General features: G+C 41.5%; 4 protein-coding genes across 4 annotated transcripts in view; all 4 read right to left on the reverse strand.

Moving 5' to 3' along the window:
• Positions 1–6555: 6555 nt before the first annotated feature.
• On the reverse strand, positions 6556–28284 carry ldlra (low density lipoprotein receptor a). Its single transcript, XM_034211239.1, is given in 20 exon segments — positions 6556–7106; positions 7202–7365; positions 7479–7559; positions 8241–8558; positions 9077–9214; positions 9875–9925; positions 9928–10015; positions 10619–10758; positions 12712–12778; positions 12780–12834; positions 13828–14055; positions 15941–16112; positions 17946–18071; positions 19260–19379; positions 19491–19613; positions 19915–20037; positions 21267–21650; positions 22255–22377; positions 24022–24147; positions 28064–28284. Coding segments are annotated over 20 exon segments (2769 nt in total). The 5' UTR covers positions 28149–28284; the 3' UTR covers positions 6556–7049.
• A 9852-nt stretch (positions 28285–38136) lies between these two features.
• smarca4a (SWI/SNF related, matrix associated, actin dependent regulator of chromatin, subfamily a, member 4a) lies at positions 38137–89461 on the reverse strand. The gene is given in 35 exon segments (XM_034211237.1): positions 38137–38825; positions 40416–40549; positions 41925–42063; positions 43371–43472; positions 43554–43604; positions 43606–43663; positions 47120–47382; positions 47973–48191; positions 50089–50172; positions 51590–51853; positions 53772–53935; positions 58216–58382; positions 58466–58512; positions 58771–58857; positions 58950–59057; positions 60258–60371; positions 61861–62103; positions 65383–65493; positions 66959–67025; positions 67118–67281; positions 68706–68856; positions 70918–71066; positions 71159–71222; positions 72331–72461; positions 73835–73879; positions 73965–74135; positions 75248–75421; positions 77076–77249; positions 77799–77925; positions 79847–80102; positions 81075–81173; positions 82714–83178; positions 85060–85195; positions 85963–86225; positions 89315–89461. Coding segments are annotated over 34 exon segments (4983 nt in total). The 5' UTR covers positions 86185–86225; positions 89315–89461; the 3' UTR covers positions 38137–38792.
• Positions 89462–100399: 10938 nt separating this feature from the next.
• On the reverse strand, positions 100400–116050 carry LOC117543145 (cysteine protease ATG4D-like). The gene is made up of 11 exons (XM_034211238.1): positions 115916–116050; positions 112606–112827; positions 111499–111582; positions 110626–110799; positions 108851–109148; positions 108708–108772; positions 103494–103621; positions 103325–103403; positions 103098–103174; positions 101718–101837; positions 100400–100850 (listed from the first exon to the last, which is right to left on the reverse strand). Exons 2-11 carry the CDS (start codon positions 112772–112774, stop codon positions 100677–100679), a joined length of 1368 nt encoding a protein of 455 aa, XP_034067129.1. The 5' UTR covers positions 112775–112827; positions 115916–116050; the 3' UTR covers positions 100400–100676.
• A 7523-nt stretch (positions 116051–123573) lies between these two features.
• The window catches only part of LOC117543148 (microtubule-associated serine/threonine-protein kinase 1-like), a gene marked incomplete at its 5' end in the record, with an annotated part of 84967 nt that continues 64361 nt past the window's right edge, over positions 123574–144179 (reverse strand). The window contains 16 exon segments of the mRNA XM_034211241.1: positions 123574–124478; positions 124480–125132; positions 127608–127798; positions 128026–128159; positions 130140–130262; positions 131740–131969; positions 133575–133799; positions 134298–134481; positions 134483–134531; positions 135113–135273; positions 137140–137249; positions 137333–137455; positions 139039–139140; positions 141062–141227; positions 142011–142143; positions 142229–142367. Coding sequence (XP_034067132.1) covers positions 123735–124478; positions 124480–125132; positions 127608–127798; positions 128026–128159; positions 130140–130262; positions 131740–131969; positions 133575–133799; positions 134298–134481; positions 134483–134531; positions 135113–135273; positions 137140–137249; positions 137333–137455; positions 139039–139140; positions 141062–141227; positions 142011–142143; positions 142229–142367 — 3467 coding nt within the window.

The raw sequence follows: 144179 nt of genomic DNA on the forward strand, positions 1-144179 counted from the left end.
GTAGAGACACTACATACTGATATACACCTGAACATCAGCAGGAGAGGACTCTTTAACGTAGAGACACTACATACTGATATACACCTGAACATCAGCAGGAGAGGACTCTTTAAAGTAGAGACACTACATACTGATATACACACTGAACATCAGCAGGAGAGGACTCTTTAAAGTAGAGACACTACATACTGATATACACCTGAACATCAGCAGGAGAGGACTCTTTAAAGTAGAGACACTACATACTGATATACACCTGAACATCAGTAGGAGAGGACTCTTTAAAGTAGAGACACTACATACTGATATACACCTGAACATCAGCAGGAGAGGACTCTTTAAAGTAGAGACACTACATACTGATATACACCTGAACATCAGCAGGAGAGAACTCTTTAAAGTAGAGACACTACATACTGATATACACCTGAACATCAGCAGGAGAGGACTCTTTAAAGTAGAGACACTACATACTGATATACACCTGAACATCAGCAGGAGAGGACTCTTTAAAGTAGAGACACTACATACTGATATACACCTGAACATCAGCAGGAGAGGACTCTTTAAAGTAGAGACACTACATACTGATATACACCTGAACATCAGCAGGAGAGAACTCTTTAAAGTAGAGACACTACATACTGATATACACCTGAACATCAGCAGGAGAGGACTCTTTAAAGTAGAGACACTACATACTGATATACACCTGAACATCAGCAGGAGAGAACTCTTTAAAGTAGAGATACTACATACTGATATACAGCTGAACATCAGCAGGAGAGAACTCTTTAAAGTAGAGACACTACATACTGATATACACCTGGAAATGATTATAATATGTCCTCTTTAAGTAAAGAGTACTTCTGATAAGTCCATGGATGGATACAGTGAGATCATGCATGACCTCCTTGTACATGCATGTTTCCCCACATGTCTACATACGTGCATACCTGACTTGTGTAATCAGCTACACACTTCCACTCTTCTCGGCCTTGAGCTTTGCACGTGGCCTGCCTGTTTGAGGGTTGACAGCAGGGTCAAAAGCTGTTTGCCTTTCCTCTTTCCTCGGATGGCTGTTATTGTGGCTTTATTTCTATAGCTACTATGGATTAGAGGAAACATAACCACGGTATTCATTAAAGCTATGGCAAAACAAATGTCAAAGTATTCTGACTTTAAATGACCTGCCCAGATAATAACTTAAAACTCAGTAAGTGTTTGAAAGTACATTTACCCATTTGTGCGCAAAGACTATGTTTATTAGTGTTAAGAAAATACTGCTATGGCAAGTAAAAAGCAAATCAACCAAATTGTGAGGAGTACGTCCTAATGTACTCCGACTATGTTCAGAAGTTATTATCTTTATAGAAGACCCATGGTTATATATTTAAATGTTAAGAGCAAATGAACACAACAACAGAGTCACGTTCCCCCTCGTCGTGTTTTCTTGTGTGGGAGAGAATTTCTAAGAAACCGAGTGGTTTCGCCTTACCCTGTGACGACCTGACTTTCTAGGAAGGAGGTCTCGATTTCCCAAAAACACATCCGTCCCCTCTTTTTAAAAAAAAACAGGGGGAGAGAGAAAAACCAGCCCCCTAACTTGTGTGCATACCAGAGCTGCTAAATGAAAACAGTGAACATGCTGCTGTACGTTGTTCAAAGAAAGTCTCCGCCACATACATAAGATCTGTATGAGCAGGGCCGGCCCTAGAGTTTTTGGTGCCCTAAGCGAGCTTTGGCTTGGGGCCCCCCCTCGCGTGTTCTCACTACACACACGTTCTCACTACACACAACATGGAACCAACTGTTGTCTTATGATGTTAGCATAAGCACACATATTGTATAAATAAGCATGTAAACACTGTGGACCTAACCTCCTCTAGGGGGGGAAGATTTTTTTTAAATATTGAAGTTAAAAGCATCAATCTGGTGCACTTTGAGAGCAAACTTAAGAGATCTATGGATACATCTCTCAACACCCATATGAAACAGAACTGTAAACAGATTTTTCTTTATGGATATTTTACAAATCACTTAAACTGTATTCTTGTTTTGTCATATAGTATTTCATAACTGTTTTTCATTTATTCTCTCTGGCTGTCCATCTCATAATGTTCACATAGAAACTAGCTGTCAATATGAATATCATTCAGAAGAATTATAATTTCTTGCAAAAATCTGTCACAAAAAGAGGTTGCACATTTAAATTCAGGTGTTGTTATGGCAACGTCAGTGGCCAAACTGCCACATGTACTGCTGCAAATACGTTCAAACATGCTGTTGACACGTAAAGCAGTGGCATGCCACCATTTCAGCTGACTTTTTCTCAGAAATACTGTCACATAACATCCATATATTTCAGTGCTAGGTTGATGCTTAGCTAAGCTAACTATGAAACACTTTAACTGACAGGACTCCGGATCAACTGTGTACTGTAAGGTAGCTTCTAGCTTCATGTCGAACAGTAAGTCAACATTTCCCAGAGAGCTTTCTTTGAAATCACCAGGTAACGCTAAAAAACATTACATTTAGATTGTATGACAAAGTGTTTATTTAATATATCTGGCTAGCTATAGCTTTTTGCTAACGGTTTAGCTTACCCCCGCGATTCAAAGTAACATCGACGTAGCTGTAATTTATGCTTTGCTTACATGTTTGCATAACTTGGAAGTTTACTGACATTTACATACATTGTTTACCTGCCTCAAGTGGTGGCTCTGGGGTTGTTGTGTGAGCCACCATTTGAGAATTGTCGTCTTTTTTAAGAAAATGTTTTCTTATGTCCATCTTCAAAAACTCTGAGTCCGACTGACAGTTTATTTTAAACATTGTTACAGCTCACAGGATAGGTACCTGTCAGCCAATAAGACAGCTTTTTATTTCCATTCAACTCTCTGGTTGGTCTGCTGTCTTGCCTCTGTTGTATTCACTGAACACGGGAAATTACAATCCATGCCGTCCTCTCTTTTGTCATGATGAGGTTCAGGTAAAGCACGGTTAATGTATTATATTATTGACTCAATATAATACATGACTTTGAGAGTAGGCAATCTAGACATATTAACACAATTAATTAAACATACTTATCACAGCGACGGTGTACTGAGATTTTTTCTTTTAAATTAAAAATTAAAAAAATGTAAAACAACATTTTTTTGCTAGGGGGCCCCTTAGTGGCTGCGGGGCCCAAGCGGTCGCTTATGTCGCTTAATGGGTCGGGCCGGCTCTGTGTATGAGTTATGTCACGATCTGTCTGTGTATTTTCCTACAAAAAAACACTTTGATTTAAAGAAACCGTTTTCTGCACTTGACGTCTTATCTACTCTGCTCTCCAGCCTCGACAATAACAAGTAGTAATAAAGTAAAAAAGGTCCGATAATATACAAATGCTTGAGAACATTCTTTTTCACTTAACATTAGTTCTACTAAATTCTTACACGTGTAAGCATTGGGTTGAGAGGTCATGTGTTGTGAGCATGCGCAGTCTGTCCTGGTGTGGTGTGGTGAAGGGGAACGTGGTGTGACTCGACAATAATAAACGGAGGTGCTATCTGGGACGCTCCAAAAAGTACTAAGTTCCTGAGTTTTTGTTACACAGAAGTATCATTGAAGCCTTAACACCTCGGACGTTACACACGTCATAATATTTGGAGCAGTGATTCCCAAGGGGGTATTTTGGTGGAAGGCTGGGGTAAAGCTATTGTGATTTGATTAAAACATAGCCTATACATCAAACACAGTCTCACGGCATTTCGTGTTATAGTCACGAAATTAATCTATTGATTCGTGTTCACCTACACGATTTTGCCATTTTTTTCGTGTCACACAGAACGATTTTAAAAGCAATGTAATAACAAATTGTCGGCTGTGCGTGGTGACGAAAAGCTGGTTCGAGGGGCCCCCACAGACTCTAGAATCTGCACTGTTTATGGCTAACAAATAAACAGTTGTTCTAGTAATCTAAAGCTAGCTAAAAGCAACACATAAACCATTAAAGAAGATAGCCAAAGTAACAAATAGCCAGTAGATAAACAGTTAGCTAAAATTCAAGTATAACAGTTTCAATGGTTAGCTTACAATAACAATGAAAGTTAGCTAAGAGCAGTCTTCAATAAATAAATCCAGACCGTAGTGATTCTATAATAAATAGAAGCATTTATTTATGTACAGAAAAGGTTTAAAGTTTACAACAAAATGTAAAACACTGACCAAAAAAATAAAGAACAAATATTTACATTTATGAACATTATATGTACATGCTTAATCCTCGCTGATAGTCAGTGGATGTAAAATGACAATAAGTTCATCAGCACATGTTTTCTACCTTAAGGCCTCACAATGGTCATTAAACCACATCCCGAAAACATCTGTATGTTAAACCGCCACATCGCTCACACAAGTCACTGTAAACACATTGATTTCATACATATCATACAGGTCAATAGCACCAATATGAACATGTGAGCATATTATTTCATTAAAAAATGCACACATTTGTCAGTGATACAAACAAAGGGGCTCAAACACCTGGTGAGGATGTTTTTAACACCATCTCATGGCTTGTTTTTATCAGGAATGTTCAAGGAAAGGTGAAGTTCAGGTCCAGAGGGAGGATATAAATATACACGTGTCATGGTAAAGAGTGTTAGCTTTGGCCCCATTGGTAACACGTGGATTTATCAAAGTCTTACAGTCTCTACGTTATGCAACGATCCTCCCCAGAGGCACATGAGGAAGGAGCTCATCACAAATCAGAAGCTGAAAACGGTTCTGAGAAACTCTGGAACATAAGGCAGCTGGTGAAGATCATTTTGTTTTGACCATATGTCGACATTTGAAGACGTCGCGGAGGCATAAATCAAGGCACAGTGCTCCTCTTTGAGGTTCACTCCAGCAGTGTCTTTAGGTCCCTTTGGATGGTGACCATTGCATGTATGATATGTGTAATGTGTATTTGTAAAGCGCTTTGAGCATCTGGAAAAGCGCTATAATAAATGTAAGGAATTATTATTATTATTATTAATTATGGTTGTTGTTGCTCCTCTACTGAGGCAACGACTAAATCATAACAACACACGATACATAATTGGGACTTATTGAGGTCACACTGGTTAAACTGGCACTTGTGGAATTCTTCCTATTATGTACCTCACCTTAAAACCCACTCTAGTGTTTTTTCAGATTTGTTCTTGTGTCCAATGACCATAGAGGAAAATATACACGCCTTCTTGGAAGACAGTTAGATGAGAAGAGAAGAAGATTGTCTTTCCGTTAAGTATGGAGCTGGAGCCATAAGGCGATTAGCTTAACTTAGCCTAGCATAGAGACTGAAAAGGGGTTAGCATGGCTTTGTTCAATAGTAGCAAAAACCACCTAATCCTAATAATAATGCATGTTATTTTTCTCTTTTGTTGTTCCGTACAGAAAACAAAAACACAAAAGCGACATGTCTTACAGGTGACTTAATCGCCTCCTAGTTCCAGCTTCATAATAAAACTAACAGTTCAATATTTTGGGAAACACACTCATTTGCTTTCTAGTCGAGAGTCAGACGAGAAGATTGATACCACTCACATGTGGATGCTGTTGGTTAGCTTAGCTTAGCACAAAGACTGGGAACTAGCCTTGCTGTGGTAATAAAACCCTCAAAACCCAATCTATAAAAGCTAAATATAACATATATCTCGATTATTTATTCTGTACAATAAGCATCTATCCAATTCCCACCAGGCTAGCTCTTTCCCTTTGCTTTAAGTCTTTGAGCTAAGCTAAGCTAACAGTCTGCTTGTGCTAGCCTTATATTTACCATAAAGGCATGAAACTGGCCAAACAAATGAAATGAGCTTTGATAAATGTCCATGAAGTAACAAAAGTGATACACACAGATATTTTTAACACTTATGTGTGAATTGTACCTTAAACACATTAGAGGGAATTCCTTAGTTGCATATTTTGAGCTCAAAACAAGACACGATGTGGCTTTTAGCGACACCGTTTTTCAGTTATATCATAAGCATCCCAGTTTGGAAACTGAGTAAAAAACTGTATTTAGACTGAGAGATTCACAATATGTTGATTTGGTATCATAGTGTCAGCAATGGATTGTCAACCTTGTAAAAAATGTGCAACCTCAAAATAAGTTTCACCCGGTTTTTTTGGCACTTATGGCGCATTTCCACTACAGGGCCTCGCTCGGTTAGGCCTTGTTAGGACTGGCTCACTTTATGCTGCATTTCCATTACAGTTTAGGAACTGGGGCAGTAACTATAGTAACGCAGTGTAGGCGGAGCCGTGACGTCATCTTCAATGAGAACCCCAGAAAAACAACATCAGCCGTTAGCGGTTAGCCCTCAGAGCTCACAGCTCCTCATATCTGTTCAGAAACTAGACACAAGTTAAACAAGTACAAACCACAGACTGTCTGTGTCATGGCGAGTACCGTCGCTGGTTTATTTATGTCTGTAGGCCGTTGTTGTGAGTGTGGACGGTCGGAGCATATACTGCGTTAGCTTAGCCGATCTCCATTCAGAAAACACGCATTTTAAAAGGTTTTCGCCTGCCGTCTGTCTGCACACTTCTCAAAGCATTAATTCATGGTTTTTACTAACCGGTATCAGTATGTTGTTACTTCGGCATCATTTTGAAACGTGTATTACAATTAAATCACGGTCAAATATGTTCATCATGTTGTAGTTGTAGCCCCCTTGCCAGCGATTCTCTCTCTAGTTTAGCATACTCAGCCCGACTCAGCCTGGTTGTTGACCTGCTAAGATCCTCGATTTTATGGGGCCAGAAAAACTTTGAAATAGTACCCACTAGCCGGAACTACACCAAGTGGAAACGCAACCAAAAACAGGCACTGCACGCTTAAAGCGAGCTCCGCGCTGTAGTGGAAATGCGCCATTAGAGCGTTTGTGAGGATATAGTGGTTTCAAGATTGGCTTTAAATTCCATATCTTTGTGCCATGTCAGGTAAAAAATACACAAGGACGTCCAAGGTAGCTTATCATCAAGGCTCTTCTTTCCACTCTGCATGACATTTTTCAGTTTTCTGTGAAGACTGGATTGTCCTCTTCTTCATCCAAGCTCACGACTTGTTTCTGATATGACAACAAATAAACAAGATGTCAGACTTAGCAAACTCAATGTACTAAGTTCACCCAGAATGTAATATAGATTGACGAACTAGACTTACTTTTGGGTAGGAGTAACCATCAATGCTGTTGCTCCTCCAAATATGCACTTGGTCCTCGGTGGTTTTCTGGTAAACGGGGTTGTCAAAGTGGATTGTGTTGGTGTTTTTCAGCCTGTAGTTCCTCCATAGTAGCACGCCACCAATAGCCACCAGACAAATGATCACTACAAGAGGCAGACATTGGGAGAAAGATTAGACATTAGAAGCGTTATTACTTAAAGTATTTTGTAGTTTCTGTGAAGGAGCCACCTTTGCAGAAGCTTCCAAAGCAACTCACCCAGAGGTAATGCTATATTCAGAGCTATCGGCGTGGTGGAGGCAGTGTTGGGTACAGCAGTGGCAAATTCATGTTGATTATCTGAAAAAAGATAGGAAGTTAATGGTACATGGAGCTGACCAGCACTTCACACAAGACATTTTTGTAAACATGTCCGCGTGGATTTCAATGTCCCGGACAAATGGGAGGAATTGCGGTCATCCATGTTTATCATTTAGCTTAAAAACAACAGATAGGAAGGCTACATGAAGAGTGACTTCATCAAGGCATTAAAATACAATTCAAAACTAAGCTTATTATTTTCAACAAACATTGTGACCAAAGAGTTCTACATTTGTCGGACCTCAGCGGTTTTCCCGTCCAGCTAAAGTCGGGCTAAATTCGGGCTAACGGTAACACTGAACCCAAGCTAAGGACAAGGCACTCAAACAAAACAAACTATGTAAAAATGGTCAATGCTTCAAAGTAACTAAAAGTTCTCCGTATCAAAAAGAACACGGTCAAAAGACTATACCGCTTCCTGTCGAATCACAATCAGCTGACATGCACCTCATACCAGACAGCAAATAAGTGAGACTTAAATTAACATATTTTAAAGCGTAGTGTGACTCAAAACAAAAAATAGTTAAGAGTTTACTCTAAAGTCTTATATTAATAAAACAAACATTTAAACCATAATGATGAAAGGAAAATGGCTCCAACAAAGTGGTTACACAATTTGACCTCTGAACATTTCACAAATGCCACTGTTATGGTACCTACCTTGAGATGTGACTGGAGCCCCTGTGGTGGTCTGGGGGATTTTAGGATTCACCGGCCTGGGTGACGGGATCTTTGGTTCTGGGGTGGTGGTCTTTACTGGAGGTTTGATGGTGGTGCGTGGTGCTGGCCTGGCTGCAGTGGTGGTGATTATGGGAACTGGGGTGGTACGGACTGGGGGTTTAGGGGTGGTACGGATTTGGGGTATTGGGGTGGTTTGGACCAGGGTCTTGGGTGTGGTGCTGGCTGGAACTGGAGGGCGGCGAGGAGGGTCTGTAGCTGGAACCTGAGGCTGCACAGGAGCTTCAGGCGTGGGCACGGCTAAAGAACAAGGAATGAGAGTCAAAAAACTAAATACACAATTCTAATTAGAAGATTGTTGGGAAAATCCTGAATGTACACTTCCAATGTGAGAGTAACATGCTAGCAAAGGTATCCCAACTGTAGCTGTGAACATGACAGGATGTGTGATTACCTAGAAGAGCATCAGGACTGTTTGAGGCATATGATAGCTATGTGATTAACATGATGATTCAGCCTCTATGGAGATAGACATCAAGCATGCTCATTTCTGACGTGGAGCTAATCTGAAGTAAACATTGAATACTGCTTTCTATTCCTCCATCTTGTGACTGTGTAACTCCCTCTCTTGGATATCAGCATGTGAAGGACACTGTTCAGGAACTACTTGATGCTCTGTATGTGATGACTACTTCCATTCTGGAGAGGATCACAGATACATGGATCCTGAGATTGAAGATCAAGCCGGGGACCAGTGAGATTTTCTAACAAAGATATTTTCAGTTTTCTTGATATAATAGTGCAGTATATTCACATACCAGGTACGCATGACCTCATATCCCGGGCTAGCATCATGTTATCTGAACACACACATGTGTATTTGGGGGGGTGTCGGCCCACTTGAGGAGCTGCCAGGCACAAGTATTCACAGCCGGAGACCAGGCACCAATCCCTGCCTGCAAGAAAAAGAGGGCCACATTTTGTTTAGCTTCATATGTATTGAAGACACTTTCACAGTTATCATTAAAGCTGGTACAATTTTAAAGGTCCCCTATTATACTGTTTTTCATCAATACATCACAGCTCTCAGATTTATCCAGAGCCTGTCTCTGATTGGCTGAAACTCCAAACAGATCATTGCAGCATTACCCATAATCCCCTCTGTTTCAGCCCTGTTTCCAAAGTGCTGATTCTCTGTCTGTTACTTTAGATGAAAATAAGGAGCCCCTCCCCACGCCCCTCTGAGAGACATTTGGTTACAAAGAACTCAATGGAGCTCTAGGAGGAGATTCAGGTGATAAGGGGGGGGTTACCTTGGTTGCTGATTGGCTAATGGTTACACAAGACAAAACATCGTAATGACATCATAAAGTGGCCAAAATCTGATCAGCTCATTTTCAGACAGGTTTTTATAGAAATGGATCAAAAAGAGAGAGAATCTTTGTTCCTGAAACTTTCAGAGTCTATTTACACAGTTTTTTCTGCAATGCCTTAACACAAAGGCTTGAGGAAAAAAATGGGAACATTTCCTACTTTTTAATTAGTTTCATAAAAAAACGTCGCTACTGATTTGTTATTCAAACTAAAAGCCCTTTATGACCAGAGGTGTCTCTCACCAGCGGGCTGTTTGAGGTTATGGAAGAGGATAATGTCTTCTGGGATGAGAGGTGCTCTGCCACGGCTGTGATGTTCTCCCCCGTCAGCCTGTTGGCACTGAAGATGGCATTGTTACTGACGTCGGTCCAATACACTCTTTCCTGGAAGCAGAGACAAAAGAAACAAGTATTAAAGTGACTGGGGACACAGCAGTGAGGAATCAGAATCAAGTTTATTGCCAGGTACACATACAAGGAATTTGCTTTGGTATCTGGTGGTGCGAACATAAACTATCTAAAAATAAGTTGCAAAGTAGGTAAAAAAAGAAATATATAAGGATAATAAAAACAATTTAGCATTAAACAATGATGTAAGTATTTAAGAAAGAATAATAAATACCCCACTGGCGAATGTCTGAACCTTATGTGTGTCTAAAATGGCGGCGCTAACAAGTGTCATCCCTACACAACAAGTTATAAGGTGCTATATTATATAATTTACAACAGGTGATATGGCCTTAACGCTTTGACAACGCTACTATGCCAATACTGGGGATGCATGCAATGAAAGTACCTCATTTTTAACATCTGGATACTGAGATACAAGACCGAGGAGGAAACCTAAATTAACTGTGGAGCGGTTAAACTCATTAAAATAAGGTCCAACCCGGCCCCGACTGTTTACACGTGCAGTGAAGGGGCCATGTGGTATTTCACAGCTCTGGGTTTATGGGTAACAGAGTTTATCAGGAGGTAAACACCCACCTCAAACACAGTGAGGCCCAGAGGGTGAGCCAGCTTGTGTTCGTCCAGGATGATGGTGCGTCGACCACCGCCCTGCACATCGATGCTGGAGAGGGTGTGCAGCTTGGAGTCCACCCAGTACAGCCGCTGGTTCAACAGGTCTGAGGAGGAGAGGGGGGTCGATAGGTCAGAGATGGCAAAAGTACACATATCCTTTACTGAAGTAGAAGTACAGATACTTGTGTTTAAAAATACTCTGGTGAAAGTAGAAGTACTGACTAAACTTCTTTACTCGAGTGAAAGTAAAGAGGCTTTGAAATGTACTTCAGTAAAAAGTACCCATAACTAGCAGCTGCTTTAAAGAGTACCTGACCTCCCTTTATATTAATAGAACAATAATGTCATTGTTAGCTAATGAATGTTTCCATGCTGAACAACGGCAACATGACAACGTTTCCATTGGTCCCTCTTCTTTAGAGAAGACCAGGAAATGATGGATACACGGATCGTGTTCAAATCAATAGGCACGCAATGACTCTAAAGAATAATGATCCACGCATCAAACACACATTCAGACTAGTACAGGTATTTGAGTTCAACATGTAAGAAGTAGAAAGTACAGGTATTTGAGTTCACATGTAAGAAGTAGAAAGTACAGGTATTTGAGTTCAACATGTAAGAAGTAGAAAGTACAGGTATTTGAGTTCAACATGTAAGAAGTAGAAAGTACAGGTATTTGAGTTCAACATGTAAGAAGTAGAAAGTACAGGTATTTGAGTTCAACATGTAAGAAGTAGAAAGTACAGGTATTTGGGTTCAACATGTAAGAAGTAGAAAGTACAGGTATTTGAGTTCAACATGTAAGAAGTAGAAAGTACAGGTATTTGGGTTCAACATGTAAGAAGTAGAAAGTACAGGTATTTGGGTTCAACATGTAAGAAGTAGAAAGTACAGGTATTTGAGTTCAACATGTAAGAAGTAGAAAGTACAGGTATTTGGGTTCAACATGTAAGAAGTAGAAAGTACAGGTATTTGAGTTCAACATGTAAGAAGTAGAAAGTACAGGTATTTGGGTTCAACATGTAAGAAGTAGAAAGTACAGGTATTTGAGTTCAACATGAGAGAAGTAGAAAGTACAGGTATTTGGGTTCAACATGTAAGAAGTAGAAAGTACAGGTATTTGAGTTCAACATGTAAGAAGTAGAAAGTACAGGTATTTGGGTTCAACATGTAAGAAGTAGAAAGTACAGGTATTGAGTTCAACATGTAAGAAGTAAGAAAGTACAGGTATTTGGGTTCAACATGTAAGAAGTAGAAAGTACAGGTATTTGAGTTCAACATGTAAGAAGTAGAAAGTACAGGTATTTGGGTTCAACATGTAAGAAGTAGAAAGTACAGGTATTTGAGTTCAACATGTAAGAAGTAGAAAGTACAGGTATTTGTGTTCAACATGTAAGAAGTAGAAAGTACAGGTATTTGTGTTCAACATGTAAGAAGTAGAAAGTACAGGTATTTGTGTTCAACATGTAAGAAGTAGAAAGTACAGGTATTTGGGTTCAAAATGTAAGAAGTCAAAGTAAAAAGTCGTCAGAAAAATAAGTAGTGGAGTAAAGTACTGATACCAGAAACATGTACTTAAAGGTGGGGTAGGTAATTTTGGAGAAACCAGCTAGAATTTGAAAATACACAGCCGGAACAAATCTGCTACTTCCTCACAGAGCCCCTCCTCCAACACACACGAACGCGCACATGACCAATGAGGGCACGAGATAAGTTTGTGCCCAGATGGAAGGCTGACAGGCAGGTAGGCCATCCAGTTACTTTAGCCGGCTCAGATGATTGGTCGTGCTTTTTACAGCGCCACGGCTTCCACAGATGAATTTTTTGTCAAAGCACTTCAGATATTCATTGCTATCGGGATGTTAAGAGCATTCCATGGAATATAACAACAAGTGTATCTCGAGCCGGCTTCTCAAACTTACCTACCCCACCTTTAAGTACAGTAACGAAGTATTTGTACTCCACTACTTCCCACCTCTGTCAATAGGTCAGATCCCTGGTATGCATGTGGATAAGCTAGTGGAAACCTGAGAGACATGAACACTAGATCTTACCGATTGTGATCCCATTTGGCCACTCGATGTTGTCGGTGACCAGAGCGGTTCGGTCTCCTCCGTTTAAAACCTCCTCCTTTCTCGATCTTAGCGGGACTCCCCCAGTCGGTCCAGTAAAGGAAGCTGGGAGGACACAGATATGTGGTTAAAATAAATGTCTTGGAAGGATTTAGGGAGCATGATCTCACAGAAACACCTGAAATGTCCTTTAAACCTCGTAACATCGCATTATATCAGAATCAGAAGAGACACAGAGAGAGAAAACTATTTTAAGAAAACTATAATAACATTAAAAAATATTTTAAAAATATCAATTTAGCTGCAGATGCTAAAACTATTTGCCAGACAATGCCAATGAAAATCAAGAAATAAATACATTATCATAGCTATTATTATTTAAACAAAATGTAAGGTATCATGGCTATTCAAAATACTGTGTAAATTCTTTCTGACCCTGTACTTGTCCTCGCCTGCCCTGTAATCACTCAATAAAACAATAAATAAGTAATAATGATAATTGATTGCCAATATAAAGTCAATGAGGATCCTTTGTCGTAGTGCACACATGAAATCAACAGAAATACGTTTTAATTTAACCTCATGTTGGTCGAGATGGTTTGATGACTCGGCTGTTCGAGTCCAATGTGAAGTTATGTGCTGTTTTTAACCCGAAACATCGATTTTTTTCTTCCCTTAACCTTCAATTATTTCTATTGTATTTATTCTATCAGCCCAATACATACAAAATACATCAAGATAATATTCAATAAAGACGCCAACTGGACAGAATCCACAAGTCATACATAGATTTAGATTAAACCAATGATCAATATAGCCATTTCAAACAAACACTTACCAGTAGTTTTTTTTGCCTTAAGTGTTTTCGTGATTGTCATATAACACATTTTCTAGATTAAGCCATTTCTTTTTATTCCGAATGTAAGATAAATTATGTTACAAAAATACTTGTTGAAACCCAAACCCTGAGGTTGTCTTTCCTTCAGCCTAAACATTTATTATTACCACGTAAACGTCATGCTGGGTGATAAGACGTTATGCGTTTTTCTGTACGATCACATTGGATTTAACCACTTTTCTTAGTATCGTTGGACTTACTTTCTGTGGGGGTCGACCACAATGGCACGCGGTTTGGATAGATCTCGACGGAAGAGAGTTTTTCGGCGGCTGCCATCAGCGGTAACCACGGAGATGGTACTTCGGATGCTGTCGGTCCAGTACAGGTTCCCGTGGATCCAGTCGAACGCGATGCCTTCAGGTGCGTCCATGTCTCTGCCGACCACTACGCTGTGTTCAGCCGAGTTTTCAGCCGAGTCCATCGGAGCTCTGGATACAAAATAAAGAGCTGGTGTCAAGCAGGCGTAAAGAAAACACACTAAATGCAGAGGTGGGAAGTAGTGGAGTACAAATACTTCGTTACTGTACTTAAGTAAATGTTTCTGGTATCAGTACTTTACTCCACTACTTATTCTTCTGACGACTTTCCATTTTGACTTCTTACATGTTGAACACAAATACCTGTACTTTCTACTTCTTACATGTTGAACCCAAATACCTGAACTTTCTACTTCTTACATGTTGAACACAAATACCTGTACTTTCTACTTCTTACATGTTGAACACAAATACCTGTACTTTCTACTTCTTACATGTTGAACCCAAATACCTGTACTTTCTACTTCTTACATGTTGAACCCAAATACCTGTACTTTCTACTTCTTACATGTTGAACACAAATACCTGTACTTTCTACTTCTTACATGTTGAACACAAATACCTGTACTTTCTACTTCTCACATGTTGAACTCAAATACCTGTACTTCTACTTCTTACATGTTGAACACAAATACCTGTACTTTCTACTTCTCACATGTTGAACTCAAATACCTGTACTTTCTACTTCTTACATGTTGAACACAAATACCTGTACTTTCTACTTCTCACATGTTGAACTCAAATACCTGTACTTTCTACTTCTTACGTGTTGAACACAAATACCTGTACTTTCTACTTCTTACATGTTGAACTCAAATACCTGTACTTTCTACTTCTTACATGTTGAACCCAAATACCTGTACTTTCTACTTCTTACATGTTGAACTGAAATACCTGTACTTTCTACTTCTTCCATGTTGAACACAAATACCTGTACTTTCTACTTCTTACATGTTGAACCCAAATACCTGAACTTTCTACTTCTTACATGTTGAACACAAATACCTGTACTTTCTACTTCTTACATGTTGAACACAAATACCTGTACTTTCTACTTCTTACATGTTGAACCCAAATACCTGTACTTTCTACTTCTTACATGTTGAACCCAAATACCTGTACTTTCTACTTCTTACATGTTGAACACAAATACCTGTACTTTCTACTTTCTTACATGTTGAACCCAAATACCTGTACTTTCTACTTCTTACATGTTGAACTCAAATACCTGTACTTTCTACTTCTTACATGTTGAACCCAAATACCTGTACTTTCTACTTCTTACATGTTGAACACAAATACCTGTACTTTCTACTTCTTACATGTTGAACACAAATACCTGTACTTTCTACTTCTTACATGTTGAACACAAATACCTGTACTTTCTACTTCTTACATGTTGAACACAAATACCTGTACTTTCTACTTCTTACATGTTGAACTCAAATACCTGTACTTTCTACTTCTTACATGTTGAACTCAAATACCTGTACTTTCTACTTCTTACATGTTGAAAGTCACATACCTGTACTTTCTACTTTCTCTCATTTTCCAAACAGCTGGTTCCTTTAGTCTGAATGTGTGTTTGATGCGTGATCATTATTCTTTAGAGTCATTGCGTGCCTATTGATTTGAACACGATCCGTGTATCCATCATTTCCTGGTCTTCTCTAAAGAAGAGGGACCAATGGAAACGTTGCCATGTTGCCGTTGTTCAGCATGGAAACATTCATTAGCTAACAATGACATTATTGTTCTATTAATATAAAGGGAGGTCAGGTACTCTTTAAAGCAGCTGCTAGTTATGGGTACTTTTTACTGAAGTACATTTCAAAGCCTCGTTACTTTTACTTGAGGAAAGAACTTTAGTCAGTACTTCTACTTTCACCAGAGTATTTTTAAACACGAGTATCTGTACTTCTACTTGAGTAAAGGATGTGTGTACTTGTACCATCTCTGACTGTATGTAATGATTCTACTTCATTCTGATGCTCACCTGTAGATCTTCTTCTGGGAGATGTCGGACCAGTAGATGTCTTTGGTGGCCATGTTCATGTCCAGAGCCACAGCGCTCTTCAGACGGGGGATCACTCTGGTGTACTCACTCTTATCCAACGTCATCTTTCTGACTTCATGACGGTTGGTGAAGAACAGGTAGGCGATTGTACCTGAAAAAACACAAAATCAAAGAAGAGAAAGTCAAAATCATATATGCTGGCTGTGTTTTTGGTTTGTCTTGTGTACTTCTATTGAATAGAAATATGTTTTTTCTTCTTAATTTCAGCTTAATTGGTCCTGCCAAATGTTATATATTAAAAAGGCACAGATGTCTAAAAGTGCTAACAGCTGCTACAGCGTCGTATTAACATTTCTAAGCTATTTTTGTTTAGATGCCAGAAATAGGGCAGATATTCTCCTTTCATTCAACAACATAACATCTTTCATTGTTAAAGTTTTAACCCCATCATTGCCAACAATTATCCACATTAGGAACATATGACAGAGATAAATTGATTATCTTTAGAAAAATATACTTTAAATGTCTCCTATCATGCAAAATGTACTCTCTCTTTTCCTCCGTACCCAAATCTCTAAATCTTTTTTTTAAAGCTAAGGACCCAGAATCAGCACTTTAGAAACAGGGCTGAAATAGAGGGGATGAGGCTAGAATGTGTGATCTGGTATTTTGAGCAAAACACTTCATAGACATGTTTTTTATATTTTTATATATAACAAAAGCCTGTGACGATAGCGGCTTTTCTTGGACGATACATAATCCAATAAATAGTTGCTTTAAATTATGTTCGAGTCATTTTAGGACCCTTCTAAGCTATTTATATAAAAATACAATGAATTGAAAGCATAACAAATATCGAGGTCATGTCCATTTATTGTATGATAAGTCGGATACGAAAGGATTGAGGTCATACGATAAGCCAATAAAGTAAAATAATTTGTTATAATGTCCATATATCGTAGAATAAGTCAATAATGTAAATAAGATGAAGGTCCTGTCAATATACCATACGATAAGTAGAAAGTATCCAGGTTTCCAGGTAATGTCTATATATCGTACAATAAGTGTATCGTACAAAACGTCAAAAGATATCGAGGTCTTATCTGAGACCTATAATATATGCCTAAAAATAGTCTAATAGGACAGGGGTTCCCAACCTTTTTTCCCAAGGGCCTGGGGGGGGGCAACAGCGGTAATTAAAGTTTAAAAGTCTCAAAATGCTACAACTCCTGTCACAAACTAGATGAATGTGAAGTATTTTGTTAAAGGAGGATGAAAGCGTAATTAAGGAGCACTATTGGAGTGACTTTGATGGTTATTGGACTCAGGATTAATTCATTTGGATTCCCGCTGTATGAACAAATTAAAGGACGGCGCAAGTGGAAACAATTCACAAAGGGATTAAACTGTTTAAAACACATGCTCAAAGTAAGCCGGATTTTGCCAATGTGTTTATGTGGATTCAAACGTCGTAAAAAATCTACAAAATGGAGGAGACGGATCTGATCGGAGCAACTGAAACCGGCATGGACAATGACTGTTTTAAAAATGCGCTTATCCAGAAAAGCCTGGTTTGGACACTTTACGGGCAGAAGAAACATTTCTATTAAAGAAACAATTATACATTTCTGTCTTTTTATGCCTTTAATACTAACTTGAATTTTTATTAAAATTAATTAGTCAATTATTTTTTATATGTTATTGTAATGTAGAGACAAGGCTTTTAGCGACAATCATGTATTGCGTTACAATTATATGTAAAAAAAAAAAAAAAAAAAAAAGTCTAAATATGATATTTGGCCTCAAATCATCTGAGGCCTGGCGCCCCCCCCTGCGATCTTTAGCGCCCAAGGGGGGCGCGCCCCCCAGGTTGGGAACCACTGTAATAGGAGACCTTTAAGAAGGCTATTCATCATCTTAAAAACATCTTTAAATGTTACACATTACTGTAAAATACACTCTGGACAGAGCAGCTGATATTTACCGATGGCCTTGCAGGCTTTGGTTGCTGGGTCCACCTGGTACCCCTCCTCACATTGACATTTGAAGCTGCCCACCAGGTTGATGCAGATCTGGCTGCAGGTGTCTGGGTTGGCACACTCGTCGATGTCTAATTTAAAAAAAGACGGGAACCATTAAATTTAAAAAACACATGGTGTAACAAAAACAATATTCTGAGTCATCCTTCCAAGTTGCTCTTGTTCTGGAAGCACAGACAGTTACATGGAAAAGGTTGCATCAGAGTAAGCACATTGCAACACTGTTTTGGTCATCTGTTGCCAAATAGAGTGGTGCATGAATGAGTATTTCAGGGTTGTCTGAATCTGTGTTTTGGGTTAGTTGCCTGAAATAAGGTCTGTGGTTAACTCAAGCTGAAGAGATTTGTGTATTAGGACATCAAATGCGGCAGTAAATAATCCACTGTTAAATGTCCGAAGCTTCAATATCTCATAAAAACGATGGTTGTTTACACATTTCAAAATGAGACCATTAAACGTCATCACGCCGAACATTAGCCGCCTTTAGCTTAGCGGACGTGAAGTCATGTGACCGTGCTGTAGTTCCTTTATAGCCCAACATTAGCCGCCTTTAGCTTAGCGGTGGTTACTTGAAGTCATGTGACCGTGCTGTAGTTCCTTTATAGCCCAACATTAGCCGCCTTTAGCTTAGCGGTGGTGACTTGAAGTCATGTGACCGTGCTGTAGTTCATTTATAGACCAACATTAGCCACCATTAGCTTAGCGGTGGTGACTTGAAGTCATGTGACCGTGCTGTAGTTCCTTTATAGCCCAACATTAGCCTCCTTTAGCTTAGCGGTGGTGACGTGAAGTCATGTGACCGTGCTGTAGTTCATTTATAGACCAACATTAGCCACCATTAGCTTAGCGGTGGTGACTTGAAGTCATGTGACCGTGCTGTAGTTCCTTTATAGCCCAACATTAGCCTCCTTTAGCTTAGCGGTGGTGACTTGAAGTCATGTGACCGTGCTGTAGTTCCTTTATAGCCCAACATTAGCCGCCTTTAGCTTAGCGGTGGTGACTTGAAGTCATGTGACCGTGCTGTAGTTCCTTTATATCTTAACGTTAGCTTCAATTACAAACGTGGTGTTAATATGTGGAGATTATCCTGCTGAATCAAACATGTAAGTATCATAAAAGTGTGTTTGCCACAGATCTTATTTCCTGCAAAAATGTGATGCTAAGTTCTGGTTCAACCTAAAATAAATACGTCATCCCTACCCCACAAAGCATATGCATTACTGGTTGACTATTGATAAGTTTAACTGCGGGATGTATACCTTCACAGCGTTTTTTCTCCACCAGGTTATATCCAGTAGGACACAGACACTCGTATCCGATCTTGAGGTTATTGCAAACATGCGAGCAGCCGCCGTTGGTGTAAAGGCATTCATTGGAGCCTGCAGTCGGAGGAGGAAAGGTTAACCATCTTTATTTTCTGAGGACTAGCATTCTCAACACAAAAGCAGTAATTAAGCAGACAGTTATGGATGACAGACGTCTGAACTCACCACATTCCCTCAGAGGCTCGTCTGTCCAATCCCTGCAATCACGCTTCCTGTCACACACCTTCTCCATGCTGATACACTCCCCGCTGCGGCACTTAAAGTGGGTCGGACCATCACAGTGGGTTGCTGGAATATAAGACATACAGTTCTAGATGGGAAAAAAACACTAGAGTTTACACTAGACTCAGGGACAGTTTCATCCCACAGGCCATCAGACTGTTAAACACCTGGACTTTTGAAAGAAGATCCATAACATTCATCTATTTTATTTGTTTTATGTCCTATACATGTTGCACTGTTGGAGGAGCCTGTGACCTGAGTTCTTCATTGACATTTCTAAACTGTAGCTGCTGTGCACATGACAATAAAGCCTTGAATTTAATTGAATAGAGTTGCTAGGATCCAGGATAAAAAGAGAGATTCGTACCGTTGATGCAGCCGAATTCATCGCTGCGGTCCCTGCAGTCGAATTGACGGTCGCACTGCCGGCTGCCGTGGATACAAGAACCGTCATCACATTCAAACTCATCGGGAGCGCAGGTGGTGTGTGCTAGAGTAGAAATTAGATTACAAGAGATAATTAACGAATGACTAGGCCTGTGATGATAACAGCTTTTGTTGGACGATACATTATTCTAGAAATAGTTGCTTTAAAGGTCCCCTATTATACTATTTTTCATCAATATATTATAGGTCTCAGATATATCCAGAGCCTGTCTCTGATTGGCTGAAACACCAAACAGATCATGGCAGCATTACCCATAATCCCCTCTGTTTCAGCCCTGTTTCAAAATTGCTGATTCTCTGTCCGTTACTTTAGATGAAAATAAGGAGCCCCTCCCCACGCCCCTCTGAGAGAGATTTGGTTACAAAGAACTCAATGGTGCTCTAGAGGAGATTCAGGTGATAAGGGGGGGGGGGGGGGGGGGTTACCTTGAATGCTGATTGGCTAATGGTTACACAAGACAAAACATCGTTATGACATCATAAAGTGGCCAAAATCTGATCAGCTCATTTTCAGACAGGTTTTTATAGAAATGGATCAGAACAAAAAGAGAGAGAATATTTGGTTCCTGAAACTTTCAGAGTCTCTTTCCCACAGAGGGGACACATGTTGATGTAGAAGAGACATGAAGAAGAGGGGACACATGTTGATGTAGAAGAGACATGAAGAAGAGGGGACACATGTTGATGTAGAAGAGACATGAAGAAGAGGGGACACATGTTGATGAAGAAGAGACATGAAGAAGAGGGGACACATGTTGATGTAGAAGAGACATGAGAAGAGGGGACACATGTTGATGTAGAAGAGACATGGAGAAGAGGGGACACATGTTGATGTAGAAGAGACATGAAGAAGAGGGGACACATGTTGATGTAGAAGAGACATGAAGAAGAGGGGACACATGTTGATGTAGAAGAGACATGAAGAAGAGGGGACACATGTTGATGTAGAAGAGACATGAAGAAGAGGGGACACATGTTGATGTAGCAGGACATGGAAAGAGGGGACACATGTTGATGTAGAAGAGACATGAAGAGGGGACACATGTTGATGAAGAAAGAGACATGAAGAAGAGGGGACACATGTTGATGTAGAAGAGACATGAAGAAGAGGGGACACATGTTGATGTAGAAGAGACATGAAGAAGAGGGAACACATGTTGATGTAGAAGAGACATGAAGAAGAGGGGACACATGTTGATGTAGAAGAGACATGAAAAAGTGGATTTTGCACAATAGGTGACCTTTAAGGAACCCTTGTCTTATGACCCTCACCACATCCTGCTTCATCGGATCTATCAAAGCAGTCGGCGCCTCCGTCACACTTCCAGCTGCTGTGGATGCACTCCCCGCTGCCGCAGAGGAACTCCAGGTTCGAACACTGATGAGCGGGAACAGTAACCGTTGACTTTGCTCCTCCGCAGCTCTGAGGCCACTCATCGGAGCCGTCGGAGCAGTCCATGTCTCCGTCGCAGGCCCACAGACCAGGCACGCAGACGGTGTTGTTGCACTGGAAGGAGGCCGGGCTGCAGGTGACCGGCGGACAGGACGCTTCATCGCTGCCGTCGTCACAATCCGCCTCATCGTCACACACGAAGGACGACGACACGCACTGACCACTCCCGCAGCGAAACTCTGTGTTCGTGCACAGCTTTGGCGCTAAAAAGAGAAGAGACATTGGATATAAGGAAGTCTTTCGGTGAAGGAAGTGGTCAAGAAATGACTCCTAAAACATGGAACAAGTCAGCATTTTAGCGCTTTTGGCTAGCTCGTTTCAAGTGTTTTTTTGAATGGGTTTTAGGTTTTTAACGTTTTAGGATTTTAACGTTTTGTTCTACGACATAAAATACTTCAGTAAATACCCCACTGATTAATATAAAAACACAGTTGCTATCAAGTGTCTTGATAGCATTGAGCTTAGCATTGAGAAATACAATTGGCTTTTTTAGGGAACCAGGGAGATGCTAACTTCAGGGTGGGCCAACAAAAATCCTTTATCCCTAAACTACTGCACAACTTCAACTTCCATTTTATTTTTAACACGACCAACAGATGTCCTTATCAAGTTGGGATCAATAAAGTATATCTTATCTGAAACAGGGCAATTAGAGTAACTAAAGACCAGGAATATTTCAGATAAGGGAGGAAAGAAGAAGCTGTGGTTTCTGAGAGCAATCTAAGAAGATAAATCACATTTGAAAGAACAGTGAGACAGATGTGTGGTCTTCTTCTTCTTCTCCCCCCTGTAGTTAACTCTTCTCACCACAGCTCTCCTCATCAGCTCCATTCTCACAGTCAGCTTTCCCGTCACAGTGCCAGCTCTCCGGGAGGCACTGGTTCAGACGGTCCGTGCAGCTGAACTCTGTCGGCTTGCAGGTCTTAGTCACTGAAATCACAATAGAGATAAGATCAGAGATGGCAAAAGTACACACATCCTTTACTCAAGTAGAAGTACAGATACTCGTGTTTAAAATAACTCTGGTAGAAGTACTGACTAAACTTCTTTACTCAAGTAAAGAAGTATGAGCTTATGTATATAACTAGCAGCTGTTTTAAAGAGTACCTGACCTCCCTTTATATTAATAGAACAATAATGTCATTGTTAGCTAATGAATGTTTCCATGCTGAACAACGGCAACATGACAACGTTTCCATTGGTCCCTCTTCTTTAGAGAAGACCAGGAAATGATGGATACACAGATCGTGTTCAAATCAATAGGCACGCAATGACTAAAGAATAATGATCACGCCCCAAACACACATTCAGACTAAAGGGAACCAGCTGTTTGGAAATGAGGAAAGAAGAGAAGTAGAAAAGTACAGGTATTTTGAGTTAACATGTAAGAAGTAGAAGTACAGGTATTTGGTTCAACATGTAAGAAGTAGAAAAGTACAGGTATTGTGTTCAACAGTAAGAAGTAGAAAGTACAGGTATTTGTGTTTCAACATGTCAAGAAGTAGAAAGTACAGGTATTTGAGTTCAACATGTTAGAAGTAGAAAGTACAGGTATTTGAGTTCAACATGTAAGAAGTAGAAAGTACAGGTATTTGAGTTCAAATGTAAGAAGTAGAAAGTACAGGTATTGAGTTCAACATGTAAGAAGTAGAAAGTACAGGTATTTGTGTTCAACATGTAAGAAGTAGAAAGTACAGGTATTTGGTTCAACATGTAAGAAGTAGAAAGTACAGGTATTTGAGTTCAACATGTAAGAAGTAGAAAGTACAGGTATTTGAGTTCAACATGTAAGAAGTAGAAAGTACAGGTATTTGGTTCAACATGTAAAGAAGTAGAAAGTACAGGTATTTGAGTTCTAACATGTAAGAAGTAGGAAAGTACAGGTATTTGAGTTCAATATGTAAGAAGTAGAAAGTACAGGTATTTGAGTTCTAAAATGTAGAAGTAGTAGTACAGGTATTTGAGTTCAACATGTAAGAAGTAGAAAGTACAGGTATTTGAGTTCAACATGTAAGAAGTAGAAAGTACAGGTATTTGTGTTCAACATGTAAGAAGTAGAAAGTACAGGTATTTGAGTTCAACATGTAAGAAGTAGAAAGTACAGGTATTTGTGTTCAACATGTAAGAAGTAGAAAGTACAGGTATTTGAGTTCAACATGTAAGAAGTAGAAAGTACAGGTATTTGAGTTCTAAATGTAAGAAGTAGAAAGTACAGGTATTTGAGTTCAAAATGTAAGAAGTAGAAAGTACAGGTATTTTGAACTATATTTTACCAGAATCAGGAAATGCTGTGTTACAAAATAAGCCGCAAATGCTCAAAAGTGTTCTGTGTTCTGATGTTAATTGGTGATTTTCCAATAAATATGTGAAAAAAATAAGTTTCCTCTGAGATACAATTCAAAATAAGATTCTTTGACTCAACAAGATGATGCATTGTCTACAAACAAGACCCGATATCTCACTGCAGTGTCACTTCTGAAGTTATTGTGTCTTATAGCAGGTGTAGAGACACATTCTGACTAGATATTAGACGCATATACTGGGCAAGATTTAGAGCTTTTGTAGTGTACTCACTGCAGGTAGCAGGAAGTTCATCAGTGGCGTCTCCACAGTCGTCCATGCCGTCACACACCCATCGAGCCGGCAAGCATTTACCGTTCCCACACTGGAAATGATCGGATCCACATGTCGTCAATGGATCTGTGACAGAGAAATATTAACACACAGTTAAACCAAGGCTTATTGTTTGAGTTATCATTCATCAGCGAGGAGTCCTCATATACACAGATATGGCTGCACATGAGATCAAGTAAGGTGAGGATAATCATTCTGCAGAACTCTATTCAAGTCGTTTTAAACCAAACAAAGGACGATTTGATTATCTGTTCATTGTCTAGTGGTACATTGAATTCATGAGAAAAACTTTTGCATGAATTCTTGATGAATGGAAGTAAAAGGAAGCGCCGTTTTACAACAAAACAACATCAAATCATCAGCTTCACAAATTCAAACGTTGTCTCATGTCGATACCCGTAGCTAATCAAAAAAAAATATTGTTTTGTAGTTCTTTGTTCACTCTTTCCTAAGTAATGTGGCTGTCCATGAAAAAAGACCCATCGGAAAATAAGTGTGCAGAATTCTATTAAACAAGTTCTTCGGCACTAAAATATATGTCTATAACTCATCCCGTGGCACATTGAATTCATGAAGAGAACGTTGTTATTCTCGCATGCCTTCAACCTTTCGTGATGAAACGGAAGTTGTGTTTAACGTCAAAACAAATTCAAAATATTAGTTTTGAACGTAAACCTTGTCTCATTAAACAAATCACAGCTAATCCAAATAAAGTTGTTCTTGAATGCTATAAAACGTTGTTATTCTCTCGATGAATGGAAGTCAACGGCACCTGCGTTTCCTTACAATCTGTTTACAATTGGGTCACGAATCACAGCTAATGCTACTAAAAGTTATAGTGTTTATTTAAATTTATTTAGGATTTCTCGGCATTTGGTACTTTTCCCTTAATGCTTTAAGTACATTTTGCTTTAAGTACATTTTGCTGACATTTCCAATGCAAGACTTTGACTTGTACCAGAGTATTTTAAAGGTGTGGTATTAGTACTTTGACTTCATCTGAATACTCCTACACTCCTACACACGTGATCAAACACACACGTGCCTGTAGGATGTTGTGTAACGACGGTGGATGAATGGGACACAGGGACACTGAATGTAAACCCACGTGTATCAGCCCGTTATCAGGCAGCTGCTGATATGGCGGCTTCATAACAGAAATCTACTTTGTTTGGATTTCCAGGTTTTATGGTTCACTTAATTCGACACGAGTTCAACATCAACACAACACAACACAACATCTCCCCATCTTTAATGGACCCGATGAAGCCTCTGAACCAGAAGGAGTCATTAGATTGTGTATCAGGGAAACAGCAGCTCGTGAAAGGGTTACTAGAGTTCATTCCTCCCTCTGGACCCGGGCCCCATACCTGTTCCTGAGAAATGGGGCGCAGGAGGAGGTGTTTACAACTGAAGCATTTAGCAGCTAGCCATTAGCATCGATCAAATAGTCTGATTCAGTAAGTGCAGGATTAGCTTTTTAATTCTAACTCCAATGAAGTATGTATGTGTATGTTTTCATAGGTTCAAGTCCTTTGTGATAGGTAGGTATGCAAGTATTGCATAATCGGACTCAATTCAAGTTTTCTAATGTATTCTGTGTTTACATTATTGTGTATTCCTTGTTAATGTGTTTTCTTCCACTGCTGATACGTATATATTAACTTTTTGTGTCTAACAAACCCAATTTGAGATCAATAAAGTATATCTAGTTTAATCTAGCCTACTTTATTGTACTTAAATGCACATTTAACATACTTTAAGAACACTGTATACCTCAACTGCACTACAATTTAAAGGGAAATATTGTACTTTTACTAGTAACTTACAAATACTTTTTTTTATCTTAATTGTGTGCATATGTGTAAATGCGTCTGTTGATTGTATATATAGAGGATATACATATTAATACATATTTGTATTATTGTATTTTGTATTCGGGATTGTTGGAAACGTTATTTCGATCTCTCTGTCTGTACAAACACACACACAATTGACATTAAAGTTGACTTTGACTTGATGTTGATAAACTGGCTCTAATCAATAGGACATCCTTGTAGGGTAATAAATAATACAGATAAACAGGTGGTATAAAACCCTCTGACGGTTCAACTCAGGTCGATTTCTATCTTCTCATTTCCTGCAACAGTGGATTTGTCCGTCAACAGATCAGTTATTCCCTGAAGCCTCGTCACCAAACACACGTTCACGCTCGGTGTGTACTCAACAAGCTCAGAAGGTTCAGTCCTTGAACAACAAAATGTCAGCGTTATCGATCCAGGACAAATTCATGCTGGGCAAATCACAAATCTGCTCTTGTCTGTTGCCCAATCTGTGACGTCTCAAGCTTTTCATTCATTGACCAAGGCGAGCAGAATGAGCGACTGGAGGCTTAAAAACGAAATATTTTAGAACAATTTCTCAAAGCCAGAAAGTTTCCCCAAGTGAGATTAAATACATACTTTCCCCCAAAATGCATTTGTATATCAATAACATTGAATTTGTCTGGAAAACTAGCCTCCACGGCGTTCAATGAATCAATCAATCAATATTGTTGTCTTTTCATTTAAGCCATTTTGTGCAGTTATTAAGATGAATTTGACAGAAGGAAAACTTCACCTGCAAAATGCAATTGTATGAGTCACCTTGAACTTATAAAGAAAACTTCAGGACGTGCGGAGATCAATAGTTTATCCAGTCGTACGTTCACTACTTCACAAACACATTCATTTCAATAAAATATTTAAAACTTTGCACATAAACAGGATCATTGTTTGCAAAGGCACGCTACTTTCAAGTGTATTCAATCTTACCTTTGAGTGTAAACACATTAGAAAACTGGATAAATGAGACTTTTATAACACTGCAATTATACTGGATTAATATTAAATTGGCTAAGATTTAGTAAAGGGATGTTATGATGTGATTTTCCTGGTGAAAACTGCCCTAAATTACTCCAATTCAGCAAGAATTTGGTCAGCTTTTAGACTGTTAGTTCAACTTTCCAACGTGTTTCCCAAGGTGAGTAGCTTATCTGCAAATCATCATTTAGTGGATGAAACATTCCTAAAAACCACATCACACACTGCTCCTCTGCCCAGACATGTGAGGCGACCTTTTCCCAACATGGAAACGGGACACGTTTCATTGCCACACATGTCTGTGAGAAAAAAGGTCACAGGTGACAACAACCAGTTACAACATGTTTCACCACACACACCGTTTCCCAGAAGCGACACACACACTGTGAACAAAACAGGTCTGACGGAGACCCTAACCAGAGCTGGAGGAATGCTGCAGACACACAGTGTGTTTGTGTTGGAGCGTGAGTTGGATGGCTTCCATTCATTTCCACAGTATGGGGCGTTTCAGGACACACATGGTGGGAGGTGCAAACAGGCTGCACATTGCATCATGTATGGAGGAATACAGTAGATCTAGGATAGAAGTGTTTTCCTCTGATTTATTTACAAGTCGCGCCAATTTCCCACATTATAATATAATGGCTTCAAAAACCGGCTTTTTTCAAAATCGTGCTTGACATTTTGTACACATTCACCCCTCCTCAAAGCTCATTGGCTGCACAACGGGTCAATGAAACAAAACATGCGGCTCCATTCAAAAACAGCCAAGGATTTAAGCAGATAATAAGCCATAACAAAGCATGATAACAGGAGAGGACTTTCACGGTAAATTACGCGTAAATATGAGTGAAAGCGTCACGGTGAGAGCGCATGGACCTACATTCTCAGAATAAGTGCGCCCTCCCCCCATCACCTTGCATCCGGTGCTGTCACAGGAGTGGGGAATTTAAACACACACGGACTCTAATCTTATTTAAACCATCATTTAAAAACAAATGTCTACCAAACAACATCATTATAACGCAGAGAGTGAATCTTACACTGATTTTACGCGCAAACCAAGTCACACATAGAGATAATTAAGTCATAATTAGTCAATAAAAGGAAGGACAACTTACCTGTATGAACGAGGGTGAAGAGAAAGAATAACAAAGATGCCTGAAACAGCAGTCCCATGTTTCCCAGGCGCACTGGAAGATGCATGCACTCTAATGTGACTAAATAATGTAATTATAATAAAAACACACTGTCAGAAATGTGATTTACACCAACGTCTCTATAGTGGCTGTTTTGCAGAGATGCTCATAGGAGGGATGCCCTGCTCACTGTACTGTTTGACAACAACATCAGACCCATTTCAATGTGGTCCAGGGTGGGCGGGGCCGGAGGGGCCCCTCGGTATGGGAGGCGGGACCTGGTGAGTGGTGTGATTTCTGAGGCAAACAGCAGCAACAATTGGGAGGAGGAGCTCCGGGGAGATGGATTTACTACCAGTTCAGAGAGGGAGGAGAGACAGTGTTTGTATACATCAGGTGAGTTTCATTCCTTGCTCTGACAGGGGCGTAGACAGGGTTTCTGGGACCGAAATTGGGGGGCCATAAGTTCAAGGTTGAGGAGGGGGAAGGGGAGGATGAATTTGAAATATTTTTGAGTGTAAAGTCAGAGATTTAGAACAAAAAAGTGCTAATATCTCAGCTGTGACGTGCCAAATGGGAAATGTTGACAACCTGATACTGGACTTATTCCATAATAAGCCTCTTAAAGGTGGGGTAGGTAAGTTTGAGAAACCGGCTCGAGATACACTTTTTGTTATATTCCATGGAATGCTCTTATCATCCCGATAGCAATGAATATCTGAAGTGCTTTGACCATAAATACATAAAGAAACATCATCCGTGGAAGCCGTGGCGCTGTGAAAAGCACGACCAATCATCTGAGCCGGCTAAAGTAACTGATGGCCTACCTGCCTGTCAGCCTTCCATCTGTGCACAAACTCATCTCGTGCCCTCATTGGTCATGTGCGCGTTCGTGTGTGTTGGAGGAGGGGCTCTGTGAGGAAGTGGCAGATTTGTTCCGGTTGTGTATTTTCAAATTCTAGCGCACTCGAGCTGGTTTCTCCAAAATTACCTACCCCACCTTTTACTGTGAAACTCATCATTAACATTATAGTAGCGAATATTATAATAAATGTTTTCAGGGGGTTTTCTAGAAAATATACTGTGATACTGCGGCGCTGATCTTATAAGATAATAATAATAATAATAATAATAATAATAATACATGTTATTTATATAGTGCTTTTCCTGGGGCTCAAAGCGCTTTACAAGCAAGTAAAGAAGGACAAAAATGGATAATAATAATAGATTGGATTTATATAGCGCCTTTCATGAGACCCAAGTTCGCTTTACAAAGAAGAACAGGGCAAAACAAACATAACAAAAAAAAAAGGCAGTCAGACAAAAAGTCAGACAGACAAAAAGTCAGACAGACAAAACAACAAATAGATTAGGAGGACTTTGGTTATGCTGGACTTGACCGGCAACCAGTGGAGGTGGATGAGGGTGGGAGTGATGTGCTGCCACGGCTTTGTGTGTGTGAGTACCCTAGCAGCACAGTTTTGGACATACTGGAGCCTATCCGAGGTTTGGTTGGGGACCCCGAACAGGACACCATTGCAGTAGTCCAAGCGGGAGGTGACAAACACATGGGTTTCGGCAACCGACTCTGAGAGTGACGGTCGGAGTCTGGCAATGTTCCTTAGATGGAAAAAGGCCGATTTGGTCACAGACGTCAATTATGTCCAAACGAGTCTACCTACTCTGGCAGACGTTCAATATTTAAATAAAACAAGAAGCCAGGTCATATTTATATGTTATAACAACGTTGATGTTTTTATGGAGTAATAAGTAACTTATATGTTCATCACCTTCTATTACATAAGGTGTATTGGTGAGTAAAACTTTCTAAAACAATACTACAGCAGTCCATAAAGTCATTAGTATCTCCATATCACGCCCCTACTTCCTGAATGGAGGTTGGTCACCTCTCATAATAAAAACATGTTATTTAAGGTCCAAAGTCTCAGGCTACTGGGTCCATACCGTTTACAATGAGATTTACCTCAGAGGAGCAGATAAAGTACATGTGAAGAGATAAAACTTCAAAACAACAACCTTGAACCGAGTAAAGAGAGCGTCATATAGTTCAGGAATACTCTGGGATAGTTGGTAATTGGAAATGAATAATCCACATGTTTGTTTTGATCGTGCTTCATGGAAAGGGTGCAGGAACATTTGGAAACAAGAAGCTGAAATACGGGGATTATACAAGTGGTCTCTGTAAAAAAGTAATACGTTGACCCTTACTATCAAAGGAAGGGTTATACATTGAGATAACACGCAACAACTCTTGATAATCTGCTTTGACTACAGGTCTATTATATCATGTGTGACCTTCAGTTACTCCCATGTGCACCAAAACAATAAACATGTGAGCACCAGAAGACAGAAAATGATCTTGTCAGTCTTTCTGAAGATCTGCTGTCAATAGACTACATAATAGAACATCTAGGATCAAGGCCAAGGCTGTCACACTGAGATAAAATATGTACCGCAATCATGCAGTACACACAAAGAGGGAGCAGCAGTGGCGGCCGGCCCATAGGGGCGCTAGGGCCGCCGCCCCCTCTTCCCACATGTTTGATTGTCATTAAAAATAAATATATTTTAAAATAAAAAAAATGTAATGAACAAGGTAAATATTATATAGTTGGTATCAGTAAAATGTATAATCTACAATAAAATCTCGTTTAAAATTGTTTTACGATGTCTAAAGTTACTGATAAGTGTTTCCTGGCTGGCCGCAGCGTGTATCATTACCCTCTCTCGCCCGGGCGGTAAGAAAGGAGCCCTCAGCCAGAGCAGCAGCAACTGTATAATCCCCGTACTTTAGCTTCTTGTTTTCTAAATGTTCCTGCACCCTTTCCATGAAGCACGATCAAAACAAGCTGACTGTTGCTATCTGTAAACTATATCGCCGAAACATAATTTCAGCCAATCAGCGTCGTCAGATTTGATGCTCAAAGGGCGCCCTGTCAGCGCCCTGACCTGTGTGTCTGTGAGTTGTTTGGACTCGTATCCAAGGTGACGCTACAGTAGTTGTCGAGGATGGCTGCGTCTCGGTGCTAGTGGATCGCCGGAGCTGTAGATTAACATTTACATGCTTATTGTAGTAGTAAGGGCAATGCCTGTAGCACCATGGAGCATATATGTGGGCTGGACCTGTATTTTACAGGAAAGGAGTGAGCAGAGGGTCGAGTTGTCGATTCTTGTTCAGTTTTCATCTCCCTCACTCTCTCAAACTTTGAGTTGCGTGCGCTGCTAAAGAGACGCGCTACCATGGAAACCAAACAATGGTGTAGTATTAAAGTCCGAGTGGAAACAGTCATGAGTAAATCTGATTTGGTCAGAAATCGGGAGAAATGCGGGAGTGTCCCGTGAAAATCGGGAGAGTTGGCAAGTATGACACACACACACACACACACACACACACACACACACACACACACACACACACACACACACACACACACACACCACACACACACACACACACACACACACACACACACACACACACCACACACACACACACACACACACACACACATAATGTTCGTATTTAGTCTCCTGATTTTAAATGGGAATTAAATCATTTGAGTGTTCCCAAAGCACCAGTGTTCTGCAGTTTGTGTGGGCCTACTGTACTGTTGCACAGTTTTGGAAGATTCATAGCTAACCACACTGAAGATTATGGATCTTCTAACATCACCAGAATTCATCATTTAAGGGGTCATTTCTCAAAAATGTCTGACCGCCCTAGTATGGCTTGGTCAACATTTCGATAGCCCCACCAAAAATATTTTCCACCAGCCGCCACTGGGGAGCAGCCATATGGAAGAAATAGAGACAAAGTGTATGTCATATGGATATATTCAAAGATCAAGTATCCAATGTATTTACGTACAATAAGATCATGAAGTTAAAGTAGCAAAACTGCATTCAAGCCAGTCAAGAAACTAGTTTTAACCACTCTATAGAGTACTGGAAATGACATATTTTGCAGGTTACATGAAGTTATCATCCACTTGGTTCCCTAGACAAAAAGCCCATGGGATTTCTTCCATTAGATTCTGGATTATTGCAGATAATATTGCCCTAGTTTGTGAGAGATAATCTTTACAAATGAACACCGTTAGCAAAAATAGCATAAAAACACCACCAGGAAAAAGCAAATGTCATGTAATTGCATTTACATAGCACTTTTTCCAGGTATGACACCACTCAAAGCAGTTTTACATATACATCTCAGCACTCACCCATCAATATAGAGGAACATAGTTTGCCATACAAGGTTGCCAACATTCACACAGTTAGCAATCAAGAGCAACATAGGCAGGGCTGCACAAAACTGGTGCGCAAGTGCCCATGCGCACCCCCCGCCAAAAAAGGAGCACCGGATCATTTGAAAAAAGGCGCATTTGCGCACCAAACATTGAGAGAGAGGAGAGAGAGATAGAGAGAGATAGAGAGAGAGAGAGAGAGAGAGAGAGAGAGAGAGAGAGAGATAGAGAGAGGAGAGAGAGAGAGAGAGAGAGAGAGAGAGAGAGAGAGAGACCAGACAGAGACACTCTAGCCAGAGACCAGGAGAGAGAGAGAGCGAGACGCGAGAGATCACTTTAGAGAGTTGCATAAGAACTGGTAAGAGAGCAGGGTTTCCCACACAGACTTTACTTGGGCGGGCCGCCCAGGTATTAACGGCCGCCAAAGTATAATTCGCGAGCCATTTAGGTTTAATTTTTTTAATCCATCCGCGAGCACGACGGCATCTGCGCTGCCCTCGCTCTACCCCTCGCTATCGCGTGAAGGGTCTGCTTTATGCGCTATATAAGGCAAAAAAGTTATGGGCACGCCTGAATAGGGTTGATTATTGGGGTTGTGTATTATCACATAGAAATATTGACTGCAGGACTAGGAACCAAATCTACAGATTGGTGGACAATCACTCCTCCTGAGCCATTCTGGTATTTTCATGGTGAGTTATTGCTGCTTTAACTCAAGATCAATTGAATTGGAGGATGAAACCCTCTTTAATGGTCACACATATGCACACAGCACACACAGTGACATTTGACCTCTGCATCCTACTGGGAGCAGTGGGCAGCTATTGCACAGCAAGAAAATCAGATAGAACCACTGATATTCCCCTCTGAAATTAAAGTATATCATAAACCCCCCCCCCCCCCCCCCCCCCAAAGTAAATAAGATGTTCCAAATCAAGCGAGTCTACATACTCTGGCAGACGTTCAATATTTAAATAAAACAAGAAACCGGGTCTAGGGGCTGTTATAACAACGTCAGTGTTTTTATGGAGAAAGGAGATCAGTACAGAGGTGGGAAGTAGTGGAGTACAAATACTTCGTTACTGTACTTAAGTACATGTTTCTGGTATCAGAACTTTACTCCACTGAATGTGTGTTTGGTGCGTGATCATTATTCTTTAGAGTCATTGCGTGCCTATTGATTTGAACACGATCCGTGTATCCATCATTTCCTGGTCTTCTCTAAAGAAGAGGGACCAATGGAAACGTTGTCATGTTGCCGTTGTTCAGCATGGAAACATTCATTAGCTAACAATGACATTATTGTTCTATTAATATAAAGGGAGGTCAGGTACTCTTTAAAACAGCTGCTAGCTATGGGTACTTTTTAATGAAGTATTTCAAAGCCAACACTTCTTAACTTTTGCTTGGGAAAAGAAGTTTAGTCAGTACTTCGACTTTTACCAGAGTACCACAAGTATCTGTACTTCTACTTGAGTAAAGGATGTGTGTACTCTCACCATCTCTGCCAAAGTAACAACCTCCATATTGCAATGTAGTACAGTACACACTTTCCAGCACTGGTGCAACCATGTAACTTCCCACAAAGGACTCCATCAACGCAGTGACATTAATCAACACCAGAGCCACGTCCTGTACCATTCACATTTTCTGTCCAATGCTCTCAGCGAACCCACTCACCTCTAACCCCACTGTACGGCACATTGTGATGCATTTAATAAGAAGTGACAAGGAATTTCAGGCCTCTGCTAAAACTGGGGGACCGACTGTGAAACATGAAACGTTCCCCAAACTGTACCGGGGTTAACCTCTAAGTTCCCGAGGAGATGTTGGCTGATAGAACAACAATCTCCTGTATTCCTAGAAAGAGAATGCATTAATAGAAACAAGAGTGCCTATGAGGTGACTCCTCTCTATAATTCACCAGGGGCTAGAACACACCCCTTCACTACAACTCTCTATTATTATATACAATCTCAACCTCCTGAGCTTCTGTAAACACTTTCCAGTTCTTCCAGTATTCGGATCCCTTTCACTGCTTCGCCTGAATAAATAAACAGAGTGTTGGCTGCATTTTCTGTCTTCTCCTTTAAGTAAAATCAGGTTCTTCCAGATGCAGCTGAGCACGGTTTTTGGCTCGGGAATAGCCGGACAGGGGGGAGTTTTTTCTGTCAAATGTGAGTGGGAGAGTTTTGTTAACGGAGTAGGATGAGGACAAAGAAAGATTCCTGGTTTACATTAAATATTTCAGACAGTTTTGTGTGTGTGTTTAGCTTTTTATTATCTACTGGAAACCTGACGACACAGGAATGAATTCTAAATCCTGGAAATTAGTTTGATTTTCAATAGACGCCTGTAAGAATTTCATGTGATCGTGCTGTAGTTCCTTTATAGCCCAACATTAGCCGCCTTTAGCTTAGCGGTGGTGACTTGAAGTCATGTGACCGTGCTGTAGTTCCTTTATAGCCCAACATTAGCCACCTTTAGCTTAGCGGTGGTGACGTGAAGTCATGTGACCGTGCTGTAGTTCCATTATAGCCCAACATTAGCTGCCTTTAGCTTAGCGGTGGTGACGTGAGGTCATGTGACCGTGCTGTAGTTCCTTTATAGCCCAACATTAGCCACCTTTAGCTTAGCGGTGGTGACGTGAGGTCATGTGACCGTGCTGTAGTTCCTTTATAGCCCAACATTAGCCGCCTTTAGCTTAGCGGTGGTGACGTGAAGTCATGTGATCGTGCTGTAGTTCCTTTATAGCCCAACATTAGCCACCTTTAGCTTAGCGGTGGTGACGTGAAGTCATGTGACCGTGCTGTAGCTCCTTTATAGCCCAACATTAGCTTTTTACTTCAATAATCATAAAGTGTTGTTAATATGAGGAAAATATCCTGCTGAATGTCTGAAGCTTTAATATGTCTTTAAAATGGCAGTTGCTAACAAGAGTCTAAATGAGACGACTAAACGTCATCATGGCGACCATTAGCCACCTTTAGCTTAGCTGTGATGCCGTAAAGCTATGCAACCATGAAATAGTTTGTTCAAAGTCCAACATTAGCTTTTTACCTCTGGCAATTGCATTTACGCTTTAATATTTATGAAATTGGTGTTAATATGTGGAGATAATCCTGTTTAACTATCCTAAATTATCTCAAAACCAATTGAAAATTCCCATCGGCTTTTATGCTAACTTTAGCTTCGGTCTACAAAAACACTTAATTCCTGCACCACTTTATTTTGTCTGATGGATATGGAGGGCGGCTCAGAGGATGACGTAGTTCTTGGCTTCATCCCTGGAAAAGAAGATAAGACTGACAATGTTTGGAAACGGGATTAATCAATAATGTCCTTTGAATCATTTTGGTGAAAGACGGGTCAGGTTTATTCCAGATTTAACAAAGACAACCAGTAAAACACAAGGCGCCTGTGTAACATCTGAACACATCCAAATAGAGAATATTTATTGTGGAAACAGCAAGTGAGTCTTGAAATAATGACAGCCACAACTGTACACACATACATTCACACAGAAAAATGTATCTGCTGGGGAAATCATGCTGACTGTTCCTCTAAAAACTCACGGGAAATCACCCACGCTGCAAATTCATAGCAAATATGTCCCGCCATGTTTATTCAGGTGCTGAAAAATCACTAGAGGGAAAGGAGGATTTGTGTCGGGTTAGGGTAGAGTAGAGCTTCCTCTGGGAGTGCTTCTGCTGTCTACAGTAAATATTTTGGAGTAGCTCAACCAATGCGTATGTTTTTATAAAAAATAATGAAAAGCATTCTACATTTAGCTCCTTAACATTATGTTGTTGTTGAAAAAGGATTCTAGTTAGCAACTTAGCATTGATATCCAGATCCTTAGCTAAGGGCTAATGGTTGAACATAGTGGATAAATGGATAAACACTTGAAAAAAGGGCTAAAAGAATGACTTACATTGTTGAATAGCTTCTTGGCTCACTTCCCGGACTCTCGGGGGATCATCATTATGCTATTGGATTCCAGAGTCATGCAACAATTGAGCAAATAAATCCTGAATGACTATACCAAATACATAGAAGGTCTTTTATAGGCATTTATTAATAGTTTCCGACTTTGGGAAAGTGGGAAATGCTGCAGATTTCCTCAAAATGACTGTCTCTGAACTGTCTTTTTTAATCAAATCACACACATTAAGGCTGTGTATTCATCTTTTTCTGATAACTAATGTAATTTATTTCCATAACATACCCTGAGCCCCACTATAAGGTTTAGAGGTATATCGCTTTTATAGTATAGCACTATTCCTAATGCTCAAAGACGTTTTACATCAAATTGATTAAAATTAGAACAGAAACAAGACAATATATATATATAGTATCGACAAACATATAGTCTTTAAATAGTCTTCGAGCAGGAATACAAGTACAAAATGACTGAATTTTCTTAAAAACTATACTTACTTTTACCTGAAACATGACAATCACTGGTGAGAAAATGATGGTTTGGAAGCAGATGTAAACAAAAAAAATCCTCATTTAAGCAGCTTCCTGTCGTCAGTAGGCCATCTAGTGTACAAATACAATGAGTGCACTTAAAGGTCACCTATTCTGCAAAATCCACTTCTCCATGTCTCTTCTACATCAACATGTGTCCCCTCTTCTCCATGTCTCTTCTACATCAACATGTGTCCCCTCTTCTCCATGTCTCTTCTACATCAACATGTGTCCCCTCTTCTTCACGTCTCTTCTACATCAACATGTGTCCCTTCTTCTTCATGTCTCTTCTACATCAACATGTGTCCCCTCTTCTTCATGTCTCTTCTACATCAACATGTGTCCCCTCTTCTTCATGTCTCTTCTACATCAACATGTGTCCCCTCTTCTTCATGTCTCTTCTACATCAACATGTGTCCCCTCTTCTTCATGTCTCTTCTACATCAAATATGTGTCCCCTCTTCTTCACTTCACTTACTACATCAACATGTGTCCCCCTCTTCTTCATGTCTCTTCTACATCAACATGTGTCCCCTCTTCTTCATGTCTCTTCTACATCAACATGTGTCCCCTCTTCTTCATGTCTCTTCTACATCAACATGTGTCCCCTCTTCTTCATGTCTCTTCTACATCAACATGTGTCCCCTCTTTCTTCATGTCTCTTCTACATCAACATGTGTCCCCTCTTCTTCATGTCTCTTCTACATCAACATGTGTCCCCTCTTCTTCATGTCTCTTCTACATCAATATGTGTCCCCTCTTCTTCACTTCTACATCAACATGTGTCCCCTCTTCTTCATGTCTCTTCTACATCAACATGTGTCCCCTCTTCTTCATGTCTCTTCTACATCAACATGTGTCCCCTCTGTGGAAAGAGACTCTGAAAGTTTCAGGAACAAAGATTCTCTCTCTTTTTGATCCATTTCTATAAAAACCTGTCTGAAAATGAGCTGATCAGATTTTGGCCACTTTATGATGTCATAACGATGTTTTGGCTTGTGTAACCATTAGCCAATCAGCAACCCCCCCATATCACCTGAATCTCCTCCTAGAGCACCATTGAGTTCTTTGTAACCAAATGTCTCTCAGAGGGGCGTGGGGAGGGGCTCCTTATTTTCATCTAATGTAACAGACAGAGAATCAACACTTTGGAAACAGGGCTGAAACAGAGGGGATTATGGGTAATGCTGCAATGATCCGTTTGGTGTTTCAGCCAATCAGAGACAGGCTCTGGATATATCTGAGACCTGTGATATATTGATGAAAAACAGTATAATAGGGGACCTTTAAAAAAAGAAAGCCGGTGAAGACAACTTGTTAATTATGAGATGCCTTTATTGTACTTTTTGGAATCCAGTGACACCGACACGAGAAAATGGTCCAATCCCTCCCTCCCTCTTTACATACACACCCTGAGAGGGAGGGTCTGCAGGGTGGGATGTACCGTGATCCCGCTTGTAGTCTTAAATTAAACACAGAGATAATAGCGAAGACACATTCAGGTGCACACGCACGACATGCATTCAAAAAGGGAGGAACTTCAGAGTGACTCCTGGTTCACATGTACGCTTTGTCTTTCAAGTAAAAAGACAAAATGAATACCACTTACAAAAAAAACCAATAAAACAGTTAGCTGTCTTTATGGCCCACGATCCGTCTATAATTCAGCCTCTGTCAATCTTCCACTTCCAGGAGAAAACAAAACAAGAAGGCAAAGAGACGCTACTATTCATACTGGGAAAAACGGTTTAAATATGGAAGTGAATGGTCATAGCTTTCATATTTTAGTTTCATTTTTTAAAATTGGTTTTTAATTAATGGTATACTTTAATGAGAATACAATTGTCCCACTAAAAATCAGCTGATCTAGGTAAAACTAGGCCTCCTCCACCGACTGTCTCCCTGCTGTATCTAAGTAAAATATATAAAGTCCAGTCAAGGGGCGCAGTGTTGGTCCAATCAGGAGAGTTCCTTCAGTCCTCCTCGCTGCCACTGGCCGAACGCTCCTGGAAACACAACAAATTACACTTATTAGCCAACAGAAGTACACTTAAGTAAGTCAACAAATAAGGATGAAAGGACACTGTTTGCACTTCCTAATGCCAATTCTCTTCACAGCAAAGTAAAAATGGCATTCTTATTGCTTTGGGAAATTCATCATCATCTTCATTTGTCAAATCCTCTAGAAATGTATAAACGTATGATCTGTAGACGCCGACTGAATACAGGACTTACGTTGCGATGGTTAAGGTGTGAAAAATAGTCAGAAATGTTAGAATTCAATGATTGTCAAATATTTTTTTCCATATATTCTGTTGTCTCTGATGAAGAGAAGAAAACCCTCACATTTGAGAAGGAAATAAATGACTCAAACAACTAATAAAGTTTGATTTTATTGAATATATCTTTTACATATTTACTCAGTATTTAAGCTTTATTGGAAATGCTTTAAGCCCGCGTCACACTGTCCCGACTTTGACACCAGATGGACACACGAATATGGAATTGTGAATTTCGCACGGAGATGGCCCCGAACTTGGTCAACAGCCGAAACAAGTACGATGCCTACAGAAGGCTACACGATGGCATCCGAACCACACACACGCCGTCATTTTGTTTCCATAGCAACAACAACTTCCTGTCAACAGCGTAAACTCGCCTTCAAAATAAAAGCATCTAAATAAAACAGGAAGTTAACCTAAATCACATTTAAGACATACAACTGCAACGATAGTAACAAAAATAATGTAATTGTAAATTGTACTACAATACGATGGCTACACGACGGCATCGCGAGGGCTTCACGTAGTCGTGTCGCCTTCCTAAGACAATCGGGCAGCTTCTTCTTTCCTTCGTATTGTCTTCGTGAGACGAAAAATGCCCGATGGCACCGATGATCAGACGAAGATGACACGATTTGACAAGATGTCCTCACGAGTGCCTTACGAAGGACAAAATGGACACACGAATTCAACACGAAAATGACCCTTCGCAAGGTCCTTCGGCAATGTTTTGGCATGCCAAAGATTTTGCCACCGCTCACGAAGTTGCGGTGATACCTGCGGTCATACGATGGCTGAAGATGCCTCACGAATGGCCCGATGTTGTTACGATCAGAGCCGAATTTGAACATTTCCTTTATCGTGTCCATCTGGTGTCAATTTCAGGACAGTGTGACGCGGGCTTTAAAGATGTGTAGTTTTACTTTGAACCCGATGGACCTCACATAGAAAACAACCAGATTCAATCAGGAAATTCAAACGTTCGTTCAGTAAGAAGAAACGTAGAGCTGCAATTAATAATACTTTTCATCATAGATCACTTTGTCTCTTATTGGATTCATTTCGTTTATATAATTTCATATAAAAAGGGGCACAATGTCTGTGAGGCAATGTCATAAAACTCCTTCCTTTTTCTGATGTCGTTTAAAATGAATGAAGAAGAAAATCATCACAATTGAGAAGCTAGGAAAAAAGATAGCATCTAAAAGGATCTTTAAACTCCACGTTTACTTTTTTCCTTTAACAAAAAGCACTCTTTTTACACAAGCTGTTTCTTCCACTGATGTTATTTATAGTGATTCATCGTCTCCTCACCTCTTCCTGCTCCTCCTCGCTGTCGTCGTCGCTCACCACAGGTTTTGCTCGGGCTCCGCGGCCCCTCCGTCTCTTTCCCCCCCGATCGCCCTTCTCTTTCCGGCTCAGCTTGATCTTCACCTTCACGGAGCGAGCTGGAACACAAATCAAAGCAGTCAAATACATACTGTAGATGCAACAGTGCACATTTCAAATATACCCCTCACCCCCACCCCATCACAGCATGAAAGAAAACCACAACAAAATAGAAAAACAGAGTAAATGACATGTTCTCATAATAGACACAAAATGCGGGGCTACATCAAATGAGGTCGCCCCCGTGTTACGGCCCGTCCACAGAGCGGCGTGCGTTGAAAGCTTCACCGTTCACTTTGAATGGGGTGACGTCACTTTTTGCCAAACTGCATTGTGGGAAGCGACGCAGAGCTTTGCTGGCGTTGCTCGCTGCAAAAGTTGAGCAATGTTCAACTTTTGAAGCCTCGGCAGAAGCGTCAGCCAATCGAATCCCGTTTATGCAAATCTCAGGGTTCACATTTTTTCACCAATGAATTTCAATGACTTCTCCGTGACCTTTACCTCATTTTCCATGACCAAAAATTACTCTCAGCGGTACCACTGAAACATTTTTATTTTAACATGGTCAGCTGGAAAATAAGGTCTGCATATGAAACATGTCGTGCCTATCTAAAACAAATCAAATAGTAGGCTTACTAGCTTCTACAGACTAAAGCCACTGGAGACTCGAGGGCGTGATTGTAAAAATCTCTCACCAGCAAAATACCTCGTCAGTTAAATGCCATTTTACGTTTCATTACTAGGGATGTAACGATATACCGAATATCGCGGTATTATCGTACCGTGAGTTTTTGGTATCGTTACATCCCTATTCATTACTATACAGTATTTATTATCGTTATAGTATTACTATTTCGGCAATTCGATAAAATATAAAATTATATTTGATGCAACTTTAGTTACATTTCCATGACTTTTCCAAAACTTTAGGAAAAATATTGTTTTCCATAACTTTTCCTGGGCCTGGAATTAGGCTTTTGAATTTCCATGACTTCTCCAGGTTTTCAATGACCGTAGGAACCCTGAAATCTGCCAGTACAAGCGCTAGCCAATCAAACCGCGTGTATGCTGGGAGAGAGCAGGTCATTTCCTCATATTCCAAAAAATGGAGGGAAAGTTCATTATAGCGGTAGTGAATCACCCGGTGCTGAATGATCAGTCTCTGTTCATCTACCGGGATACAAACCGGAGGAGCGAGGCATGGAGGGAGGTGGCAGAGACAGTGGGTGGAACTGGTAGGTTTTCGCCTGTTTGGGGATTTTATATCCAGTTTATTGTATTGTATGTCGGGGGCGGGAGATTCATGTGATTGGTTGTTGGTCTCGTTGCTCGCATAAACTCCCCAAGCTTCAGACACGCCCAGCACTAAGGTTCAACGCACGCCGCTGTGTGGACGGGCCGTTAAAGTGTAAGAAGAATAAAAAGGTTACTGACCCTCAGCCTCAGACTCTGAGCCGTCGTCGATGTCGTCCTCCTCTTCCTCGCTGTCCTCTCCTTCGCTCTCCAGCTCTTTCTCGATCTTCTGTCGGACGCTGGTGAAGACGGACTGCAGCACGATGGAGTCCTCGTAGATCTGGAGGAGCAGAGGGGAGACATCGAGGTGTTTAGAGTTGCATTCATGTGAAATATATTTATGTTTCTATCACTCTCTGTTTGAAAGTACAGGTATTTGTGTTAAAAATGTAAGAAGTAAAAGTATAAGTCGTCGTAGTGGAGTAAAGTACTGAAACCAGAACAATGTACTTAAGTACAGTAAGGAAGTATTTGTACTTCCCACTTCTAGGGGTGTAACGGTATTCGTCCCGTACCGTCACATGCAATCACACGGCGAATACGCCTTTTTTTACGAGTGGGAAAAAAGTATGTCACTCAGGGCAGCATTACACTATATATAATCATGGGGGCGGTATTGCGCCTAAAAGCCAGCCGCCCGTAAATAACAAATGAAGAACAAGAACAAAACACAACAAAACGAAGAAGAAAAGTTAGTATCTACGGCGAGTTCACACAACACACAGGAGCTAGAACCCACCTGCTTCTTTTAAATCAGGTGTGGGAACATTTCGGGTTCCCTGTGGACTACAACAACGATGGGGTGCGAGTTGTGGATCGGAGGAGGACGGTGTGTCGGCGTTGTTCGACAGCGGTGCGGTATGCTATTGGTAACACGTCAAACATGCTCAATCACACCCGAGTCAGTCTCAGACCCAGCGACAGGGTTTTCTCGACGGCAGGTGACTTAGTTAACGCCAACAGATCTGCCCTCACTACTGACAACGTAGACAAACTCATCTTTTTGAAGAACAACTTGAAAATAGAGTAAAGCTTGAGCACCTTTATTTAGGCATAATGGCCTCACACACTCACAAGTTAATTACACATGTTAGACATTGCTCCTAAAGGTACAGACTTTATTTTGTTTTATATTATTGTATTTATTTTATATTTTGACATCAGGGAGATGTTATACAGTTCTGTATTGCCCTTTATTGATTGTGATTGAAACACTTTCTTATTATTTATTTTAATATTTTCAAGACATTCTTTTTAGTTGTACAGCTTATTGAACCTTTTAGTTTGACATCAGCCATTATAAATAATATGGCCATTGGTGTATGTGGTTTGTTTTTAACTGTGTAATACAGTTAATGATTCCAAATGTTAGAGTTCCTTATTTTCATACCAAAAGTTGCACGACTGCTAAAAATAAATAACAGCAAAAAAAATTTATGCATTTGGGACTTTTCTTTGCTTTTCTTGTTGTACCGAACCGTGACCCCCAAACCGAGGTACGAACCGAAACCGTGACTTCTGTGAACCGTTACACCCCTACCCACTTCTGATTATGACTCTTTAACAGTTCCAAGTGTGTGATCTCACCAGAGAGCCCTCCAGGTTGAAGGTCTGGGCGTTTTGACAGAGCAGCATCACGTCCTTCTCCAGGTCGTTCAGGCCGCGGTACTTATGGCTGCGGATCCTCTCCTAATGGCACACAGGAAATCACAGTCAGACGAGAAAACACACAAGAAAATAACCGTAAACACGAAGAGCAGAAAGGCTCACCTTGATCTTCCTGAAGTCCACAGGTTTGCGGATGAGCTCGTAGTATTCGGGGCAGCTCTTTGCGAGACGGCAGCTGGATGAAGACTTCGCTCAGCTGTCGCCCGTTAATCCTGAAAACACAGAATATTTCTATTAGTACGAGTCTCAAAGTTTTTTGGTTGCGTTTCCACTAGGGGTAGTTCTGGCTAGCGGGTACTATTTCACAGTTTTTCTGGCCCCATAAAATCGAGGTTCTTTCCGGGCCAACAACCGAGCTGAGTATAATAAACTAGAGAGAGAATCGCTGGCAAGGGGGCTACAACTACAACAAGATGAACATATTTGACCGTGATTTAATTGTAATACACGTTTCAAAATGATGCCGAAGTAACAACATACTGATACCGGTTAGTAAAAACCATGAATTAATGCTTTGACAAGTCTGCAGACAGACAGCAGGCGAAAAACCTTTTAAAATGCGTGTTTTCTGAATGGAGATCGGCTAAGCTAACGCAGTATATGCTCCGACAGTCCACACTCACAACAACGGCCTACAGACATAAATAAACCAGCGACTGTATTCGCCATGACACAGGCAGTCTGTGGTTTGTACTTTTGTCTAGTTTCTGAACAGATATGAGGAGCTGTGAGCTCTGAGTGCTAACAGCTAACGGCTGATGTTGGTTTTGTGGTTCTCATTGAAGATGACGTCACGGCTCCGCCTACACTGCGTTACTATAGTTACTGCCCCAGTTCCTAAACTGTAATGGAAACGCAGCATAAAGTGAGCCTGGCCTACCAAGGCCTAACTATACCGTACGAGGTCCTGCAGTGGAAATGCGCCATTAGTAAATGGGTAATGCACGGTATGGTTTGCATGGTAATCGGTAGGCCTGTCGCGATAATCAATAAATTGACTTATCGTACGATAAATAAAAGTGGACTCGATAACTTTTCTGAGCTCGATACATTTCCGTTTACATGCGTGTTTGTTTACATAAAGATGTGACCAGCATTTTAGCCAGGCGCACTGTGTCTGCCGGTCCGGCGCGCTGTGGGGCGGGGCTCACACACAGCGCGTGACACAGCCAGGTCAGGACTAGTGATGGGAATTCCGGCTCTTCTTGGTGAGCCGGATCATTTGGCTCGGCTCATCAAGAAGAGCCGGCTCTTTCGGCTCCCAAACGGCTCTTCAGTTTACCACATATTATACCTTTTAATTAAATCAAATGTAGCCCTGTTTTGACTAATGATATATATGTGTACACATATCACTTAAATTATTCATACATCCTTTGTACTGAAGTATTCAAAAGTAAAAATCACATGTTTAATGTAAATGATTTGCTGTGGCCAAATGTTTTCATTGCATTTACAGACCCTTAACTCTCTGATACCACCCCATGAATGCATTGACTTGTAGAACCACGCTACACAAAGCAGATAGCAACACCTATAAAAACATAGACATTTAAAAAAAGGGGCTACTGTATCGACATTTTAAAATTATATTTAAAGAAAAGGCCCTGACAAAAACAGCAGGGCTCTATTTCAGTAACTATTAACTATAGAAAAAAAGATCAAATCTTTGCTGAGCCTCAGGATAATCATAAATAAATAACATAATAAAAATAAATGCAATGCTCAAAACAGCAGCATCCAACCGTCTCCAATCCTTGGATATTACATGTCACTGCATGCATGCACGGAGCAGCTGTAGCGCGGAGATCATCATATCATTCTGTCTTGTATTACTTAAAGGTGGGGTAGGTAAGTTTGAGAAACCGGCTCGAGATACACTTTTTGTTATATTCCATGGAATGCTCTTAACATCCCGATAGCAATGAATATCTTAAGTGCTTTGACAAAAAATTCATCTGTGGAAGCCGTGGCGCTGTAAAAAGCACGACCAATCATCTGAGCCGGCTAAAGTAACTGGATGGCCTACCTGCCTGTCAGCCTTCCATCGGGGCACAAACTGATCTCGTGCCCTCATTGGTCATGTGCGCGTTCGTGTGTGTTGGAGGAGGGGCTCTGTGAGGAAGTGGCAGATTTTCTCCGGTCGTGTATTTTCAAATTCTAGCGCACTCGAGCTGGTTCCTCAAACTTACTTTTTTCATTTTCATGATCTAGTTAGGTGCTTTTTAAGTCCTGTGGGGGGTCACACATTGGATAATATATTGATTTCAAACCATGTCAGTGGGCTGACAATGTCAGCATCAATTATTTTGAAAGTGTAAACGAATCAGTCGATTGTTACTATTAATGATCTGGACATGCAGAAGAGGCTAAAATGATCACAACACATTGTCAACATTCATTTTCCATGTCTCTCTCCTTATTACATTACAACGTTTGTTAAAAGGTAATCCTTCTGACATTGGATGAATGTAATTAACTTTAGTTAACGTAGTTATGCAGCGCCCCCATCGTCAGTAAATGGAAGTACTACAAAGAACCCCGTTTAGTGCAATTATTTCAAAAGTTTTGTTACGCAGCTCGAAAAATATTACAGAGGTCCGGACCTCGGTGACCTCAATGGTAGATACGGCCATGATGGAGAGCACCCACCTTCCCTACAGTTTGCAATCAAAGATGCATTTGCCCGACAATGCAAACATGTTGGTGTTCCTTGCTCGAAAACTTTGAAAAACAGATTTGGATATGGCCTGTTGGGGCTTCTGGGTCTTTGTATGGACAGTGGACTGTACGCTTTACTGTTGTTTTAAGGAGGGTTTGCTTGTGAGACAATGTGTGCTCATATTTATTTATTTATTTATATATATATATATATATATGAGAGAGCTCTGTTTTCCAGCCTGAGTCTATTTAATTGATTGTTTTGGTTGTGTGTGATTTTAATTGATTTGTTATAATTAAATGTATTTGTTTGATTTATTACATATAATTTATATATTTGAATATTATTTCACATTTCATTTGCAATGTTGAATGTCCAATAAAAAAATTCTGTTTCAAAGGATTTACTTATATATTATCATTATGTCAGTGGTCTAAAATGGTCTTACAACGGTGCCGACAATATTATCGTTTATTGCAACAATTTCCGGGAAAATGTATCGTCCAACAAAATTAATTATCGTGACAGGCCTAGTAATCGGTACGTGTAATTACTAGGCGTTATGGTATCAAGTGTGAGAAGTAACTTCAAAATAAGTGCGACCTTTCGGTAAATGTAAAAGGCAATAAAGCATTAGTTCAATAAGATAGTAACAATAAATAAACAACAGAAATTGTAATAAAAATCTTAAGGACATTGTGATGTGGATTTTCAAAATAAAAGGCCTCTTAGATCAGGACATTGTGATGTGGATTTTTCAAAATAAAAGGCCTCTTAAATCAGGATATTCTGATGTGGATTTTTCAAAATAAAAAGGCCTCTTAAATCTCTTAAACGAGCTCTGCTACCTCTTAAATTCAAACTATTCAACCAGGAGAAACACAAGTTAAATTAAATAGTTACTTTATTTGAAAGGAATTACTGTAGCCTAAACGGAGACATTAACACCAAGCCCAACTTCAGTGTGTATAAAGTTATCTTAGTGTGGTCGAACAGTTGTCCTCACCCGTCCTTATATTTGATGACGGTGTCCACGATCTTCTTCATCTTCTTGGTGAGGGCCGAGGGGTTTGGGGAGAGTTTCTCTGCGGGGGGGCGGCCTCGTTTCTTGGCCTTCTTCCCGTCCTCGTCCTTGTCTCTCACTCGGCCGCTGCTGGAGCCAGGCGTCGCCGGACCGCTGTCGTGATCCCGGTCCTTCTTACGCTTCCTGGTCGTCTTTTTGTGACGCACCTCCTCCTCGATGTCCTCCAGATTCCCCTCCTCGATGGCCTGTGGAGAGGAGAGATTATCACAGTTAAATCTGAGCCTAAATGTACTAACAGCAGGATAATGCTTCACGTCATCACCGCTAAGCTAAAGGCGGCTAATGTTGGGCTATAAAAGGAACTACAGCACGGTCACATGACTTCAAGTCACCACCGCTAAGCTAATGGAGGCTAATGTTGGGCTATAAAAGGAACTACAGCACGGTCACATGACTTCACTACCGCTAAGCTAAAGGTGGCTAATGTTGGGCTATAAAGGAATTACAGCCCGGTCACATGACTTCACGTCACCACCGCTAAGCTAAAGGTGGCTAATGTTGGGCTATAAAGGAACTACAGCACGGTCACATGACTTCACGTCACCACCGCTAAGCTAAAGGTGGCTAATGTTGGGCGTGATGACATTTAGTCGTCTCATTTAGACACTTGTTAGCAACTGCTGCTCTCGTTAACCACAGACCTTCTTACAGGCGAACAACCAAAAACACATTCAGAAAAATACTGACTTTGAAACAAGAGTGCTAAAACTAATTTCCTTCCTACACCACTCTAGTGTTTCACTTTGACCTCCTGAGATACAGGGTAACATCTCACCTTCAGCCACTGTTTCTCAGTGAGCGAGTCGCTGTAGTCGACCTCCTTGCGTTGGCGGGATCCTCGTCCGAACAACTTCTCCTCCTCCTCCTCGCAGGTCAGCCTCTCCACCTCAGCGTCGTCCTTCAAGATCCAGCTGGGCATGTCTTCGTCCTCCATCAGACGGGGCTTCCTCTTCGGGTTGCGAGCGTCCTCGCGGCGCCGGTCTAGATCCATGCGCTGGAATAATACAATAAGTGAGGTTTGTTTTTTTCAACAAACAAGGCCATTCAAAGTAGGGTTGCATAATTTGAAAATGTTTTATCATGGTATGATTTGTATAAGATGATCTGCACCAAACAGGATTGTTATTTATCTGTAGAATACTGTTTGCAGCTCCAAAAAAGACATGTTCACATATTTTACCTTTAAAGAGTCCTCTCCTGCTGATGTTCAGGTGTATATCAGTATGTAGTGTCTCTACTTTAAAGAGTCCTCTCCTGCTGATTTTCAGGTGTATATCAGTATGTAGTGTCTCTACTTTAAAGAGTCCTCTCCTGCTGATGTTCAGGTGTATATCAGTATGTAGTGTCTCTACTTTAAAGAGTCCTCTCCTGCTGATTTTCAGGTGTATATCAGTATGTAGTGTCTCTACTTTAAAGAGTGCTCTCCTGCTGATGTTCAGGTGTGTATCAGTATGTAGTGTCTCTACTTTAAAGAGTCCTCTCCTGCTGATGTTCAGGTGTATATCAGTATGTAGTGTCTCTACTTTAAAGAGTCCTCTCCTGCTGATGTTCAGGTGTATATCAGTATGTAGTGTCTCTACTTTAAAGAGTCCTCTCCTGCTGATGTTCAGGTGTATATCAGTATGTAGTGTCTCTACTTTAAAGAGTCCTCTCCTGCTGATGTTCAGGTGTATATCAGTATGTAGTGTCTCTACTTTAAAGAGTCCTCTCCTGCTGATGTTCAGGTGTATATCAGTATGTAGTGTCTCTACTTTAAAGAGTCCTCTCCTGCTGATGTTCAGGTGTATATCAGTATGTAGTGTCTCTACTTTAAAGAGTCCTCTCCTGCTGATGTTCAGGTGTATATCAGTATGTAGTGTCTCTACTTTAAAGAGTCCTCTCCTGCTGATGTTCAGGTGTATATCAGTATGTAGTGTCTCTACTTTAAAGAGTCCTCTCCTGCTGATGTTCAGGTGTTTATCAGTATGTAGTGTCTCTACTTTAAAGAGTCCTCTCCTGCTGATGTTCAGGTGTATATCAGTATGTAGTGTCTCTACTTTAAAGAGTCCTCTCCTGCTGATGTTCAGGTGTATATCAGTATGTAGTGTCTCTACTTTAAAGAGTCCTCTCCTGCTGATGTTCAGGTGTATATCAGTATGTAGTGTCTCTACTTTAAAGAGTCCTCTCCTGCTGATGTTCAGGTGTATATCAGTATGTAGTGTCTCTACTTTAAAGAGTCCTCTCCTGCTGATGTTCAGGTGTATATCAGTATGTAGTGTCTCTACTTTAAAGAGTCCTCTCCTTGCTGATGTTCAGGTGTATATCAGTATGTAGTGTCTCTACTTTAAAGAGTCCTCTCCTGCTGATGTTCAGGTGTATATCAGTATGTAGTGTCTCTACTTTAAAGAGTCCTCTCCTGCTGATGTTCAGGTGTATATCAGTATGTAGTGTCTCTACTTTAAAGAGTCCTCTCCTGCTGATGTTCAGGTGTATATCAGTATGTAGTGTCTCTACTTTAAAGAGTCCTCTCCTGCTGATGTTCAGGTGTATATCAGTATTGTAGTGTCTCTACTTTAAAGAGTCCTCTCCTGCTGATGTTCAGGTGTATATCAGTATGTAGTGTCTCTACTTTAAAGAGTCCTCTCCTGCTGATGTTCAGGTGTATATCAGTATGTCGTGTCTCTACTTTAAAAAGTCCTCTCCTGCTGATGTTCAGGTGTATATCAGTATGTAGTGTCTCTACTTTAAAGAGTCCTCTCTTGCTGAACAATAGCAATAAAAGGGGGATTTCCATAACATTTCAATTAATGGTGAAGCCCTAATTTGTGGACAAAATCCATTAAGCTTCAAGTCAAGTCGCAGGTAGATAATTAAACTACAAAGCACCTTTTAAATATTTCTTTGGGACATACCATGAACAGCTCAAACTCCTCTTCACTTCTGGCGATCATCTGGTTGACGGTTTCGTCATCGGGAACCTCGTCCTCCTCCTGTTGCTGAAAAAATACAAAAACAAAGGATGTTTAGTGACAGAAGGCCAACGGTGATGTATGTAGCACCTCAGAGCCACGTTAGTTCAAATTAATCTACAAGAAAGAGGGAGAAAATAGTTATATAGAGGATTTCATTATTATTTACTAGGGCTGTACCGAAGAAAATAAAAGCTTCTATCGAGGTTTTTTATGAGAATGTGTCACAATATTTCACAAAGTCTTCACCCTAAAATAAAAAACCTCAGACAAAGTAATGTTTCTATATTAGTCAGGGGGGTTTCTAGAAAAATATAGTACGCTACTTTTACTTTACCCTCCTGTTGTGTTTCGATAGATGAGAGTAACGCATGCGTCACTTCCGGGGAAAAATGACGGCTCCGCCCACTTTTGGGGGAAACCAAAGCTGTCAGTTGAACGGCGGTCAATTCAAATTCTGAAGTTTTTTGCCAATCCGATCAGAAATGTAAGAAAACCGTGGATTTGTGGAACTTCAAAGAGCCCGGTTACGATGGCCAGTCAGGCAAACAATTACATTCAATCTTTGGAAACCGACGATCGGGCTCGATATATGGTTAAATATAGCAGTAGGCGATCAATGTCCACAGATGAGAGTAACATCTACGGCCCCGCCCACTTTTGGAGGAAACCAACGCTGTCATTTGAACGGCGATCGAGCCTGAAGCCACAGAGCTCTTCTGTTACCGTCCTTTCTTCTTAGAGGAAGTCCAGAAACACTGAACTCTGGATTTGTGATAAAACTATTATTTTCTGCCTCGCTCATGAGAGTAACAGCTGGAGAAATTACAGCCTCGCCTACTGATTTTAATTTAACCATATATCGAGCCCGATCGTCGATTTCAAATGATTGAATGTAATTGTTTGCCTGACTGGTCATCGTAACCGGGGTCTTTGAAGATCAGACAATCCACGGTTTTCAAACATTTCTGATCGGATTGGCAAAAACTTCAGAATTTGTATCGACCGCCGTTCAACTGACAGCGTTGTTTTCCCCCAAAAGTGGGCGGGGCCGTACTTTTCGCCCGGAAGTGACGTAGGTGTCATCTATAGACATCCATAGTTTTTGAATTTTTTTTCCGTGTCCTTTGTTTATTCACTGCAGTTATTCATGTGTCAGTAGTCTGAGACTTTGTTTACAGCTTAAAAGGGTGTTAAATAACATTTGGTCCATAATTGTGTTATAAAACCAAAGTAAGGGGTGAGAAACAAACACGACAGGAGGGTTAAATATAAAAATCGGAGTACTTCTTCAACATTGGGCGTAAAGGAAGGATATTAAGGAGCTCAGAAAACCTGTCAAATGTGGAAAGGAATTAGACAGAGACAGACAGAGAAGGGGAAAGAAAGACAATGAGACTGGAGGCAGGGTGTGTGTGTGTGTGTGTTGTGCATCAGGACCCACCCATGCTTTGGGCCGGGCTCCTGCCTGCGCCCCGACCTCATCTTGCTCCTCGGTCTCCAGGATGGCCTGAAGGAAGGCGCGGCGCTCGCAGCCCGAAGACTTCTGGTCGAACATCCCGGCCTGGATGACCTTCTGGTCCACGTTCAGCTTGTACTTGGCGGCGGCCAGGATCTTCTCCTCCACGCTGTTGACGGTGCAGAGGCGGAGGACGCGCACCTCGTTCTGCTGCCCGATGCGGTGAGCTCTGTCCTGGGCCTGGAGGTCCTGGAGGAGAGGAACACACGAGGGTTAGTTTATTTATCCTTTACTCAAGTACTGTAGGAGCCGCATTTAAGTTTATTTTGATTTATTTGGAACCTTTATTAATGCATTTTTCTGTTTCAGTGAGAGGTGTGCTTTGCTCAGGTGAAGGGGGCGGGGCTTTAAGTTGGAGGTGCGGTGTGTGACGGGAGAGCAGCAGCAATACCGTCATTGACACGCAGACGCAACCTTATTCTTGGTCAAATACAGATTATTAGGATCTGCTGTTTAAGTTTATGTTAAATATTGTTTTCGTATTTTGTTTTGCTGGAAATAAACGTTGAAAAGCAACTGAAACGTCCAGTGGATTGTGTACTGCGAGTCTGACACTGCTTCCGAGGCCCAAGCTCTACATGTGGCCAAGAACAATAACTTTTTAGGTGAAGGTTACAAGACAAACTTTTTGGGATTTTGGCCACTACAAGTACAGATACTCGTGTTTAAAAATACTCTGGTGAAAGTAGAAGTACTGACTAAACTTCTTTCCTCAAGTCAAAGTAAAGAGCTTTGAAATGTACTTCAGTAAAAAGTACCCATAACTAGCAGCTGCTTTAAAGAGTACCTGACCTCCCTTTATATTAATAGAACAATAATGTCATTGTTAGCTAATGAATGTTTCCATGCTGAACAACGGCAACATGACAACGTTTCCATTGGTCCCTCTTCTTCAGAGAAGACCAGGAAATGATGGATACACGGATCGTGTTCAAATCAATAGGCACGCAATGACTCTAAATCAGGGGTCGGCAACCTCTTTGATATGAAAGTGCCATAAAAAATATATAATTGGGATCAGTGTGCCGACGATCGTGAACTGTGAGCAGGAGGGCGGGGGAGCCTGTGTGGACCTCTTTCACCTGTCAGCGCAACTTACATGACGCGGTTTAAACACATTTAAATAATTGGTTTAAACGGCATAATAATAATAATGACGACCGTCCGTTCTGTGATTCTCCAGAACACACAGATGGCCAGTCCGCCCCGGTGTAGCATATTACTTTCGATGAGAGATGAGCAGATATCCACTGGGCTTTCAACTAAAGACACAGCCCCTCCTTATGGGTAATGCAATTTGTGAAGTCCCGGCGCGCTCCGGTCTGTTTGTAATGGTCAAAATAATATAAAGTAGCACAAACAGATGATCAAATCCAAGGGGGCGAAGCTGGTCTGTCGCACAAGAACGGTTCTTGAGATGAATACAAATGCTGAAAGAAGGGTACTTCTTACTCAAAGCAGGCAAGACAGTCTTTGTAAAAATGGCTCAAATTAGGTTATCTCTGCACCCTTTGAGTTGTATGTCCTTTCCCACTATGACTATGTATGTCATTAAGTATGGTATTCCTGTCATGCTGTGTTTTTTCTTTATTATTGGCTGTTCTGTTTGTCTTCCAGGTTGGAAAAGGGAAGCATGATTTCCACCCCAAAGAAATCTGTACTATTGCTAACACTACAAAAACTCTAATTCTTGCCCAGTATATGCGTCTAATATCTAGTCAGAATGTGTCTCTACACCTGCTATAAGACACAATAACTTCAGAAGTGACACTGCAGTGAGATATAGGGTCTTGTTTTTAGACAAAGCCTCATCTTGTTGAGTCAAAACATCTTATTACGAGTTGTATCTCAAATGAAACGCATGTTTTTTTACATATTTATTAGAAAATCACCAATTAACATCAGAACAAAGAACACTTTTGAGCATTTATCTAAATATCCCTTCTTATTTCAAGACATCTTACCAAGCTAATTTTCACTTGTTCTATTGGCAGATATTTGTACTTATTTCAAGTGAGAACACCTTGTTTTTGGAGCAGCATTTTTTCCAGTGTACACTTGTATGCTTCTGCTCAATACAAATATTTGAAACAGGTTATCTCAGTACCTGATGTGGGTTCCAGTCGCTGTCGTAGATGACCACGGTGTCAGCTGACTGCAGGTTGAGGCCCAGACCTCCAGCCCTGGTGCTCAGCAGGAACACAAAGTTGTCCGAGGCCGGGTCGTTGAAGGTCTTCAGGAGCATCCCACGGTCCTCTGCCTTAGTGGTTCCTGTGGGGGGGAGGAGAGATTAAGAGTGTGAAGAAATAATAATAAAGCTTCATTTTCATACCACACATGCAGCTCAGAGTGCTTTACAAAATTGCGACACATTACAAGTTAAAAATAAACACAAAATTCCCTTCAGATTATTTGTTAAAGGTACCATGTCATGCTTTTCCGGTTAGTACTCGTCCCCTTGTGTGTTATGAAGGTTTTTATGCAAGTGAACGGTCTGCAGAGTCAAAACCCTCAAAGTACACCATGTAGCGAGTAAAACTCTAACACAGAAAATACCTCCCCAAAACGCCTCGTTGGAGATACGTCACTGTCCATTGTTTACTTCCTGGGTATTGTGATGTAGGAATGGCCAGTTGCCGCGCCCAGAGCTATGACGCGATACGGTCATGCGTTACCCGGAACCAAATGGACCAATCCGCGGAGCCGTTACGTTAAGCCCCCGCTGATTGGTCCAAATTGAGCAATCCACGGACTTCCTCACACACTCAGTGCAGGCAGCTCTGCTGATTTCTCCTCCCTGCTGCAGGCTGATAACAGACAGTTGGGATCGTGGCGAAATTCTCTCTGCAGACCCATTCTCTCTGCAGACCCATTCTCTCTGCAGACCCATTCTCTCTGCAGACCCATTCTCTCTGCAGACCCATTCTCTCTGCAGACCCTTTCTCTCCGCAGACCCGTTCTCTCCGCAGACCCGTTCTCTCCGCAGACCCGTTCTCTCCGCAGGACCCCGTTCTCTCCGCAGACCCGTTCTCTCCGCAGACCCGTTCTCTCCGCAGACCCGTTCTCTCCGCAGACCCGTTCTCTCCGCAGACCCGTTCTCTCCGCAGACCCGTTCTCTCCGCAGACCCGTTCTCTCCGCAGACCCATTCTCTCCGCAGACCCATTCTCTCCGCAGACCCATTCTCTCCGCAGACCCATTCTCTCCGCAGACCCATTCTCTCCGCAGACCCATTCTCTCCGCAGACCCATTCTCTCCGCAGACCCATTCTCTCCGCAGACCCATTCTCTCTGCAGACTAGTGCTGTAGCGACGCGTCGACTTCAAAAGATCGTCGACGACATATTTCCGCGTCGACGCGTCGCCACCATAGACTGTATGACGCCACACACACGTGGGTCACCCAAAGCAACAAGCAGTTCGCAATCGCACTTCAAACACAATGGAGACTGAAACGGCTACCACCTCCTCCTCACAGGATTGCGCACGAAGCCCTCAAACGAAAACATCTCGCCCCAGGTCTTCAAAAGCATGGGAATATTTTAAAGTTAGTCCAAAACGCAAAGATATTTATATATTTATATCTCACTGAGACTGCTGCTTGACCGGAAGCAGCAGCTAGCTGTGGTGGCAACCATTAGCAGCTAGCATTTGCTCTCCGATTTAAAATGGAATTATGGATTATAAATTCAATCATTTTTTTATACATAGACGTTAAAAACCTATGGATTAACCGATTCAGCCGCGTTTTTTCTCATTTTAATGCCATTGAACACGTATTTTGATCAGATTGACAGCTACGGCGGTGAGACGATCTCCCTAGAAGCTCTGTGAAGGTACGTGTTGTGATGACTGTATTTGCTTCCCCTGTCGCGATCCGGATCACTCAGTGATGATACTATATACCTACATAATCTGTGGAGTCTCAGCTTTAAATCGGATATCTTGTATGTGCAGCTACGATAAGTAATAAGGGTACTTTTATCTTGAGATCTGTGCCAATGTCCGTTAGCATTTTTCGCTCAGGGGTCATTTAGATGCTTCTTATGAGACTTGTGTTTTGTTTTGGTAAACATGGTTTGTATCGTCAGTTAGCTGAGATTATTTCCGTTAATCTGGTATAACACATTAATAGGTTCTTAAATATTAAGATCCCCTGAGACACAGTATCGTGAACATTTTTTTTTTTACATTACGTTTTTTATGAATTGAACAACAGAAAAATAATCGTTCGATTAGTCGACTAATGGATCAAATAATCGCCCGATTAATCGTTTTCAAAATAATCGTTTCCCCCCCAGCACTACTGCAGACCCGTTCTCTCTGCAGACCCGTTCTCTCTACAGACCCGTTCTCTCTGCAGACCCGTTCTCTCTACAGACCCGTTCTCTCTGCAGACCCGTTCTCTCTGCAGACCCGTTCTCTCTGCAGACCCGTTCTCTCTACAGACCCGTTCTCTCTACAGACCCGTTCTCTCTACAGACCCGTTCTCTCTGCAGACCCGTTCTCTCTGCAGACCCGTTCTCTCTGCAGACCCGTTCTCTCTGCAGACCCGTTCTCTCTGCAGACCCGTTCTCTCTGCAGACCCGTTCTCTCTGCAGACCCGTTCTCTCTGCAGACCCGTTCTCTCTGCAGACCCGTTCTCTCTGCAGACCCATTCTCTCTGCAGACCCGTTCTCTCTGCAGACCCATTCTCTCTGCAGACCCATTCTCTCTACAGACCCATTCTCTCTGCAGACCCATTCTCTCTGCAGACCCATTCTCTCTGCAGACCCGTTCTCTCCGCAGACCCATTCTCTCTGCAGACCCATTCTCTCTACAGACCCATTCTCTCTGCAGACCCGTTCTCTCTGCAGACCCGTTCTCTCTGCAGACCCGTTCTCTCTGCAGACCCGTTCTCTCTGCAGACCCATTCTCTCTGCAGACCCATTCTCTCTACAGACCCGTTCTCTCTGCAGACCCGTTCTCTCTGCAGACCCATTCTCTCTGCAGACCCATTCTCACAGCGTTTATCAACCTTTTTCTTACTCAATATCAAGCCACGCTTATTGTTTTTACTTCGGCTGTGACTTTGTGTGTGCTCAGGATGAGTTTGGCTGTGTTTCGCTGTGTATCGCTAAACAAGGAAATAACACCTCCACGGAGCTTAGCGCGATTCACAACGTCCCGACCAATCAGAGCACACTGTGCTCACAGGGAGGGTGGGGGCTGGTGCTATTGGAGCTACAACCAGCCGTTAAAGGCAGAGAGTGAAATTCAGTGAATACACGTAGTTTACAGAGATGCTGTTTGAGAAACCAATGTGAGTTTGGAAAATTGCACAATATAAATCTATTCTAATAGACCTCAACAATGGAAATATGATCAGTGGAAATGGCCATGACATGGGACGTTTAAGAACTTTACAGGTTCATGCAGCAAAATATAACATTTTAACAGGTTAGGAGACACAAGGAGGTAAAAGGTATATGATAATAAAAAGGGAATCTTTGAGGCAAACAAACATTTATGATACATACACGTTTTGTTCAGCAGGAAAATCTACCCACATTAACACCTCTTAATAATTTCTATAAAGGAACTACAGCACGGTCACATGACTTCACGTCACCACCGCTAAGCTAAAGGTGGCTAATGTTGGGCTATAAAGTTACTACAGCACGGTCACATGACTTCACGTCACCACCGCTAAGCTAAAGGTGGCTAATGTTGGGCTATAAAGGAACTACAGCACGGTCACATGACTTCACTTCACCACCACTAAGCTAAAGGTGGCTAATGTTGGGCTATAAAGGAACTACAGCACGGTCACATGACTTCACGTCACCACCGCTAAGCTAAAGGTGGCTAATGTTGGGCTATAAAGGAACTACAGCACGGTCACATGACTTCACGTCACCACCACTAAGCTAAAGGTGGCTAATGTTGGGCTATAAAGGAACTACAGCACGGTCACATGACTTCACGTCACCACCGCTAAGCTAAAGAAGGCTAATGTTGGGCTATAAAGGAACTACAGCACGGTCACATGACCTCACGTCACCACCGCTAAGCTAAAGAAGGCTAATGTTGGGCTATAAAGGAACTACAGCACGGTCACATGACTTCACGTCACCACCGCTAAGTTAAAGGTGGCTAATGTTGGGCTATAAAGGAACTACAGCACGGTCACATGACTTCACGTCACCACCGCTAAGCTAAAGGTGGCTAATGTTGGGCTATAAAGGAACTACAGCACGGTCACTTGACTTCCCGTCACCACCGCTAGGCTAAAGGTGGCTAATGTTGGGCTATAAAGGAACTACAGCACGGTCACATGACTTCACGTCACCACCGCTAGGCTAAAGGTGGCTAATGTTGGCTATAAAGGAACTACAGCATGGTCACATGACTTCACGTCACCACCACTAAGCTAAAGGTGGCTAATGTTGGGCTATAAAGGAACTACAGCACGGTCACATGACTTCACGTCACCACCGCTAAGCTAAAGAAGGCTAATGTTGGGCTATAAAGGAACTATCAGAGATGTAACTAGTGGTCAGGAGGAGTCTCACCATCCAGACGCAGGTACTTGAAGCCTCGGAAGGCGAAGTAGTCCTCCATGATGGTCATGAGCGTGGTCATCTGACAGAAGAGCAGTACTTTGTGGTTGGTGGCACACAGCTTTGGCAGGATACGATCCAGCAGCTCAAATTTACCAGAGGCGCGATACAGGTCGGGGCTGGGCGGGTAGAAATGAACAGAATGAGCCAATATATTTCCACTTCCTGTGACTAAACATAAACCATATCAAGATGTACTCACCCGCTCACGACTCCTCCAGAGTAGCCGAGATGCTCAGAGAAAGACTCCTGTAAAACAAACACAAAAGCGGTCATATATTTCAGCATTATCCATTTCCCCCCAAAATCCTCTCAACAACATTGATAGGAATGCCATATAAAGAGTGCCATTTAAACAAACCACAACTCATGCAGGTCTGTCTGGGTTGTTACATTTTTATGACGGAGTGCTAATGCGGACTATAAATCAAGCAACATTTTAAGAGCCAGAAAAAAATCCTCAGTTTCTAATCTTCTTGTGAGCTTTAGATATAATGTGTAGATTACCTCGATGTGCTGGAACATGTAGGGGTGGTTGCAGATCTTCCTCAGCTGCATGATAGTGTTCATCAGGGTCTTCGTGCCACCTTTACCCTGAAGAAGGAAAAACAAAAACACCTTTTAGTCTCAGTTTTTTGGCTTTAAAATTGTTAATATAATAATAATAATAAGTCTCCTCTTCTCACCTTCTTGTCTTTTTCTGAGCCGTCAGTGAGCAGCACTCCCTTGGCCTGCATGTGTCTGTAGAGAACTCTCTGCAGGGACGACATGTCGCACTTTATCACGTACTCCACCTGGAAGACAACAACAAGAGGGGGGAAATTACAAAGACACCACATTATACAGAGCTGGGAAGTAATGGAGTAGAAATACTTTGTTACTGTATTAAGTACATGTTTCTGGTATCAGTACTTTACTCCACTACTTATTTTTTGACGACTTGTTACTTTGACTTCTTACATGTTGAACTCAAATACCTGTACTTTCTACTTCTTACATGTTGAACTCAAATACCTGTACTTTCTACTTCTTACATGTTGAACCAAATACCTGTACTTTCTACTTCTTACATGTTGAACTCAAATACCTGTACTTTCTACTTCTTACATGTTGAACTCAAATACCTGTACTTTCTACTTCTTACATGTTGAACACAAATACCTGTACTTTCTACTTCTTACATGTTGAACTCAAATACCTGTACTTTCTACTTCTCACATGTTGAACTCAAATACCTGTACTTTCTACTTCTTACATGTTGAACCAAATACCTGTACTTTCTACTTCTTACATGTTGAACACAAATACCTGTACTTTCTACTTCTACATGTTGAACTCAAATACCTGTACTTTCTACTTCTACTTACTTTGAACTCAAATACCTGTACTTTCTACTTCTTACATGTTGAATCACAATACCTGTACTTTCTACTTTCTACATGTTGAACTACAAATACCTGTACTTTCTACTTCTTACATGTTGAACTCAAATACCTGTACTTCTACTTCTTACATGTTGAACTCAAATACCTGTACTTTCTACTTCTTACATGTTGAACTCAAATACCTGTACTTTCTACTTCTTACATGTTGAACTCAAATTACCCTTACTTTCTACTTCTAACATTTTCCAAACAGGCTGGTTTCCTTTAGTCTGGAATGTATGTTTGGTGGCGTGATCATTATTATTTAGAGTCAATGACATTATGTTCCTATTAATATAAAGGGAGGTCAGGTACTCTTTAAACAGCAGCTGCTTAGTTATGGGTACTTTTTACTGAAGTACATTTCAAAGCCTCTTTACTTTTACTTGAGTAAAGTTTAGTCATTAGAGTATTTTCAAACACGAGTATCTGTACTTCTACTTGAGTAAAGGATGTGTGTACTTTTGCCATCTCTGTTCTTATATTGTATTTTCAATATATGAACAAAAACATTGGGATCTGGAGCTTTAATGTTCGTGCAGGAGTGAAATCATGACGACAGTATGTTACCTTCTCAGGCAGCTGAGCCTCGACCTCTTTCTTGAGTCGGCGCAGCAGGAAGGGCCGGAGCACTTTGTGTAAACGCCTGATGATGAGGATGGTCTCTTCTTCATTCAGGTCCACCTTCAGGGGAAAAGAGAAGCGAGGATGAGGAGGGAGAATTCAAACCTCAAACCGTGTAGACATTTTTGAAGGACAGCTAGAAAAGTACTTTTTAAAATAATCTTTTAACTAGAAATAACCCCCTTCTATTGATTTTTTTTTTTTAAACGTTATTAATTTAAACAACTTCTATTGGTCTTTATTTTTTAAAGGTGTTTAATTCTCTTGCCTCTTTCTGACTTGTATTGAATGTTGTCTCATTTTCTGTTTGTGTTGTTGTGTGTTATTTGCCACATTGTTAAAGCTCTTTAAGCTGCATCATTCCTGTGTATAAAAAGCGCTCTACAAAACAAAGAAACATTGTGAAAAATCTGCAGCTAATTGTTACGTGGAGGTCTATTTAAAAATATTACCCGGTATGTTTATGCATTAATTCTCATGACCTCCATTTCCCTGTTCCCTACCCCTCGTCTCAGAATCAGGTTTATCACCAGCTACGTTGACACGTACGAGGAATTTGACTTGATGTCGTGGTGCAAAAATTAAAAACACAGATAGAGAACTATTTTAAGAAAACTATAATAACATTAAAAAACATAGTAAAATATAGCAGTATTTACATAGAGATAACCTTCTCTATGAGGCTCCAGATATTGTGTACATTGTGTTCATTAAGCGTCCCCTATTATACTGTTCTTCATCAATATATCACAGGTCTCAGATATATACAGAGCCTGTCTCTGATTGGCTGAATGTGTGAAACACCAAACCCCTCTGTTTCAGCCCTGTTTCCAAAGTGCTGATTCTCTGTCTGTTCTTTAGATGAAATAAGGAGGGGACATGGAGAAGAGGGACACATGTTGATGTAGAAGAGACATGAAGAAGAAGGGGACACATGTTGATGTAGAAGAGACATGAAGAAGAGGGGACACATGTTGATGTAGAAGAGACATGAAGAAGAGGGGACACATGTTGATGAGAAGAGACATGAAGAAGAGGGGACACATGTTGATGTAGAAGAGACATGAGAAGAGGGGACACATGTTGATGTAGAAGAGACACGAAGAAGAGGGGACACATGTTGATGTAGAAGAGACACGAAGAAGAGGGGACACATGTTGATGTAGAAGAGACATGAAGAAGAGGGGACACATGTTGATGTAGAAGAGACATGAAGAAGAGGGGACACATGTTGATGTAGAAGAGACATGAAGAAGAGGGGACACATGTTGATGTAGAAGAGACATGAAGAAGAGGGGACACATGTTGATGTAGAAGAGACATGGAAGAAGAGGGGACACATGGATGTAGAAGAGACTGAAGAAGACGGGGACACATGTTGAGTAGAAGAGAATGGAAGAGGGGACACATGTTGATGGAGAAGAGACATGGAAGAGGGGACACATGTTGATGGAGAAGAGACATGGAGAAGAGGGGACACATGTTGATGGAGAAGAGACATGAAGAAGTGGATTTTGCATAATAGGCGAGTATAAACCCGTTGACCCACCTTCTCCCCGGTCATGGCGAAGGGGGCGTTGAACCACTGCTCGAAGGTGGTGCAGCTCTTGAAGATGGTGGGCAGCAGGAAGTTGAGCAGCGCCCAGAGCTCGGGCAGCTTGTTCTGCAGCGGGGTGCCGGTGAGCAGCAGGCGTCGGGGCGCCAGGTAGTGAGTGTTCAGGACCTGAGTCAGCTTACAGTGGTGGTTCTTCATCCTGTGGCCCTCGTCCACAATCATGTACTTCCAGCGGAGCTACGGGGGGGAAGGAGGAGTTATAACATTACACTGTACATTTTGTAATTGTTGTTTTAATGAGTGGGGTGCCAGTCAGAAACAAGTCTGACAAATAATAATCAAAAAAGGAACAAAAATAGTTAAGTCAAAGCATACACAAAGTCATTCAATAATCAAGCACATAAACCGCAATGCAGTGCAAAACGAATCGCGTTCTTTTCAGTTATATTTCATTGCAAAATAACGCACACAGATATAGATATATATACTTCAATCCAGTTTATTAGAATCCAGTTGGGTAGAACACCAAAGGTCCCTTCCAGTTCATAGGATCCAAAAACCAAAGCACTCAAAGAAATATCAATCTAATATTTTATATTCCATTCCTCACATACTTATGTATATATAATATCTATTTTATTTCTGTGGGGGAAACTTCTGAAGCAATTGGAGTCAGGACTCAGAGAGACACGAGGAGAGCTGGAGCTCTGATGGAGTCAGGACTCAGAGAGACACGAGGAGAGCTGGAGCTTTGATGGAGTCAGGACTCAGAGAGACACGAGGAGAGCTGGAGCTCTGATGGAGTCAGGACTCAGAGAGACACGAGGAGAGCTGGAGCTTTGATGAGTCAGGACTCAGAGAGACACGAGGAAGCTGGAGCTCTGATGGAGTCAGGACTCAGAGAGACACAGGAGAGCTGGAGCTTTGATGGAGTCAGGACTCAGAGAGACACAGGAGAGCTGGAGCTCTGATGGAGTCAGGACTCAGAGAGACAGGAGAGCTGGAGCTCTGATGGAGTCAGGACTCAGAGAGACACGAGGAGAGCTGGAGCTTGATGGAGTCAGGACTCAGAGAGACACAGGAGAGCTGGAGCTTTGATGGAGTCAGGACTCAGAGAGACACGAGGAGAGCTGGAGCTTTGATGGAGTAAGGACTCAGAGAGACACGAGGAGAGCTGGAGCTCTGATGGAGTCAGGACTCAGAGACACGAGGAGAGCTGGAGCTTTGATGGAGTCAGGACTCAGAGACACGAGGAGAGCTGGAGCTTTGATGGAGTCAGGACTCAGAGAGACCACGAGGAGAGCTGGAGCTTTGATGGAGTCAGGACTCAGAGAGACACGAGGAGAGCTGGAGCTTTGATGGAGGTCAGGACTCAGAGAGACACGAAGGAGAGACTGGAGCTTTGATGGAGTCAGGACTCAGAGAAGACACGAGGAGAGCTGGAGCTTTGATGGAGTCAGGACTCAGAGAGACCGAGGAGAGCTGGGAGCTTTGATGGAGTCAGGACTCAGAGAGCACGAGGAGAGCTGGAAGCTCTGATGGAGTCAGGACTCAGAGAGACACGAGGAGAGCTGGAGCTTTGATGGAGTCAGGACTCAGAGAGACACGAGGAGAGCTGGAGCTTTGATGGAGTCAGGACTCAGAGAGACACGAGAGAGCTGGAGCTTTGATGGAGTCAGGACTAGAGAGACACGAGGAGAGCTGGAGCTTTGATGGAGTCAGGACTCAGAGAGACACGATGGAGAGCTGGAGCTTTGATGGAGTCAGGACTCAGAGAGACACGAGGAGAGCTGGAGCTTGATGGAGTCAGGACTCAGAAGACACGAGGAGAGCTGGAGCTTGATGGAATGCAGGATCAGGACTCAGACACCGAGGAGAGTTGGAGGCTTGATGGAGTCAGGACTCAGAGAGACACGAGGAGAGCTGGAGCTTTGATGGAGTCAGGACTCAGAGACACGAAGGAGAGCTTGGAGCTTTGATGGAGTCAGGACTCAGAGAGACACGAGGAGAGCTGGAGCTTTGATGGAGTCAGGACCTTCAGAGAGACACGAGGAGAGCTGGAGCTTTGATGGAGTCAGGACTCAGAGAGACACGAGGAGAGCTGGAGCTTGATGGAGTCAGGACTCAGAGAGACACGAGAGAGCTGGAGCTTTGATGGAGTCAGGACTCAGAGAGACACGAGGAGAGTGGAAGCTTGATGGAGTTCAGGACTCAGAGAGACACGAGGAAGAGCTGATCTTTTGATGGAGTCAGGACTCAGAGAGACACGAGGAGAGCTGGAGCTCTGATGGAGTCAGGACTCAGAGAGACAGGAGGAGAGCTGGAGCTTTGATGGAGTCAGGACTCAGAGAGAACGAGGAGAGCCTGGAGCTCTGATGGAGTCAGGACTCAGAGAGACACGAGGAGAGCTGAGCTTGATGGAGTCAGGACTCAGAGAGACCACAGGAGAGCTGGAGCTTTGATGGAGTCAGGACTCAGAGAGACACGAGGAGAGCTAGAGCTTTGATGGAGTCAGGACTCAGAGAGACACGAGGAGAGCTGGAGCTCTGATGGCAAACACTGACGGTTTATTTGGAGCTTCGGCCGGAGAATTCACAAGACAAGTCACGGGCCACGGGTTGACCACACGGTTGAGATGCCACAATCAATTCTGAAGAGCCCTCCTGTAGCTCCAGGTTTTAACTTGTTCAGAGTGTAATATGTCCTTGCGGAACACCTGCTCCAGCAACTCCAACTTCCTCAAACCCCCCAGGACTAAGCTCCGTACTATGGGAGACCGGGCCTTCTGCTCGGCTGCCCCCAGTCTCTGGAACGCTCTCCCCGACCACGTGAGAGCACCACAGACCGTGGAGGCTTTTAAAAAAAGGCCTCAAAACCCATCTTTTCAAAAGAGCCTTTCCCTAGACCTTTTATTTTCATTGTTTGTTCTTGCTTTTTATTAATTCTACCGTGTTGTGTAATGTTTTTATACTGTTCATGCTCACTGCTTGTAGCACTTCGGGATTTGAAGTCAAATATGAAGTGCTTTATAAATGAAACCCATTATTACTATTATTAATAATCTACATTCTTCAATAGAGAGACTAAACAGCTGAGGACACTGAATCACATTTGTTGTCGCTTATGGCTCGGGGTCATCTCCACCCCGAGAAGGATGTGTTCCAGGTGTCCCACAACAATAACTATGTGACCGAGAGCTGCCCGGTCACAAACTGGTAACAACAACAAAATACTAGGGCAGCCCGTCCTTAAGGGAGATGTTGGTCAGCTGCGTCAGAGGGCGAAAGGTAAACATGTATGGAAATGATTCCCTGACAGTTTCAATTGAGATGTTTACATTTTGGAATGTTTATTTCTAGTCTTTTTAATTTGTATTGTACAACGCCATGTCTTTTTTTTGCTGCTGCAACGCAAACAATTCCCAAATTTGGATCAATAAAGTACTATCTTAACTTAAACAATAAATAAAAGACTGATGCATGAATGACTATCTGAATCTGAGGGATGCTTCCTTACCTTAGCGAGCACCTGCTTGTCTTTGATGATGTACTCGTAGGTGGTGAGCAGCACGTTGAACTTGCCGCTGCGCAGGATGGGAAGGAACGCACGGCGAGCAACAGGAGAGCCCTGAGGAAGAACAGCAATTATTGTAATTCATGTTCAACAACAGAACTGCACACACACCATATTATTGACCTCGGCTTTAAACCCCCATGAGGCCCAAAGACTATTTTACACTAATAAATATAAGTGTAAGAATAAATAGGTTCCAATTTTAGTCAAATAAAACGTTAAAAAAGTAATAATGAAAAATTCAACTGGTGTTTGTATTTATTTTTTAAATATCGTTAAAACTAAATTATATTGCCGAAAATATATTGTTTAGTTCTCTCTACTTGTTCATAGAGGATCATTTCACATTAAAAACAATTAGAAAAAAGTTAAAGGTCACTCATCATGCTATTTTTAGACAATAGCATGGGTCTCAGATATATAAAAATCATGTCTATGAAGTGTTTTGCTCAAAATACCAAACAGATCTCCCATTCTAGCCATGCCTCATATCCCTCTATTTCACTTCCTGTTTCAAAAGTGCTGATTTGGGTATAAAGCTTAAAAAAATAAAAAGGAGGAGCTCATGCGGGACCCGGCAGCTACTGTCTAAACTAAATGCTGCCGTGATGAAACGCCATATCATGGATTATCAAGGATTCTCTCTGAAACAGTTTGGAGCTCAAAGGCTTTCTCTCTTGCCGGTTATACCACAAGGTGAGTTCCTTTTACTTCCTGCTTCTTCACACACATGCTCTCCAGTACAGGTTAGCTCTGAGTGTTAGCGATGCTAATGTAAACACCGACCATATTACGTCCAAAACAGTCGGGCATTGTTTCTGATAGCAACGTTTCTGATTGGGCCGTGGGTCCACATTTCAGATATTACGTTATATCGGACGCAAATCTGGATCAGCTCCGTTTTCCCGTTTTTAGAGATTTAGATACGGAGGAAAAGAGAGAGGGTTTTATTTCCTGACGCTGCGTGAGTTCCCCGACACACCGGGGACACGTCTGTATGTATAAAAGACATCAAGAAGTGCATTTTGCATGATAGGTCCCCTTTAACACCTCCTTGGTTCCCTCGACAAAAGCCAATGGGATTTTTCCATTGACTTCCATTTATGATACTTACATGTACTGTTCAGCAAGATAATCTCCACATATTAAAACCACTTTATGATTTTTTTAAGTACAAAGCTAACGTGAGGCTATAAAGGAACTACAGCTCTATTATACTCTATTAACTACTAACATATTTAGGGTTGATGCTGCAGGTGATTTGCCGCGGGACTTTATATGAACCTCTGATCTTCCTATGAAAGACATCAACAAGTGCATTTTGCATGATAGGTCCCCTTTAAGTAAAATGTGATGGGAGCAAAAAGACACCCTGAAACAGCTTCAGGTTTTCAATCTGTTGAAACTATTTCCCTCATTTATTAATCGTCTCTTTTCCTAGTTTTGCGTAATAATGCTTAGATAAAGCACTACACGACAAAAAGTGACTCACAACAATACAGAAGTCGTTTTCTCTCACCTTGTAGGACACTTTCACGACAGATGGGGCCCACTTATCAAACTCGTAGACCCAGTTTGATAAAGTTCTGAAACAAAAGACACAACAGAAACGTGAGAACATGAGGATTTCATATTTCATTTTGCACATGTAGCGCTGCAGGGAGGTGAGGAGTCTTACGAGAGAGGGACGATGATGAGGAAGGGCCCGTTGAGGCGCTTGTTCTCCATGAGGTAAGTGATGAGGCCGATGGTCTGGATGGTTTTCCCCAAACCCATCTCATCGGCCAGGATACCGTTCAAGTTGTTGTTGTAGAGAGACACCAGCCACTCCAAGCCTTTAACCTGAGCGGAGAGGAGTCACAGTCAGATACATCAACACCAAACACTACCGTCTGACTCCTTCATCATCATCATCATCATTTTTACAATTCTTTATTAAGAAGACACTTGAGAACATGTCACCAGTTGCAATGAAATAGACTGGCAGTTACAGGGAGTAGTCAACATTTGCAATAAGCGAACAGTATACATTGAAACCCTCCCCGTCTCATTTTATGTAGTTCTTTATATCAACACTTTTTGCACTACTTTTTATTTTATTATATACACGTTGCATTGTTGATGTCGCCAGGGAAAAGAAAGTTTGGGGCTCTCTGCTGGAACTGCTACCCCCGCGACCCGACCACGGATAAGCGGGAGAAGATGGATGGATGGATGGATGGATGTTGGAGGAGCTCAGGTCAGAAGAATTGCGTTCCCATTTCTACACTGTAGCTTTGTGACGATAAAACCTTTGAATCTCATACAATGTTCATGAACTTTATACGATAACAGAAGGGATGTTTCGTAACAGAGGCATCATTGACTTAGTGAGGGACGACCCTGCAGGTGTAATACCAGTCAAACTAACGTAGGGCTGCTCAATTAATCGTATTTTAAAAATCGCGATTATGGCTTACGAAAACAATCGAAATAAAACGATAATTCTTTTATTGTTTTTTTTTGGTTTTTCAGTTGAATTAAACTTAAAGTTCAAGGTAATCAACTGTTAAAAACAAACGGTTCACATTTTTTTCTCTCAAATAAATAGATGTTTTCAAAGTCAATGAATAATCGCATTTAATAATCGCAATTACAATTATTGACCCAAATAATCGAGATTATGATTTTTGCCATAATCGAGCAGCCTAACGAGAACATAACAATATTTTGGTAAATAGACCAAGCAGCCTTTTTCTCTTGGTGATAGAACTGGTTATCAGCTCATTAGTAGTTTGTTAAGTCTATGAAATGTGGCCGTTTCTGGCGAATAAAGGAAACCCAATCCGACCATAGCTCAGTAAATCTACCATAAGATTGTTCCATCCTTATTTAAAGCAGTCTTTTGAACCTTACTCGTCAAGTTAGACACTGTCCAGATTTATTTCTCTGTCCCCTCTGCAAAACAATCTATTGGCAGAAGAGCGTTGATGTTTAAAGCCCCAACAGACTGCTATTAGATCCACTGCATCATTGGGTATGTTTAAGAATTATCATCTCACACTACCGTCTATCAAATTGTAATGATTGTATGTATTACTTAATTAATTGTACTTAACAGACGGTACGTGGTTTGTCCTTGTTTGTCATGTTTTGCTTTCTGTTATTGCGTTAATGTATGTCTGTGAGACGTTGCTTTTGTCGGGTCACCCTTGAACAACGAGACGGTGCATCTCAAGGGGTTCATCCTAATAAATGTCTATATATATTCTCTTTAGGCCGTGTACCTGGTATTGCTTGAGCAGTCCGTTGATGAGCAGCGATGACTGTTTATCCACCCTCTCAGTGACGGCGTGAGCCACAGCGTAATAAGACTGCAGGCCGCGTTCAAAGCTGGCGGCTGTACCGTACTCATCATCCACATCCTGCTTAGCGTGTCTGGAGGAGGACGAAAGACAGGACAAAATATAATGAGAATTTGCAAGAAACAATGGGAAAGCAATAGCCAACATATTATTAGAGTTATAGAGTGCTGCAGGAATCGGTCCTCAAACACAGAAAGATTAGCACTTTCTGTTTTCTCGTCACAAAGGCAACATATTTGTGAATATGTTGCCTGAGAATAAGGTCTGCGGTTACAACAAGCTGAAGAGATTTTAACGTTTTGTTCTACGACATAAAATAAAAAAATGGTGGTTGCTAACAAGTGTCTAAATGAGACGACTAAACGTCATCAAGTCCAACAGTAGCCGCCTTTAGCTTAGCGGTGGTGACGTGAAGTCATGTGACCGTGCTGTAGTTCCTTATAGCCCAACATTAGCCACCTTTAGCTTAGCTGTGGGTGACGTGAAGTCATGTGACCGTGCTGTAGTTCCTTTATAGCCCAACTATTAGCCACCTTTAGCTTAGCGGTGGTGACGTGAAGTCATGTGACCCGTGCTGTAGTTCCTTATAGCCCCAACATTAGCCGCCTTTAGACTTAGCGGTGGGACGTTGAAGTCATGTGACCGTGCTGTAGTTCCTTATAGCCCAACATAGCCACCTTTAGCTTAGCGGTGGTGACGTGAAGTCATGTGACCGTGCTGTAGTTCCTTTATAGCCCAACATTAGCCACCTTTAGCTTAGCGGTGGTGACGTGAAGTCATGTGACCGTGCTGTAGTCCTTTATAGCCCACAACATAGCCACTATTATTTACTTAGCGGTGGTGACGTGAAGTCATGTTGACCGTGCTTGTGAGTTCCTTTATAGCCCAACATTAGCCACCTTTAGCTTAGCGGTGGTGACGTGAAGTCATGTGACCGTGCTGTAGTTCCTTTATAGCCCAACATTAGCCACCTTACTTAGCGGTGGTGACGTGAAGTCATGTGACCGTGAGGTAGTTCCTTTATAGCCCAAACATTAGCCGCCTTTAGCTTAGCGGTGGTGACGTGAAGTCATGTGACCGTGCTGTAGTTCCTTTATAGCCCAACATTAGCCACCTTAGCTTAGCGGTGGTGACGTGAAGTCATGTGACCGTGCTGTAGTTTCCTTTATAGCCCAACATTAGCCACCTTTAGCTTAGCGGTGGTGACGTGAAGTCATGTGACCGTGCTGTAGTTCCTTTATAGCCAACATAGCCGCCCTTTAGCTTAGCGGTGGTGACGTGAAGTCATGTGACCGTGCTGTAGTTTCCTTTATAGCCCAACATTAGCCACCTTTAGCTTAGCGGTTGGTGACGTGAAGTCATGTGACCGTGCTGTAGTTCCTTTATAGCCCAACATTAGCCGCCTTTAGCTTAGCGGTGGTGACGTGAAGTCATGTGACCGTGCTGTAGTTCCTTTATAGCCCAACATTAGCCACCTTTAGCTTAGCGGTGGTGACGTGAAGTCATGTGACCGTGCTGTAGTTCCTTTATAGCCCAACATTAGCCGCCTTTAGCTTAGGCGGTGGTGACGTGAAGTCATGTGACCGTGCTGTAGTTCCTTTATAGCCCAACATTAGCCACCTTTAGCTTAGCGGTGGTGACGTGAAGTCATGTGACCGTGCTGTAGTTCCTTATAGCCCAACATTAGCCACCTTTAGCCTTAGCGGTGGTGACGTGAAGTCATGTGACCGTGCTGTAGTTCCTTTATAGCCCAACATTAGCCACCTTTAGCTTAGCGGTGGTGACGTGAAGTCATGTGACCGTGCTGTAGTTCCTTGATAGCCCAACATTAGCCACCTTTAGCTTAGCGGTGGTGACGTGAAGTCATGTGACCGTGCTGTAGTTCCTTTATAGCCCAACGTTAGCTTTTTACTACAGAAATCATAAAGTGGTGTTCAAATGTGGAGATTATCCTGCTGAACACAACATTTACGAATCACAATCATTTGTTTGACACAGATTATATCCTGCAAAAACCCCAAAAGCTTTTTGTGGAGAGAACCAAGGAGATGCTAACTTCTGGATCGGCCTACAAAAGGTACATCTCCAACGCACCACTCTATGACAGGAGGATCTATTAACACCAAAATCTTACTCGATGATGTGCAGGACGTCCGTTTCATTGACTTCATCACTGTCGGGGTGGGGGATCTTCTTCGTCTCTACAGGTGCCACTACCACTACTGGAGCGACGACGACGACTACTGGAGTCACAGAGGTGTGAGGCTGCTCCTCTTCTTCTCCCTGTGATGGAAATAAAGGGAGATCAGGAAACTGTGTGCAGGAAATGACAGGTGGGCATTTGGTTTTAACGTAGAGATCAACGTGTCCCATACCTCGTCTTCGTACTCGTCTTCTGAGCCGCTCTCTTCACTGTCTGAACGCGGCGCAATTTCGTATCTGCAACACAAGGAACAACATTTTTTAGGTGAAAATAGCTAATTACTTGATATACTGCTGCTAAAGTGCAATATTGGCTTCTGAATTGTACTTGATCAGTGGCGACTGGTCATTAGGGGCAGGCACAGCCCCACCTAGTGTCAGCAGAAAGTATTAAAAATAATGATTACCAAAAAAAAGAAAAATATATATCATGTTTAATCATCTGTACATTGCTGTTTTAGTCTGTGTTCTTCTAATTAGTGTCTACAGTGTGTGCCTATTGAGCTGTTTAGAGCCATGTGGGACAAAACCCGATCCTGCCCCTCCCTCTCACTGTCTAAGTGAACGGTGACTGTAAAAACTACAATATAATATTTGTAAACCTGAAGAATCAGTGCGTCACCAGCCATAAACCTCACTGCAGAAGCTTATATATAGACATCTAAGTTGTTTGTGCCCCACCACTTTTGTACATATAAATACGCCACTGTACTTGAGTAATAATACATTTAATTTATAAGCGCACTTTTCATGTGAACAAAACTGAAAGTGCTACAGAGTGAAAGGATTGAAACAAAACAACAACAAAAAGATATATATGATAAAGTCAACCAAGTCAACCAAGTCAACACACACACACACACACACACACACACACACACACACACACACACACACACACACACACACACACACACACACACACACACACACACACACACACACACACACACACACACACACACACACACACACACACACACACACACACACACACACACACACACACACACACACACACACACCACACACACACACACACACACACACACACACACACACACACACACACACACACACACACACACACACACACACACACACACACACACACACACACACACTTAAAGATCTAGTAAAAGGCTATTCTAAAAAGATGCATTTTTAGGCCTTTTTTTAAAAGCATCCACAGTCTGTGGTGTCCTCAGAGTATTAATATAAAGTACCAGAAAATGAAAAAAACTCAGATAAAGTATCTGAAAATATACATTAAGCACAGTTCTTGAGTAAATGTACTTCATTACATCCCACTATGGCTATTAAATGAGCATTATGGTGCACTGACCCTGGGTTCATCTCCAGCCAGGTCTCCAGCTGCCCGGACTTCGGAGCCTCGATGCCCACCAGGATCTTCCCGCTGTCGGTATGGATGACCTTCACCGGCAGGTCGCTCATCTGACTGGTCTCATCCAACGGCTGCGAGAGGAAGAAAATAAAGCACATTAACAATCCACATCAGGTTCAATGTTGTTTTGAGAAAGTCCCTCTGGAGGGGAACACCTGGATTGTAGGCTTTGGAGACCATTTACTTTCACAACAACCTATACAACACTATATGGAAAGGGAAAACCACCAAAAGCTAAATGGGGCCTCTTTAAAATGACTTGTATTGTAGTTTTCCTTTATAAAAAATTATATAGTTACATTTTGTAGAAACAGCTACAATTCCCAGACATCAATTTAAACTAAAAAAATATTTTCTTACTACGGCTACGAGAAGAGAGGAAGGAAAAGCATTAATGCTGCAATAAATAAAAACAGCGAAGTAGAGAAACTCCCTCTGGAAGGAACTTTGGGATCTTAGCCTTCGCATGCACATAAACCTGTATAAAAAAAACACACTACAGGAAAGGCAAGACCCCAAAAAGCAAAGTGGCTTTAAAGGACGAAGATTGTAGTTTTCCTCTATTAAAACTTAGATAGTTAGACATTTTTATTGACCAAGAAAGGACTAAAATTCATTCATCATCTTACTTAAAGGTCTCCCATCATGTAAAATGCACTTTGTGATGTCTTTTATACATAAACATGTGTCCCCGGTGCGTCAGGGAACTCACGCAGCGTTAGAAAATAAAACCCTCTCTCTTTTCCTCCGTACCCAAATCTCTAAAAACGGGGAACAACGGAGCTGATCCAGATTTGCGTCCGATATGACGTAATATCTGAAATGTGGACCCTCGGGCCAATCAGAAACGTTGCTATCAGAAACAATGCCCGACTGTTTTGGACGTAATATGGTCTTTGTTTACATTAGCATCGCTAACACTCAGAGCTAACCTGTACTGGAGAGCATGTGTGTGAAGAAGCAGGAAGTAAAAAGGAACTCAGCTTGTGGTATAACCGGCAAGAGAGAAAGCCTTTGAGCTCCAGACTGTTTCAGAGAGAATCCTTGATAATCCATGATATGGCATTTCATCACGGCAGCATTTAGTTTAGACAGTAGCTGCCGGGTCCCGCATGAGCTCAGACCCCTCCTTTTTTATCAATTTTTTATTTTTTAAAAGCTTTATACCCCAAATCAGCACTTTTGAAACAGGAAGTGAAATAGAGGGATATGAGGCGTGGCTAGAATGGGTGATCTGTTTGGTATTTTGAGCAAAACACTTCATAGACATGTTTTTTTATATAGTTTTATATATCTGAGACCGATGCTGTTGCCTAAAAATAGCATGATAGGTGACCTTTAATTAAACTAAAACAATCTTAACTTACTAAAAAGTAGCAAGGACATTTAAAGAAAAGTCTATGATAACATAACAAAATGAAGTAATAACCCATTTCAGACTCACCTCTCCATCTGGTCCCAGACCACCTCCCTCCGTAGGCTCTGGCTTCTGAAAATATGAGGAAACCAAGATGTAAGTCCATGTGCGATTCAAACTGCTGGAGAAATGCCTCACACAGTCTCCTAAATCGTACCTTCTTTTTCTTCTTCTTCTTCTTTTTCTCTTTGAGCGCCTGCACGGCCTTGTGAGCGCGCACCAGGTCCGTGAGGTTGGCCACGTACTCGTCCGTCTGCTGCAGCAGGTAGGCCAGCCGCTTGTCCTTCTTCTGATCGATCAGCTTACGGTACCCCTCCTCATCCTCAGCCTGACGAAGAGCCACAGAGAGGGGTTCAGTGTTAGAAGAGTAAAGCATCACCGGATTGTTTCCCCCGAATAACCTGTCCCTATCATTTGTGTCCACTTTAATTGTCTTCTCCATGATGGTATGTTTGTGTTTGTATCATGTTCTGTTGCTTGACCTCTCAGAATATTTAACAAATTGTACGGTGTTCTTGGCCGCTTTCAGACCAAGTACTTTGCCGTACTTAGTTCCCAGGAACTAAGAGCCGATCGCGTTCACACCGGAATAAGTTCCCTGAGGGAGGATTACGCAAATGAGCCGCTGACGTCACTTCTTCTTCTTCTGCTGCTTTGGGTTTACTGGCAGGCCGCAAACCACTTCACGGCGTATACTGCCGCCCAAAGTCCCCGGAGTTGGGGACTGGCTTCAGTAGAAGCTGCTGGGACTCCCAGCAGCTTCTAATAAAATCATAAAAAATGAAACATAAGTGGCTCACAAAACAGGATAACTATTTAAAAAAGATAATTGAAAAAGGACAGGAAAAGTGCAGTAAATTCAAAGTGCTTATTAAGTTGTCTATCTTCTAAATAAACTGTATTTATTATGTAATTAACAGTTACATTAATAAGCAGTGCTCTAAATGAGAGGCTTGTATCCATTTGCAGATTCTACAAAGTCACCCTAAAAACAAGCCAGGGGGTTTTCTAGAAAGACATAGCATTAGGTGTGGCGCTGATTATGTCAAGAACATGACGCCTGTATACAAGATGTCGCCGCGGATGTAAACAACAACGAGCTCCGTAGAGACAAAGCCATCTGACGCTCTACTTGACACCATTTTCATATTTCTGGAGTGATTTTACAGTCTGTGGCAAACACTGGCATCACTTTAACATTTCACGGGGAAAATCTGCATCTTTGAACGAAGGCCTAGCGCCCCCGTTTCCCTGGCTAAACCCTGCAAGCTATAATATTTAAAAAACAACAAGATAATCACATTTTTTTAAAACATGCAGAGAGGCTAACAACAGGCTTTGGAGCTCCACACGAGTGCAGCCTTAACAGAGAATGCTGATTGACAGGAAGGCGGGATAATGCATCTCCCTCCCTCTCCCGTCATTAGCTCCGAGTCTCACCATGAGCCTCCTCATCCTCTCCTTCTCGATGCGCTCGTTCTCCTTCTTCTGCTCGCGCTCCGTGTTGGCGTGGTACGTGGCCACGGCCTTCGTTGCCTTCTGGATCTTGGCTGTGATGGAGCGGTGATACTCCTTGAAGTCCTTGGCGTGCTGCAGGATGCTGTTGAGGTATTCCTGACAACGGCAAAAACAAAGACAAACATCTTTAAGATTCTAGAATATCTGCCAGTCATTCTATCACAACGTGCTTTATTGGCATGACTGTCAGCTGAACAATATTGCCAAAGCGTTAATTTGTTATTTTGTATTGATTGTGTGTTTTATCTCAATGTGTGCATATGTGTCTGTTGATTGTATACATAGAGGATATACATATTTATATATTTAGGTTATTGTATTTGGGATTGTTGGAAACGTTATTTCGATCTCTCTGTCTGTACATAAACATGGAGAAGCAGCGTTCAGTTATTATGCTCCAAATATCTGGAACAACCTCCCAGAAACCTGCAGGTCCGCTGCAACTCTGACTACTTTTAAATCCAGGCTGAAGACTTTTCTTTTTGCCGCTGCTTTTAATTGATACATCTTAAACTGCACCGTAACTTTTATTATCTTGCCATTTTCTTAATGTCTTTCGTTGTTGTAAAGCACTTTGAATTGCCTTGTTGAGTCCCCCCGTAGGTAAAGTCATTGTTGGGGTTAAAGTCCCCTACGTGTGCCGTTTTGATTTCAAGGCCCTGGTTCGCGGAGGATACCAAAAAAGTCCTAGAAAAGACAACTTAAACGTAACTAATGTGCATTTAAAGAAAAGAGGAATAGCTTTGGCGAAAACTAAAAAGGTACCATGAGGTACAGGAATTAGTTTTGGTTTCAAGACCCTGGTTCACGGAGGATACCAAAAAAGTCCTGGAAAGACAAAGTAAACTTAAAGGTAGGGTAGGTAAGAATGGAGACCCCAGCTCGAGTGCGCTAGAATTTGAAAATACACAACCGGAAAAAATCTGCCACTTCCTCACAGAGCTCCTCCTCCAACACACACGAACGCGCACATGACCAATGAGGGCACGAGATACGTTTGTGCCCTGATGGAAGGCTGACAGGCAGGTAGGCCATCCAGTTACTTTAGCCGGCTCAGATGATTGGTCGAGCTTTTTACAGCGCCACGGCTTCCACTGATTACATTTTATTATGTATTTATTGTCAAAGCATTTAATATATTCATTGCTGTCGGGATGTTAAGAGCATTCCATGGAATATAACAAGTGTTTCTGAAATAAATGACATACCCCACCTTCAAGTGTGTGCATTTAAAAATAAAAAACAGGAATAGTTTCGGCGAAAAACTAAAAAGGATACCAAAGGGGGGCAGATTGTGATTTTCCAAAGGGGGTTTTGTTCAGATGTGTGTAGCTCACACTGAACTGTAACTGTGATTCATGTGTTTTGAAATGCCATTTGATATCATTGCTTTTAAATAAGTGTTTTTAGATATCATTTCATAATATGTTTCTTAAATGCTATTAATGTCTTTCATTTTTGTAAAGCACTTTGAATTGCCTTGTGTTGAAATGTGCAGTATAAATAAACTTGCCTTACAATCACACAGAAAAATTGACATTAAAGTTGACTTTGATAATAAAATTCAATAAAGAAACAATTTAGAACAATATATTATTACAAAACCACAAGTATCAAATGCAAAAACAATCAAAGACACATGAAGTAGAGGAGTCATCAGCGGAGGACATGAACAGCTGTTATGTGTCTCTTCGGCTGTGACATGCGCTGACATATCGTTTCCCTCACAGTTGAGTGTTTTCTTTTGTACCTGGTGTTTCTGCCGGCGTTTGCGCTCCTGTTCGATCTTCTGCTGTTTCTCCAGCTTCTCGGTGATGCGAGCTTCACGCAGAGACTGCCGTTTGCTGCGTTTGTAGGCTTTAGCGTTCAGAGCGGTTTCCAGCGCCGTGTCTCGACGCATGCAGACCACCACCTCCTGGCGCAGCTGCAGGACAATAACACCAGGGTCAGGAGTGTTACTTATTCCACGGGAAATATATATATTTTTTACATTTTAAAATGACATTCAAAACAATGAATAATAAATTTAAAAAAATTGAACCATCAGAATAATAAAAGTAATAATGTCCAATAAAATAAAATAAACAAAATGGAATAAAAAATGAACACAAAGAAGTTAAAGTAAGAAGGTGAAATAAAAAGTTTAAATAATTTATACAAACATATTTTTGGTTAAATAAAATAGGATCATAAATATCACTTAAGACAAAATCAAATAAATAGTCATAAAAAGTTAGAGTACAAACAAGATTAAATATGAATATTTATACAGTCCACATTGTACTACAAAATACAACATGTATAAAATATAACAATATATAGAGTGGTGTTTTAGTTTTAATTAGATATTTATGAAGTCAGTTCCAGAGCCAGTTGCAAAAAGGCAGACATAACGAACCCTTTATTTATTCTACTAGGAACACAATGAGGGGTTAAATATAATCTATATTTGAGCGTTTCCTGAAGCGTTTACCTGTCTCTGGAAGTTGAGCAGCCTCAGGGCCTTCAGCTCGATGGTGGCTTTGGTTCTCAGATCTCCGGCCAGAGAACCCGGAAGGTTCTCCAGCTCCTGGATCCGGTGAGCAATGCGAGACTGAAGCCTGGAGAACACATTAAAAAGGTATCAGCAACACACTCAAACATACGATGCAGAGGTGGAAAGCAGTGGAGTACAAATACTTCGTTACTGCACTCCAGTACATTTTTATGGTATCAGTACTTTACTCCACTATTTCTTTTTCTGACCACTTTTTACTTTGACTTCTTACATGTTGAACTCAAATACCTGAACTTTCTACTTCTCACATGTTGAACTCAAATACCTGAACTTTCTACTTCTTACATGTTGAACTCAAATACCTGTACTTTCTACTTCTTACATGTTGAACTCAAATACCTGTACTTTCTACTCTTAATGTTGAACCAAATACCTGTAAATATCTTCTACTTCTCACATGTGAACCCAAATACCTGAACTTTCTACTTCTTACATGTTGAACTCAAATACCTGTACTTTCTACTTCTTACATGTTGAAACTCAAATACCTGTACTTTCTACTTCTTACATGTTGAACTCAAATACCTGTTACTTTCTACTTCTTACATGTTGAACTCAAATACCTGTACTTTCTACTTCTCACATGTTGAACTCAAATAGCTGTACTTTCTACTTCTTAGCATGTTTGAACTCAAATACCTGTACTTTCTACTTCTCACATGTTGAACCAAATACCTGAACTTTCTACTTCTTACATGTTGACTCAAATACCTGAACTTTCTACTTCTCACATGTTGAACCCAAATACCTGAACTTCTACTTCTTACATGTTGAACCCAAATACCTGTACTTTCTACTTCTTACTGTTGAACCCAAATACCTGTACTTTCTACTTCTTACATGTTGAACTCAAATACCTGTACTTTCTACTTCGTACATGTTGAACTCAAATACCTGTACTTTCTACTTCTTACATGTTGAACACAAATACCTGTACTTTCTACTTCTTACATTTGAACACAAATACCTGTACTTTCTACTTCTTACATGTTGAACTCAAATACCTGTACTTTCTACTTCTTACATGTTGAACTCAAATACCTGTACTTTCTACTTCTTACATGTTGAACTCAAATACCTGTACTTTCTACTTCTTACATGTTGAACTCAAATACCTGTACTTTCTACTTCTTACATGTTGAACACAAATACCTGTACTTTCTACTTCTTACATGTTGAACTCAAATACCTGTACTTTCTACTTCTTACATGTTGAACTCAAATACCTGTACTTTCTACTTCTTACATGTTGAACTCAAATACCTGTACTTTCTACTTCTTACATGTTGAACTCAAATACCTGTACTTTCTACTTCTACATGTTGAACTCAAATACCTGTACTTTCTACTTCTCACATGTTGAACACAAATACCTGTACTTTCTACTTCTTACATGTTGAACACAAATATATGTACTTTCTACTTCTTACATGTTGAACACAAACACCTGTACTTTCTACTTCTTACATGTTGAACCCAAATACCTGTACTTTCTACTTCTCTCATTTTCCAAACAGCTGGTTCCTTTAGTCTGAATGTGTGTTTGATGCGTGATCATTATTCTTTAGAGTCATTGCGTGCCTATTGATTTGAACAGGATCCGTGTATCCATCATTTCCTGGTCTTCTCTAAAGAAGAGGGACCAATGGAAACGTTGTCATGTTGCCGTTGTTCAGCATGGAAACATTCATTAGCTAACAATGACATTATTGTTCTATTAATATAAAGGGAGGTCAGGTACTCTTTAAAACAGCTGCTAGTTATGGGTACTTTTTACTGAAGTACATTTCAAAGTTCTCTTTACTTTTACTTGAGGAAAGAAGTTTAGTCAGTACTTCTACTTTTACCAGAGTATTTTTAAACACGAGTATCTGTACTTCTACTTGAGTAAAGGATGTGAGTATTTGTACCCTCTCTGATGCGCATTAAAGCTACTATACTCCTGTGTTTAGGACGCCCCCCACCTGTACTCTCTCTCCTGCAGGATCTCCACCGGGTCCAGCCCGCGGGGCTTCTGGATGGGAGTGATGCGGTTCTGCTTCTGGTGGAGCATCATGGGGGGCGGCTGGTTGGGCTGCCCGGGGCTGTGGGTCTGAAGGGGCATCACCGGGGAGGCAGCGGGGGGGACGCAAGGCGGGGCGGGCGAGGGTCTGCCGGTGGGCTGGGGGGGGATCAGCTTCTGAGGGGGGTTAGAGGGAGCGGCAGCATTCACCATCGGCCCTGAAGAGAGGAAGCAGAGGGTTAGACTGGCTGAAGGGGAACATGAACATGAAGCGCTGACTTTTACCCATTTTCCACCGAGGGTTGAGGGGCCGGTTTCTACTTCAGCGGTTGTGGCTCTAAATCGTATTGTTGGCAAGTCAGACTGGCTTCGGTGGCTAGGCTAACATCACCCACACAGTAAGAGAGAACTTCATCATTCAACTCTTTATTTTACAGGTTATATTGCCAGAAATGGTCAATTAAAACTGAAAAAAATATATGCATTTATGGGTAAATATGACTCCGGGGAGGGTAAGCTAAAAGTTGGTGAGGAGTCATTAGGTACTTTGCATGGGAACTAGGTCTGTGGGTGTTTCTCAATCTTGAGGAAGGCTGCTCCAGAGCCACTATTTCAAGCATACTACGTCATTGAGTGCCGCCGAAGTGCTGTTCCAATGTCCAGCATACTTGGAATTCTACCGAGCCCGGCGTACTTCGTTCGGAGAACTTTCGAGGCTGCACGTGTAGACTCCGCGGTCTTAAAATCCCCACAATGCTTTGCGCACGGACCAATTTCCCCAAATCTGTGGCGAAAATGTAAGGCGGGGCCTCTCATATGACGCACACCTGCACACTTGCTCGCCTGTTCCACTCTTTGTTTTCCAAATGCCAGGAAGTATTCTTGCCTCGCTTCTAAAGCAAGTGACTCGGAAGACATGTGCTACCAAGCAAGCGTACTCGACATTGAGAAACACCCTCTGTCTCCATCCCAGACAATCATGGTTGTTAATGTCTCACTGGAGCTGCAGCGATGAAAACGAATAAGTCACGATGGCTTCTCTTGGCTGATTAGCAGAAAAGCAAACTGGTTCTTAGGTGTTTCGCAAGTTGAACCCACTGCTAGCTAAACTAGCCGCCGCACAGAACTGGAAGCATGCTAGTTTTTTGTTGAAAGGTGTTATTAAGTGAGAATCAAAATCAAGTTCTTACCTTCAGGCCAGGATTTAGGGGGTCCGTTGGTGGGGGGGCCCTGCATACCGGGGGGAACTCCTGCAGGTCCAGGAGGCACCATGTTAGGACCCACCATGCCTAAAACAACAACAAATTCATGTCTACAGTCCTTAGTAACAATAAGACAGCTAATAAATAACACATTCATCTCCAGCCACCAGGTGTCTCTGCTGAGCGATAACATTCTGCTTTCTTTGTTTCAATTTTGAGCCCTTATTAAAAACAGGTAAGTCCCTTTTGAATTGCCAACAAATACACAGTAGCTAATGACAATGAATATACAGGTATGGATTGAAAGAAGGAATATCATTCGGTTCTGAAACTTAAAATATCCTAAATCCAAGCCTAACTATTACATTTCCCCAAAACATGTATTTAATCAGACATTGGTTTTAAAGGTCTGAAAGGTCTGTCTCAGATATATACAGAGCCTGTCTCTGATTGGCTGAAACACCAAACAGATCATGGCAGCATTACCCATAATCCCCTCTGTTTCAGCCCTGTTTCCAAAGTGCTGATTCTCTGTCTGTTACTTTAGATGAAAATAAGGAGCCCCTCCCCACGCCCCTCTGAGAGACATTTGGTTACAAAGAACTCAATGGTGCTCTAGAGGAGATTCAGGTGATAAGGTGGGGGGGGGGGGGGTTACCTTGGTTGCTGATTGGCTAATGGTTACACAAGACAAAACATCGTAATGACATCATAAAGTGGCCAAAATCTGATCAGCTCATTTTCAGACAGGTTTTTATAGAAATGGATCAAAAAGAGAGAGAATCTTTGTTCCTGAAACTTTCAGAGTCTCTTTCCACAGAGGGGACACATGTTGATGTAGAAGAGACATGTAGAAGAGGGGACATATGTTGATGTAGAAGAGACATGGAGAAGAGGGGACACATGTTGATGTAGAAGAGACATGGAGAAGAGGGGACACATGTTGATGTAGAAGAGACATGAAGAAGAGGGGACATATGTTGATGTAGAAGAGACATGAAGAAGAGGGGACACATGTTGATGTAGAAGAGACATGAAGAAGAGAGGACACATGTTGATGTAGAAGAGACATGAAGAAGAGGGGACATATGTTGATGTAGAAGAGACATGAAGAAGAGGGGACATATGTTGATGTAGAGGAGACATGAAGAAGAGGGGACACATGTTGATGTAGAAGAGACATGAAGAAGAGGGGACACATGTTGATGTAGAAGAGACATGAAGAAGAGAGGACACATGTTGATGTAGAAGAGACATGAAGAAGAGGGGACACATGTTGATGTAGAAGAGACATGAAGAAGAGGGGACACATGTTGATGTAGAAGAGACCAGAAGAAGAGGGGACACATGTTGATGTGGAAGAGACATGAAGAAGAGGGGACACATGTTGATGTAGAAGAGACCAGAAGAAGAGGGGACACATGTTGATGTAGAAGAGACATGAAGAAGAGGGGACACATGTTGATGTAGAAGAGTCATGAAGAAGAGGGGACACATGTTGATGTAGAAGAGACATGAAGAAGAGGGGACACATGTTGATGTAGAAGAGACATGAAGAAGAGGGGACACATGTTGATGTAGAAGAGACATGAAGAAGAGAAATATATATTTTCCTGACGCCACTCACCGTGAGGTCTGTTGTAGTTTGCGGGTGCTGGTCCGGCTCCTGGTCCTCCGGGCCCAGCAGACGGGGCCATGTTGGGCATGTTGGGCTGCTGCATCCCGGGCATGGGCCTCTTGCCCTGCACGGCCATCTGCAGGTGGTCGGGCAGCGGCTGGGAGCGGGCCAGCATCTTGTACGCCATGATCTGAGCCCGGAGCTGGTGCAGCTGGTTCTGGTTGAAGGGGGCCGGGCCTCCAGCTCCACCTGGTCCAACTGGTCCTCCTGGTCCTCCCACGACACCCCCTGGACCCCCTGGACCCACTGGACCCTGAGGAGCGCCACGGTTCGGCTGACCCATCCCCTGGTTCTGGTCCCCGCCGCCCTCCATGGGGCCGGGGGGGCCGCCGGGCATCATGGGACCAGAGGGGGGGCCGTTAGATGGGACTGGGCTGGGGGCGTGGTCTGAACCGCCCAATGGAGAGGGGTAACCTGGGGGACAGAGGACAGATGCATCATGGGTATGAAAATAATCAAATTATGTCCAATATTGATATTGATGGGTTGACTTGTGGTGCCGTCACATCATATTTAAACATGACACTTAATGCCTGAGTGTGTTAAGTTAAGAACAGGTTGTTAAGTTAAGAAAATGACATCACTTTGCTGGCCTTAGGGGAAAGCAACACATACGATGTAACGATACTCAAAGCGCGATACAAAAATATAACTCCTCTAATAACAGTATAATTCTGTCAAAAGCCAAACTGCATACTTTCACTTTTAAAATGATTGTGTTCTTTTACTTAAGTAACATTTTGAATGAGGACTTTCATTTGTAGTATTTCTACTTTCACTACAGTAAAGGATCTTCTTCTGTATCTCTTCCCTCCGCTCGCTGACTGTGTGTTTTGTTCAGGCAGCTTCGTTTGTTGTTTTCTGAAAGGGGAAACCCCCTCCCGCTGCTGTCTGCTCATGAGCAACACAAGAAGAGAAACCGGCTGGATGGGTCCACAAAACACACTCTTCAGGTCTGTGTGTGTCAGAGTTAGCTGCTCTTCCTGTGTGGAGCTTTTCAGGGACAGACAGATCCGGTTTTTTTTTTTAGTGTCGCTACATTTGTATGATATTCATTACTCTAGAAATCTGAGGATTGAAACCAGCGACCTTCACACTGCAGCACAAAGATATATAAATATTAGGGCTGTCAAGTTAACGCGTTAATAACGCAAAAAAAAATTAACGCCACTAATTATTTTAACGCGATTAACGCATGTGTATTTGTTTTCCTCGCCGCCCCGTAGTTTCAGAACGCATCGAGTTTAAAATACCATCTACAAGCTGATGCTGACTGCCCCGCTCCTGCTGCCCGCTTGTGGCAGACCACACTTCCTCGCTCACCGGCAGGCACCGACTGGCCATCTGGAGGACCGGGTGGGTGTGTGTATGTGTGGCCCGAGAGACCTTACTTGCATTGTTGTTGTTAGCATCTGGTGCTAGCTAGCTGCGCTAACAGATATAAGGAGCTGTTTAAATGAAAACAGAGGAGCGACATTTCGCCACAACTGCGCCGAGCACTTTATGCAGGAAGCCGGAAGCCAGACCCCACACACACACACACACACACACACACACACACACACACACACACACACACACACACACACACACACACACACACACACACACACACACACACACACACACACACACACACACACACACACACACACACACACACACACACACACACACACACACACACACACACACACACACACACACACACACACACACACACACACACACACACACACACACACACACACACACACACACACACACACACACACACACACACACACACACACAGGTTGTTCTGTTTAATATTCATGAGAATTGTTGTCATTGTTCAAATGATAATAAACATTAGCATAAAGCATATTTGTCCACTCATGTTGATAAGAGTATTAAAAACTTGAAAAATATTCCTCTAAGGTACATTTAGAACAGATAAAAAATGTGCGATTAATTAGCGATTAACTATTTTAATCGACTGACAGCCCTAATATATATGAATATGGACTGGTGCAATATTCAGATCACAGGAAGCACAATATCTGATGAAGGCAGCTTATCATCCATAAACACTATCCAGTCATTTCATTTATCTAATGTGTCATATTCCAATGACTTGTGTATAGACTCTCCTTGCACTATTGTATCTGTTTCATCGTGTTGCTCTGTTGGAGGAGCCTGTGAGCTCAGATTGTCACTGATATATCTGCACTGTAGCTACAGTATGCACACATGGCAATAAAAGCCTTGCATCTGAATCATAAGTATGTGAAGTGGGTCATTATGAGATGTTACCTTGGGAGTGTTGGTCCATGGGGCTTGGAGGGGGTCCCATGCCGCTGTGCACCCCTGGCCTCATGCTCATGCCCTTCATCTGGGCGTAGCGGGGGTCGTCGGGCATTCCTTTCTCATGCATGGCTTCCATTGGCTGCTAAAAACAAAACGGAGAATTTTAATAAATAAACATATTTTCAAGTGAAGCTGCATTTACGTTTTTTTAAGTGGTGGAATTAAGTGCATTAGCTTTACTCATGTTCTGTAATTAAGTACACATTTGCGGTACTACTTGTTATATTTACATACGGTACATTAAACCGAAAGCTGAATATAGAATATTACAGAACTAATCTATCGTAAAATGACTTCGGAAGCGAGGAAAAAGCAACACATACGATATAACGAAACCCAAATCTAAGAAGATATTAGGTCTCAAAGCGCGATATACAGATATAACACCTCTAATAACAGTATAATTCTGTTAAAAGCCAATCAGCATACTCAATACTTTCACTTTTGAGTATAAAACTTGTTCTTTTACTCAAGTAACATTTTGAATGAGGACTTTCACTTGTAGTATTTCTACTTTTACTTTGATAAAGGATCTGAGTACTTGTTCCAACTCTGTGTGTGTGTGTGTGTGTGTGTGTGTATGTGTGTGTGTGTGTGTGTATGTGTCTGCCTTCTGCTCACTGACTGTGGGTATTTTGTAGTGGTGGAATGAAGTGTATTACCTTTACTTACGTTCTGTAATTAAATACACATTTGCAGTACCATTTATTATATTTACATACGGTATATATATATATATATATATATATATACGGTATATACGGTATATATATATATTTATATTAACTTCTAAGGAAAATTAATGCTGAATATTTTCAACCTTAAATAAAGCAATAAAAGCTTTCGTACTTTGTGCATCTGGTGCATGTTCTCCTGAGGATATCCCGAGGGCCCCTGTGCCGGGTGGGGGTGTCCGGATCCTGGGGGCCCCGGGCTGGGTCCCATCATGCTGTGGGTGGAGCCTGGAGAGGGGCCGGGGCTCGGACCCATCATGCCTCCCGGAGATGGCCCCGGTCCTGGGGAGGGTCCCGGACGAGGGGTCCCTCCCATCGGGGGGTCAGGGGTGGACATCTCTCAGGGAAGCTGGGAATGTGTGGCAGCAGAAAGAACCCCTGAGAGGAGAGAAGGTCCAGATCTAAATACTGCTTTTGTTCAAGTGGGACAGATGGTCAGTACATAAATGGGAACAATGTTATTCACAAAGCTGATACCACATATCTGACATGTGAGCAACAAGTCACACACCAACGAAATGTAAATATAATATTGAAACACACAAGAGGTCATCTAAACTGTCACTTCAATCAACTATTGTTATAAAACCAAATAGACGACGCTCAGAACCATTGCTCATACACATAAACAACTTCTATAAGCAATACAAATACGCGTTTCATCCCGATTTAAAACGTGTGTAAGTCAATGGTGCAATGTTTAGATTTACAAACAACAACAGTTTGGTTAGCCGTTCGCATTGCCAGCTTTTCTAACCAGGGCTAGCCGTTACATTCAAGGTAATATCCAGATCTAAATACTGCTTTCTTTTTTCTAATGTTAGACAGTGTTTTTAAAATAATTATTTATCTGTGTTTTTCAACAAAGAAAAAATACTTTTATGTAGGCACCACGACACAAAGTCTAACTCCTCGTACGCGTCAACCTACCTGGAAATAAACCACGTTTCTGATCTAGCTGTGATCAGACGATTATATATATATATATATATATATGTTTATTTACCGCATTTTATCTTTCAAGGTTAACTTTTTAGTTCTCTTTTATTAACTATTTTAGATTTGTTTATTTTCTACATGCTGCTGTAACGAATACATGTAGGATCAATAAAGTGTGTAGAGTGTGTTGAAGACCTTCGTTATTATTAAAGCCTATAGTTAGCGCTGGTTTCAGATTAACCAGTTTTCTGTTTGTCCTCCTTAGTCCTACATTTTATGTTATTGTTTTATTATATTTGTGATGTATTTGTTTATATATATATTTTTGATATTTCATGTTCCATTATGGCGTTTATAATTTTCTAGTCATTGTAATAATCTTTTACACCGTCGTCATCTATGTTTGTTTATCTGTAAATCCCACTGAGACAAACGTGATATTGACTTTGATTCATTAATAAAACTGATCGGCACTTTGAATAAAATCACAAAGACTGCAGGCTTTGGAAAACATTACTATAACACATAATTAGAACATAAATATGGAAATGGTGTATATAACAGAAGTGTGTTAGTATTAATAAAGATATTAATCATAAAAAACAGATTTATTCCAATTTGGGCAATTGTTATGCTACAGCAGCATGTTGACAAGGAATTGCAGGAGTTAAAAATAATATATTTAGAAACGGTTTTAAAATGAACTGCGAGATTTTGACTGATATTGCATTTGCGAAATATGAGAGGGAATTATCATTTTTGAAACACAAGTCAAATGATGAGAATACAATATTCATGGTATGGTTTTTTGTAAGGGCATCTTTACATAACATGTCATTTGTTTTTATGAAGTCTGTAGGATTTCCATTTGTAGGCTGGGACCATAGTGTTTCTTTCAAAGTAGTCACACTGTTGATCAGTCATACAGAAACAGTGTAGTGGATAATTGGCGTTGTAGTTATGAAAGTAACTCTTGATAAACTCGTAATTTCGAGTCATTATTTATGACAGATGTGTTTTTCAAATGTATGTTTAGGTGCTTTGTAAAGTGCACACACATCTGTTGTGTGGTAAGAACAAAACCGCAACTACTGAGTGTTCTATGTTGTTGTGAGAAAATTAAACAACAACTCATCACAGGAATAGCGTTTGTGTTGTTGTGAAGGAAGCAGTGCTTTTTTAACATTTCAAGTGTGACATATGGTCCATACCTAAATGGGAACAATGTTATTCACAAACCCATAACAACAAGTCTCACAACAAAGAGCACGTTCTAACGTAAAATGAGGGTAAATAGACAATTAAAGTAACTCTTGATAAACTTTGTGGATCATTTCACATTCTTGGGTCATTATTAAAACAAAAAATACGTGTGTTTTCAAATGTTTGTTGTTGTGTGTAAACTAAACTCATCGCAGGAATAGTTGTTGTGTTGTTGTGAGGGACGCTGCTTTTGTTTCAAGTGGGACAGATGGCCAGTACATAAATGAGCAATGTTATTCACAAAACTGATACAACACATGTGAGCAACAAGTCACACAACAAAGAAATGAAAATATAATATTTAAAAACACACAAGAGGTCATCTAAACTGTCACTTCAATCAACTATTGTTATAAAACCAAATAGACGACGCTCAGAACCATTGCTCATACACATAAACAACTACTATAAGCAATACAAATAAGCTTTTTATCCCGATTTAAAACATGTGCAACTCAATGGTGCAATGTTTACATTTACAAACAAAAACAGTTTGGTTATACATTAGCATTGCTAGCTTTTCTAACCAGGCCTAGCCATTATTAACCGTTACCGTCACATTACGGCTGTTATTATACAATAAACCCATCTTTTAAACCTCGTATTTTCTACAGTGCATTGTGAGTTTCCTGGTGTTCAATTAACACATAGTTTGGCCGTAAAATTAGGGTAATTCGACCGAAAAGTGACAAAGAACACCGGCCTGACTCGTGCTAGCATTAGCTTAGCTTCTTGCATTGATACAGCATAATAACAATACATGTTATTTAAGTGCGCCTTTCACGACAAGGTAGAAAATAATAAATATTTTAAGAGGTTAACATGATAAACACATAAACAGGCAAACATGGACACAAGCTGCCTGCAGATGCTACCTAGCATTAGCTTAGCTTCTTGTATTGAAACAATATAGGCTGGCTGCCGACTGTGCCTAGCATGCTAGCATTAGCCGGCCATGCCCTCCCGGACTAATTAGGAAAATGTAGGGTTTTTTCGATGAGTTCCTCCAGATTCCGCGACATGTGAACGGGTAATCACCCCTCATCCTGTGATTGATCCATCGCGCCTCCCGTACCCTTGGCACGGTGCTCCACTCTCAGCACATTTCCAAAAATTCATTCATTGCACACTGTCGCGCCACAGCTACTGTAATGTCGGCTTTTTCAGCACCCGAAAAAAAAACACCGAATAAACGCTCATTTCCCCCGCGAAAAACACAGAAAAAACTCTCTTAAAAACACAAAAACATGATGGTTTTTACTCACACGAATGGTTGGTGTTTGAATCCTTGCCGGGTGCAACGTCTTTAGGTTTTTCCTCCTAGCCAGAAACAAAGAGCGACTCACCCAGTCGGTTTTTTTTTTCTCCACCCCCCTCCCTCTCTCTCTCTCTCTGTCCGCAGATTGTATCACAGACACGGGCTCTGTGGCTCCGCAGCGCCCCCCTCCTCCACCGCGCTAACAGGCAGGGATGGAGCCGACGTGGGGGATGGGAACTGTGGGAGAGAACAGCAAGAACCACGCTTCTGATTATATGAGAAAACACCAGGGAAATACTCACACACCTGTTTACAGTCCCCATGTCCACGTATTATATATGCTTTTAATATGGTATATGTAATAGGTTAAAAACAACAAACATTCCCCGGGTTTTTATCACAGAGACTTATAAAGGATTTTACTTTTCTACTACATATTGCATATATTTTTGGCGACTTTACAGTATTGTACATTGTGTTTTATCTTATTCTAATGCATATATTTCTTATTTATTTAATTCAAAATAGCCTAATTTTGTTTATTGCAATACATTTGTTGTGTTAAGTGTATTGTTAAATTGCATTTTTTGGATAACATAGAATAAAAATGTATAGAAATATAAGAAGTTGAATCAAAATCTATCATATAAATAAATAAACAAACAGTAAATATATGTTAACAGTGATATATTGTAGAATGTGCAAAATTGTAATTCAACTTTGATGTTACTATATTTTTATTTACCTATTGTTAATGTAAAATATTGGTCTTTTTGTAGCTATGTTTGTATTTTGGTGTCTTTTTAGTCATTATGTGTCTCTCTCTCAGTCGTTAAGCATCTCTTTAAGGCTTTTGCATTTGTTTGAAGTCTTTATAGTCTTTTTTATGTTGCCCTATGGTACTTTGAGTTTCTTCCTGGTTGGTACGCGTCTCTTTGAGTATCATTTTGTAGGCAATGGTTGGGGGTCCCATGTCCCCTGGAGGCTCCTTCAGTAATCCCTTCTTCTTGCTGAGGCTTGAGTTTTAGGAACTAGCCACATCCAGGGCCGTAATATGTTTTCATGATGTTGTACAGAATTACAAACAAGCTCACTTCTTCTTCATAAACCATTTATTTAGATAAAATCCAGCACATCAGAATATTCTCAGTTAGTTTTGTAATTTTCCTTTAATGGCGCTTTTCCACTGCAGCACGTAGCACGGTTTAAGCGACTGGGCCAAACCCGGCCCGCTTTTTTTTGCTTTTCCACTAGGGGTAGTTCCGGCTCAGCAGGGGCGATTCTAGGGGGGGGGGGGGGGGCAATGCCCCCTTAACACTGACTTTGGCCCTGTGGCCCCCCTGAAAATGTAAAAAAAAGTTTATGATTAAACGATTTCTTGGCTGACGGAATAGGCGGAACTAACGATATTTGTAATTCTAGTCGGACCCATTAGAGAGAGCACACCTTTATCTATTTCATATAGTTGTAAAAAATAAAGGAAGAAATCATTCCAATGTGTACTATAGGACAGTAAAAAAAAAAACAGTTTAAAAGGGGAGTGATTAGTAAAATATGCATAAATAAAAAGAAAGAATGCTAACTAGGTAAGATAAGAGTAAACCAGTTTAAATTATTTGTTATTGGTTGTGATCATATTCTAAAGATGTTTGGACCATTGAAAAGTGTACAGCTCCCTTTCATATGAGTATTGAGAGTTGTATCCATAAATTCATTTTGTGCTCAAAGTGCACCAGATTGATGCATTTCACTTCAACATTTTAAAAAGAAAATCTTCCCGGGGGTGCATGCCCCCGGACCCCCCTAGAGGGGCTGAGGACCCCCCTAGAGGATGTGAGGTCCACCCCCAAAAAAAGCTGGTTAAAATAATTAAATAGCATACATTGTCTTTTAGTAAACACTGCAAACGGGTCTCACAGACCCAAACAGCACACAAAGGTTAAAGGTAAGCATATAATAATGTTAAAATGTGCTAAATATATACACAGCAAAAAACAAAATAAAGAGGAGTAAAAGTAGCTCACGACTTGTTTTATTTTTTGAAAGTAGCTCTCATCCTAAAAAAGGTTGGAGACCCCTGCATTAGAGCGTAAAACCTGTAATTATAAGTATCTGAAATAAATATGTGTACTGAAACAATACCAATAACTGTATTGCATTGTTTTCTTATGCGCGATTACTTCATACTGTCTTTGTCTTTTTCGTCCGGCATTTATTGTGCCACCCTCAGAAAATAACTGGCCCTAGCCTGGCCCCCCCAGTCAAATTGGTCTAGAACCGCCACTGCGGCTCAGGGCTACTTTTTCACACTCTCGACTGCTGATTGGTCAGAGAGAATCGCTGGTAAGGGGGCTACAACTACAACAAAATGAACATATTTTACCTTGATTTAATTGTAATACACATTTCAAAATGATGCAGAAGTAACAACCAGGGCCGGCCCTTGGCATAGGCAGTATAGGCGAATGCTAAGGGAACATCAACCCATTGGGGGCGCCAAAAATGGGGGGGGGGGGAAAGTGAGAAATTTAAAAAATATTTTTATTTAAATTTCATAACAATACAATTTCCCGATTTTGGATCAACAAAGTACATCTTATTATCTTATATTAACAGAACTACGCCTATATTGCGTACAGTGCCCATTAGGGATGGGAACAATTAATCGAATATTCGAAATTATTCAGGTATGAGAATATGAGTTCTGAATATTTTTATTGTAATTTTTTTTTTCTTTTTTTTTAAAAATAATGTTTTTTAGGTGGGGTGCCTAAGTTGATTACATATTATCAAATGGAATAATTCAATGTATACGACAGTGCCATAGCTAAGTGTGTTAGGTCTAAAGGTGTGTTTTGCTCCGCTCACCGGTATCTCACAGCGGGCAGAGGTGCTGATCTCTCTCTCTCGCGTCGGGTTATACTTCACTCTCGTTTATGTCCAAATCCATCAGAAAACCAAGTTATGTTTTAAGCATGAAAGCTGTAGGTCAACTGTTCAAACTGTGATCACCAGTTCAATACATTTGACAAATTCGACTTGGTTTCTATACTTATTTGAACATGTATTTATTTATTTTTAAAAATTAAATTATTATTTTATTTTTTGTAAAAATGTTTCCCATATTTAAAAAAAATAATTATAGGATATGTACATTCCGGTTAATCGGTTAACCGTTTTTTGGGGGTCAAATATTCGAATATACATTTGCCTTCACATGCCCCCCGGACCCCCCGAGAGGAGGTTAGGTCCCCCCCAACTTAAATCATGTTCAAATGGATAGGATACTAAATACATTTGCACACATCTTGTGTCCATATCTTTCTGTTTTGGTGGTCATGCTGTGACGACCCCTCCGCACCACAGGTTCAGGTGCTGATGAGCTACACTTGGAAAGGAAAGGATATAGGAGGAGCCCAGCCGGTTACGTCTCGCTCACTCCTCTGGGCACTTTCTCGGTGCCAGCCTCGGGGACCTGTGGCTGGTTCTGTCATCATATTGTTTATAAGAGAATAAACACTTGTTATTTTCTTATAAACAATATGATAAGATGAAAGCGTCTGTATAACCGGAAAACCGAGCAGCGCTCGTTTAGTCCTGGTGATCAGGTCCTGGCTTTGTTGCCAATGGTTAATTCGCCGTTTCAGGCAAAGTTTTCTGGCCCTTTCACAGTACTCGAGCAGGTATCTGACCAAAATGTACTCCTGTCCACGCCGAAGCGTAGAAAAGCCACTCAGCTCTGCCATGTAAACCTGCTGAAGTCGTACTATGGTGGTGAGGCTAGACCTCTCTCAGCAGCAGCGGCAGTGGGGAGTCAGGTCTTCGGAGGTGAAGATGATGGGGTTACAGCGCCTGATGAGAGCTTGTTGCGGGGAAGATTGAAAAATACTGAAACTTTGCAGAATATGGAGTCACTGTTGGGTCATTTGTTGGCAGAAGAAAGGGTTGAGTTGACTGCTCTGATTCGTAGTAATCTGTGTCTGTTCAGTGATACACCTAGCCGAACATACATGTTAGTGTACGATATAGATGTGGAGGGTGCGCATCCCATTCGCCAGCGTTTCTATCGTGTGTCTGAGGTAAAACGCCAGGTAATGGACACGGAAATCAAGTGCTCGAAAATGGCATCTCCGAACCGTCTTGTTCTAGATGGGCATCACCATGTCTGCTTGTGGAGAAGTCTGATAAAAGTCCTAGGTTTTGCACAGATTATCGGAAGGTTAACGCTGTTACTAAACCGGATGCGTATCCACTGCCTCGTATAGAGGATTGTATTAATCAGGTTGGTTCTGCGCAGTTTGTGAGCAAATTTGACCTTCTAAAGGGTTACTGGCAGGTTCCACTCTCTCAAAGGGCCAAGGAGATCTCTGCCTTTATTACACCCTCAGGATTATATTCCTATAATGTGATGAGTTTTGGTCTGCGTAATGCTCCCTCCACATTTCAGCGACTTATGAACAGGGTGGTGTCGGGGTTGGAAGGTTGTGCCGTGTACTTGGATGACGTTGTGATCTATAGCGATACGTGGGAAGAACATTTGGCCCGTATTAAGGGACTGTTTGACCGGTTGAGTGAAGCGTGCCTGACGGTGAACTTGGCAAAGTGTGACTTTGCAAAGGCCACCGTCACTTACCTCGGAAAAGTGGTAGGGCAGGGGACAGTGTGTGCCGTCGAGGCCAAAGTAAGTGCGATAACCAAGTACCCAGTTCCTACTACCAAAAAGGAACTTCAGCGGTTCCTTGGGTTAGTTGGATATTATCGCAGTTTTTGTAAGAATTTTTCAACTGTGGTAGCTCCCCTGACTGATTTGCTGAAAGGGAAGGCCCGGTATGTTTGGTCAGACGTGTGCCAGCAGGCTTTTGGTAATGTCAAGTCTGTTCTGTCTTCACCTCCTGTGCTGGCCGCTCCTTGCATAGTTCGACCTTTTCAACTGCATGTGGATGCAAGTGATGTCGGGACAGGAGCCGTACTGTTCCAAGCTGATGGTAGTGGGGTGGACCGCCCCGTGAGTTTCTATTCCAAGAAGTTTAACTTGTTTCAGTTAAACTACTCGGTAATCGAAAAGGAAACCCTCACGCTCATCTGGGCATTACAGCATTTTGATGTGTATGTAGGCTCTAGTGTTCCGCTGGTTGTGTACACAGACCATAACCCCATCACTTTCTTGAACTCAGTTTGTTGCCAAAATCGTAGGTTAATGCAGTGGATGCTGTATCTACAGGCCTATTGCCTGGACATTCGGCACATTAAGGGTTCGGATAACGTGGTAGCTGATGCTTTGTCTAGAGCTCCGAGCTTCTGAAATGCCTCTTCGGGAGCCGGAGCTGATGAGGTGGGAAGGAGGAAAGTCAGGAACTACAAAACGGTCTGTATGGATCCGTTCAGGATTACAATGTTATTATTGTTAGGTAGTTTACGGTGTTCTTAGGAGAACTCCTTTCTTATGGGGGGGAGTGTGACGACCCCTCCACACCACGTGGGGTGCTGTTTCTGTGTGTGCTTTGTGGGTGTGCTTAGGTTCACAGGTTCAGGTGCTGATGAGCTACACCTGGAAAGGAAAGGATATAGGAGGAGCCCAGCCGGTTACGTCTCGCTCACTCCTCTGGGCACTTTCTCGGTGCCAGCCTCGGGGACCTGTGGCTGGTTCTGTCATCATATTGTTTATAAGAGAATAAACACTTCGTCTCGCCTCCCTGCTTTTTGTTGCAGCCCAGGAGCCGGGTTGTAACAATGCCACAACCGTGCACGTGCATGCATGCGCGAGTCATAGTGAGTGTCTGCATTTGGGGGGGGGGTGCGCCAGCTAAAATCTGGCCTAGGGCAGCAAATTGGTAAGGGCCGGCCCTGGTAACAACATACTGATACCGGTTAGTGAAAACCATGAATTAATGCTTTGAAATGTCTGCAGACAGACAGCAGGTGAAAAACCTTTTAAAATGCATGTTTTCTAAATGGAGATCGGCTAAGCTAACGCAGTAATTGTCACTACACGATCTGCAGCTCTGCCCGATCTGCAGTGCGCATGTGCGAGATGGTCCGCCATATTGGACAACGCCGGACGGCAACCCAAGTAGGACAACATTGACATGGTGGCTTTTGGCAAAGCTCAAAAGGAAAACTCGAGAGAGATGAGTTATTGTTATTACAACGTGACTTCACTATTATTTAACAACTCTTTTTATTGGGTTCTTTTATTTGGGGTTAAGTACATTGTCAGAATAAGTGAGAAATGAATTTAACTTCTGTTAGACAGCTATATGCCATACATTTTTGCACATGCTCCGACCGTCCACACGCACAACAACGGCCTACAGACATAAATAAAGCAGCGACTGTATTCTCCATAACACAGACAGTCTGTGGTTTGTACTTGTTTAACTTTTGTCCAGTTTCTGAACAGATATGAGGAGCTGTGAGCTCTGAGGGCTAACAGCTAACGGCTGATGTTATAGTTTTGTGGTTGCATTGAAGATGACGTCACGGCAGTTATACGCAGCGTCGCTCCGCCCGCCGAACAGCCGATCGCCCCGCCTAGACTGCGTTACTATAGTTACTACCCCAGTTCCTAAACTGTAATGGAAACGCAGCATAAAGTGAGGCTGGCCTACCAAGGCCTAACCATACCGCACTAAGCCGTGCTCGGTCCTGCAGTGGAAAAGCGCCCTAAGAGTGCATACACAACATTTCACTTATTCTGCAGGAAGTTCTTTACGCTTCTTATGTGCGAGTCACATGTTAACAGCAAACCAATTTTCTGCTCCATTTAAATGCAGTGTATCCTGTCACATGACATGAAGCAGAAAAAAATCTCATAGTTGCCGGGGGCCATATTCTGATCATTTTCAGGTTCATTAGTGTCTCTACTTTAAAGAGTCCTCTCCTGCTGATGTTCAGGTGTATATCAGTATGTAGTGTCTCTACTTTAAAGAGTCCTCTCCTGCTGATGTTCAGGTGTATATCAGTATGTAGTGTCTCTACTTTAAAGAGTCCTCTCCTGCTGATGTTCAGGGTGTATATCAAGTATAGTGTCTCTACTTTAAAGAGTCCTCTCCTGCTGATGTTCAGGGTGTATATCAGTATGTAGTGTCTCTACTTTAAAGAGTCCTCTCCTGCTGATGTTCAGGTGTTATATCAGTATGTAGTGTCCTCTACTTTAAAGAGTCCTCTCCTGCTGATGTTCAGGTGTATATCAGTATAGTGTCTCTACTTTAAAGAGTCCTCTCCTGCTGATGTTCAGAGTGTATATCAGTATTAGTGTCTCTACTTTAAAGAGTCCTCTCCTGCTGATGTTCAGGTGTATATCAGTATGTAGTGTCTCTACTTTAAAGAGTCCTCTCCTGCTGATGTTCAGGTGTATATCAGTATGTAGTGTCTCTACTTTAAAGAGTCATCTCCTGCTGATGTTCAGGTGTATATCAGTATTAGTGTCTCTACTTTAAAGAGTCCTCTCCTGCTGATGTTCAGGTGTATATCAGTATGTAGTGGTCCTCTACTTTAAAGAGTCCTCTCCTGCTGATGTTCAGGTGTATATCAGTATGTAGTGTCTCTACTTTAAAGAGTCCTCTCCTGCTGATGTTCAGGTGTATATCAGTATGTAGTGTCTCTACTTTAAAGAGTCCTCTCCTGCTGATGTTCAGGTGTATATCAGTATGTAGTGTCTCTACTTTAAAGAGTCCTCTCCTGCTGATGTTCAGGTTTATATCAGTATGTAGTGTCTCTACTTTAAAGAGTCCTCTCCTGCTGATGTTCAGGTGTATATCAGTATGTAGTGTCTCTACTTTAAAGAGTCCTCTCCTGCTGATGTTCAGGTGTATATCAGTATGTAGTGTCTCTACTTTAAAGAGTCCTCTCCTGCTGATGTTCAGGTGTATATCAGTATGTAGTGTCTCTACTTTAAAGAGTCCTCCTCCTGCTGATGTTCAGGTGTATATCAGTATGTAGTGTCTCTACTTTAAAGAGTCCTCTCCTGCTGATGTTCAGGTGTATATCAGTATGTAGTGTCTCTACTTTAAAGAGTCCTCTCCTGCTGATGTTCAGGTGTATATCAGTATGTAGTGTCTCTACTTTAAGAGTCCTCTCCTGCTGATGTTCAGGTGTATATCAGTATGTAGTGTCTCTACTTTAAAGAGCCTCTCCTGCTGATGTTCAGGTGTATATCAGTATGTAGTGTCTCTACTTTAAAGAGTCCTCTCCTGCTGATGTTCAGGTGTATATCAGTATGTAGTGTCTCTACTTTAAAGAGTCCTCTCCTGCTGATGTTCAGGTGTATATCAGTATGTAGTGTCTCTACTTTAAAGAGTCCTCTCCTGCTGATGTTCAGGTGTATATCAGTATGTAGTGTCTCTACTTTAAAGAGTCCTCTCCTGCTGATGTTCAGGTGTATATCAGTATGTAGTGTCTCTACTTTAAAGAGTCCTCTCCTGCTGATGTTCAGGTGTATATCAGTATGTAGTGTCTCTACTTTAAAGAGTCCTCTCCTGCTGATGTTCAGGTGTATATCAGTATGTAGTGGTCCTCTACTTTAAAGAGTCCTCTCCTGCTGATGTTCAGGTGTATATCAGTATGTAGTGTCTCTACTTTAAAGAGTCCTCTCCTGCTGATGTTCAGGTGTATATCAGTATGTAGTGTCTCTACTTTAAAAGAGTCCTCTCCTGCTGATGTTCAGGTGTATATCAGTATGTAGTGTCTCTACTTTAAAGAGTCCTCTCCTGCTGATGTTCAGGTGTATATCAGTATGTAGTGTCCTCTACTTAAAGAGTCCTCTCCTGCTGATGTTCAGGTGTATATCAGTATGTATGTCTCTACTTTAAAGAGTCCTCTCCTGCTGATGTTCAGGTGTATATCAGTATGTAGTGTCTCTACTTTAAAGAGTCCTCTCCTGCTGATGTTCAGGTGTATATCAGTAGGTAGTGTCTCTACTTTAAAGAGTCCTCTCCTGCTGATGTTCAGGTGTATATCAGTATGTAGTGTCTCTACTTTAAAGAGTCCTCTCCTGCGATGTTCAGGTGTATAGCAGTATGTAGTGTCTCTACTTTAAAGAAGTCCTCTCCTGCTGATGTTCAGGTGTATATCAGTATGTAGTGTCTCTACTTTAAAGAGTCCTCTCCTGCTGATGTTCAGGTGTATATCAGTATGTAGTGTCTCTACTTTAAAGAGTCCTCTCCTGCTGAGGTTCAGAGTGTATAGATCAGTAGGTAGTGTCTCTACTTTAAAAGAGTCCTCTCCTGCTCATGTTCAGGTTATATCAGTATGTAGTGTCTCTACTTTAAAGAGTCCTCTCCTGCTGATGTTCAGGTGTATATCAGTATGTAGTGTCTCTACTTTAAAGAGTCCTCTCCTGCTGATGTTCAGGTGTATATCAGTATGTAGTGTCTCTACTTTAAAGAGTCCTCTCCTGCTGATGTTCAGGTGTATATCAGTATGTAGTGTCTCTACTTTAAAGAGTCCTCTCCTGCTGATGTTCAGGTGTATATCAGTATGTAGTGTCTCTACTTTAAAGAGTCCTCTCCTGCTGATGTTCAGGTGTATATCAGTATGTAGTGTCTCTACTTTAAAGAGTCCTCTCCTGCTGATGTTCAGGTGTATATCAGTATGTAGTGTCTCTACTTTAAAGAGTCCTCTCCTGCTGATGTTCAGGTGTATATCAGTATGTAGTGTCTCTACTTTAAAGAGTCCTCTCCTGCTGATGTTCAGGTGTATATCAGTATGTAGTGTCTCCTCTTTAAAGAGTCCTCTCCTGCTGATGTTCAGGTGTATATCATATGTAGTGTCTCTACTTTAAAGAGTCCTCTCCTGCTGATGTTCAGGTGTATATCAGTATAGTGTCTCTACTTTAAAGAGTCCTCTCCTGCTGATGTTCAGGTGTATATCAGTATGTAGTGTCTCTACTTTAAGAGTCCTCTCCTGCTGATGTTCAGGTGTATATCAGTATGTAGTGTCTCTACTTTAAAGAGTCCTCTCCTGCTGATGTTCAGGTTTATATCAGTATGTAGTGTCTCTACTTTAAAGAGTCCTCTCCTGCTGATGTTCAGGTGTATATCAGTATGTAGTGTCTCTACTTTAAAGAGTCCTCTCCTGCTGATGTTCAGGTGTATATCAGTATGTAGTGTCTCTACTTTAAAGAGTCCTCTCCTGCTGATGTGCAGGTGTATATCAGTATGTAGTGTCTCTACTTTAAAGAGTCCTCTCCTGCTGATGTTCAGGTGTATATCAGTATGCTAGTGTCTCTACTTTAAAGAGTCCTCTCCTGCTGATGTTCAGAGTGTATATCAGTATGCAGTGTCTCTACTTTAAAGAGTCCTCTCCTGCTGATGTTCGCAGGTGGTATATCAGTATGTAGTGTCTCTACTTTAAAGAGTCCTCTCCTGCTGATGTTCAGGTGTATATCAGATGTAGTGTCTCTACTTTAAAGAGTCCTCTCCTGCTGATGTTCAGGTGTATATCAGTATGTAGTGTCTCTACTTTAAAGAGTCCTCTCCTGCTGAGTGTTCAGGTGTATATCAGTATGTAGTGTCTCTACTTTAAAGAGTCCTCTCCTGCTGATGTCAGGTGTATATCAGTATGTTAGTGTCTCTACTTTAAAGAGTCCTCTCCTGCTGATGTTCAGGTGTATATCAGTATGTAGTGTCTCTACTTTAAAGAGTCCTCTCCTGCTGATGTTCAGGTGTATATCAGTATTAGTGTCTCTACTTTAAAGAGTCCTCTCCTGCTGATGTTCAGGTGTATATCAGTATGTAGTGTCTCTACTTTAAAGAGTCCTCTCCTGCTGATGTTCAGGTGTATATCAGTATGTAGTGTCTCTACATGTCTCCATACTTTAATGTTCAAAAAGCTCTTTATTGTTCTCATACTGCCTGTGCTGCAGCACCTCTTTTCACCCTCTGTCTGAAACCAGAGCCCAGTCTGCTCTGATTGGTTAGCTGGTCAGCTCTGTTGTGATTGGTCAACTGCTTAGAGATGTCCCGCCCCTTAGCCTATCACGTACAATGTGTTGGAGCGCTAGCCAATAGGAGCAGGAGTGTTACATAAATGTCACAAAAACTGATATCACAGGAAGTGAAAACCCCCAAAAGCATAACAGGGCCCCTGTAAGTTTGTTTTAACATATTTTTTATTCCATTTCTATTATTTTAACAGATTAAATATAACATGACCTTCAGAAAACATCCATCAAAATCCTTCACTGGAATGATATACATATATATAATCTCTTAAAACATTGAATAAAAATAGTGCACAAAACAGCAGTAAAAATAAAGTAGTGTCAGTTACGATAGTGTCCTTAAGGGTTATTGCATATAGACGTTGTTTATGAAGCTCAGTAGTAGCCATGTTTGATCATTGATCACAGATTGTATATCTTCTTCTGTTCATAACAGAACAAACTCATCCATGCTGTTGCTGCTGTTCACACTCTGCATGCCTTTGTTCCTCTGGATGTACGCCATGTTGTTTGTTGGCATGTTGCTTCTCTCCTCCTCCTCTTGACTTCTGCCTTCTACAAAAATAAAAATGGGGTACGTCGATGCCGATGTGGAGAGAGCCTGAGAGGGAACAAATACACCTTATTAGTCATTTTGTAAAATCTAAATTAATTCTGAAAAAAAACAGACCACCCATTCTAGCCATGCCTCATATCCCTCTATTTCACTTCCTGTTTCAAAAGTGCTGATTCTGGGTTCAAAGCTTTAAAAAAAAAAAAAATTGATAACGAATAAAGAGGAGGGGGCGGAGCTCATGCGGGACCCGGCAGCTACTGTCTAAACTAAATGCTGCCGTGATGAAACTCCATATCATGGATTATCAAGGATTCTCTCTGAAACAGTTTGGAGCTCAAAGGCTTTCTCTCTGGCCGGTTATACCACAAGGTGAGTTCCTTTTTACTTCCCTGCTTCTTCACACACATGCTCTCCAGTACAGGTTAGCTCTCAGTGTTAGCGATGCTAATGTAAACACCGACCATATTACGTCCAAAACAGTCGGGCATTGTTTCTGATAGCAACGTTTCTGATTGGGCCGTGGGTCCACATTTCAGATATTACGTCATATCGGACTCAAATCTGGATCAGCTCCGTTGTTCCCCCGTTTTTAGAGATTTGAGTACGGAGGAAAAGAGAGAGGGTTTTGTTTGCTGACGCTGCGTGAGTTCCCTGACACACCGGGGACACATAGTTATGTAAAAAAGACATCAACAAGTGCATTTTGCATGATAGGTCCCCTTTAATAACAATAAATAATACAAATAAATAATAAAACAAACTCAATAGTGCTAGCAAACTTAAAAGAAAAGTAGTAAAATAACAATTAAATGTATTAAGATAAAGGAAATGTGATTACCAAAAGTATATAAGTATGTGTGTATATATGTTGTATGTCACCTAGGTAGTTGCATGAAGATAAATACCACATACCTCATTAACGACGGTGCAGAGTGACTCAAAGTCTCTGTGGCATTTAGCGTAGAAGCCGATGGTGCAGCTGGGGTCCATTCGAGAGAAAGACATCTTCCTTGGATATTTACAGTGAAACGACTGCAAGAGGAGGGAAGAGGAGAGAATATTAAATCAGGGGAAATCGCTCCATAGTAATAATAATCCTGTAATAGGTCTCATGTGGAGATTATGATTATATTTAATTGAGATTATACCAAATTAAAACACTGGAAGTTTAGAGTTAGATTCGGCATGATGATGATATAATGTATACAAAGGGGGCTAGGATATGATGTTGTCATATTGATCCTTCATTTTTTAAAAACTCTTTAATTTACGTATACATTTCTAAATGGCCCCGCCCTACCTCTCTGAGTTGCTACACCCCTACGCCTCCTCAGGTCAGCTGATCACCTGCTCCTGAATGTGCCATTAGGCACTTTCACATCGCAGTACTTGTCCCACAAAGGTTCATCAGAACTCTTTAGTTCTCATGAACTAAGTACAGATCGCGTTCACACCGGAATAAGTTCCCTGGGGGAGGATTAGACAAATGAAGCCGTTAACGTTGGGGACTGGCTTCAGTAGAAGCTGCTGGGACTCCCAGCAGCTTCTACTGAAGCCTTCCGAGTAAATCGTCAGAACGCCGACACCTCCTCATCTCCACCGCTCCCATGTTTTATTTTGTGTTGCCATAAGTTAGTCTCTCTGCGTTTCTGCGCTGGGCTAATGCTAATAATACTAATGCGAGTAAATAAAATGGCGGCTTCACAAAACCTTTTCAGAGTTTTACGGGGCGTGGTTTGCAATCCGCCCAGCCGATCAGAAATGGGAACCTTTTTCTCCCATGAAAGTACCTGCTCTCTAGCAGGGACTGAAAAGGGGGTGAAAAGGTGAACATGAACTAAGTTCTAGTTCCGGATTTTTTTTGGTGTGAACGCGACATTTCGGAACTGTATCGGAACTAAAGTGGGAAAAGTACTGCGGTGTGAACACATAACAAGCTCAAACGGGGGGCCGTGCTTTCGCTGCTGCGGCCCCTAAACTGTGGAGCCCCTCCACATCGTTTTTAAATCACGTTTTAAAGCCCACCTTTTCCCGTAGCGTTGTGCACTTTGAAGGTTGTTGCTTTTAAATGGTATATTGCTTTTACTATATGGCTGTGGTTTTAATCCTTGTTTTTATTTTGTGTTCTCATCTTATCTATTTGTTTTTGTTTTGTGAGCTGCGCTGTGTGATTTTTGTATTTCTCTGTGCAGTACTTTGGTCTGGAGGTTTAATTAAAGTTGGATTGGAACACCAATAGTATGTGATATAAGACTTTAACATGTTGTACCACTGGTTACAAAGGTGTTTTACCTCCAGGGGGAAGTTCTCCTTTGTGATGTCCACAGTGGGCTGACAGTAGTGAGGGTCCAGGTACAGCAGGTGGTCGTCTTCGACAGAAAGAAAAGAAAATTCAGTTTCATAACTTACTTTATTGTCCAATTAATTTACAAATAATGAATATGTGTCTTTGGCAAAATGTGAGATAACTGACATCAAACAGCAGGATTCTATATGATGCACGTTGTGACTGCACTTACCCTGGAATCCAGTGAAGAATAACGAGTGCTTTGGTTTCCCCCCGATGATCCCAATGCTGCATTGTAATGTCAACAGTTTCTACAGGAGAGAAGAGAGAGAGGGTTATTTATTATGTATCCTAATTCCTAACACTCAGTGTCAACAGACTTCGTAGTGACTGTTAGTTACTTTGACACATGAGATGTAGGAGCGGTTCAGCTCTTGTCCTCCGAGGCGAACGGGAACCAGGATGATGACGGACCTCCAGGCCTGAGGGGGGGGGCGCTCACACAGCCTCCTCACATCCTCCAGGTAGACTGAACACAGGACACACACACAAGAAATATGTATGTGTCCACAATGCATTTGAATTACAATTAAATGAATCGCTCAAACACAATGTAGTTGATAGGGGGCGGGACATCTCTAAGCGAGAGTACTCTTTAAAGTAGAGACACTACATACTGATATACACTTGAACATCAGCAGGAGAGGACTCTTTAAAGTAGAGACACTACATACTGATATACACCTGAACATCAGCAGGAGAGGACTCTTTAAAGTAGAGACACTACATACTGATATACAACCTGAACATCAGCAGGAGAGGACTCTTTAAAGTAGAGACACTACATACTGATATACACCTGAACATCAGCATGGAGAGGACTCTTAAAGTAGAGACACTACATACTGATATACACCTGAACATCAGCAGGAGAGGACTCTTTAAAGTAGAGACACTACATACTGATATACACCTGAATATCAGCAGGAGAGGACTCTTTAAAGTAGAGACACTACATACTGATATACACCTGAACATCAGCAGGAGAGGACTCTTTAAAGTAGAGACACTACATACTGATATACACCTGAACATCAGCAGGAGAGGACTCTTTAAAGTAGAGGACACTACATACTGATATACACCTGAATATCAGCAGGAGAGACTCTTTAAAGTAGAGACACTACATACTGATATACACCTGAACATCAGCAGGAGAGGACTCTTTAAAGTAGAGACACTACATACTGATATACAACCTGAATATGCAGCAGGAGAGGACTCTTAAAGTAGAGACACTACATACTGATATACACCTGAACATCAGCAGGAGAGGACTCTTTAAAGTAGAGACACTACATACTGATATACACCTGAACATCAGCAGGAGAGGACTCTTTAAAGTAGAGACACTACATACCTGATATACACCTGAACATCAGCAGGAGAGGACTCTTTAAAGTAGAGACACTACATACTGATATACACCTGAACATCAGCAGGAGAGGACTCTTTAAAGTAGAGACACTACATACCGATATACACCTGACCATCAGCAGGAGAGGACTCTTTAAAGTAGAGACACTACATACTGATATACACCTGAACATCAGCAGGAGGAGGACTCTTTAAAGTAGAGACACTACATACTGATATACACCTGAACATCAGCAGGAGAGGACTCTTTAAAGTAGAGACACTACATACCGATATACACCTGAACATCAGCAGGAGAGGACTCTTTAAAGTAGAGACACTACATACTGATATACACCTGAATATCAGCAGGAGAGGACTCTTTAAAGTAGAGACACTACATACCGATATACACCTGAACATCAGCAGGAGAGGACTCTTAAAGTAGAGACACTACATACTGATATACACCTGAACATCAGCAGGAGAAGAAACTCTTTAAAGTAGAGACACTACATACTGATATACACCTGAACATCAGCAGTAGAGGACTCTTGTAAAGTAGAGACACTACAATACTATGAATATACACCCTGAACATCATGCAGGAGAGGAACTCTAAAGTAGAGACACTACATACTGATATACACCAACAACCTGAACATCAGCCAGCAGAGGACCTCTTAAAGTAGAAGACACTAACATACTGATATAACACCTGAACATCAGCAGGAGAGGACTCTTTAAAGTAGAGAACACTACATGCCTGGATATACACCTGAAACATCAACAGGAAGGACGTCTTAAAAGCAGAGACACTACATACTGATATTACACCTGAACATCAGCAGGAGAAGACTCTTTAAAGCAGAGACACTACATACTGGATATACACCTGAACATCAGCAGGAGAGGACTCTTTAAAGTAGAGACACTACATACTGATATACACCTGAAACATCAGCAGGAGAGGACTCTTTAAAGTAGAGACAACTACATACTGATATACACCTGAACATCAGCAGGAGAGGACTCTTTAAAGTAGAGACACTACATACTGATATACACCTGAACATCAGGCAGGAGAGGACTCTTTAAAGTAGAGACACTACATACTGATATACACCTGAACATCAGCAGGAGAGGACTCTTTAAAGTAGAGACACTACATACTGATATACACCTGAACATCAGCAGGAGAGGACTCTTTAAGTAGAGACACTACATACTGATATACACCTGAACATCAGCAGGAGAGGACTCTTTAAAGTAGAGACAACGACATACTGATATACACCTGAACATCAGCAGGAGAGGACTCTTTAAAGTAGGAGACACTACATACTGATATACACCTGAAACATCAGCAGGCAGAGGACTCTTTAAAGTAGAGACACTACATACTGATATACACCTGAACATCAGCAGAGAGGACTCTTTAAAGTAGAGCACTACATACTGATATACACCTGAACATCAGCAGGAGAGGACTCTTTAAAGTAGAGACACTACATACTGATATACACCTGAACATCAGCAGGAGAGGACTCTTTAAAGTAGGAGACACTACATACTGATATACACCTGAACATCAGCAGGCAGAGGACTCTTTAAAGTAGAGACACTACATACTGATATACACCTGAACATCAGCAGGAGAGGACTCTTTAAAGTAGAGACACTACATACTGATATACACCTGAATATCAGCAGGAGAGGACTCTTTAAAGTAGAGACATTACATACTGATATACACCTGAACATCAGCAGGAGAGGACTCTTTAAAGTAGAGACACTACATACTGATATACACCTGAACATCAGCAGGAGAGGACTCTTTAAAGTAGAGACACTACATACTGATATACACCTGAACATCAGCAGGAGAGGACTCTTATAGTAGAGCACACTACATACTGATATACACCTGAACATCATCAGGAGAGGACTCTTTAAAGTAGAGACACTACATACTGATATACACCTGAACTATCAGCAGGAGAGGACTCTTTAAAGTAGAGACACTACATACTGATATACACCTGAACATCAGCAGGAGAGGACTCTTTAAAGTAGAGACACTACATACTGATATACACCTGAACATCAGCAGGAGAGGACTCTTTAAAGTAGAGACACTACATACTGAATATACACCTGAACATCAGCAGGAGAGGACTCTTTAAAGTAGAGACACTACATACTGATATACACCTGAACATCAGCAGGAGAGAACTCTTTAAAGTAGAGACACTACATACTGATATACACCTGAACATCAGCAGGAGAGGACTCTTTAAAGTAGAGACACTACATACTGATATACACCTGAACATCAGCAGGAGAGGACTCTTTAAAGTAGAGACACTACATACTGATATACACCTGAACATCAGCAGGAGAGGACTCTTTAAAGTAGAGACACTACATACTGATATACACCTGAACATCAGCAGGAGAGGACTCTTTAAAGTTAGAGACACTACATACTGATATACACCTGAACATCAGCAGGAGAGGACTCTTTAAAGTAGAGACACTACATACTGATATACACCTGAACATCAGCAGGAGAGGACTCTTTAAAGTAGAGACACTACATACTGATATACACCTGAATATCAGCAGGAGAGGACTCTTTAAAGTAGAGACACTACATACTGATATACAACCTGAACATCAGCAGGAGAGGACTCTTTAAAGTAGAGACACTACATACTGATATACACCTGAACATCAGCAGGAGAGGACTCTTTAAAGTAGAGACACTACATACTGATATACACCTGAACTATCAGCAGGAGAGGACTCTTTAAAGTAGAGACACTACATACTGATATACACCTGAACATCAGCAGGAGAGGACTCTTTAAAGTAGAGACACTACATACTGATATACACCTGAACATCAGCAGGAGAGGACTCTTTAAAGTAGAGACACTACATACTGATATACACCTGAACATCAGCAGGAGAGGACTCTTTAAAGTAGAGACATTACATACTGATATACACCTGAACATCAGCAGGAGAGGACTCTTTAAAGTAGAGACACTACATACTGATATACACCTGAACATCAGCAGGAGAGGACTCTTTAAAGTAGAGACACTACATACTGATATAGCACCTGAACATCAGCAGGAGAGGACTCTTTAAAGTAGAGACACTACATACTGATATACACCTGAACATCATCAGGAGAGGACTCTTTAAAGTAGAGACACTACATACTGATATACACCTGAACATCAGCAGGAGAGGACTCTTTAAAGTAGAGACACTACATACTGATATACACCTGAACATCAGCAGGAGAGGACTCTTTAAAGTAGAGACACTACATACTGATATACACCTGAACATCAGCAGGAGAGGACTCTTTAAAGTAGAGACACTACATACTGATATACACCTGAACATCAGCAGGAGAGGACTCTTTAAAGTAGAGACACTACATACTGATATACACCTGAACATCAGCAGGAGAGGACTCTTTAAAGTAGAGACACTACATACTGATATACACCTGAACATCAGCAGGAGAGGACTCTTTAAAGTAGAGACACTACATACTGATATACACCTGAACATCAGCAGGAGAGGACTCTTTAAAGTAGAGACACTACATACTGATATACACCCTGAACATCAGCAGGAGAGGACTCTTTAAAGTAGAGACACTACATACTGATATACACCTGAACATCAGCAGGAGAGGACTCTTTAAAGTAGAGACACTACATACTGATATACACCTGAACATCAGCAGGAGAGGACTCTTTAAAGTAGAGACACTACATACTGATATACACCTGAACATCAGCAGGAGAGGACTCTTTAAAGTAGAGACACTACATACTGATATACACCTGAACATCAGCAGGAGAGGACTCTTAAAGTAGAGACACTACATACTGATATACACCTGAACATCAGCAGGAGAGGACTCTTTAAAGTAGAGACACTACATACTGATATACACCTGAACATCAGCAGGAGAGGACTCTTTAAAGTAGAGACACTACATACTGATATACACCTGAACATCAGCAGGAGAGGACTCTTTAAAGTAGAGACACTACATACTGATATACACCTGAACATCAGCAGGAGAGGACTCTTTAAAGTAGAGACACTACATACTGATATACACCTGAACATCAGCAGGAGAGGACTCTTTAACAGAAATCACTCACCAGTACAATCTTGTGCGACATACACGACTAGATTGGGAAGATCTGTTGATGCTGCCACTGCTTTCCTGAAAAAACAAGTTATCTTCAGAAACATCTTGATAAATTGGATAATTGTGCTGCTCCGTCACGTCTTCATGTCTCACCGGAGGATGTGAGCAGCGATGGACGGACCGTACCAGTCCCCGGCCTTCTTCCCTGAGCTTTTCCCCAGCTCCACCAGCTGGTGAATCCCAAACGGAGCAGAGGGGTGGTCTTTGAACCAGGACACCACCCGCCTGTGAGTGGCCTCCATGGGTCGGTCCAGCAGGGAGCCCAGGCTCAGCTTCCTGCTCCTCTTGTTGGGTCCTTCCTTCACTTCCTGTCCTCTCTCTGCACTTTCTGTGGAGCGGAGCAGCTCCAGGTCGTCTTTGACCGCATGGTGGCTCGCACACCAAGTCCAGCCTCAAAATGGTGGAAGGATAAAACCTTTATTAATCCCAGTGGGGAAATTCAGTAGTTCAACAGCAACAAGGTGAGAATGAAAAACAGGACAGCACAGATTCACACAGATTAGAGATTAATAAAGTTAAAAATGAAATGATATACAGTTAAGTAACTTTAAAATAAGAAATGAATTAAATGAACATATATACATATTTGGGTCATATATACAAGTTAGATATATTTACATGTGTGTGAAAACACTGTGTATTTTATGTGCAGTACTTGTGTCACAACATGAGAGTTTTCAATGTCACCAGGTATCTTTGTGATATAGGGTTCAAATATATCTTTCTTTCATTCTTTCTGTTAAGCCAACCAGTAAAAATCTGCTTTCACATTGACCTCATATCACTCATGTAAAAGCAAAACTGGCTAAGACTATCGCAATATTGGGAAAAGCCAGACACATTCTGGACCACAACGCTAATATTGCCATATCTGATTTACTGTGTGGCGATTTGGGGAAACACGTACAAAACCAACCTACAGCCGTTACAACAAAGGGCTATAAGAGTTATCAATAATGTTGGATATCTTGAACACACTAATGTATTATTTTTGAAGTCAAACATATTGAAGTTCACTGATCTGGTTACATTTAAAAAACGGCACACATCATGTACAGAGCCAGACATCATCTACTTCCTAGGAAATTAAAAACATTGTTCGTAGACGGAGAGGGGGGGTATACTTTGAGAGGAAACAACTCAACGTCAGAACAACTCTGAGAAGTATGAGTTTAACAATCTGTGGGGTGACTTTATGGAATGGTTTGGAGCAGGAGTTCAAACAAAGCACACGCATCATTCAGTTTAAAAGGATGCACAGAAACACTTTTTGGGAAAACTATGAGAATGAAGAAAGGTGATTGGAGATGAGAAATGATTGTATAAATGTATGTAGGAATAACTTGCATAAGGATTTAAAGGACAATCATTGATCAAGTAAGGGGTGGGAATTAATAAGCATTTGCTTCCTCCGGCTCCCTTTCGGACACATATGATTTATTATTATTATTAATATGAAGACTTTTTTGTTGTTGAATATATAAATATTATCATGAATGTGGATCAATACTATATTATAACAATACGGTATTCTGTTTTTCACATATGTTATTTTATATTTTTTTAATCTGTTCGAAATAAAGATTGAATTGAAATGAAATCTTCTTTGAATAGAAAGCGTTCAGGCAAAAAAATCCAATAGATAAATATGTATTTTTTTGACATTGTTTGTGTGCAGGTGTGTGTGTGTGTGTGTGTGTGTGAGTGTGAGTGTGAGTGTGTGTGTGTGTGAGTGTGAGTGAGTGTGAGAGTGTGTGTGTGTGTGTGCGTGTGTGTGTGCGTGTGTGTTTGAGTGTGCGTGTGTGTTTGAGTGTGTGTGTGTGTGGTGTGTGTGTGTGTGTGTGTGTGTGTGTGTGTGTGTGTGTCACCTGGGGGCATGAGGTGCAGCAGCAGGCCTCGGGCCAGCAGCATCTGCCCGGTGCGTAACACACACCCCCAGCCGCTGTCTGAGGTCAGAGCGCCGTCGGGCAGCGGAGAGAAACCCCGCCTGTAGGTCAGCCACAGGAGGGAGGAGAAGACGCGGCGGAAACACTCCCTGTCCCCTGAAACAGAGGGGGAACATTTCAGACATCTTCCTGGGTCCATCTTTCTTTTTTTATTTTCAACAGTTATTCTATCAGAGCACGTATCCAGAGTAGGTAAACACATCTTCACTTTATAGAACAATAGGTAGAGTAACAATGTAAATACTGCCTAACACTAAACCCCACACAGACAGAAGACTGACAGACATCAGCTAAAACTAAAATGTCAATAACAAACAATAAATGTCAGTACGGCAGCACCTCCTCCCCGTTATATTTCTTTGAAGGACAGATCATTTATTTCTATTGATTTCTTCATTTTGAGAAAGGGGCAGGTAATATAAGATGATGTTCTTCTCCCCGCCCCTTTTTGGGCATGGTGTGTTTTTTGGGGCTTTCTTTGGGAGTTTCTCCTGCGAGGGTCTACTCTAAGGTCAGAGGGTGTCGTACTTTGTATTAACTGTGAAACCCCGTGAGATGAATGTGTAGTTAGTGAGACTGGGCATCATAGGCGCTTTTATCCAAAGCGACTGGGGCAATCCCCACAGGAGCAATTTGGGTTGAAGTGTCTCAGGGACACAACGACATGCTGACTGCAGTGGGACTCGAACTTGCTACCCCCTGATTCAAAGTCCAGCACACTCCCCACTGAGCCACAGCCTCCCTAAACAAAACTGGATTGATTGACATGAAAAGAAACATTTCAGGCGGCCTCACCGTGATCCTTGAGCTCGTAGGATTGTCCGAACATGATGACAGGAGACCTCTTACTGAACTTCGATGTCTTCTTCAAGGACCAACCTGAGAAACGAGGAACAGTTTCACCTCACAAAGTGAAAGGGAACAAACTTCGCTGATGATATAGCTTCTAGATTAAATGTCAGAAGGTATGTGGAAATATGTGAATGAGGTTTCATTCCCTCTAATATCGTACTTCATATCGTAATTGCAATATTAGTCAATATAATAGTATTTTTGTTCCAAATATTCATCTCACAAACTGAGAGAGAACTGAGAGTACTTTTCCCGTTTAGTTCCCATAGTTCCTGGGATTTTGCGTTCACACCAAAAAGAGAACTTAGTTCAGAGAACTTTTCCCCCCTTTTCAATCCCTGCTAGAGAGGCGGTACTTTCCTGGGGAGAAAAAAGTTCCAATTTCTGATTGGCTGGGCGAATTGCGAACCACGCCCCGTAAAACTCTGAAAAGTTTTGTGAAGCCGCCATTGTATTTGCTGGCATTAGCATTATTAGCATTAGCCCCGCGCACCAACGGAGAGAGACTAACTTATGGCAACACAAAATAAAACATGGGAGCGGTGGAGATGAGGAGGTGTCGGCGTTCTGGCGATTTACTCGGCTGGGCTGGGAGTCCCAGCCGCTTCTCCTGAAGCCAGTCCCCAACTCCGGGGACTTCCGGACGGGGACTTTGGGCGGCAGTATACGCCGTGAAGTTGTTTGCGGCCTGCCAGTAAACCCAAAGCAGAAGAAGAAAAAGTGACGTCAGCGGCTTCATTTGCCTAATCCTCCCCCAGGGACTTATTCCGGTGTGAACGCGATCTGTATTTAGTTCAATGGGGGTACTAAGAGCTGGGTATTAAGAGCTGGGAACTAAGTGCTGGGTACTAAGTACGGCAAAGTACTTAGTAAGTAAGTGTGAAAGCGGCTAAAGTGTTCTTATGATATAGTTCCTAGATTACAATTCAGAAGGTCAAATATGTGAACCTGTGAATGAGGTGTAATCCCATCGTAATTCATATCACAGCAATAGTCAAAATAATAGTATTTTTTGTTCCAAATCTTGCCGCCCTTGTTGGTAATACAGACCATATTTGACGCTGTTCCAGGCTGAGATGAACCTGGATCTGAGTGGTCCTCGGTCCTCCGTCTCCTGCGGTTCCCGGCTGGGTCCTGGAGGCTGGGCGGATGCAGAGGAGAGGAAGAGCCAGTCGTCCTCCTCTTCCTCAGGAGGCTGGGAGGAGGTGCTGGGGTTCATACCGACAGGAGACGATCGAAACCAGAAGAATTTCTCCTTATCTCCATTTCAGCCTGGGAGAAAACACAGAGGCAAGTTTATTCATAATAATAATAATAGATGACATTTGTATAGCGCCTTTCAAGGGACCCAAGGCCACTTTACATGGTGAACAAACAAACAAACAAACAAACAAACAAAAGGGGCAAATAATAAAGTAAATAATTAATGAAATAGCAGTAGGAGTGGAAGCAGGGGGACTGTAGGGGTCAAAGGTCATGGTTTTTATAGAGCACTTTTCAACACAAGGCAATTCAAAGTGCTTCACAAAAATGAAAGACATTAAGAGCATATTAGAAACATTAAAAAGCAAAGATAATAAAACATGAATAACAGGTACATGAATACAAGTTACAGTGCAGTGTGACATGTGAATAGTTCAATTAAAAGCCGTGTCAGAAAGAAAAATCTTCTGGATTTAAAAGTAGTCAGAGTTGCAGCGGACCTGCAGGTTTGTTCCAGATATTTGTCAAGACCCCTAACCAAATTCTCTCATTCCTCTGCCCCTAGTCTTCCCGTGCAATTATAGTTATTTTCACACTTTTCTAACCTTTCATCCACACTAAACATGTGACACAACATCCATGAGGCAGCTGTTGTGGATTGGATCAATGCAACAATTATTCCTTATATTTGAGCAATTGTTCTTAAGACCCAGAACTGAAGGGATGGTGTTACCCAGCAAAGTCAATAATTCTCCCGTGACATTAAGAGAGGAGAAACCATGTGACTGCGTCCTGTGACTCCAGGAATGTCAGAGATCGTTCAGCCGCAGCAGAGAAGCTGGAGAAACTCAAAGGGCCGGTAGTAACTTTAAGATTATATAAAAATACATATATAAATATTTAATATATATAAAATAATGTATTATATTACATTATTGCCTCTGCATTGGATTATTATCCGATAGGGGAATAACTTCATAATTAACTACGTCTGAAAGCAGAAATCTAGGGGAAATAATTGCAAGTCTCTTCAGTCACAAAATGATTTAAAAAGAAAAGCCAAATTCTAAGAAAAAAGTCAAATTTTGTTAAAAAAAAAAGGCGAATTCTGAGAAAAAGGCATATTTGAGATGCATTGTGGGACATGTAGTTTATGGGCAACGTGCTTCTGTAAATCGGCCTGTAACCATAATGAACATATTATATTCTTTGCAAGCTCTTGTGGGGCCGCATGAAGTGAAGTCACGGGCCGGATTTGGCCCCCGGGCCTTGAGTTTGACCCCCCTGCTCTGACGCGTTACTGAGGTACATGCAGGACGCCATATTTAGCGGGGCTGCACAATGAATCGTAATGTGAAAGTATATAGTGCAATGTTTGGTAAAGGCATAGCGTGAAGTGAGAAGAGCACTAGATGTTCCAACCCGTGTGTTTTGTTCACATTTCTCACCCTTTGGAAAAGTTCGGGTCAAATTGACCCGGGACATATTTCAGGGTTCAAAAAAATACAGAACTAAATTCAACACATGCACAATTCCTTATATATGTTGTCTTTAACTCATTCCCCAACAATATAAATGAAATATAGGATTAGTTTTTGAAAATACTCTTTGATCAAATGTAACAATGGAAGTGTCGTTTTCTGTGATAAAAATGTAATTTATGTTAAAAAAAATACACTGTAATAAAAGCTAGGTTTACATTTTGCTCATGCTTTTCTAGGACAAATGTAAATGAAACATTTTTTCATTAATGTTTATTATTTTTAATCTGTCATATAATATTATTATATATTATGTCATATGTGAAAGCCCTGAAGGAAATAAAGCAATTTAGCTGCAATTGAAACACAAGAACCACGGCCTAAAGTATTTGGCTGTGAAATATAGAGAGAATGAAACATCCATATCAATGACATAGAACAGATATAAACACAAGTGTGTGTGTGTCTTTAGTGTGTGTGTGTGTGTGTGTGTGTGTGTGTGTGTGTGTGTGTGTGTGTGTGTGTGTGTGTGTGTGTGTGTGTGTGTGTGTGTGTTTCTCTGTCTCTCTGTCCTGGCATTGTATCCGGGTCAGATTGACCCGAACCTCTTATGAAGGACATAAATGCGGGTGGGCATTTTTTCATAAGTGGAAAAAAAAAAAACAATCCCACATGTCCTTCACAATAAATAAGCCCCGGACATTGAGTTTCAGGTTGAACGAAAATATCCTTATTTGTTTGTGTTAATTGAAAATGGAAATCGGGTCAATTTGACCCGAACACCACACAAGGGACTGAGTCACATTAGCATACTTAGAGTAAAATAATCCATAACAATCATATATGGGTTACAAATATTAGATGTATGAAGGCTCTAGTTATGTGAAAAAGTATACTGTACACAAGTATGCTACTGAAGATACATGAACTCTGTTTAATATGTAATCACGTTAAGGCAGAAGGTGGCCATTGACATGTTCATCCACTGATGAACTGCTTTCAAAATAACATGGCACCTCAATTATTCTACACCCGTTTGAAAAGGAAATACTGCACTATACTTTATATACAGTGGTGGAGGAGGTAGATCCTTTACTTACAATACTCTACTACAAGTCAAACATATTTCATTTGATGGTTTAAGTTTGTCATGTTGAGCCAACTTAAGATACATGTTTTAAATAGTGGGTGGATTAGTACTACATGAAATCATATCATGTTTTCATGTGTAAAAAACACATCTAGAACATACTACACATCTAGTGGAGTAGCATGTGAGGATATGATCAAATGGAAATACTCAAGTTAAGTATGTTAAAACAGTGTTTAAGTACTATACTAGTAAATATACTTACTAGTCCATCACTGGTTATTTATCAAATGAAGTACGTCACAAACATTGGCTAGCTTACTGAAGTTAATACAAACAGGTACAAATACAACGTAAATATACGATAAAAACATCAAATGTACATTTAACAACCAGGAATATAGGATACTACTAATTAAAAATAACTCAAGGTCGAACAAAATGTAGGTTAAAACTGAAAACGTCTTAAAATCCTTCATTTTTAATCAATTTGTCATAAAACTTTTCGGTATCCTATTTTAAATAGTCCACTCGCGGTAAAACTGAGGATTTATGACATTTTAAAAGCACGACATTCATGTTTTACCTTCATTCGGGTATCGTCATGGTGTCTCCTTTTAATGAAAGCTACTTAATGAGTTTCTCTGGAGAAGCTCCTCTGTTTGTGTTCAGTTTCTGAAGAGTCTCCGCTCCGTAGAGAAAGCGGAGTTAATCTCTGCACTCACTTCCTGTTTACACCTGTCACGTAGGAGCACTGCTGTGATTGGATAATAGAGGACCAATGAGAGTGAGGTAACAACAGAGGCGGAAGATGTACTCAGATCTTGTACTTGAGTAAAAGTAGAAGTACTCAGGTCTTGTACAGTAAAAGTAGAAGTACTCAGATCTTGTACTTGAGTAAAAGTAGAAGTACTCAGATCTTGTTCTTGAGTAAACTTAGAAGTACTCAGGTCTTGTACTTGAGTAAAAGTATAAGTACTCAGATCTTGTACTTGAGTAAAAGTATAAGTAGGCCTACTCAGATCTTGTACTTGAGTAAAAGTAGAAGTACTCAGATCTTGTACTTGAGTAAAAGTAGAAGTACTCCGATCTTGTACTTGAGTGAAAGTAGAAGTACTCAGATCTTGTTCTTGAGTAAAAGTAGAAGTACCAGAGTGTAGGAATACTCTGTTACAGTAAAAGTCCTGCATTGAAAATGTTCCTCAAGTAAAAGTAGAAAAGTATTCTCATCTAAATATAGTGAAAGTAGCGACAGTGAAAGTAGTCGTTGTGCAGATTGGTCCATTTCAGAATAATATATATGATATGTTTTATAATGATTGATCATGAAAGTGTTCTCAAAGCTGGTGAAGGTGCAGCTAGTTTGAATGACTTTGTATACTGCAGGGTAGCTGGTGGATTTACTCCAGGTGGAGCTAAAGTCTGATTCAACACTTGATTATATTTCACATCATTCATCTGTGAAGTAACTGAAGGTATTAAATACATGTAGTGGAGGAAAAGTACACCATGTACCTCTGAAGTGAAGTACTAAGTAGCATAACATGGAAATACCCAACTACTATTCAGAGGTAAAGTATTGTTTTAAAAAAAAATTATATTAAGAAGCATAAATCAAATATAAAACAAATCTATTGGATATTTAAAATAAAACCTATATTGCTGTTAATCTAAAGAAAAGTCAGACAAAGGTTTGGGTTTCTCGGCATTTTATTACAGTTCTGCACTTTAGGCTTTTTTGCATTGCTTATTTTCACAATGGTGGCTAATAAACATGAAGCAATGTAATAAACAACAACAGGCAGAGAGGGTTGCTGCAGTAAAAATAAACAACAACACAAAACAGCAAAATCACAGCTCCAGACAGAAAGGGGTCACAGTGGGGAACACACACACATTTCTCTAAATGCAAAATGTATAAATAACTCACTTCAGTAGTAAAGCAGAAAGTCACTAACTGATGACATGTGAAACATAATAAATAAAAAAAGTCTTATAAATAGAAAAATAAACCGGTAAATAACAATATTGTAAATAAAGTGCAATTTTTCTCACACAAGAACACCAACACCTTGGGTAAATGTCTGAAAATATTGTAATAAATGAAACTGTTAAAGCTCAGGCTGCAACAAAACAATAATGCATTGTGTATTAAATGGAAAAATGTCTTTCTTTTTACCTCAGGACATGTGGTGTAATGTGACGTTTATCCACAAGGTGGCGATCTATGTCCATTGTCCAATCGGAGCCTTGTGTCCCACGTTCAGGATCATTTTTCTGTTATATTTAATTAAAAAAACAAGACTTAAAGGGCCCATGTCATGGCCATTTCTACTGATCATATTTCCATTGTTGAGGTCTACTAGAATAGATTTATATTGTGCAATTTTCCAAACTGGTTTCTCATACAGCATCTCTGTATAGTAGGCTATGTGTATTCACTCTATCTCTCTCTCCCCCCCCCTCGTTGCTGCGATCTGCCGCGAGGAGTGGACAGGTTTTCGGGATACAACGAGAACAAGCGAAACTCATCCTGAGCACACAAACACTCACAGCTGAAGTAAAAACAATAAGTGTGGCTTGATATCGAGTAAGAAAAAGGTTTATAGCGCTGTGAGAATGGGTCTGCGGAGAGCATTTCTCCACCATCCCAACTCGGCTATTACCAGCGTTCAGGGAGCTCTATGCAAGTCAATGGGACTCCCTGTTAGTTAGCCAAGGGGTCCTGGTGTGCGAGGGGCTCTGCGGATTGGTCCATTTGGGCCAATCCGGTCATTTGTTGTTGATTTGGGTGTTCACACGTCACAGAACGCAGGAAGCAAACAATGGAGAATGAGAAATGTCCAACGAGGCGTTCTGGGGCAGCACAGACAGGTTGTGACTCTGCAGAGCGTTTACATTCAGAACAACCTTCATAACACACAAGGGGATGGGTAATAACCGGAAAAGCATGACATGGGACCTTTAAGCTCTAAGATGCTCTCAATATATCTACTCCTCGCTCTGCTTTAACTGTAGGGTGCTCTGTTTTATGAAACTGGGCACTGTTGGATTGCATATTATTATTATTATACATTAAACACAGAAAATAAACGCTGGCACTTTCCTTCACGACACACACATCTGCATAAATAGCAAAAAGTGAATCTAGCCTACACTCTCCTCACTAACACACACTCACTTCCTAAAATATATAATTGCACATGTTTACTACGACGACGCTTTGAGACTAAAATGTGTTTATTGCAACCCTTTTTCTTCTTCTTCTTCTTCACTGTAAACTCAGTAATCGGGGACGCTGAGGGTGTTTCTCAATGTCGAGGACGCTTCCTTGGTAGGACATGTCCCTCCGAGTCAGCAGGTCCTTCAGAAGCGAGGCAAGAATCCTTCCTAGCCTCGGAAAACGAAGAATGGTGGAACAGGCTAACAGGTGTGCGTCATATTCGAGGCCCCGCCTTAAATGGAGCGATTTCCGCCAAAGATTTGGGAAATTGGTCCATGCGCAAAGCATTGTGGGGATTTTAAGACCGCGGAGGATACACATGTGCAGCCTCAACATTTCCCGCAACGAAGGACGTCGGCCTCGGTAGAATTCCAAGGATCCTGGACATTGGAACAGTCCTTCGGCGGCACTCGATGACGATGCTCTGGAGCAGCCTTCCTCGACATTGAGAAACACCCCGGAAGGCTGCTCCAGAGCCACTTTTTCAAGCATACTACGTCTTCGAGTCCCGCCGAAGGACTGTTCCAATGTCTAGAAATCTACCGAGGACTGAATCCTTCGTTGCGGGAAATTTCGAGGCTGCACATGTGTATCCTCCGCTGTCTTAAAATCCCCACAATGCTTTGCGCACGGACCAATTTCCACAAATCTTTGGCAGAAATCGCGCTCCATTTAAGGCGGGGCCTCGCACATGACGCACACCTGTTCTTTCTTCGTTTTCCGAGGCTAGGAAGGATTCTTGCCTCGCTTCTGAAGGACCTGCTGACTCGGAGGGACATGTCCTACCAAGCAAGCGTCTTCGACATTGAGAAACACCCACTAAGACATTAGCATTGTTAGCTCGTTGCTAAGCGTCCCTGTGCAAGTTTATCAAATGTTCCTCGTTCATTTTCACTTATATTCAGCCCTTAGTTCCATCGCTTCCATCTTTTGGTTTCTTGGTCCAGTTTACGTGATGAATTCCTTCCTACATCGAGACTCTGTGTGATAACTCGACAACTTGTAAAGCATTTCCACTTGTAATGTAATAACACCCACATTTTGTAAGAGATAGCAGCGCACCATCATTCGGACAAAATAAGAAATTGTGATTTTAAATATCATTAATAAGGGATCAACCTTTTGAGCGCAGTCTACTTTTTCCAAATGGCTTTATAATAAGTCTACCGATTTTAAAGGTCCCGTATTCTACTGTTTTTCATCAATATATCACAGCTCTCAGATTTATACAGAACATGTCTCTGATTGGCTGAAACACCAAACAGATCATTGCAGCATTACCCATAATCCCCTCTGTTTCAGCCCTGTTTCCAAAGTGCTGATTCTCTGTCTGTTACTTTAGATGAAAATAAGGAGGGGACATATGTTGATGTAGAAGAGACATGAAGAAGAGGGGACACATGTTGATGTAGAAGAGACATGAAGAGAGGGGGACACATGTTGATGTAGAAGAGACATGAAGAAGAGGGGACACATGTTGATGTAGAAGAGACATGAAGAAGAGGGGGACACATGTTGATGTAGAAGAGACATGAAGAAGAGGGGACACATGTTGATGTAGAAGAGACATGAAGAAGAGGGGACACATGTTGATGTAGAAGAGACATGAAGAAGAGGGGACACATGTTGATGTAGAAGAGACATGAAGAAGAGGGGACACATGTTGATGTAGAAGAGACATGAAGAAGAGGGGACACATGTTGATGTAGAAGAGACATGAAGAAGAGGGGACACATGTTGATGTAGAAGAGACATGAAGAAGAGGGGACACATGTTGATGTAGAAGAGACATGAAGAAGAGGGGACACATGTTGATGTAGAAGAGACATGAAGAAGAGGGACACATGTTGATGTAGAAGAGACATGAAGAAGAGGGGACACATGTTGATGTAGAAGAGACATGAGAAGAGGGGACACATGTTGATGTAGAAGAGACATGAAGAAGAGGGGACACATGTTGATGTAGAAGAGACATGAAGAAGAGGGGACACATGTTGATGTAGAAGAGACATGAAGAAGAGGGGACACATGTTGATGTAGAAGAGACATGAAGAAGAGGGGACACATGTTGATGTAGAAGAGACATGAAGAAGAGGGGACACATGTTGATGTAGAAGAGACATGAAGAAGAGGGGACACATGTTGATGTAGAAGAGACATGAAGAAGAGGGGACACATGTTGATGTAGAAGAGACATGAAGAAGAGGGGACACATGTTGATGTAGAAAGAGACATGAAGAAGAGGGGACACATGTTGATGTAGAAGAGACATGAAGAAGAGGGGACACATGTTGATGTAGAAGAGACATGGAGAAGAGGGGACACATGTTGATGTAGAAGAGACATGAAGAAGAGGATTTTGCATAATAGGTGACCTTTAAGATATCCATTATTTAACTACACAAGACGTGTCAGTAAATATAAGGGCTGCACAATATGGAAAACATAATGAAATATATTGGATATTTGAGGGAATTGCACATTTTGAAAACATTTTTCACATAAAAAATATATGAAAATGCTCCAAGTGTGATTTGTACCAAATAAGGACGTTTTATTACGTTTTTACAAACATTATTTTATTTTAGTATTACTCTATAAAATGGAGTTTAATTGTGCCGCCCTTATATCCAACCGCACGGCAACATGTAAAACATTTCCCCACTGTTTAATTAAATATGAATAATTTAATATTCAGTGTTCATTTGAATGAAAATGTCATAAATCCTGTATTATGTAAACAAAATCTACAATTATAGATATATTTAAGGAGAAAAGTGATGCAGTTCTGTAGGATATACTAATATAATCAAATGTAAACGTTCAATCATAAAAATCCTGTGAGACATGAGAGTAACACCTACGTCACTTCCGGGCAAAAAGTACGCCCACTTTTGGGGGAAAACAATGCCGTCATTTGAACGGCGGTCGATACAAATTCTGAAGTTTTTGCCAATCCGATCAGAAATGTAAGAAAACCGTGGATTGTCTGATCTTCAAAGAGCCCGGTTACGATGACCAGTGAGGCAAACAATTACATTCAATCTTTGGAAATGGACGATCGGGCTCGATATATGGTTAAATTAAAATCAGTAGGCGATCGATGTCCACAGATGAGAGTAACATCTACGTCACTGTATGGCCCCGCCCACTTTTGGGGGAAACAACGCTGTCATTTGAATGGCGATCGAGCCTGAAGCCACAGAGCTCTTCTGTTACCGTCCTTTCTTCTTAGAGGAAGTCCAGAAACACTGAACTCTGGATTTGTGATAAAACTATTATTTTCTGCCTCGCTCATGAGAGTAACAGCTGGAGAAATTACAGCCTCGCCTACTGATTTTAATTTAACCATATATCGAGCCCGATCGTCGATTTCAAATGATTGAATGTAATTGTTTGCCTGTCTGGTCATCGTAACCGGGCTCTTTGAAGATCAGACAATCCACGGTTTTCAAACATTTCTGATCGGATTGGCAAAAACTTCAGAATTTGCATCGACCGCCGTTCAAATGACAGCGTTGTTTTCCCCCAAAAGTGGGCGGGGCCGTACTTTTCGCCCAGAAGTGACGTAGGTGTTTCTCTCATCTTAATGTTTATTTTATGTATATCATATATACTAATACTAATATATATATATATCAATACTTATCACTGGGTGCCTAAAAAAATACATTGAGTGTCACTTAATTCCTTAACTTTAAGATTAAGGAATCTATTTTGGTGTGTTTTTACATCTCCTGCATAATGTAAAAACAACTTAAATATATAAGAATGTATTAGAAAATGGGGGGAAATGCATTATATATTGCATTTAGCTGTAAATAAAGCGGTTTATTAGTAAATGCGGGTGTTATTATGGAGTCAGCTAATGTAATAAAGAAAAAAGCTTTACATGTTGTCAAGTTATTCATTACAGAACCTAAACTCTTTTAAAAACAGTGTGTTGTTCCTTTAAAATCTGGACTAAATGAATGAAATATGATAAATGCCTTAGGTTAATAACGTAACCTGCTAACAGTTTGAAGAGTTGTTCACAGTGTTCTCCACCTGAAGGTCTGCTTTTTCTTTTTAAATATTCCATCGTTTTCCATGTACAGTGTCAGACATGCATTGAGACGTATGCATTGTTTCCTCTATATATATTTAAACGACACATTGAACACACACAGGCCTACAGTAGGATCCAACATGGCCGACGCTTCTTCACGAGTCGGCTATTTGGTTTTCAGGCGTTTCTGTTTCTCCGCCTCCACTCAGAGTTAATTGATATGTCAGAGTGATGCTACAGTAGAAGGCACTATGGAGGGGATCTGTCTCAATGCTGTGTGTGTGAACAGAGATACCATGCTGCTATTTTCAGAATCCACGTCGACAGCAGGAGAGACATGAGCCAATCAGTGCTTAGATACAAGTCGGGACCAATCTTTACTTTTAGTAGAGTCTCTACTTTAAAGAGTCCTCTCCTGCTGATGTTCAGGTGTATATCAGTGTGTAGTGTCTCTACTTTAAAGAGTCCTCTCCTGCTGATGTTCAGGTGTATATCAGTGTGTAGTGTCTCTACTTTAAAGAGTCCTCTCCTGCTGATGGTCAGGTGTATATCAGTATGTAGTGTCTCTACTTTAAAGAGTCCTCTCCTGCTGATGTTCAGGTGTATATCAGTATGTAGTGTCTCTACTTTAAAGAGTCCTCTCCTGCTGATGTTCAGGTGTATATCAGTATGTAGTGTCTCTACTTTAAAGAGTCCTCTCCTGCTGATGTTCAGGTGTATATCAGTATGTAGTGTCTCTACTTTAAAGAGTCCTCTCCTGCTGATGTTCAGGTGTATATCAGTATGTAGTGTCTCTACTTTAAAGAGTCCTCTCCTGCTGATGTTCAGGTGTATATCAGTATGTAGTGTCTCTACTTTAAAGAGTCCTCTCCTGCTGATGTTCAGGTGTATATCAGTATGTAGTGTCTCTACTTTAAAGAGTCCTCTCCTGCTGATGTTTAGTTATAATTTAAATCCTCAATGAAGGTTTTCTACTTTTAATGGATTTTATTTACAGTGTAGTCAAAATTAAACGATACCTTGTTGTTTGTCATTTGTTAATATGCAGATCTGTTCGTGAGTTAGCAAGTTGTCTCTCTGCGCACACAAACCCCATTGCTCAGATCTACCTCCATATATGGGCGTCTCCTTTTATCACGAGTGATGTTTGGAGCTGCGAATGTTTCCTCTGTCGGCCATGTTCACAGACGCCTGCCCCCCCCTTCGCCCCCCCGCAGACGCCCCCTCTGCCTTCCCCACGTTCCCCTTCTTCTCCTCGCTCGTCTTCATCACGTTATCTTTCGCTCTCACCCCCTCCTGCGCCCCCCCCTTCAGCACGGTTTTGGCCACGGTGGTGAGCTGAGTGACGAAACTGGCTTTCTCGCCGGGAGACATGGGGCGGGGTTTGTTAGAAGAGGGGGAGGAGGGGGAGGTGGGATTCTCCTCCAGGACCTCCAGGTGCGCCCTCTCCTCCTTGCCCCCCCGGTAGCTGTTGGACACTTTAGATCTGAGAGGAGCCTGGGTGGGAATCGGTGGAGCGGGTGCTTTAGTTTTGACCGTTTCCGCAGCTTTTTCGCCGCTTTCTGAGCCTTTTGGTAGCTTCGGTTGCTCGGCAGCTTTCTGAACGTTCCCTTTCTCCTCCTGAGCTTTAGCCACAGCTCCACTGTCTGTCTGCTGCTTACTGTCTTGTTGTTGCACACCCTTTGAAGTTGCATTTTTCTCATCCCTACCCTTAGAGTCCGCCGACTCAGCACTTTTTGGAGCCTTCTCCCCCGGGTTCTGCTTCTCCTCCGCAGCTAGATTTGACTTTTCCGCTGCGTCACTTTTCTTCAACACCTCAGCGTTTGATATTTTACTCACAACACTCTCCCTAGTGTCTCTCGACGGGATGAGAGTGTCCCCGACTCAGCGGAGACTCCTGCCTCCCCATCCTCCTGATGGGCTTCGGCCCTCCGATCTCCATGGGAGGAGAAGGTGAGGAAGACGATGAAGGTGAAGGTGGAGCTGGTCCGTTCTCTCCCTCCATTTCTAGCAGACTCTGCAGGCTGTGTTCGCAGTGAAAAGAGTCTCTTCTGTAGTCGCCGTGCGCCACCTCCAGGCTGTGTTTACGCAACGAAACCCCGCCTGTAAGAGGGGAAGGCGAGGATGACGATGAGGAGGAGGAAGGTAGATTTGCCCCGAGTTTTTCCACCGATTGCACCCGCTGCAGGAGAGGGGATCGCGGCGGCTCGGCGCTTTTCGGTCGAGGGCGAGAAACGGGAGGAGAGGAGTGAAGTTTTGCGGGAAAAGTCTGCGTTGTGTTGGAGCTTCCCACCGTGTGACCAGAGAGAGGGGGAGGAGAGGAGGTAGTGGGGGAGGGCGTGTGAGCCAGGGGGGAGAGAGGGATGTTTCCGGCTGATTTACAGCGAGCGGAGCGGTACTGGCGGTGCAGTTTAGGGGAGAGGCCGTGCAGCGAGCTGGGTCTCATGTGGTGGGAGGAGGAGGAGGCGGCGGAGGCGGAGGCGGGGGAGTTGGGGGTGCTGGAGGCCGGAGAGCTGCTCTGAGAGGAGGTGCCTGAGGGGGGAGAGAGGGAATAACGGTTATAAAATAATAATCACTTACTGTCATAGAGAAAAAAGGACTTTGCTGCAATGAACAACATCCCGAATATGCCTTTAAATACCTCTGTGTAACGTATTATGCTTTTATATACCTCGATAAACCGACTTATCGACTTAATCGACTTACCTCTAAACAACTAAATATACCTTCATATATAACTTTATATACACATTCATACACACTTTTGTACCTGTAAATACCCCTGTATAACTTAACGTATCTTTGTATATCTCTATATGTCATGATATACCTCTATATATGTTTATTCTATATACATTTCAAAGTCCCGGCTGAATAGTAGCAATTCCGCTCAAATATTATCTGTGTTTATTTTTGAGCTACCAAAATGTTGATGGTGAGGCTATATAAAGCATGACATCAATACATAATAAATACAATTAAAAAAATGCCGTCAACAGACAAAGAAATATATATATTTACATTCAACAGATTTTCATTGGCTAACAGAAACACCGGCCTACTGTACTGTGCCGTGACTGGATGTGTTCTGAACTTAACACAAAAAGTAAGGACGTGTGTGTTTGGTAGACTACTTCTTTGTTGCATCAATGCTTTTTGGCAATACTCCATCCCACAAATGCTTGTTCCTCACAACATTTTTAAGGTATAACAAAACAGGCTTTCCAATGGTAAAAGATTCATTGCCAAGAAGCATTGTTACAAGAAAGAAATCCAAATCCAGCACCAGACACGTTTTTTACGCTGCTATGGACAGTCTTGCACTAATGTACATTCTCAAAGATATTGAAGTGACTGTTATTTTGTAAATATTGATTGTTGTGCTTTGATTTAGGTCTTAATGTGAGCATATGTACCTAAATACAGACAATCAACAGACATATTTACACAAAATGTGTCTGTTGATTGTGTATATGTATTGGGGTGCACACAACTTTCTTAGTGAGTTACTCAAATTAGTACCAGGAGACAATGTTTGGTACTCAGGGCTGCCCATGCAAGGTTATGTGTTCAGCCCCTCTGTTTCGCGAACGTCGTCGACAGGGGGGTGTGTGTCGGTGGGGGTGTGGTATTGAACGTCGACGGGAGGGATGGGCGCTAGTGGAGCACGCGCGTTGAACTCGCGCCGGTAGTTGTGGCACAATTCCGTACACCGACGTTACCAGCAGCCCTGTCTGTGCGCACGGCGACCGGCTCTGTCGTCCAGTGGAAATGCTTCACAAGTCCGCCGGTACGCAAATGCGCTTAGTGAGACAAGTGACAGTTATGTGCACCCCTGTGTATATATATATATATATTAGGGCTGTCAAGTTAACGCGTTAACGTAAAAAAAATTAACATCACTAATTATTTTAACGCGATTAACGCATGTGTATTTGTTGTCCTCGGCCGCCCCGTAGTTTCAGAGCGCATCGAGTTTCAAATACCATCTACAAGCTGATGCTGACTGCCCCGCTCCTGCCGCCCGCTTGTGGCAGACCACACTTCCACGCTCACCGGCAGGCACCGACTGGCCATCGGGAGGACCGGGAGGGTGTGTGTGTGGCGCAAGAGAGAGAGAGAGACCTTACGTGCATTGTTGTTGTTAGCATCTGGTGCTAGCTAGCTGCGCTAACGGATATAAGGAGCTGTTTAAATGAAAACAGAGGAGCGACATTTCGCCACAACTGCGCCGAGCACTTGACTTTATGCAGGAAGCCAGACAGTGGGACATTGTACGAGAAGTCAGCACACTCAGCAAGGATAGTGCGCAACATGATTGCAGCGTCCAGGCAGCTCCCGTTCGAGCATATGCCTTGAGTTGCACATAGCTCCAACGATCCATCACACACACACACACACACACACACACACACACACACACACACACACACACACACACACACCACACACACACACACACACACACACACACACACACACACACACACACACACACACACAACACACACACACACACACACACACACACACACACACACACACACACCACACACACACACACACACATCAAACACACCACACCACCAACACACACACCATTTGTATTGTATTATTGAATGATAGATGTTCAGAGTTTTTGTTTTAATATTCATGAGAATATTTGTCATTGTTGAAACTGATAAATAACATTAGCATAAAGCATATTTGTACACTCATATGTTGATAAGAGTATTAAAAACTTGAAAAATATTCCTCTAAGGTACATTTAGAACAGATCAAAATGTGCGATTAATTTGCGATTAATCGCGATTAACTATTTTAATCGACTGACAGCCCTAATATACCTATATATATATATATATATATATATATATATATAGGTATATACATATTTTTATATATATTTGTATGTTTTGTATTCGGGATTGTGGGAAATGGTATTTCGATCTCTGTCTGTACACACAAACTGAAAGATTGACAATAAAGTTGACTTTGACTACTGACCCAGGTAGGGGGGTTCGGTGAGGTTGGAGCGGTAACTCTGGGTGGGGGACCGGGCGGAGAGGCTGTGGGTCGGGGAGCCGGGCAGACTGTCTCCAGAGGACAGAGAGCGGTTCAGAGAGGAGAGGCTGCGGCTGGTGTGGAGCAGGTTCGACTGTTTGGTGATCTTCCTGAACAGAGAGCTGCGCTTCTTCCTGAGAGACAAACAGATATGACTTGTTGAGAGGAATTAAGGTATGAAAGATTAAATAATCAAACTGAAAATAATTAACTAAAATCAAGTCAGAGGATAAAAAATAGTACATTTAAAAAAAAAAAATTGGCAAATAATAAAAACATAAAAATAAATACATAAAAATAATAAATAAGCTAATAAATGAAACAATTATGTATTCTAATAAAAAGCATTGCAGTAACGCACTCTTGCCCCTCCTTGGCTCCCGTCCTCTTGCTTCGCCGCGCCATCTTGGATTTATAGCTGGACTTGCGAGCAGGACCCACTTTGATGGAGGTGTTCTCGAATGGAGTCGTTGTTACCGTCACCTTGCTTCCACTCTAACGATTACATACAAATGAACCACATCATTTGATCAGTACCGTTCATTTCAGCCGTCTTGTAAAAATCATTCAATGCAGAGATGGCAAAAGTACACACATCCTTTACTCAAGTAGAAGTACAGATACTCGTGTTTAAAAATACTCTGGTGAAAGTAGAAGTACTGACTAAACTTCTTTACTTAAGTGAAAGTAAAGAGGCTTTGAAATGTGCTTCAGTAAAAAGTACCCATAACTAGCAGCTGTTTTAAAGAGTACCTGACCTCCCTTTATATTAATAGAACAATAATGTCATTGTTAGCTAATGAATGTTTCCATGCTGAACAACGGCAACATGACAACGTTTCCATTGGTCCCTCTTCTTTAGAGAAGACCAGGAAATGATGGATACACGGATCGTGTTCAAATCAATAGGCACGCAATGACTCTAAAGAATAATGATCACGCATCAAACACACATTCAGACTAAAGGAACCAGCTGTTTGGGAAATGAGAGAAGTAGAAAGTACAGGTATTTGAGTTCAACATGTAAGAAGTAGAAAGTACAGGTATTTGAGTTCAACATGTAAGAAGTAGAAAGTACAGGTATTTGTGTTCAACATGTAAGAAGTAGAAAGTTCAGGTATTTGAGTTCAACATGTGAGAAGTAGAAAGTACAGGTATTTGTGTTCAACATGTAAGAAGTAGAAAGTACAGGTATTTGAGTTCAACATGTAAGAAGTAGAAAGTACAGGTATTTGAGTTCAACATGTAAGAAGTAGAAAGTACAGGTATTTGAGTTCAACATGTGAGAAGTAGAAAGTACAGGTATTTGGGTTCAACATGTAAGAAGTAGAAAGTACAGGTATTTGAGTTCAACATGTAAGAAGTAGAAAGTACAGGTATTTGAGTTCAACATGTGAGAAGTAGAAAGTACAGGTATTTGTGTTCAACATGTAAGAAGTAGAAAGTACAGGTATTTGAGTTCAACATGTAAGAAGTAGAAAGTACAGGTATTTGTGTTCAACATGTAAGAAGTAGAAAGTACAGGTATTTGAGTTCAACATGTAAGAAGTAGAAAGTACAGGTATTTGTGTTCAACATGTAAGAAGTAGAAAGTACAGGTATTTGTGTTCAACATGTAAGAAGTAGAAAGTACAGGTATTTGAGTTCAACATGTAAGAAGTAGAAAGTACAGGTATTTGTGTTCAACATGTAAGAAGTAGAAAGTACAGGTATTTGAGTTCAACATGTAAGAAGTAGAAAGTACAGGTATTTGTGTTCAACATGTAAGAAGTAGAAAGTACAGGTATTTGTGTTCAACATGTAAGAAGTAGAAAGTACAGGTATTTGAGTTCAACATGTAAGAAGTAGAAAGTACAGGTATTTGTGTTCAACATGTAAGAAGTAGAAAGTACAGGTATTTGAGTTCAACATGTAAGAAGTAGAAAGTACAGGTATTTGTGTTCAACATGTAAGAAGTAGAAAGTACAGGTATTTGTGTTCAACATGTAAGAAGTAGAAAGTACAGGTATTTGAGTTCAACATGTAAGAAGTAGAAAGTACAGGTATTTGAGTTCAACATGTAAGAAGTAGAAAGTACAGGTATTTGTGTTCAACATGTAAGAAGTAGAAAGTACAGGTATTTGGGTTCAAAGTGTAAGAAGTAGAAAGTACAGGTATTTGGGTTCAAAGTGTAAGAAGTAGAAAGTACAGGTATTTGTGTTCAAAATGTAAGAAGTAGAAAGTACAGGTATTTGAGTTCAACATGTAAGAAGTAGAAAGTACAGGTATTTGAGTTCAACATGTAAGAAGTAGAAAGTTCAGGTATTTGAGTTCAAAATGTAAGAAGTCAAAGTAAAAAGTCGTCCAAAAAAAATAAGTAGTGGAGTAAAGTACTGATACCAGAAATATGTACTTAAGTACAGTAACGAAGTATTTGTACTCCACTACTTCCCACCTCTGATCTAAGTAGATAAGGATTAGATGTGTGTTCCTCACCTTCAGGATGAGCTCCACCACCTCCGTGTGGACCAGACCGTGGACTGACTCTCCGTTCACATGAGTGATCAGATCACCGGCGCTGAGTCCAGCTTCCTGAGCCGGACCTCCGTCTTCAACATGCTGTGGTTAGAACAAAAGGACTTCATGAAACACATTTACACACTTACCAGAAATGCATTTTATCTAATGGGGCTGGTGAGACAAAGAGAAACATATATTAACTCTCAGCGCTGCATTGGATACTACTAATTAATTGGAATTTCATCAAAATCCCAATATGGACTAGTGCCTTTATGCAAATCGCAGTATGCACATATTCAAGGCAAAATATGTGAACATATTTGAATGAAGTATTGTGGAGCTGTAGAGAAATCATGGTATTCTACAACCTAAATAAAAAAATCCTTAATATCGTAATTGCAGTATTAGTTAATACGATCACAATAAGTTATTTTTTCCAAATGATGCAGCCCAACGTAGTATTTTGCTGATAACTAAATACAAACTATAAAATCAATTACCTATGGTGTTCCACAGGGCTTTATACTCGGTCCGCTCAGTTTTTATAAATCATACAGGCTTCTGCTCAGCCATATATTACAACTAGGGCTGTCAAGTTAACGCGTTAATAATGAAAAAAAAAAATCTAGTTTAAAATACCATCTATACAATCCAAGCACACTGCTGATGCCGACAGCCCCGCTCCTGCCGCCCGCTTGCGGCAGACCACACTTGAAAGTGTGCGGGGGAGACGCCTGGACACGTCTACGAGCAGCAAACTTTAATGTTCTGAGGTTGTTGTGTTCAATATTCATGAGAATATTTGTCATTGTTCAAATGATAATAAACATTAGCATAAAGCATATTTGTCCACTCATATGTTGATAAGAGTATTCAAAACTTGAAAAATATCCCTCTAAGGTACATTTAGAACAGATACAAAATGTGCGATTAATTTGCGATTAATCGCGATTAACTATTTGAATCGACTGACAGCTCTAATTACAACACTGTGTTTCAAAGCTCTGCAGATACTGCTAGTGCCTAATGACCCAGTGGCTGTTGCTGTTTAAGAAACCACATTCAAAATCTTAAAGTTTAAATGTCTACACAGTTAAAGTATTTAAAATGAAATGAGAATAAAGATCTAATGTTGATGTTAATTTTAAAACAGACACAAATGGACAACTATGTCAGTAGGATTGCATTTATCCACTGGAAATAATATGTAAATACATTAAGTATGTATATTACTGAATGTTTGCTATTAGCTGTATAAAGAGTGTGGGCAGCGCTCTCGGGGTGGGCGCCCTCTCAGCCCTGGTCTGGCGGAAACACTGAGAGTGGGGAAACATTTTCTCATGCTACTAATGCTAATACTTATGCTACTAATCTCACTCTGCATCTAGCTGAATATTTTTCTGAGTCAAGCTAGCATTCCTCCTGCTTGTCTCCAAATTGAAAGCCTACCAAAAGTGACTTTACATTCTAATAAACCTGTTTTTCATCGGTCTGCCCTCCCAAAATCCTGCTTCCCTCACACATTTAGCTGTATATGTATAAATAAAGTTGATTATGGCTCCTCCTCCTCTCTTACCCAGACCATGTGATGCACGCTGAACACGTCGCTGTCTCCCATGTAAACTCTGATGGCTCTCAGGGTGAAGCCGTACTTCTTCCCCGCCCGGTGGATGATGATGGGGGAGTGCTGCACGTTCACCATGGGGGAGTAATCTCTGCTGGGGGAGGAGTCTCGGGAGGAGGGGTTTGAGGAGAGGGAGCGAGGAGACATGGGGCTCGCTAAGGGGGAGGGGACGTGCTGCTCCACTGAGGAGAGAGAGGGAGGGAGATCAGGTTAGATCACAGGATTTATTTCTAAAAAGGGAAGGGGTATTCTGTCCCCTCCTTAAATAACTTTGGCTAAATTGACTGTGAAGGCCTTTTTTTCATAATTGTGGCTCGGTAGCAGTCATATGTTATGCGATATATTTTGCCTAATATTTATAGAACAAACACAATACAAATAGAATTGCAAAGCTTTCCAACAGTGAATACATTGTGAAAAAAATACAAACGTTGGCTATTTCTTTTTTTAAATGATTGCAAACTTTGATGGCATGTTTCTTATTATCAAGGCTCGGTAGCAGTCATTATGTTTTGTGAAATAATTGGCTTAATATTGTGAGAACAAAACTATAGAGATATAGTTGAACACAAATAATATTTTCTTTCAAACAACGTACAACACAAAAGTGTTTTTGGAGTCAATTTGGCTGATTTAGATCAGATTAGATTTATTTCATTTTTGTCACAGTATGTGTTATTAGGCATTGCACATGAACTAATAATATACAAATAGTAAGAAAATCTAATACAAAATAAACAGTTCATATATACATATCAACAGTAGAAAGATATATAGCTATAGAGCAGTGTTTCTCAGACTTGTTCATACCAAGGACCACTTAACCAATAAAAAAACACTCGCGGACCACCTAACTCCACAAATATCCAAAAACACATCGTTTTTTGCAAATCGCCTGAAAATGGTACAAACAAGTGGCCACATGTGTGATGGAGGTGTTTATCTGGGCTATATCATGCAATCGAAAGTGAAACTTAAGCTCGCTCCATTGCGGAGATATTCCCGCGAGAGTGCGGAAAACTTTAATTAATTAATTAATTTCAAATGTGAAATGTTACCAATATACTCACGGACCACACGGGGGCGCTCACGGACCACCAGTGGTCCGCGGACCACACTTTAAGAAGCACTGCTAGACTATCTAAAGACCACACATAGACAGAATAAGTTAGGATTCTCTAAAATAGACCAATCTACTACTACAAATATATATTTATAATAGAATACAATATAAAAGTGTGCTAAGCAGTTGCAGTTTTGTAAAAAATAATTTTAAAATGTAAATGCAGTGAGGTGGTGTTTGTACAGTATGTGCAAAATGTTCAGGGTTATTCGAAGCAGAGGTTGCGCTAGACTTTTTCACTGATCGTAAAACGACCGTCAAAATTCAGTATTACCCGTCGGCCTTTACACTCTAGGGGGGGGGGAGAGAGAGAACTGTCAACGGGGGGCGGGGCGCACGCTCGTGAACTGTTAGCGCCGTGTTATGCATGCCCACTGCACCTCGCGGGAGGGCGCACAGCGTAAAGCCAAAACTCACAGACGTTTCAATGATTTGTACGGCAAAGTTGGGTTTGGAAACGGTATCATTTCCTTTTTGGCAGGCATGCATAACACCGGAGCCTCGCTGCGGGGAAACTTTGGCGCTGTTCCGAGTTTGTTCTAATCTGCTTTCAGATTTTTCCGTCATTGTTAAAAAAAATTCGTCATAGACGGAAATTATTCGGTTAACGCGACCTCTGATTCGAAGAGTCATTTTAATAGCACGTGTCATATGTATTGCTAACCTGCAGGAATGATGACGGACAGAGCCGTAGCAGAAGCAGATTTGATGACTTTAGCTCCCGGTCGTGAGCTGTTTTTCTCTCCCTCAGAGAGCTGGTGGTGTCGGACCCTCCTCAGCACCAGGTCAGTGGCGGCCCCTCGAGGCCCCTGAAGGTCCGGGAGACCCAGAGCAGGAGCATTACTGCCTGGGAGAGGCTGCGGAGCATCAGCAGGTCTCAGAACCTTATCTGAACGGTACAGTGAGAAATAAAACCCAACGATGAATCACTCTCGATATAAAATGTGATCGAATACAGGTTTAAAACTTCCAACCTGATCTGACCTGATCGCATCACATCAGGAGCCTCCTCCTTTCTCGATATTATACTTTTTTCTGATTGAGTATGGGTTTGAATACTCTACATTCAGAATTTTAACATGAAAGTTTCACATCCTAAGATCTGATCTCAGGTCTCCCAAATACAGGTTTGAAACTTCAATCTTGATCTGAGTCTTTTATTCGGGATTCAGGAGCCTCCTCCCTTCTCTGTGTGATTTGACTTTTACTGAGATGTAGATGTTTGAATACACTCAATTCAAAATGTCAACACGACAGAATTTCACATCCTCCAAAAAAACAAAAAACAAATAATGCAAAAAAAATGAACCTATATGAAAAATGGTTGTCATCAAATAATATTACATCCCCACTCATACAAACAAACAAAAACATCTCCATCACCCACCGACTGCCGCTGTGAGCCCGTTGCTGTCTTTAAGGACTGATCTCAGGTCTCCCTCCAGAGAGGCCCCTCTGTTCTTCAGAGAGAGTCTGCTGGGCGGCGGCAGCTCAGAGTCCGTCTCCAGAGGCGAGGCCAGGCGGTGGGAGTCCATCAGAGCGGAGAAACGCCTCCGAGCCCCTGAGGGGGGGGCTGGAGTCGCTCTCATAGAAGGACGACTCGGAGCAGGACAGACGCTTCCTGATGAACACAAGGTGGAGAAAGTACTCAGATTAAAGTATTAATACCAAACTGTAGAAATACTTTGATAGGATAGATGCTTCCTGAGAAAAACAGACGTACTTAGGTATAAGTATTTGATATTAAAGACATCTGACAGGATAGACAGAAAGTGCTCAATTAACTCGATAAATAAATGGTAGCTTCTCTTTGACATGAGTATAGTGGTACGTGTATTTAACATAGAAAACTATATATTATATTTGTATTGGGCTGGTCCCACAATTTCCTTTACATAGCCAAGATGGCGGTCGTTTTTGACTCCAGTACAAGCGCTAGCCAATCAAACCGCATGCTTCTGTGTCCGGGGCGGGAGATTCATGTTGTTGGTCGCGCGTCAGACACGCCCACCGGCTTGCTTCAACGCGACGGAACCGTGTGGACGTACCGTTAGAGTGTTATGACTCCACCGTCCGCATACTCATAATGCATTTTGCAATACTTTGCATTGGGACCTAGAGGAATTGAGTCACTCTCAAAAAACAGGTCTTTTCTGGAGTCTTTCTCAGACTCATTTCCTCTCAATGTGACAGTGCACTCACATCTCCGGGGAGCCGGTCCTCCAGCTCTTGTCTCGCAGCGTCAGGCTGCCCAGACTCTCTCTCTTGGCCACTCGGTCCTCTCGGGGAACTTTGTGTTCTCGGAGCGTCACCCCGGGGTGTTTCTGCTCCAGCTGAGACAGGTGCTCCATGCTGCTGTACACCTGCAGCACACACAACAACACACTGAGGGGTTATTCAAAACGTTCTGTTATCTCGTGGCAAAACTTTTAATCAGGGTCCCTCGGTTCAATAAAGTCAGACTGAAGCATCCTTTGTGCTCCAGTCGATCCTCTCAGTAAATACAGAGCTGAATCCAGATCAAATGGACTGCACTTATATATCGCTTTATCCAGTCTTTACGACCCCTCAAAGCGCTTTACATACTACATGTCATTCACCCGTTCACACCCATTCATACAGAGCAGTGTACCTTACTCTAGGACCTAACATTCACACCCCGTTGGCCATCGGGAGCAGCTCAGGGTTAAGTATCTTGCCCAAGGACACATCGACATGTTGACAGCATGGGCTGGGATCGAACCCACTCCCTCGCAGCCAAAAGCACGCTGAAGGCTCTTTGAGCAGGTTTTCTCTCACTGATCGTGCCGTTATGTTAAATGTTTGTTTTCCATGTGTTGTGTCTTGATATCTGTCTGTTGATGTCACACATGGAGCGGCTGTGATGCAAGGAGCATTTCAGACTTGATCTGAACATTAAAGTGTTATCGTATCGTCCCTGTCTATAGAGGGAGGAGTGAGGCAACACATGCATGAAACACAATCTTTATAGATTAATTCATCCTTTTAATGCTTGCAGGAATGAGTGAGCACCGCGAGTACATAAACCTCCCCTGGACCAGGTGCCCGCTAAGGAGATATGATGTGTCTCAAAGATTCAGTCTTTATTGTCATATCCACAATAGCTGCGGTAGTTTTGCCAAGGAGAATCTAAAATAGTATATAATATATACTAATATACATAAGACATAATGTACATAGGGTGACTGTGGCTGCGAGGGAGTGCGGTCGTCTTTCAACCAGAAGGTTGTGGGTTCGATCCCAGCCCATGAAGTCAACATGTCGATGTGTCCTTAATAATAATAATAATAATAACTTGGATTTCTATAGCGCCTTTCATAATACCCAAGGTCGCTTTACAAGGAAGAACAGGAGTATAAACAAACATAACATAACAAAAGGCAGTCAGACAAAACAACAAATAGATTTGGGGCCGAAGTCCTTGGCAGACAGATGGGACTTGAGGGCCCTTTTGAAGGCGTCAAGTGTGGGGATGTTGTGGATCTCCGCAGGGAGAGCGTTCCAGAGAGTGGGGGCTGCCATCCTTGGGCGAGATACTTAACCCTGAGCTGCTCCCGATGGCCAACGGGGTGTGAATGACATGTAGTACGTAAAGCGCTTTGAGGGGTCGTAAAGACTGGATAAAGCGCTATATAAGTACAGTCCATGTAGATATACTCGGACGCTGCCATGTTTTGCAATGTGAACACATGAATTTGAACTGTGTAGCGTTGTCTCAAAGCAAACCCTGTTAACTATCTAGCAAGCTAGCAACGTTATTTTTCACAGAAATCACCATTACATTCCATCACATGTCACTTGTTAGACGCTTTTATCCAAAGCGACTTACATACTCAATACTGTGGGCAATCCCCACAGGAGCAATGTGGGGTGAAGTGTCTCAGGGACACAACGACATGCTGACTGCAGTGGGGTTTGAACCTGTGCCCCCCTGATCCCTACACCAACACACAACCCACTGCACCTCACGCCTCCCACATCCAAGTACTAGTAGTGCATTTAAGCATACTTATGCTTTCAAAATAGCAAACGTAAGTTATGAAGTACGCGATTTGAGACACGAAAGGGTGACATAATATCGGACCCTTATCTTGCAGTGTAAATCGTAAACATTAAACATCTTACAATACTTCAAGATTCTTTAATGTCACATATGAAACACCACAGAAGATACAAAGAGAAGTTTGAACATGAATGTCTGGTCTGACCTTGCTGAAGCGAGGCGAGCAGGAGGAGAAGCGATGGATCTCCACCGGCTCGTCGTCGTTGGTGTCGTCCTCATCGTACGACTGAACGTGGTGGTAGCGCTCAGATCGGGCTGGGGACGAAACATCACAGCGTTACGATGGGAACATGTTTAGAAATGAATACGTTATCTTTCTCTATGTGCTGTAGACTCACTGTCGAAGTAACTGGTGTCCTCCTCTGACTCCAGGTGAGGGATGAACTCTGCTTTCTGTCTCAGCAGGCTGTTCCAGTTCACCTCGGTGAAGAACGAGTGCTGCCTCACTTCAAACGCTCCTCCTAGAGAGAGGAAGAGGAAGAGGAAGAGGAGAGGAAGAGGAGAGGAAGAGGAGAGGAAGATGAAGACAGACAGAGGCATTTTGAGTGGGACAGAAGTCGACTTCTTTAGGTAAAGCTGAATCTGTGAGCCGACAGGCAGATATTCAAGGTCAGTGAAACACAAACACGTTTTCCAGTGGGTACTTTTGCAGATGCAAGGGATTAGTCATAACCAGTTACTGTAACGCAACTACCTTTTGCGGTAACTAATAGCGTTACTAGTTACCTATTCCCATTCAGTAACGCCGTTATAGTTACTGTGATTTAAATGGGTGCGTTACTGCGTTACATTATGTGATGGAACTGAACCGAATCTCGCTGCAGATGTAGCTTACAGGCAAATACAGCGATGTCCTCTCACAGCACCATGGACAAGTGAAAGTGAGCAGAGAGGAGTGATGATTGGTTAACACAGAGTAACATTTCAGGGTAAGCCAATCAGAGACAGAGTTGGGTCTTGCCTTATGGGGAAAATACACAGACACACAAACACTTGCTAACACACACACATACACGGCAACGCCCACCACCAGCACACACACACACACACACACACACACACACACACACACACACACACACACACACACACACACCACACACACACACACACACACACACACACACACACACACACACACACACACCACACACACACACACACACACACACACACACACACACACACACACACACACACACACACACACACACACACACACACACACACACACACACACACACACACACACACTATGGCAGATGCAAGTATCAGCTAGAGCAGCAGCACATTTACAACTTGGAGATATAACCACTATTTTCAATTTGTGGGGATAAAGGACGCACAAAATATTACGGTCAAATGTAAACTGTGTGCAGACAGAAAGCATTGTGCCACAGAACAACACAAACACTTGTATTTGTGTTGTTATTATTTTTAAAGTAAAGTAACTTGTTACAAGTTACTTTTATAATTTAGTAACTAATAAAATAACTAGTTACTTTTATGAGAGCAGTAACTATAACTATTACTAGCTACTTTTTGAAAGTAACTTGCCCAACACTGGTCATAACATTGTAAAGAAGCTCAGGTAGTTAAAAATACAATTTGAAAGAAACGTCAAAAAAATGCATTAAGTAGAGAGCCAAAGAAAACTGGTAAGCAGACGAGCAGAGACTTGTTTGCTAAAAAAACAAAAACATGGTTGGAATAGTTAACTACAAATAATGACTAGAAATAACATTTTTTTAAATAGTTAAATTAAAAGCACAACATTGCATTTCAGTTGTATGAATAACATGTTTGAACTCTAAAGATCAAAACGGAAACCACTGATCTAAGCCAAAACAAACCAGGGATACAAATGAAAAATGACTCTGGACCAAGATGGAAGTCGACTTATTTACGTCTGTGAGCATACAGGCAGGAAGAGAGTTAGTGTGTAAGGTCAGTGACTCTGGAACAGGGGGAGAGGTATGCAGACAAAGGGTTGAAACTACCAGCTTGTTCTTGTCCAAGGGGTAGCAATATAAAAGCAACTGACCTGTTCCCAGCCGGCCCAGAGGGTTGGTCTGCAGCAGGGAGGAGATCAGGTGCTGAGCGTCAAACGGGAGGGACTCGTCTCCTTCAGGCCACACGATGTCATCTGCAGGAGACAGGGACATTGGGAAAAATTGATCTTTTTAGAATGGCCTTTTCCTAGATTTTTTAAAACCCCCACTCGTTGCCTTGCCGACGGAAACGTAGCTGCTTTTATTTGTTGTTTTGGTTCAACCATTTTACTCTGTAGCACTTTGTAGCACTTTGTAGCACTTTGTAGCACTTTGTAGCACTTTGTAGCACTCTGTAGCACTCAAATAAAAAGTGCGCTTATAAATAAAAGGAATTATTATTAAAAAGGGGAGAAAAGTGTGTTCAATAATACGTATTTTCCTGTGTTTGTTACGTCACATTTCTTGAGTCACTATAGGTGGGTGTCTATTGGATTTGTGCGGTGACGTTTGCGGTTATATCCGGTTGCTCTTTGTCATCGATGGAGGGGGAGTGAGCTGGGGAAGGACACTTTTTGTTGACCGCCTACGCAATAATATACTGGACTAGAATTATTTTTTATTCTTTCACACACACATACGGGTTTTAGGCCGAGGGCGGCACCGTACTTCCGGTATCCACCATTTCACACGAGGTGCAAGCTGAATATAATAGTCTATTGCCTTAATCAATATCTAGTCAACTCTAAAATACCACATATATGCAATGGCATGATAATATTATTGTGACAAGTGGGGTATTCACCTGGTGTTTCTAGAAGATAGACGTAGATGCTGCCAAAATCGACCGAAGGCCACTTTCGAGAGTCGTTTTTCCATACATCTGCGGGCAGTCTGTAACAACCCACACAGCTCTAGTTTACGCTGGTAACGACCTAGAGCACACCCCTCAAGTCCAGAGATGTAATCCGAAGACATGCAGCGATTTCTTCGGTCGTTAATTCAGAAAAAAAAACCGAGTGCGCTCTGCCTGGCTACGTTAGCTAGCTGTTTATATTTGCACCTCCAGGATATTAGCACCTCCAGGAAAATGGCGTATTTCTATATAGATATATGGCGCGCGTTGCATTGTGGGTAGCTTGTGACGTCACTGTGTGTGAAAGAATGTTTGCTTGTTTCGTTTGCAAATACAAGGTCAAACGCATACCAGTGGAAAGACTGTTTTCTTGCGCGTCAGACAATGTTTTCTTCGTGTTTAGTTGCGGCACTTAGTTTGGATTACCGAGGGATATCGTTGACTTTTTTACGATACCGATACCACTGAACGATACCGATATTCAACCGATACATATCGTGATACTTTGAAAATGTATCATCCCACAATTACTCCCATGAAGCGCTTTACGATATAGTTAACATGTCAAATGAATATTAAATTCAATTGTGGGACTTCTTGGACCTTTCAGTTCTGAACAAACAATGAAAGATACATAACAAATATGAAGAAAACCGATTATGGAATATCTTTTATAGCACATCAGGTGTGCCGCGTGAATAGCACATCTTGTCAATGCAAACAGACCGTTATAATTAATGTTAAACCTGAGATTCGACTAGAGAACAAATACATAATAGAATAAAGGTCATGAGATCTCGGCATTGCACAAACAAACAAATCTTTAAAATCAACATTTGCCTTCACTGGTGAGAGAAAACAAATCCCATCACAGTTCATTTGTGGGACTTTTACCTTTCTAGTATTGAACAAACAATGAAAAATACATAAAATATGAAGAAAAACGATTATGCAATCTAATTTATAACTCCCGCCATCACGGGCCACGGACTCACTTTTAAAATTAATACATTTTAAAATAATTTTTACAGGTATTTGTGTTCTAAATGTAAGAAGTAGAAGTAAAAAGTCGTCAGAAAAACAAGTAGTGGAGTAAAGTACTGATACCAGAAACATGTACTTAAGTACAGTAACGAAGTATTTGTACTCCACTACTTCCCACCTCTCATTAAACCAGAGTCTCTTAATGGCTCCAACTCTCTCTAACTTGAGCCCCTCACCTGTGATGACCTGTCCGAACAGTTCCTCCGGAGTGTCTCCAAAGAAAGGCACGCAGCCCACCAGGAACTCGTACAGGATGATGCCCATCGCCCACCAGTCCACCGGCTTCCCGTAGCCCTGCCGCAGGATCACCTCGGGGGCGATGTACTCCGGAGTGCCACACACCTGGAGCACAGGAAACACTCTTTATTCCATCAGTCGTTTCATTCATGTACCACTTTACCTCCTGTGAATTATGTGCAACATGCACATTTAAAAAAGAAAATAATACAAATAAAAATAATACAAAAAAAGAAAAGAAAATAATTTAAAAAAACTAATAGAAATAGAAATAATAAAAATAATAATAAAAATAATAATCTAATTATAATACTAAAATTATAAAAATAATAAACTAATAGAAATAATAAAAATAATAATAAAAATAATAATCTAATTATAATACTAAAATTCAAAAAAATAATAATAATAATAAACTAATAGAAATAATAAAAATAATAATAAAAATAATAATCTAATTATAAAAATATTAATAATAATACAATTACAACTAATAGAAATAATACAAAAAAAAATACAAATAATAATACAAATAAAACTAATAATCTAATTATAATACTACAATAATACAAATATATATATAAAAAAAAAATACAAATAATAAAATTACAACTAATACAAATAATAAAACTGAAACTAATACAAATAGAATAAATACAAATAATAAATAATAATAATATAATTATAATACTAAAATAATAAAAATAAATAAATAATAAAAATAATAATAATAATTAAAAAACTTAAAATAATAATTAAAGTAATGTTTGGTTACACTATGCTTTATATAAATGCATGCATAAAATAACTTAACCTGTCTTGATTTCAGATTGTTTAACAGAGTTCTACTTCACCTCTGCTCATATCATTTTGTTGTTTTTGTCGTACCTGTTTATCCAGGAACTCCCGAGTGTCCTTCTCGATGTGTCCTTCGTACAGGTTGGTGGTCAGACTCATCAGACCCATCTTAGAGAGGCCAAAGTCTGTGAGCTTGATGTGACCCATGGAGGTGATCAGGAGGCTGGAGCAGAAACACACAAGTTATAAAGAACTCCTTCCTGTGTGTACATCAAGCATCAGTAGCAGATGGATTAGCTCTGTCTCACTTGTCAGGCTTGAGGTCCCGGTGGACGATCCCGTAGTTGTGTAAATACTCCAGAGCGAGGACAGTTTCTGCAAAGTACATCCGAGCCATTTCTACAGGAAGCGCTCCGATGTTCTTCAGCAGAGTCGCACAGTCTCCACCTGCAGACACACAATCAATCATTCATGACATTAGAAATCATGTTTTTCAAGATTTGAAGGCTTTAATGTCATAGGTGTGAGGGAAACTTCTGAAGCAATAGGAGTCAGGACTCAGAGAGACACGAGGAGAGCTGGAGCTTTGATGGAGTCAGGACTCAAAGAGAGACGAGGAGAGCTGGAGCTCTGATGGAGTCAGGACTCAGAGAGACACGAGGAGAGCTGGAGCTTTGATGGAGTCAGGACTCAGAGAGACAAGGAGAGCTGGAGCTTTGATGGAGTCAGGACTCAGAGAGACACGAGGAGAGCTGGAGCTTTGATGGAGTCAGGACTCAGAGAGACACGAGGAGAGCTGGAGCTTTGATGGAGTCAGGACTCAGAGAGACACGAGGAGAGCTGGAGCTCTGATGGAGTCAGGACTCAGAGAGACACAAGGAGAGCTGGAGCTTTGATGGAGTCAGGACTCAGAGAGACAAGGAGAGCTGGAGCTTTGATGGAGTCAGGACTCAGAGAGACACGAGGAGAGCTGGAGCTTTGATGGAGTCAGGACTCAGAGAGACACGAGGAGAGCTGGAGCTCTGATGGAGTCAGGACTCAGAGAGACACGAGGAGAGCTGGAGCTCTGATGGAGTCAGGACTCAGAGAGACACGAGGAGAGCTGGAGCTTTGATGGAGTCAGGACTCAGAGAGACACGAGGAGAGCTGGAGCTTTAATGGAGTCAGGACTCAGAGAGACACGAGGAGAGCTGGAGCTCTGATGGAGTCAGGACTCAGAGAGACACGAGGAGAGCTGGAGCTCTGATGGAGTCAGGACTCAGAGAGACACAAGGAGAGCTGGAGCTTTGATGGAGTCAGGACTCAGAGAGACACGAGGAGAGCTGGAGCTCTGATGGAGTCAGGACTCAGAGAGACGAGGAGAGCTGGAGCTCTGATGGAGTCAGGACTCAGAGAGAGACGAGGAGAGCTGGAGCTCTGATGGAGTCAGGACTCAGAGAGACACGAGGAGAGCTGGAGCTCTGATGGAGTCAGGACTCAGAGAGACGAGGAGAGCTGGAGCTTTGATGGAGTCAGGACGCAGAGAGACACAAGGAGAGCTGGAGCTCTGATGGAGTCAGGACTCAGAGAGACGAGGAGAGCTGGAGCTTTGATGGAGTCAGGACGCAGAGAGACACAAGGAGAGCTGGAGCTTTGATGGAGTCAGGACTCAGAGAGACACGAGGAGAGCTGGAGCTCTGATGGAGTCAGGACTCAGAGAGACACAAGGAGAGCTGGAGCTTTGATGGAGTCAGGACTCAGAGAGACGAGGAGAGCTGGAGCTCTGATGGAGTCAGGACTCAGAGAGACACGAGGAGAGCTGGAGCTCTGATGGAGTCAGGACTCAGAGAGACGAGGAGAGCTGGAGCTCTGATGGAGTCAGGACTCAGAGAGACACGAGGAGAGCTGGAGCTCTGATGGAGTCAGGACTCAGAGAGACACGAGGAGAGCTGGAGCTCTGATGGAGTCAGGACTCAGAGAGACGAGGAGAGCTGGAGCTCTGATGGAGTCAGGACTCAGAGAGACACGAGGAGAGCTGGAGCTCTGATGGAGTCAGGACTCAGAGAGACACGAGGAGAGCTGGAGCTCTGATGGAGTCAGGACTCAGAGAGACACGAGGAGAGCTGGAGCTTTGATGGAGTCAGGACTCAGAGAGACGAGGAGAGCTGGAGCTCTGATGGAGTCAGGACTCAGAGAGACACGAGGAGAGCTGGAGCTCTGATGGAGTCAGGACTCAGAGAGACACGAGGAGAGCTGGAGCTTTGATGGCAAACACTGACG

This window comes from Gymnodraco acuticeps, unplaced genomic scaffold (assembly GCF_902827175.1).
Source record: "Gymnodraco acuticeps unplaced genomic scaffold, fGymAcu1.1, whole genome shotgun sequence".
Taxonomy (NCBI): domain Eukaryota; kingdom Metazoa; phylum Chordata; class Actinopteri; order Perciformes; family Bathydraconidae; genus Gymnodraco; species Gymnodraco acuticeps.

Bases quoted from the DNA above. Each gene is read 5' to 3' on its own strand.
- LOC117543145 (XM_034211238.1), bottom strand. From the start codon at position 112,774: ATGAACCCCAGCACCTCCTCCCAGCCTCCTGAGGAAGAGGAGGACGAC. The intron at 108,773-108,850 runs GTGAGACATGAA...TTGTTTTTTCAG, and splicing joins ATCGCTGCTCACATCCTCCG to GAAAGCAGTGGCAGCATCAA. The intron at 100,851-101,717 runs GTATGTGGTATT...GTTCCCTCTCAG, and splicing joins TCTGCACCGTCGTTAATGAG to GCTCTCTCCACATCGGCATC.